This window comes from Eleutherodactylus coqui, chromosome 1, assembly GCF_035609145.1.
Source record: "Eleutherodactylus coqui strain aEleCoq1 chromosome 1, aEleCoq1.hap1, whole genome shotgun sequence".
Lineage (NCBI taxonomy): Eukaryota > Metazoa > Chordata > Amphibia > Anura > Eleutherodactylidae > Eleutherodactylus > Eleutherodactylus coqui.
Genome location: NC_089837.1, coordinates 299136437 through 299280615, shown reverse-complemented (window position 1 = coordinate 299280615; position 144179 = coordinate 299136437). Strand labels below are relative to the sequence as shown.

Here is a 144179-nt window from a genome sequence, read left to right as displayed (position 1 = left end):
ACTCTCCTTGCTCTCCCCCGCCCCTCTCCGTTAACTGAACACAGCGGACGTTCAATACTGAATGGCTGGTATCTACACTGAACGACCAGCGTTCAGCTCATCATCCATGACTTATTCTGCATGGACGATGAGCTGAACGATGATCATTCAGTGTAAATAGCAGCTGTTCATTATTGAACGGCCGCTATGTTATGTGAATGGAAAAAGGCAGGGGGAAGAGCGAGGAGATAAATTTCCTGCAGCCTCTCCGCCCACCTGCTGGCCGCTCTGTCAGCCAGCGATACTTGCTCCTGTGTGATAGCACGGGAGCGAGTGCATGCGGGGACGAGTGTTGGGCATAGTTTGCTCGACATTCGTCCTGTGTAAATGAGCTTTAACCGTGTAGACTATTAATGTTCAGTAAGCAATAATGCTTGAAAGAATACAGCCGATTGGGCAGAGTAGCCTTCAGTCAGCACTGGTACACTGTTGTCACCAACAGGGATGTACTGAATATTCAGAACAAACATATTAGCTCCAAGCAGCTTATTTATGGGAGTGCAACATCTACAGCAAACTTAGAATATTATTAGGCTCATGAAATCCATTTTTACCAAAAATTGTCACAACACTCTATGGGGAAAGCTGCCTGCACACGGGCAGAAATCCCGCGGCGGGATTTCCGCCACTGAAAGCCTGCATAGGAGTGCATTACAATACGCACTCCTATGCAGGCGGCCACGGTTTGGCCGCGCGAAATCTCGCGCGGCAAACAAACCGCGGCATGTCCTATTTTTGTGCAGGGCTCGCAGAGCCTCGCGCAGAAACGTCACTCACCCGGCCGCCAGCTCCGTTCGGCGCATGCGCCGGCTGCCTGGCAGCCAGCACATGAAAGAGCCGGGGCCGCCGGGCGCGGGTGAGTACGCGCTTGTCACAACGCGTTTGTTGTGATTTGAGGCACAATATAAGGTAAACGATAACAGACAACAACCCAACATTATCTTATGGCAAATAGGTTTATTGACAGCAGTATCACACTAAATTGCAGTACGTTACAAATGGTATATAGTAGTATAAAATTTGTATATTTCAATACACAAATATGCAATCCATATACTAAAATTATACACAAATATACCAAATATCCCATTAGAAAATACCTTTTAGCCCCCTAGCGATACGCATACATCTGTATACACGCACAATGCCACTTCCTCATTTTGAGAGACCTGTTTATCACCAAGGGGCCTAAAGGCCTATTTAGACACAACGATAATCACTCAAAAGATGTTGCTCAAGCGACTTTTGAGCGATCATCGGTGTCATTTACAGCGCAAGATGCAGAAGATAAGCGGGGTGTCCCTGCTTGCCTTCGGCATACAGCTGTTCCCCCGCTCCAGTGCCCGGCTGTCATACAGCCCAGCGCTGGGAGTGGAGGATGCAGAAGACAAGTGGGTTGTCCCTGCTTGTCTTCTGCATCCAGATGTTTTCGGCTCGGAGAGCCTGGTAGTTATACAGCCGAGCGCTCCGTGCCAGGTATGGAGAACAGAGCTGGTCTTCATACCAAGCCTGTTAATAGGGAGCGGGATACAGCTGAAACAATAGTATCAGCTGTATCCCGCTGTGAATCCCTGATAAGGCTAATCATCGTCTTTCTGATGAGCGACAGCTTAACGAAATCTGCACGATGGGCGAACATTTTGAGCAGCTTTTGAGCGAATTTTGAGCAATAATTGTTGTGTCTAAATGGGCCTTTAGGCTTGGTCTTGGCTTAGCCTAAAGCCAGCATGGAGTTCCCATACTTGGAAGAGCCAGGGCTTACCTGTCTACTGGCAGCAGGGCTCCTGCTCTAAAGGCCCAGGTGCAGAGAAACTTCTGACCCTGCCGTTTAACTCCTTACATGCTGTGATAAACAGCAATCATACCATGAAAGTGGTTGACAGGGGAAGGGGTTCCCCCTGTCACTCATCAGCACCCAGAAATGCGATTATCAGGTGTTGTCAAAAGTATATTACACTGCACTAAATAAGCATCTAAAAAAAGTGGAAAAGTTAGTTTCATTGCAAAAAGACCTTTATTATTAACAAAAAAAACATATAAGGTATCAACTTTTTTAAAGTCTCACATTTCTTTAATGTTTGTAAAAAAATCTCACCCCACCCAAGCCTCCTTTTCTAGACAGTTTATAAAAGTGGAGTAAGAAGCGTAGAAAAGCAACAATTTTCAACATTTTTGAGCAACACACTACTTGTGTAAAAATTCTGTGACTTTCTGATGATTGCAAACTACAGAAGACTTTGATACATTTGTCATTTGCCAAGTGGATTCTAAACGATTGATATTTCTTTTTTTAAAGTGCTCATTTGTGAGTATAAAGACTCTTTAACATGTTAAAGCTGTTTTGCACTACGTTATTTCTAATCATTTGTATATCTGCCTGAGATGTAACTGCATGCCGAGTTTTGCAGCAAAGGGCAATTCCTTCTAGGTGCTTGATTTTTTTTTTGTATGCATAGCCAGTCAGATGAAAACTGCCATGTTACCTGCCTGCCAGTGCCTGGAGTGTGGGGAATGAATAGTACTCCACTGTGTCAAGTTGGCATAGCCTTCTTCCCAGAGCAGTGCACAATCGCTCAATCATTCCAGTGATGCGAGAGATGTGGTTGTTGGAGGTACAGATGAAAGAAAAAAGGCATTCTACAGGATCCTGACGCAAAACTCGAATTCCTGGAAGACAGACAAATGGCAATTACAGATTATATGTATGTAAATACACAGACACACACTGAAATTAACATTTTAGTTAGTTAAAGGGTATTTTCTCAATTCAATACTACATTTTTCTGTAATTCGGGAGAGGTACTCTTTCTCCTTGTGGAGGAGGACATGCAGGCACAAGGAGACTAATAGGTCATGCAATGCTCCTCTGGGAAATTTGGTATGCAAATGGAGAATGGTATAATGTCTCAGCAGCATCACTTATTAGAAGGCAGCTTCCCTAGAAGTCTATGTACAAGCTGCTAACAGGCCTTGTAACATGACTGGGAATTTAAGTTAGCCCACATACCAAATTTCTCAGTTATAAATAGAGTGAGAGGTCCCTAATAACGTTTTCTGCATTTATGGCTGGATGACACAGGTAAAAAATGTAGGGTTTTATATTATGTATATTACCTGAAAATTCCTTAGCTACTTTCAGAAAGTTCTGGTCAGACGCTCCCCATAAACTGTAGAGCTCACTGAGACTAACGTGCAACTGGAAGTAATCCTGCAGGATGTCACCGTCTTTTGTACAATCTGTATGTAGAGAGCCATCATCTCCGGCTATCTCCTCATTCTCCTGCTTTATGGTGTCTTTTTTCCGCTTTATTGATTCTGGGACAGTATGGGGCAGCTTTCGTTTTGCCAACCTCTTCTGAGTGCTCTTTTCCAACCGACTTTCCATTGTCCCTGGGCTGGGATACACTGCGTACCACAAGTGGCCACCTTTCTGAGTCAGAGTCCACACACGTCCATGTAATACCCCTGTCCAGTACCCGGGACTGCTTTCTCTCCACCTAAATGTTTCATGGCGAAAAAAAACCCTGTAATTTAGAATTTTTCAATATGCACTGATACAACAAACGCTATACGTATGGTTATCTACAGCAGGCCTCATTTATGTAAATGGTGTATAAAATTTAGAGATGTGCAGAATTTAGGTAGTTCACAGCTTTTCTGTTTAGAATAGGCACAATTGTACTGATTGTTATGAAAAGGCCCATTTACAAGGAGCGATGATCGCTCAGACGGCAGTTTGAGTGACAGCTTTGAGCGATCATTTTGCATAAACTATTAAGTATCTACTCAGCTACTTAACAGCTATTTAGTGTGTAAATGAAGCCTTTAGCTGAATGCAGTTAATAGCCCAAGGGCACTTATCTGAGCTCAGATCCTTTGTTCTCCATCAGGAAACAATGTTATCAGCACTCCCCCGTGGAGAACTGCTGATAAGGCGATTTTTAGGTTGGCCTGAATTTAACGATCAGCTAGCAGTGCACGATGGACGCGCGTTTAGACGCAACGATGATCGCTTTTTAGCGATTTTTGAGCGATCATTGCTCCGTGTAAATGAGCCTTTAGTCTGAGTCTTATTCATCAAAACAGAAAAATTGGCCTACCCATCCATAGCAACCAATCACAGTGCAGGTATCATTTTTCCACAGCAGGTTAAGAAACAAAAGCTCAGCTTTGACTGGACGAAATGTCAGGTCTTTTTTCTGTTAGACAATTTTGATAAATGAAGTGCACTTTTAATACGAGGTGCATTTAAAGAGGTATTCCGGACAATAGACAAAATTTCCACTTTCCAACTCTTCCGCTTACTGCTATTACTCCAAATGTTTGTCTAAATTGTGAAACTAAACTCTGGTACCCTTTTTAGCCAAGCTACATCTCCCACAACGCCACACTGGCAGTTACTGACGTGTGCACATTTACAACTGTGTCCACAGATGGAACCGAAAGGAGCAGGAAATCAGAATTCCTAGTGCAAGTGTAAACCCCCCCTTAAATGGTGACGTTCCAAGATCAGAATGTAAACATCAGTTTTCTTCACTTGCATGGAAAGGCATCCATCGACATTCATCGTCAATTAAGTGAGACGTGGTGAAGGTGTCATGGGCGTGAAAAATGTGCATTCATGGGAGTGACAGTAAAAGAAGGCCGAACATCATGTGCAAACAAACCAACTAACTGATTGAGGAAGATGTTGCCTGCAAAGTCGGCATTTCCGTAGTATTTGTGTGTGAAGACCTAAAGATGCAGAAAATTTCCTCCAGGTGAGTCCTTCATAACAACTTGGCCCACTTGCAAAAATCGGGGGAAAAAAGGAAATTTTTCCTTTTTTAATACAATACCTACAATAAAATATACAAAAACAACTAAAAAACAATAAAACGAAAAATTTGCTCTCTATTAGAGATGAGCGAGTATACTCGCTAAGGCACATTACTCGAGCGAGTAGTGCCTTAGCCGAGTATCTCCCCGCTCGTCTCCAAAGATTCAGGGAGCGGCGGGGAGATCTTTCTCTCCCTCTCTCCTTCCCGCTCCCCACCTGTCACCGGCGCCAGCCCCCGAATCCAGTATCCAGTATACTTTCATAGCCATACATTCCACATATCCTCGTATTTTGGCAAGTAATTAGAATGAATTGCCATCAACTTCTCCATCAAGGCATGCAATGTCAGTAAGTCTTGAAGGTTTTCTAATGTCGGGGTCATCAGTTTATTTTCAATGTTTGGCAATTAGGTAAGATGCAGACATAAAAATATGTTCTATCATCTTTCTAAGTGGGTCGTGTATCCCTTCTAAATGTTAGAGCTGGAGGGCACTTTTGTACAGAAATGTCGGGCGCACGCATGGGCAGAAGGCGACGTGAGGTCTTGGAAGGACCATACCACCAGGGGACATCATGGAGGATGGGGGTGAGTATTTTCAACTTCCTCCATGGATCTGATCCATGAGGGGAGGTAAAACTTTAGCTTTATTTTACTTTTCACAACTTTTTCGTGATCGCCGTTATCCATTGGATAGCGGCGATCACGGAGCCCGGCAACATTTCCTGCCTCCCGGCTACCTTCAGTAGCCGGAAAACAGGAGATTTCAAATGCCCCATGGCGATCTGGTTATCTGCGCATGCGTCGCCATTTTAACTAAGGCGCACATGCGCAGAAGACGCCGGAGGGTCCGCTCCAGCCCAGATCGTCGCTGGACATCGCGCAGGATGGAGGTGAGTAGTTTTAGCCTCCCTCATGGGTGCATTCCGTGAGGGGAGCTGAAACTTTAACTTTTTATTTACCTTATTGCGATCGGCGCCATCCATCGGATAGCACCGATCGCATTGCTGGGTGGGGGCTCCCCGTGGGCCCTCATGATTGCTCCATGTTGTCAGCTACCCCCTGGAACCGACAACATGGAGCTGTCACGTCCACAGCCCATGGGGCTTTAATCCTCAGAAGATGCATGTTTTTACATCCTCTGGGATTAAAGCCCACTTAGCTAGGATGTAAAAACACTATGGGGCCGTCACTAAGGGGTAAAAGCATGCAGATTTGTTTTGCTGACCTTTTAGCACAGAAAACAAGTCGCAGCATGCTCCATTGCAGTGCGGTTCCCACGGTAAAGCAGGAGTTTAAAAAAAATCTCCACTGCACATGTGCGATGGCTGGCGCTCCTGGACACATCTGCAGTCAAGAAAATTGAAGATCCAGACAGACACACAGAAGACCCGAACGGGTAAGCAGGGTCGGATTCCGCTCCGAGGACATGAGGCCTAATGTGTTTCGGAAAAAGTAAGGGTGCTAAAATGAGGCTGCGGGAGATAAGCTACAGAGTTTTCCAGTCACGAATTAGCAAGAAGTTTGCAGTCACAAAGGGGGACAAACGTAGTTCATTTACTTGTTATCAGGAATATGTTACACTTATAAAAAAATACACCAAAACCAAACCTACCGAAAGGACTGGCCACCTGCAAGAACATAATCCAGGCGGAGCTCAGAGAGATGGCATGGCATGGAGCGCCAGAGATGCGGGCAGATTGTCAGAGACGATAAATGTTTCATCCTGTAAGAATGACAAACAGACGTTAGTGTGATGTTATCTGCGTATCCAGTCATACACCGACTACTGCACTGCAAGAACTATTTACAGCAGAAGCAGGCAGCTGGTATTCTATCGGTAATGGAGTGGCCAGCGCAGTCACCAGATCTGAACTCCATTGAGCTGTTGTGGGAGCAGCTTGACCGTATGGTACGCCAGAAGTGCCCATCCAACCAATCCAACTTGTGGGAGATGCTTCTAGAAGCGTGGGGTGCAATTTCTCAAGCTTACCTCAACAAATTAACAGCTAGAATGTCAAAGGTGTGCAATGCTGTAATTGCTGCAAAAGGAGGATTCTTTGACGAAAGCAAAGTTTGATGTAAAAACAATGTTATTTCAAATACAAATCATTATTTCTAACCTTGTCAATGTCTTGGCTCTATTTTCTATTCATTTCACAACGCATGGTGGTGAATAAGGGTGACTTTTCATGGAAAACACAAAATTGTTTGGGTGACCCCAAACTTTTGAACGGTAGTGTATATACCCCCAAAATGGTACCAATAAAAACTACATCTCGTCTCGCAAAAAATAAGCCATCAGAGGGCTCTGTCCGTGGAAAAATAAAAAAGTTATAGGACTTTGAATGCAGCGATTTTAGAAAAAAATAATTTCCAAAAAATGGGTTTTTATTGTGGAAAAGTGGAAAAACCTAAAAAAAATAAGAATTTTGGTATCGTTGTAATCGTACCGGCCCGCAGAAAAAATGGATTGTGTCATTTATGCTGCATAATTAACGCTTAAAAAAAAAAAATCTATGGCAGAATTGATTGCGTTTTCTCTCCCTACAATCATAAAAAAAAATAATAAAAGTTTTACAATGTAGTCTATGTACCCCAAAATGGTACCAATAAAAACTACAGCTTGCCATGCAAAAAACAAGCCGTTATACGGCCGCGTCCACGGAAAAATAAAAAAAGTTATGACTTTTGAAGAATGGAGATGAAAATATACCAAAAACCATTTGGTCCTCAACACCAAAATAGGCCATGTCATTAAGGGGTTAATGGAATCATTATTGGGTACGTATAACGCATTCTTGAACTTTTATCAAATTTTTTTTTTCTTGCAGGAAAATTGGGATTTTTTTTTTTAGACCCTTTCCGATTGTAGAATAAATTACTAGTATTATTCTCCGGCTCAGCTAATTTCCACTGATATTACCCCCTTTCTGCCACAGGGCGAAACTGTACGTCCTGGCAGGGAGGTACTTAGCGCAACAGGACGTACACTTACGCCCTGGGGATAGTGCGGGATCAGAAGATCACCGATAGCCAGCCTCCCCTTGCAACAGCGGGAGTGCATCGGGACAGCAACACCCGTTGTTAACACCTTCCCTGTCGCAATCTACGTAGATCGCAGCATGTAAAGGGCTCACAGAGGGAGCGCGCTCCCGCTATAACTTCATCACACTCTCGCGATGTAATCGCAGAGAGCCCAACGGGCTGCCATGGCAACAAAGCACCAGATACAGGCGTCCTGCTTTGCCATTGCCTTTGATCGCTATTACAAGCGATAGGGCATTGCAGGACAGAAGTCCTGTAATGCGTTATCATAGTGATCAAAGCTGCTATTGTACAAGTCTTCTACAGCAGGGGTCCCCAACTTCAGTCCTCATGGAGCCCCAACAGGTCATGTTTTCAGGATATCCTATGGTAAGGACGCCTGTGGCAATGTCTGAGGCATCGGCAATAATTACATCACCTGTGTAATACTGAGGAAATCCTGAAAACATGACCTGTTGGCGGTCCCTGAGGACTGGAGTTGGGGAACCCTGACCTACAGGGACATAAAAAGTGTTTAAAGAGAAGTATAAAACAAAAATGTAATAAACTTTTTGTGCTTTTTCCCATATTAGCATAAAAAAAAAAAAACCCACATATTTGCTATCGCCGTATCCGTAACAACGCGTACAATAAGTTGAACACTTTATTCTGCATGACAAAAAGCATGAAAAAAACTGAGGCACAAAGCTTATTTTTTTATTTTGCCTCCCAAAAAACGCAATAAAAGTGATCAAAAAATCCGTATGTACCCCAAAATGGTACCAGTAAAAACTACTGCTCGTCTCGCAAAAAATAAGCCCTCACAGAGCTCCGTCCATGGAAAAATTAAAAAAGTTATAGGACTTTGAATGCCGCGATTTAGAAAAAGAAAATAATTTCCAAAAAAGGGTTTTTATTGCGAAAAAGTGGGGAAAAAAAAAGTTTTGGTATCGTTGTAATCGTACCGGCCCGTGGAAAAAATGTTTTGTGTCATTTATGCTGCATGATTAACGCTGTAATAAACCCAACCAAAAAAATCTATAGCAGAATTGATGCGCTTTGAATTTGTATTTTTTTATACTTACTTTTCAGTCGCTGCATTCCAGGAGACATTATGTTTTTTATTTTTCCATCAATGGATCCTCTGAGTGCTTGTTTTTCTTTTTTGTTTTTTTGCCGGAAAGGAGACTCTAGTACCCTGTTGTACCGCCTCTAGCTATGATACAAGATATGATACAGGCGGGCATGGAGGCTCTAGTACCCTGTTGTACCGCCTCTAGCTATGATACAAGATATGATACAGGTGGGCATGGAGGCTCTAGTACCCTGCTGTACCGCCTCCAGCTTGAATACAAGATGTAATACAGATGGGCATGGAGGCTCTAGTACCCTGCTGTACTGCCTCTAGCTTGGATACAAGATATGATACAGGCGGGCATGGAGACTCTAGTACCCTGTTGTACCACCTCTAGCTTGGATACAAGATGTGATACGGGCCGGCATGGTGGCTTAGTACCCTGTTGTACCGCCTCTAGCTTGGATGTAAGATGTGATACGGGTGGGCATGGAGGCTCTAGTACCCTGTTGTACTGCCTTTCTTTAGCTTGTATACAAGATGTGATACGTGGGGGGGGCAATGGAGGCATACAGGTTCCATATGGTATTATGTGTCCACATTTGCTGTAACTGAGCCTCTAGATCAAGGGTCCCCAACCACCGGTCCGCGGACCAGGGCCAGGCCGTTAGGTGTTTAGCGCCGGTCCGCGGCACCACGGGTAACTTTTGTTCTAAACACAAGGCCCGCTGCCTCGTGTTATGTGGCCCGCGGCGTGCCGACGCCGTTCACCACTGAAGCAATTACCAGCTGGGGTGCCGCAGCTCCCCGCTGGTAATCGCGCTGTTGCCACTGATCCCGGCGCACACTGACGTCAGTGTGCAGCCAGGATCCTCCTCCCCGAGTCCCCTGCTCATTAGTTCCGCAGGAAAGGACTCGGGGAGGAAGCGTGCTGGGCTACACACTGACTACAGTGTGCACCGGGCTCAGGGCAAGTAGAGAGGGAGCGACGCTGACAGCAGGGAGGAGGTAAGTATATTGGTTGGGGGGTGCTTATTACTAGGGGGGGCTGTTTATTTCTGAGAGGTGGTGGCTGCCTATTACTGGGGTGGGGGGTGCTTATTACTAGGGGGGTGCTGTTTATTTCTGAGGGGTGGTGGCTGCCTATTACTGGGGTGTGGGCTGGTTATTATTGTGGAGGGGGCTGCCTATTACTGGGGGGGCTGCTTACTACTGGGAGGGCTGCTAATTTTGGGGTGGGGGCTTCCTATTACTGGGGTGGGAGATAAATTATATGCTGCCCTATGTGTGTGCTTGGGGGGGGGGAGATAAATTATATGCTGCCCTATGTGTGTGCTTGGGGGGGGGGGGATAAATTATATGCTGCCCCATGTGTGTGCTTGGGGGGGGTGATAAATTATATGCTGCCCCATGTGTGTGCTTGGGGGGGTGGGAGATAAATTATATGCTGCCGCATGTGTGTGCTTGGGGGGGGGGTGATAAATTATATGCTGCCCCATGTGTGTGCTTGGGGGGGGGTGATAAATTATATGCTGCCCCATGTGTGTGCTTGGGGGGGGGGGGATAAATTATATGCTGCCCCATGTGTGTGCTTGGGGGGGGAGATAAATTATATGCTGCCCCATGTGTGTGCTTGGGGGGGAGATAAATTATATGCTGCCCCATGTGTGTGCTTGGGGGGGGAGATAAATTATATGCTGCCCCATGTGTGTGCTTGGGGGGGTGATAAATTATATGCTGCCGCATGTGTGTGCTTGGGGGGGGGATAAATTATATGCTGCCCCATGTGTGTGCTTGGTGGGGAGATAAATTATATGCTGCCCCATGTGTGTGCTTGGGGGGGAGATAAATTATATGCTGCCCCATGTGTGTACTTGGGGGGGGAGATAAATTATATGATGCCCCATGTGTGTGCTTGGGGGGGGGGAGATAAATTATATGATGCCCCATGTGTGTGCTTGGGGGGGGGAGATAAATTATATGATGCCCCATGTGTGTGCTTCGGGGGGAGATAAATTATATGATGCCCCATGTGTGTGCTTGGGGGGGGGAGATAAATTATATGCTGCCCTACGTGTGTGCTTGGGGGGGGAGATAAAGTATATGCTGCCCTATGTGTGTGCTTGAGGGGGGGGAGATAAATTATATGATGCCCTATGTGTGTGCTTGGGGGGGGGGGGAGATAAATTATATGATGCCCCATGTGTGTGCTTGGGGGGGGAGATAAATTATATGCTGCCCCATGTGTGTGCTTGGGGGGGGGGAGATAAATTATATGATGCCCCATGTGTGTGCTTGGGGGGGGAGATAAATTATATGCTGCCCTACGTGTGTGCTTGGGGGGGAGATAAATTATATGCTGCCCTACGTGTGTGCTTGGGGGGGGAGATAAATTATATGCTGCCCTACGTGTGTGCTTGAGGGGGGGGAAGATAAATTATATGCTGCCCTATGTGTGTGCTTGAGGGGGGGAGATAAATTATATGATGCCCCATGTGTGTGCTTGGGGGGGGAGATAAATTATATGATGCCCCATGTGTGTGCTTGGGGGGGGGAGATAAATTATATGCTGCCCTATGTGTGTGCTTGAGGGGGGAGATAAATTTTTGCTGCTCTATGTGTGTGCTGGGGGGGGGAGATAAATTATATGCTGCCCTATGTGTGTGCTGAGGGGGGGGGGGAAACAATATATACTGCCCTAGGTGTGTGCTGCCAGGCTGGGGGGGCATATATTCTACTGCCCCCTTCATAACCCCACCCCATATAACCAAAGCCCCTCCCATGTCCCGCCCCACCCTGCCGAACCTTGTAAAAATGGTCTTGCTTGAAGCCGGTCCCTAGTGCCAAAAAGGTTGGGGACCACTGCTCTAGATCATGCAAACTCGTGGGCTGTGGGAGTTGGCGTCCCAAATGGTCATATATATATGTTCTATTGGTGATTAATCTGATGACCAGGAAGGCCACAGAAGTGTGACAATGTTGTGGAGGCATTCCTGTGAATCCCTTGTGTGTGCGGCCAACACTGGCGGTGCTATGGAGAGCTGTATAAATTTTGATATAATGCCAGATAAATGAATACGAGCACTCACTGAGAACTCATTGGGGGACATTTATTAACTGGTCTATGTCAGAATTCTGGCATAGAAAAGTGGCATAGTTTTGCAACTTTTCTTCCCCTGTGCTGACCTCAACACTTTTCTGAAAAGTGGGCTAGCTTATGTGGAGGCAACACGGCCACCCTGGACCAACAGATTTATGTATAATTTACCCTATAATGGGACCTAAATTATGCTAGAAATGTACACCTGGTTGGGACAAGGCATACATTTCTGAAGGCACACAGAGGTGTCTGGAATGTGCTGAACACACAAAGAGGCCTGCACTTCTTCATGTATCCAGCACAGGGAAACCTTACTGAGCTTGGTGCAGGAAACGCCAGGCTAAGTAAATTTCCCCCCTTGTTTTTTTGTATTAGCTCGCAATGAATATCAGAGCCAAAACCAAGCAGTGAGGAGTTAAGAACTGCATGTACAGCTCCGAGACAGGAGTGTGTGGAGGTATGGATCTGGAGAAGGCTACAAAAATTTCTGGTGCTCTGAAAGTTCCCAAGAGCACAATGGACTCCATGATTCCTACATAGAAGAAGTTTGGAACAACCAGGACTCTTCTTAGAGCCACCGACCCACCAAACTAAGTAAATCAGGAGAGAAGGGCCTTAGTAAGAGAGGTGACCAAGAACCCAAATTGGAGCCTGTTCTATTCTCGTATGATTTTTCTTGCGCGGTGTTCAGCACATCAGACAGCACACAGATGGGATGTCAGAGTTGTGCCTGAGAATCTCATGAGTAACTTCTAAATCACCCATGTGCAAGTACCCTAGGCCGGCTTCACACAGGCGATAAAATCACACGAGATGTGTGTTACGAGATGCACAAATATGAACCCCATTTTTCTGAATACGGTTATACACATGAGCAATGTTTTCCCACATGGCACCACAATACGATGCAAGAAATAAATCGTGCCATGTTCTATCTTGTACGTGCTCTACCTTGAAAAGAGGATCATAAAACAGTGTCATTCCCCTTACAATACTCTATTGCTGTCAGTCAAGAAAAGGGTTACCAAAGGACGGTCCATGATTTATGAGCAGTTAATGCTGCCACAATTGTCAACACCCCCACTGGTGCCAAATCACCACACATTGTTGTCACAGGTACCAGCCAGCTCCACCTTCTTCACAGTGGTGAATCTCGCAAATGCTGTCTTCAGTTTACAAGAGGGCGTGCCCAGCTCTAATTCACTTTCACGCTTCAAGGAAAACAATATTGCTGGTGTTTGTTACTGCAGGGAGCAGCCAACTACCCAGGGCAGCACTCCGAAGCCCTACAAACAGTTCTCAATCCAGTCTCATTACTTCCACTGAATTCAGAAAAGGGGAAAAAAGGAATAGAGGGTGAACATCAAATGCATAACTGTTAACACTTAATGGAAAATGAATAGAGATGAGCGAGCGTACTCGTCCGAGCTTGATGCTCGTTCGAGTATTAAGGTGTTCGACATGCTCGTTACTCGAGAGGAGCACCACGCGTTATTCAAGTCAATTACATTTCCTTCCCTGGCCAATAGACATGCAGGGAAGGCATTACAACTTCCTCCTGTGATGTGCCAGCCCTATCCCACCCCTGCAGTGAGTGGCTGGTGAGATCAAGTGACCGCTGAGTATATAAGGCAGCCCCACCCACTGCTCGCCTCAAACACACGCTGGTAGAGATTAGGGAAGGTGCTGTTCCTGCTATAGGGAGAGTGTTAGGCTGTTAGCGTCTTCAAGAACCCCAACGGTCCTTCTTAGGGCCACATCTGACTGTGTGCATGACTGTTGTGGCTGCTGGGAGCAGTTTTGCACATTTATTTTTTTGTATATCAGGCGTGCAGCCCCATTACAGCTATAGCCTTCTCAGGCTGCAGTCTGTACTACATAGTATAGGGGCAGTATTGGTCAGGCAGGGACAGTGAGTAGTGTGGAATCCTGTCTACAAGAACCCCAACGGTCCTTCTTAGGGCTAGCTGTGACCGTGTGCATTTCACTGCGTGGCTGGTGGGAGTTCTAGTACCTCACTATTGCATATTGCACAGCTAGGCCTGCTTGCAGGCTTGTGTATAATTTTTTTTCTGGCTGCACTTTGCGTAACATAAGCGCTGTCTACCTCCAACTGCACGCCAATAATTCAAAAAATTTTTACACCACTGTGTGTCTGCCCTCAACTACAAGCACAGAGACAGCTCCTGATAGGAGGGAAGTCAGATACACGCTATATAGCCTGCAATGCATTCCAAAAAAAAAAAAAAAAATCCTTCTTACGGCTACCTGTGACCGTCTGCATTTCACTGCGTGGCTGGTGGGAGTTCTAGGCCTGTGCAATATGCACAGGCCTAGCTGTGCATATTGCACAGCTAGGCCTGCTTGCAGGCTTGTGTATAATTTTTTTCTGGCTGCGCTTTGCGTAACATAAGCGCTGTCTCCCTCCAACTGCACGCCAATAATGAAAAACTTTTTACACCGCTCTTTGTCTGCTCTATTCATAATTCACCATGCTGAGGGATAGGGGTAGGGCTAGAGGACGTGGACGCGGGCGAGGACGCGGAGTTCCAAGTGAGGGTGTGAGCATAGGCCGAGTTCCTGGTTCAGGTGAATCGCAGTCGGCTGCTGCGGGATTAGGAGAGAGGAAAGTTTCTGGGGTCCCCAGCTTCATATCACAATTTTTGGGTCCACGTGGTAGACCTTTATTACAAAATGAGCAGTGTGAGCAGGTCCTGTCGTGGATGGCAGAAAGTGCATCTAGCAATGTCTCCAACAACCTGTCTTCTATGCCGTCCACTGCTGCAACTCTGAATCCTCTCGCTGTTGCTCCTCCTTCCTCCCAGCCTCCTCACTCCATCAAAATGACACATTCTGATGAGCAGGCAGACTCCCAGGAACTGTTCTCGGGCCCCTGCCATGATTGGGAAAAAAATGGTTCCTCTCCCACCTGAGGAGTTTGTCGTGACCGATGCCCAACCTTTGGAAAGTTCCCGGGGTCCGGGTGATGAGGCTGTGGACTTCCGCCAACTGTCTCAAGAGCTTTCAGTGGGTGACGAGGTCGATGATGATGATGAGACACAGTTGTCTATCAGTGAGGCAGTAGTAAGGGCAGTCAGTCTGAGGGAGGAGCGCACAGGATTTGGAGGAAGAGCCGCTGGACGATGAGGTGACTGACCCCACCGGGTTTGATAAGCCAACAGAGTACAGGTCTTCAGAGGGGGAGGCAAGTGCAGCAGCAGGACAGGTTGGAAGAGGCAGTGGGGTGGCCAGAGGCAGGGCCAGAGCGAATAATCCCCCAACTGTTTCCCAAATCACTCGCTCGCGCCAAGCCACCGTGCAGAGGCCAAGGTACTCAAAGGTGTGGCAGTTTTTCACAGAAAGCGGACGACTGATGAACATTGGTGTGCAACCTTTGTCGCGACAAGATCAGCCGGGGAGCCACCACCACCAGCATGCGCAGGCATATGATGGCCAAGCACCCCACAAGGTGGGACGGAGGCCGTTCACCGCCTCCGGGTTGCACCATTGCCTCTCCCCCTGTGCCCCAACCTGCCACTGAGATCCAAGCCCCCTCTCAGGACACAGGCACGAGCGTCTCCCGGCCTGCACCCACACCCTCACCTCCGCTATCCTTGGCCCCATCCAGCAATGTCTCTGAGCACAGCGTCCAGCTGTCGCTAGCACAAGCGTTGGAGTGAAAGAGCAAATACGCCGCCATGCACCCGCACACTCATGCTTTAAACGTGCATTGATCCGCCTGGAGATGCTGCGATATAGGCTTGTGGAAACGGAGGTTTTCAAAAACATAATGGCAGCGGCGGCCCCACGCTACTCGGTCCCCAGTCGCACGACCACGTCTCCCGCAACATTGTATGCGCCCTCGCCAACGCGGTTACTGGGAAGGTCCACTTAACAACGGACACGTGGACAAGCACAGGCGGGCAGGGCCACTATATCTCCCTGACGGCACATTGGGTGAATTTAGTGGAGGCTGGGACCGAGTCAGAGCCTGGGACCGCTCACGTCCTACCCACCCCCCAGAATAGCGGGCCCTGGTATCTGCGGCGGTGTATGCCACCTCCACTAAACATTCCTCCTCCTCCTACGCAACCTCTACCTCGCAATTAAGATGTGTCAGCAGCACGTCGCCAGCAGTCGGTGTCGCACAGCAGCACAGCGGTGGGCAAGCGTTAGCAGGCCGTGCTGAAACTAATCAGCTTAGGAGAGAAGAGGCACATGGCCCACGAACTGTTGCATGGTCTGACAGAGCAGACCGACCGCTGGCTTTCGCCGCTAAGCCTCTAACCGGGCATGGTCGTGTGTGACAACGGCCGTAACCTTGTGGCGGCTCGGCAGCCTCACGCACGTGCCATGCCTGGCCCACATCTTTAATTTGGTGGTTCAGCGGTTTCTGAAAAACTACCCACACGTGTCAGACCTCCTCGGCAAGGGTCAGCGCACATTTGCGCAAGTCCAACACGGACGCTGCCACCCTGTGGACCCTGCAACATCTGTTTAATCTGCCAGTGCACCGACTGCTGTTCGACGTGCCCACACGGTGGAACTCTACGCTGCACATGTTGGCCAGGCTGTATGAGCAGCGTAGAGCTATAGTGGAATACCAACTCCAACATGGGCGGCGTAGTGGGAGTCAGCCTCCTCAATTCTTTACCGAGGAGTGGGCATGGATGGCAGATATCTGCCAGGTCCTTGGAAACTTTGAGGAGTCTACCCAGATGGTGAGCGGCGATGCTGCAATCATTAGCGTCACCATTCCCCTGCTTTGCCTGTTGAGAAGTTCCCTGCAAAGCATAAAGGCTGACTGTTTGCGGTCGGAACAGGAGATGGGGGAAGACAGTATGTCGCTGGATAGTCAGAGCTCTCTCATGTCTATATCTCAGCGTGTTTCGGAGGAGGAGGAGGGGGAACAGCGATGTGTTGCGTACAGGTACCCTGGCACACATGGCTAACTTCATGTTAGCATGCCTTTCTAGTGACCCTCGCGTTAAACGCATTCTGGCCACTACGGATTACTGGGTGTACACACTGCTCGACCCACGGTATAAGGAGAACCTTTCCACTCTCATTCCCGAAGAGGAAAGGGGTTCGAAAGTGATGCAATACCACAGGGCCCTGGTGGACAATCTGATGGTAAACTTCCCATCTGACAGCGCTAGTGGCAGAAGGCGCAGTTCCGAGGGCCAAGTAGCAAGGGAGGCACCGAGATCAGGCAGCATGTTCAGCACAGGCAGGGGAACACTCTCCAAGGCCTTTGCCAGCTTTGTGGCTCCCCAGCAAGACTGTGTCACCACTCCCCAGTCAAGGCTGAGTCGGAGGGAGCACTGTAAGAAGATGGTGAGGGAGTACGTAGCCGATCATACCACCGTTCTCCGTGACGCCTCTGCTCCGTACAACTACAGGGTGTCAAAGCTGGACACGTGGCACGAACTTGCGCTGTATGCCCTGGAGGTGCTTGCTTGCCCTGCCGGTAGCGTATTGTCAGAGAGGGTGTTTAGTGCAGCTGGGGGAATCATCACGGATAAGCGTACCCGACTGTGAACTGACAGTGCCGACATGCTAACACTTCTCTTCTCCACCAGCGGAGAGCAGCGTTACCTAAAGATTCTTCTCTCTGCAACCGTGGATGCAAGCATTGTTCTCTATCACCATAAAAAACCTTTGTCAATCTGTGTATGATATTAGTCCTCCTCCTGCTCCTCCTTCTAAAACATCATGTCATCACGCTGAACTGCCAATTTTTCTGCGGCCCAAAAGGCTCATAACTTTTTTCAAACAATATTTCTACGTTTCTAACAAAAGCATTGAAACTTCAACATGAACCAATTTTTTAAACAGGGCTGCCTCCAGGCTCTGTTACAAATTAAGCCACAGTAAGCTAAATCATTAATGGGTTTCACCTGCCCTCTCGGTTGAGCAATGTTTCTGGGGTACATTTGTACTGTTGGTGCACTAATTTTTTGGACCCTCGCCTACACTGTAATCCAAGTAATTTTTCTGGCCTTCGCCTACACTCATGGTACACCAATGTGTCAAGGGTTGGCCTACACTCTTGCTACAGAAATGTAACTCGGGTCTGCCTGCCTATACATCTGCCACAGTAATGCTACAGGGATCTGCCTATACTTCTGCAACACAAATGTTACTTCAGTCTGCCTATACTTCTGCTCCTGAAATGTTACTGTGGTCTGTCTATACTGTTACTACTGAAATGTTACTAATACTGGGCTCTGCCTATACTGCTGCTATGGAAATGTTACTGCGGTCTGTCTATACTGTTAAAACTGAAATGTTACTAATACTGGGCTCTGCCTATACTGCTGCAACTGAAATGTTACTGGGCTCTGCCTATACTGCTGCAACTGAAATGTTACTGGGCTCTGCCTATACTGCTGCAACTGAAATGTTACTGGGCTCTGCCTATACTGCTGCAACTGAAATGTTACTGGGGTCTCACTAGACTTCTGCAACATAACTGTTAGTGGGGTCACCTTATACATACAGGAATATTACAGGGGTCTGTACATAGTATGGTTGCACTACGTTTTCCCATCGTGATGTTCTACGTATCTGGCCCTAAAAAAAAACCCCAGACTGACTAGGGCATGCAGTGTAGGCTGAAGCCAACCTGTATTTTATCTCACGTTACCGCAGCTATCCGGGGCATTGCATTGGGACAAACAAGGGGATCGATACAGTGCTAATGAGATGTTCACAGCTACGCTAGCATTGGAGTCTGCTCTAGGCCCACGATTGCTGAGGGTTTGTGCAGAGGCCTATGTCCTGGGTGCAGTGAAAGTCCGTTTCCTGCCTACGATTGCTGAAGCTGTTGGCCGAGGCCTATGTCCTGGGGGAACTGCCACTGCGCCAGGTTGGGGCTGTGCAACTTTTTCCTGGCTAATCCAGTCATTGTAGCCGGGAAAGAAAACGTAACTTATTTACTTAGCCAGCTTGGCCTTTCTACAGGCAAGCGTATAATTTTTTTGGCCTACAGTGTGCGTTACAGTAACTCTGTCAGCCTCCAAGTGCAGGCCAATAATCACCTAATTTTTTACAATGCTCTGTGTCTGCTTTATTCGAAATACACCATGCTGAGGGGTAAGAGTAGGGCTAGAGGACGTGGCCGTGGACGCGGAGGTCCAAGTGAGGGTGTGGGCTCAGGCCGAGTTCCTGGTCCAGGTCAATCGCAGCTGGCTGCTGCGGGATTAAGAGAGAGGAAAGTTTCTGGGGCCCCCAGCTTCTTATCACAATTTTTGGGTCCACGTGGTAGACCTTTATTCCAAAATGAGCTGTGTGAGCAGGTCCTGTCGTGGATAGCAGAAAATGCTTCCAGCGATGTATCGATCACCCAGTCTTCTATGCCGTCCACTGCTGCAACTCTGAATCCTCTCGCTGCTGCTCCTCCTTCCTCCCAGCCTCTTCACTCCATGAAAATGACACATTCCGATGAGCAGGCAGACTCCCAGGAACTGTTCCCGGGCTCCTGCCTTGATTGGGAAAAAATGGTTCCTCTCCCACCTGAGGAGTTTGTCGTGACCAATGCCCAACCTTTGGAAAGTTCCCGGGGTCCGGGTGATGAGACTGGGGACTTCCGGCCAACTACTAAAATATGTGGGTGTCCAAGCAGAACTGATTGGGTATTCAGGGATCTACAAGGACAATCAGTCTAACATGATTTTGTACTTAACATTATCCATTATAACTATAGTTCCACCTTTATCAGAGAGTTTAATGGCTACTGATTTATCCTCTACAAGATTGACCTATAGCAGAGCAGTCTTGCAGCGATTGAATTATACATACTGTATGTTATGGCGATTCTCTAGTTCCCGAGTTAAAACCTTAGTAATAATATCACCCATCAAGGCTATTTTGATGAGCAGGCAGACTCCGCTGTCCTCGGAACCATCCAGCAATGTGTCTCAGCGCAGCGTCCAGCTGCTTCCCACACAGACCATAGCAGGTCCTGGTCATGGTGTCTTGGCCTTGTAATGCCACCTCCTCTAAACCCTCCCCCTCGTCCAACAATGAGAACATTCTTGGCAAATGCTTTCGCAGTAGTCCGTCTTGCGCCGGTCCAAGAATTTCACCTAAACCGGCACAATAGGAATGCTCCCCCCCCCCCATCCTGTCCCTCTTAAAGGGGTTGTCCCGCGCCGAAACGGGTTTTTTTTTTTTTCAAACCCCCCCCCCCCGTTCGGCGCGAGACAACCCCGATGCAGGGGTTAAAAAAGAAAACCGGACAGTGCTTACCTGAATCCCCACGCTCCGGTGACTTCTTACTTACCTGCTGAAGATGGCCGCCGGGATCTTCTCCCTCGGTGGACCGCAGGGCTTCTGTGCGGTCCATTGCTGATTCCAGCCTCCTGATTGGCTGGAATCGGCACGTGACGGGGCGGAGCTACAAGGAGCCGCTCTCCGGCACGAACGGCCCCATTGAGAAAAGAAGAAGACCCGGACTGCGCAAGCGCGTCTAATCTGGCGATTAGACGCTGAAAATTAGATGGCTCCATGGAAACGAGGACGCTAGCAACGGAACAGGTAAGTGAAAAATTTCTTATAACTTCTGTATGGCTCATAATTAATGCACAATGTACATTACAAAGTGCATTAATATGGCCATACAGAAGTGTATAGACCCACTTGCTTTTGCGGGACAACCCCTTTAATCCTGGCCACAGTTCCGAAAACCAACTAAATACAACCGGGGTCGTACTCGATTATCCCTAGCTGAAGCTTTCAGCTGACCGGTAGAGCAATAGTGGCTTCCATCTTATTGGTACTGATAATAATTACATATTTAAGTGTACAGCTGAGGTAGGAATAGAGCAGACTATAGAACACAGCATCCCTGCAGGGCTGGGGACAGAGTAGCAGCAGGCACATATCCTTGGTGGAAGCAGGCCAGCTGAGATCCACATACTCCTGGCCTGATTGATTGAGGCCTTTACTTGTGATCATCTTTGGTAATTCCTGACAAAGATGAGTGGTATAGCCAGAAACTTGCATTGCTAACACTTTGAAATGGTCAACAGAAAACATATGAATGAAGCCTTTCCATATTTCTGATTGAGATAAGGAGGAGTTCAGACTTTTAGTACCTAGAATATCCCTTTCATTGCTATCAAATGCCCCTCTTGTCTCTGAAAATGCTAGCATTTCCAAATAGCTGTTGTTGCTTCCCCTTTAGTTCTGTGGCTTTACCTTTGTCCATTGGCTATTATTCGTATCTGAAGGTTTGATTTTGCCCATGGAGGCAAAATTCAAGGTGGAGGCGCGGAACCAAGCCTGACCCTGGGCCCGCTAACATGCTTCCCACACAGACTATAGCGGGTCCTGGTCATGGTGTCTTGGCCTTGTAATGCCACCTCCTCCTCCTGCTTGGGGTCAGGGGATCAGCAATGCGCATCATGTATTTTCTCTCGTGTTACCACAGTTATCGGAGAACCTTGTTTGGGCCAAAGGAGAGGAGCGTAACTGCATTAATGTTACAGGGGTCTGCCAATACTGCTGCTACATAAATGTTTCTGGGGTCTGCGTATACTTCTGCAACTAAAATGTTACTGGGGTCTGTCTATACTGTTACTACTGAAATGTACCAAATACTGGGCTCTGCCTATACTGCAACGGAAATGTTACTGGGGTCTGTCTATACTGTTACTAATGAAATGTAAGTAATACTGGGCTCTGCCTATACTGCTGCTACGGAAATGTTACTGGGGTCTGTCTATACTGTTACTACTGAAATGTTATTAATACTGCGCTCTGCCTATACTGCTGCTACTGAAATGTTATTGGGGTCTGTCTATACTGTTACTACTGAAATGTTACTAATACTGGGCTCTGCCTATACTGCTGCTACGGAAATGTTACTGGGGTCTGTCTATACTGTTACTACTGAAATGTTACTAATACTTGGCTCTGCCTTTACTGCTGCTACTGAAATGTTACTGGGCTCTGCCTATATTGCTGCTACTGAAATGTTACTGGGCTCTGCCTATACTGCTGCAACTGAAATGTTACTAATACTGGGCTATGTCTATACTGCTGCAACAGAAATGTTACTGGGGTCTGTCTATACAGTTACTACTGAAATGTTACTAATACTGGGCTCTTCCTATACTGCTGCAAATGAAATGTTACTGGGGTCTGTCTGTACAGTTACTACTGAAATGTTACTAATACTGGGCTCTGCCTATACTGCTGCAACTGAAATGTTACTGGGGTCTTTCTATACTGTTACTACTGAAATGTTACTAATACTGGGCTCTGCCTATAGTGCTGCAAATGAAATGTTACTGGGGTCTGTCTATACTGTTACTACTGAAATGTTACTAATACTGGGCTTTGCCTATACTGCTGCTACTGAAATGTTACAGGGCTCTGCCTATACTGCTGCTACGGAAATGTTACTGGGGTCTGTCTATACTGTAACTACAGAAATGTTACTGGGGTCTCCCTAGACTTCTGCAACATAACTGTTAGTGGGGTCAGCTTATACCTTTGCTACAGGAATATTATAGGGGTCTGTGCATAGTATGGGTGCACTAAGTTTTCCCATTGTGGTGTTCTGCGTATCTGGCCCTAAAAAAAAAAAACAGACTGACTAGGGCATGCAGTGTGGGCCAAAGCCAACCTGTATTTGATCTCACGTTAGCTCAGCTATCCGGTGCACTGCAATGGGATTTATTTATGTACCGCTGGTGGGTTCCAGGGAGCCACCCATGCTGTGGGTGCACATAGACTTCCCAGAGCGGAGTTGTACCTGCCTGTGACTATTAATTAAAAACCCCAGTCTGACTCGGGCATGCAGTGTGGGCCGAAGCCCACCTGTATTTTATCTGACGTTAGCTCAGCTGTCCGGGGCACTGCAATGGGATTTATTAATGTACCGTCGGTGGCTTCCTGGGACCCACCCATGCTGTCCACACAGACTTCCCAGAGTGGAGTTGTACCTGCCTGTGACTATGAAAAAAGGCCAGACTGACTGGGGCATGGAGTGTGGGCCGAAGCCAACCTGTACTTTATCTCACGTTAGCTCAGCTATCCCGGGGGGCACTGCATTGGGACAAACAAGAGGAGCGATAAAGCGCTAATGAGACGTTCACAGCTACGCTAGCATTGGAGTCCGCTCTAGGCCTGCGATTGCTGAGGGTTTGTGCAGTGGCCTATGTCCTGGGTGCAGTGAAAGTCCGCTTCCTGCCTAGGATTGCTGAAGCTGTGGGCCAAGGCCTATGTCGTCGGCGCGGTGCAAGTCTGCCATGTTTGGCCGCTCTGATTTATTTATTGTTCATGTCTTGGGTTGCCTAGGACCCACCTATGCTGTTGGTGCACACTTAGTTCCTATCGCGGTGTTTGACCTGTCTGGCACAAAGACACTGACTGACTTGGGTAGGGGGCAGATTGCAGATGGCTTTCCCCTTGCGGTGTCGATTGAGCTATGCGACACCTAGACAGAATGAATACTGTGTGGGCACATGGATTCCCCATAGCTATGTAACTCATGCCCACGTTTGCAGCTCCTGGCGGAGGTGGCACAGGACTGGAATGAAGATCGAACGTCAATTTCTCATCGATTCTCTACAGCATTGTGGGCTATCGCCCCACCCCTTTTAAAGAGGGTCGCTACCTGGCCCTGCCAACCCTCTGCAGTGTGTGCCTCCGGTTCCTCCTCATGGCAGACGCACTTATAAATAGACATGAGGGTGGTGTGGCTATGCAGCCAGCGTGTGGCATGAGGGCAGCTGAAGGCTGCGCAGGGACACTTTTGTGTGCGCTGCGGACGCAGCGTCGTGCGGGGGGGGGTTGGGCAGCATGTAACCCAGGAGAAGAGGCAGGGGTGTGTCCCGCAGGCAGTGCTTCTGCTTGGTTGGAGATAGTGTGGTGCTTAGCTAAGGTGTGCCTTGCTAATGAGGGTTTGTCCGAAGTAAAAATTGTTGGGGGGGCGCTCACTCTTGCCGCTATTGTGGCTTAATAGTGGGACCTGGGAGCCTGAGATGCAGCCCAGCATGTGCCCCCTCGCCTGCCCTATCCCTTTCTGTGTCGTTTTCATCACTTTCGTAGGTTTTGCAGATTTGCACAAATGAAAACCTTAGAGAGCATCGACGATATACAAAAATGCTCAAGTCGCCCATTGACTTCAATGGGGTTTGTTACTCGAAACGAACCCTCGAGCATCGAGCACCCGAGCATTTTGGTGCTCACTCATCTCTAAAAATGAAGCCAGGGGTATTGAAAATTTTGAGTTTTTCATAGATAGATACCAGATACCATGAAATTAGACAATCAAAAATATGCAGTGGTAACCAACAATGAGGTAATTGTACAAAAACCATTCCCTCCTGGAAAGTCTGCTCATGAAGTGTGAACTGCTAAAGGTAAGACTGTCATTATGTACAATGAGTTGAGTTATGCTTTTGGAATCACATTCCATTTCACACAGTTGTGGTACAGTGGAAATTTTTTTGGATCGTCAAATAAAACAAACAATCCAGAATGTAGAAGCAGTGTCTCTATTGTACAAGGCTTTAGCTATTCCCCAACAGGTAGCTGTCATCAAGGGCCAGGCTCAGACGAAGGTGACTACTCCTGAGACGTTGGGGAACCAGAAAGCAAATGCAGCAGCCAAAGCAGTGGGCCAACTCCCCGTGAATAAAATAACAGCCATTAACCTAGTTGCAACTGAACTGGGTATGGATAGCTATCTGTTATCTATTTTGAAGTAACAGGCCCCAAAAGGGAGAAAAAGAAGAGTGGCACAGAAAGGGTGCAGAGCCATATAAGGGAGACTGGAGGAGAGGTAAACCCCTCTGCCTTCCCCGAAGGCTTAACCCTATAATATCACATTTGATTCATGAATAGAGATGAGTGAGCGCACTCGTCCGAGCTTGATGCTCGTTCGAGTATTAAGGTGTTCGAGATGCTCGTTACACGAGACGAGCACCACGCGGCACTCGACTTCATTACATTTCCTTCCCTAAGAAATTTGCGCCCATTTCTGGCCAATAGAAACACAGGGAAGGCATTACGACTTCCTCCTGTGACGTTCCAGCCCTATCCCACCCCCCTGCAGTGAGTGGCTGGTGAGATCAAGTGACCCCCGAGTATTTAAATCAGCCCCGCCTGTGGCTCGCCACAGTCACACACTAAGAGAGATCAGGGAAAGTGCTGCTGATGCTGCTGCTGCTATAGGGACAGTGTTAGCGTCTTCAAGAACCACAACGGCCCTTCTTAGGGCCGCAGCTCACCTAGTGCATTACTGTTGTGGCTACTGTGAGCAGTTTTGCACAATTTTTTTTTTTTTATGTATATCAGGCGTGCAGGCTGTAGCGTTCTCAGGCTGCAGTCTGTACTTCAGTATAGGGGCACTATTGGTCAGGCAGGGACAGTGGTAGTGTAGAATCCTGTCTTAAAGTACCCCAATGGTTCTTCTTAGGGCAACCTGCGACCGTGTGCATTTAACCCCGTGGTTGCTGGAAGTTGTAGTACCTCTGCATTGCACAGCCTAGCCTGTATTTTCTACAACGCTCTGTTATACGTGTGCTGTCTCAGACGTTCACGGTCTGCCCGACGCCCATAGATAGAAAGTGCAATACACACTGCCTAGCCTCAGCCTGCATTGCATAGTAAAAAAGGAGATTTAAACAAAAATTCCTTCTTAAGGCTAACGGTTACCCAGTGCATATGCCTGCGTGGCCTGTGGGACTTCACGTCCATCCAAACTGCATAGTTCACAGCCTAGCCTGCGTGCAGCCTTCATTTACAAATATTTTTCTGTCCGCACTTCGCGTAGCCTCACTGCAGTGTGCCTCTAAGTGTACGGCCAGAAACAACACATTATCTACAACGCTCTGTTATACGTGTGCTATCTCAAACGTTCACGGTCTGCCCGACGCCCATAGATTGAAAGTGCAATACACACTGCCTAGCCTCAGCCTGCATTGCAGAGTAAAATAAGGAGATTTAAACAAAAATTCCTTTTTACGGCTAACGATTACCCAGTGCATGTGCCTGCGTGACCTGTGGGACAATAATTCACAAACATTTTTAAACCGCTCTGTCTCTGCTCGATTCTTAATCCAGCATGCTGAGGGGTAGGGGTAGGGGCAGAGGACGTGGACGTGGTCGTAGTCGAGGACGCGGAGTCCCAAGTGAGGGTGTGGGCATAGGACGAGTTCCTGGTCCAGGTGAATCGCAGCCGGCTGCTGCGGGAGTAGGAGAGAGGAAAGATTCTGGGGTCCCCAGCTTCATATCGCAATTTTTGGGTCCACGTCGCAGACCTTTATTAAAAACCGAGCAGTGTGAGCAGGTCCTGTCGTGGATGGTAGAAAGTGCATCCAGCAATCTATCAATCACCCCATCTTCTACGCCAACCACTGCTGCAACTCTGAATCCTCTGGCTGCTGCTGCTCCTCCTTCCTCCCAGCCTCCTCACTCCATGAAAATGACACATTCTGAGGAGCAGGCAGACTCCCAGGTACTGTTCTCGGGCCCCTGCCCAGATTGGGCAGCAATGGTTCCTCTCCCACCGGAGGAGTTTGTCGTGACCGATGCCCAACCTTTGGAAAGTTCCCGGGGTCCGGGGGATGAGGCTGGGGACTTCCGGCAACTGTCTCAAGAGCTTTCAGTGGGTGAGGAGGACGATGACGATGAGACACAGTTGTCTATCAGTGAGGTAGTAGTAAGGGCAGTAAGTCCGAGGGAGGAGCGCACAGAGGATTCGGAGGAAGAGCCGCTGGACGATGAGGTGACTGACCCCACTTGGTGTGATAAGCCAACTGAGAACAGGTCTTCAGAGGGGGAGGCAATTGCAGCCGCAGGACAGGTTGGAAGAGGCAGTGGGGTGGCCAGGGGTAGAGGCAGGGCACGAGCGAATAATGCACCAGCTGTTTCCCAAAGCACCCCCTCGCGCCAAGCCACCGTGCAGAGGCTAAGGTGCTCTAAGGTGTGGCAGTTTTTCACGGAGACGCCGGACGACCGACGAACAGTGGTGTGCAACCTTTGTCGCGCCAAGATCAGCCGGGAAGCCACCACCACCAGCATGCGCAGGCATATGATGGCCAAGCACCCCACAAGGTGGGACGAAGGCAGTTCACCGCCTCAAGCTTGCGCCACTGTCTCTCCCCGTGCCCCAACCTGCCACTGAGATCCAACCCCCGTCTCAGGACACAGGCACGACCGTCTCCTGGCCTGGACCCACACCCTCACCTCCGCTGTCCTCGACCCCATCCAGCAATGTCTCTCAACGCAGCGTCCAGCTGTCGCTAAGAGAATCGTTGGAGCGAAAACTCAAATACGCCGCCACGCACCCGCACACTCAAGCTTTAAATGTCCACATAGCCAAATTGATCAGCCTGGAGATGCTCCCCTACAGGCTGGTGGAAACTGAGGCATTCAAAAACATGATGGCGGTGGCAGCCCCGTGCTACTCTGTTCCCAGTCGCCACTATTTTTCACGGTGTGCCGTCCCAGCCCTGCACGACCACGTCTCGCGCAACATTGTACGCACCCTCACCAACTCGGTTACTGCCAAGGTCCACTTTACAACAGACACGTGGACAAGCACAGGCGGGCAGGGCCACTATATCTCCCTGACGGCACATTGGGTGAATTTAGTAGAGGCTGGGACCGAGTCAGAGCCTGGGACCGCTCATGTACTACCCACCCCCAGAATTGCGGGCCCCAGATCAGTGCTGGTATCTGCGGCGGTGTATGCCACCTCCACTAAACGTTCCTCCTCCAACGCAACCTCTACCTCGCAATCAAGACTTGTCACCAGCAGCACGTCGCCAGCAGTCTGTGTCGCGCGGCAGCACAGCAGTGGGCAAGCGTCAGCAGGTCGTGCTAAAACTACTCAGCTTAGGAGAGAAGAGGCACACGGCCCACAAACTGTTGCACGGTCTGACTGAGCAGACCGACCGCTGGCTTTCGCCACTGAGCCTCCAACCGGGCATGGTCGTGTGTGACAACGGCCGTAACCTTGTGGCGGCCCGGCAGCCTCACGCACGTGCCATGCCTAGCCTACGTCTTTAATTTGGTGGTTCAGCGGTTTCTGAAAGGCTACCCACACTTGTCAGGCCTCCTCGGCAAGGTGCGCCGGGTCAGCGCACATTTCCGCAACTCCAACACGGACGCTGCCACCCTGCGCACTCTGCAACATCGGTTTAATCTGCCAGTGCACCGACTGCTTTGCGATGTGCCCACACGGTGGATCTCTACGCTTCACATGTTGTCCCGGCTGTATGAGCAGCGTAGAGCTATAGTGGAATACCAACTCCAACATGGGCGGCGAAGTGGGAGTCAGCCTCCTCAATTCTTTACAGAGGAGTGGGCCTGGATGGCAGATATCTGCCAGGTCTTTGGAAACTTTGAGGAGTCCACCCTGATGGTGAGCGGCGATGCTGCAATCCTTAGCGTCACTATTCCCCTGCTATGCCTGTTGAGAAGTTCCCTGCAAAGCATAAAGGCTGATGCTTTGCGGGCAGAAACAGAGGCGGGGGAAGACAGTATGTCGCTGGATAGTCAGAGCACCCTCATGTTTATATCTCAGCGCGTGGAGGGGGAGGAGCCTGAGGAGGAAGAGACAGCTGGGCCCACTGCAGAGGGTGCCCATGCAGCTTGCCTGTCATCCTTTCAGCGTGTATGGAGGAGGATACTCAAAGTGATCTTCCTAGTGAAGACAGCCATATGTTGCATACAGGTACCCTGGCACACATGGCTGACTTTATGTTAGCATGCCTTTCTCGTGACCCTCGTGTTAGTCGCATTCTGGCCACTACGGATTACTGGGTGTACACACTGCTTGACCCACGGTATAAGGTAAACCTTTCCACTCTCATTCCCGAAGAGGAAAGGGGTTTGAGAGTGATGCAATACCACAGGGCCCTGGTGGACAAACTGATGGTAAACTTCCCATCTGACAGCACTAGTGGCAGAAGGCGCAGTTCCGAGGGCCTAGTAGAAGGGGAGGCTCGGAGATCAGGCAGCATGTTCAGCGCAGGCAGGGGAACACTCTCCAAGGCCTTTGCCAGCTTTATGGCTCCCCAGCAAGACTGTCTCTCACCTCCCCAGTCCAGGCTGAGTCGGAGGGAGCACTGTAAGAAGATGATGAGGGAGTACGCAGCCGATCGTACCACCGTCCTCTGTGACGCCTCTGCTCCGTACAACTACTGGGTGTCAAAGCTGGACACGTGGCCTGAACTCGCGCTACATGCCCTGGAGGTGTTGGCGTGCCCTGCGGCTAGCGTCTTGTCAGAGAGGGTGTTAGTGCAGCTCTGGGAATCATCACGGACAAGCGTACCCGCCTGTCAACTGACAGCGCCGACCGCCTTACACTCATAAAGATGAACAAAGCCTGGATTTCCCCAGACTTCTCTTCTCCACCAGCGGACAGCAGCGCTACCTAAAGAACTTTGTCAATCTGTGTATGGTATTCGTCCTCTTCCTCCTGAAACCTCTCGTAATCACCGCGAATGGGCAATTATTCTGTGGGCCAAAAGGCTCATATAACTTTTCAAAATAATATTTATCTGTTTCAATTCTCATTAAAGTATTGAAACTTCCACCTGAACCAATTGTTTTTTAGACTGGGCTGCCCCTAGGCCTAGTAAAAAATTGGGTTGGGTATGGGCAATTTTTCTGGGGTACATTTGTACTGTCGGTACAACAATTTTTCGGGCCCTCGCCTACAATGTAATCCAAGTAATTTTTATGGGCTTCGCCTGCACTCATGGTACACCACTGTGTCTGGGGTTGGCCTACACTTTTGCTACAGAAATGTAACTCTGTTCTGCCTACCTATACTTCTGCCACAGTAATGCTACAGGGGTCTGACTATACTTCAGCAACAGAAATGTTACTTCGGTCTGCTGATACTTCTGCTCCTGAAATGTTACCTTGGTTGGTGTATACTGTTACTACTGTAATTTTACTAATACTGGGCTCTGCCCATAATGCTTCAATGGAAATGTTACTGGGGCAGGTCTATACTGCTATAACAGAAATGTAACTAATAGTGGGCTTTGCCCATACTGCTTCTACGTTAATGTTACTGGGGCCTGTCTATACTCCTACTACTGAAATCTTACCAATACTATGCTCTCCCTACCCTGCTGCCAGGGAAATGTGAATCTGCTGCTTTGTCCCTACTGCTTCTATGTTACTGTTACTGGGGTCTGTCTATACTGATACTACTGAAATGTTACTGGGGTCTGTGTATACTGCTGCAAATGAAATATTAGTGGGGTCTGTCCTCACTGCTGTCAATTAAATGTTACAGGGGTTTGTGCATACTCTTACCGCTCAAATGTTACTAATTCTCGGCTCTGCCTATACTGCTGCTACTGCAATGTTACAGGGTAGTGGAAACGGAGGCTTCCCAAAGACATGATGGTGGCGAGGCCAAGCTACTAGGTTCCACAGGCGCGACAACTGTTCAGCGACGCGGTCACTGGGAAAGTGCATATAACCACGGACACGGGGACAGGACACGTACTGCCTCAAAAACTTTCCCGTCCTCCTCCTCCAACAATGAAAACATTCTTGGCCGAAGCCCACCTGCATTTAATCTGACGTTACCTCAGCTTTGCTGGGCAATGCAATGGGATTTATGTACCGCCGGTGGCTTCCTGGGACCCACCCATATTGTCGGTCCACACGGACTTCAGAATAGGGAGTTGTACCTGCCTGTGTCTACTTATACAAAACCCCAGTCTGACTGGGGCATGCAGTGTGGGCCAAAGCCCACCTGCATCTAATCTGACGTTACCTCAGCTGTGCTGGGCACTGCAATGGGATATATTTATGTACCACCGGTGGGTTCCAGGGAGCCACCCATGCTGTGGGTGCACACGGAATTCCCATTGCGGAGTTGTACCTGCCAGTGACTATTTATAAAAAAAACGCACTCAGACTGGGGCATGCAGTGTGGGCCGAAGCCCACCTGTATTTAATCTGACGTTAGCTCTACTATCCGTGGCAGTGCATTGGGACAAACTACAGGAGCAATACAGCGCTAATGAGACGTGCACAGCTACGCTAGCATAGGAGTCTGCTGTAGGCCCGCGATTGCTGAGGGTTTGTGCAGAGGCCCATGTCCTTGGTGCAGTGAAAGTTCGCTTCCTGCCTAGGATTGCTGAATCTGTGGGCTGAGGCCTATGTCGTGGGCGCGGTGCAAGTCTGCCATGTTTGGCCGCTCAGATCAATTTTTTGATCATGTCTTGGGCTTCCTAGGACCCACCTATGCTGTTGTTGCAAACTTAGGTCCCATCGCAGTGTTTGACCTGTCTGGCACAAATACACTGACTAACTAGAGGGCAGAGCGCTGACGGCTTTCCCCTTGCAGTGTGGATTGAGCTATGCGACACCTTGACAGAATGAATACTGTGTGGCACATGGATTCCCCATTGCTATGCCCACGTTTGCAGCTCCTGACAGAGGTGGCACAGGATTGGATGTCTCATTGCTTCTGTACAGCATTGTGGGCTATCGCCCCACCGCTTTTAAAGAGGGTCGCTGCCTGGTCCTGCCAACCCTCTGCAGTGTGTGCCTCCGGTTCCTCCTCATGGCTGACGCACTTATACATAGACATGAGGGTGGAGGGACTTTTGTGTGCGCTGCGGACGCAGGGTCGTGCGGGGGGGTTGGGCAGCATGTAACCCAGGAGAAGAGGCAGGGGGGTGTCCCGCAGGCAGTGCTTGTGCTTAGTTGGCGGTAGTGTGGTGCTTAGCTAAGGTGTGGCTTACTAATGAGGGCTTGTCCGAAGTAAAAAATTGTTAGAGGGGGGGGGGGGGGGGGCATCTTGCCGCTATTGTGGCTGAATAGTGGGACCTGGGAACCTGAAATGCAGCCCAACATGTAGCCCCTCGCCTGCCCTATCCGTTTGTGTCGTTTCCATCACTTTCTTGGGTTTTGCAGATTTTCACCAATGAAAACCTTAGCGGAGCATAGCTGATATACAAAAATGCTCGAGTCGCCCATTGACTTCAATGGGGTTCGTTACTCAAAACGAACCCTCGAGCATCGCGGAAAGTTCGACTCGAGCAACGAGCACCCGAGCATTTTGGTGCTCACTCATCTCTATTCATGAACCAAATCATCAGTCAAATGAGGTAATGTGTGGTCCAGTGTGTTGCTTGTCTATTGTGCACGCAATCAGTCAATTGGCAGTTCAAGTCCCCTATGCGGACTAAAATAACATAAGATTAATTAAAGTTTTTAATAGTAAAAATATTGCGTTTAACCCCTTCCCTCCACATGACGTAAAAGTACGTCATGGCAGCGGGGTACTTCCCGCAACTGGAAGTACCCTTACGTCATGTGGATAGTGCAAGATCATAAGAGATCTCGCGGTATCTGGCAGCGGGAGCCGGCCAGATACCGCGAGATGTGACCCCCGCTGTTAAACCCCTTCCCTGCTGCCATCTATGTAGTTTTTATTGCTGCCATTTTTGGGTACATAAAATAATTATTAAAAATTTTAAAATATAGTCTATGATAGCAGGGAGAGAAAATGCATCAATTCTGCCATAGGTTTTTTTTTCTTTACAGCGTTAATCATGCAGCATAGATTACACAATACATTTTTTCTGCAGTTCGGTACAATTGCGATACCCAAATGATTTTTTTGGGAAAGTATGTTTTTTCTAAATCACTGCATTCAAAGTCCTATAACTTTTTTTTATTTTTCCATGGACAGAGCTTTGTGAGGGTTTATTTTTTTGCAAGCCGAGCTGTATGGTTATGGTTATGGTATGGTTACATTTTTAGGGACATACAGCTTTTTCAATCACTTTTATTGCATTTTTTGGGAGGCAAAATGAAAAAAATAAGCATTTTGCCTCAGTTTTTTTAGGTTTTTTTTACGTTTTTTGCCGTGCAGGATAAAAAGCGCGTTCAATTTATTGCATGCGTCGTTACGGATACGGCAAAACCAAAGATGTGGGATTTTCATTTTTTTAAAGCCAATATGGGAAAAAGCACAACATTTTTTTAAAAAAACTTTTCCCATTATATTTATCTTTTTATTTTTTTATTTTTTATTTTTACACTATTTATGTCCCTGTAGGGGACTTGTACAATAGCACCTACGATTGCTACCTGCAATGCCTTATCGCTTGTATTAGCGATCATAGGCACTGGCAATGCAGGACACCTGTATCTGGCGTCCTGTTGCCATGGCAACCCTTCAGGCTTTCCAAGATTATATCGCGAGAGTCCGATAACGTCAAGGAAAGTGTACTCCCTCTGTGAACCCTAGACATGCTGCGATCTACGCTGATGCACCCCTGCAGAAGGGAGGCCGGCTATCAGTGACAGCTCTCTTCTGATCTTGTGCTATCCACAGGACATAAATGTACGTCCTGGCTGTGGGGTACTTAATGCAACAGGACGTACAATTATGTCTTGTGGCATTAAGATGATCACTCAAACAGCAGTTTGAGTGATAGTTTTGAGCAAGCATCTTTGTATAACTCTGAAGTAGCTAATTAGCTACTTAAAGAGTTAAATGCAGGTGGAGCAGGACACCACTGATAACTCAGAGAAAAGCAGCTGTTTGCATATACGAAACAGCTGCTTTGTTCTCCCAGTTATCAGCGGTGTCCTGCTGAGCTGATAGGTCCGAGAAACAGCAAGAACATTGACAGCTCCATTTGTTCTCGGAGCTTTCAGCTGGTATCCCACTGGGAAGTCTCAGCGGGATACTAGCTGGCAGAATGCTATCAGCGTCACCCGCTGAGAAAATCAGTGTGCGGCACTGATAGCAGTCATGGGTGATTTCTAGCTTGCTAGAAAATCAACGATGAACAAACAGTGCACGATGGCAACGCGTCTAGACGATTATCGCTCAAAAGATGGCTTTTGAGAGCATTTTGAGCGATAATCGTGTCTAAATGGGCCTTTAATTAAGGTTTGTTTCTGAAAGATTTCTGTGCTTTGCTCTGAGAAGACCAATCGTGTTCTTGCCACAATATATATATGTCTTCTTCTGTCTCTAACACCATGTACTTCCTCTTTCTCAAACCTAACCTCTCAAAAACTGACCTTCCCCCAACATTTCCATATCAGTATCTGGCACCACCATAACCCCCAGACCTCTCCTTTACCCCCCCCCATCCGAACTTTCGCCCAAACATGCCACCTGCACCTCAGAAATATTGCTAAAATCCAGCCGTTCCTCACCACAGACAAGCTAAAGACACTCGTCGCCTTCATGCACTCCTGACTCGTCTACTGCAACTCGCTCTTCTGTGGCCTCTCCAATCCATATTAAACGTGGCAGCTAGGCTCATTTTTCTATCCAGCCGTTTCTCAGACACCTCTGCACTATGCTAGTCACTGCATTGGCTACCAATCTACTGCAGAATTAAATTTATACTCCTCACCCAGAAAGCTCTGCACGGCGCAACGCCAGTGTACATCACTTCCCTTCTATGTGTACACTACCTATTCCACACACTCCGATCTTCTAACACAGACTAATACATGCACCTCTAATACGAACCTTACATGCTCGTCTCCAGGACTTCACCAGAGCAGCACCCATCCCTCTAGAACACTCTACCCCAATGCATGAAATTTCAGACGCGCCTTAAAAATGCACCTCTTCATACCAAATCGCATGACCTAGTCCCCCTGCCCCTTTCCATGGCTCCGCACAGCATATATCTATATTCATCAGCACTTTGGTCCTATTCAGCAATTCCAGCAACCTGACTGGTGAATAAGGCCGAAGTGCTGATGAATATAGATATATGCCTCCCCACACCTTCCACCTTGTTTATTGCATACGACCTCTACCCCTGCAACTCCGTTACTGGTGTACCTTGCACCACCAGATGCTAGGGGTTTCACATGAGGAACGCCTCTCACATCCCTAGCTCCCGATTGGCTGCACACAAAGCACAGCTCTGCAGGATTAGAGAAGCGTGCTGTGATTTCTGACAGGGATGGAGGATTAGTCTAAGGGTAAGTGTAACAGTAAGCCTTATATTATACAACTAAGGCTGTTACACTTACACCCCCCCCCCCCCCCATAGGACCTCCTCTGTGGTCTGCTGCCAAAGCTACCAGGAGCGCCGGTCCTCTGCTGAAACCCTCTTGGACCTGCACTCTAGTCTCCCGCTGGCCCTGTGCCCGAAACTACCGGGAGCGCTATGAGTGCCGTCCCCGCTACGGTTTTCGCTGGGTCGCACTCCCCCTGCACCGCAACTCGCGGCTCCTGCTCCCCCTGCGGCTGAACTGGCAGTAGGGACATTTGGCTCAAAGCTGTGTGGCCCGCTCAGCTTGCGCCCCCCGCTCTGACTGTTCCCCGGAGGCTGCTCTCCACCTGCCGACGATGCAGCTGTAAGATTCAACCCAAGCAGTCCTGGCCGCTCACCTCCCCACTCCTCTGCTGCTGACTGTGCATCTCCAAGGCTAGTCACCAGGACGCTGCAGTGACTCAAGCGTTCCCCCTGCCGCGCTGTGGGGGTTTGCGCATGAAACTGTTCCTGGCGGCCTGAAGGACCTGCCTAACCAACCTATAGGGTGCTGAGGGCATCAACAGCATGTCAAACTGGTTGTATCTTGTCGCTACCCACACTTCTGGTGGCATCATGATACACCAGTACCTGCACCTCCTTACTGCCCCCACCCAGTTTTTTTCCTGATAACGGATTTTCACCTTGTAACTCCTGTATCACCCCACAGTTTGCTTCAAACTGATCACATATAGTTGTTGAATTGCCTGTATTCTCCCATGCGGAATAAGTTGGCGCTATACAAATGAAGATAATTATTATATATAGAAAATTATAGAAGGTAACATTAGTGCATCTGTGTATCTTAACCAACATGGCTACTCACAAGTACCTATTAGAGGCTCTGTAACGGTCCAGCTCTCTTAGTATACATAATATTGTGATTGTCTGCAATGCCCAAAGCTGCTATAACACCAATGATATTGTTACAGAAAGTGAGATCAGCTTCTTCAGAATAAAATTGCACAAAGCATTTATACTGGCAGTGGAAGTGACTTTCACATTTTCTGCAGAAATAGGAAAGTCCCGCAGCACACCTAACACATGCACTTAAGTGCAGAGGTTCCAATCTGTGTATGCCAAGCCACCTGTGGGGTCATGAACCCAACCCCTAATAAATGCAATGGTGTCCAAGGAGGCGGCAGCATCAACGGTGTAGAAATTGTAGAAAAAGGTTTTATTGCTCCATAAAATGGCGACGTTTCGCCTCCTTGGACACCATTTCACATTTTCTGCAATGGGATTCGCTTGTTTCAACCTGGAGGCCAATAGTTCAACTGTGTTCTTGGGCAATTCCAGATCCCCAATGTGGGATACCAAAAGGGTTAAACAGTGGAGATTGGGTATAAGGCACAACCTGGGAACATGAGTGCACAATGATGATTTAATGAGCTCAACTTCTCTCTTCATCCTATAACCAGCATATTATACACATTTTGAGTTCACCATTCCTCTTTCTCAGTATTTGCTGGGGGCATAGTAGACAGTTAGCCATCCTTTGTGACAGCTGCTGGCAAGTACAACTGTGGGCTTTAACCCTTTCCAATCCAATTTGTATCCTGGTTTTCCTAGGGGGTTACTCTTTTTCTGCCATTATACAACGGTGCTATATGCTGGCTAAAGCCAGTACTGCATGAGGTGACATGTTGGATAGGCTCCGACAGCAGAGAGGCGGGCAATATACAGTAAGAGAACCCCGATGGATGTCTTCCAACATCGGAGTTGTACAGCCTTAAATCATAATGTCTTCACAGGTCAGAGTGGATTGGAAAGGGTTAACCGGTTGCTCTGAGCACTAAGCGCTCATTATAGTCACAGTCCTTAAGGCACAGTATGTGTCTGTCTTATGAGGGATCCGACACCGATCCGCTTGCTGCTCGTGTTGCCTCTCGCTTCTGCTTTAGTCTTTTCTATAGATCGGCTTCAGTGGTGATGTAGGTTGTGTACTTATCACCTTGAGGCGGGCAGAGATGTCACCAATGACGTCCCATAAAACCTGCTTCAGGGTTCAACATTAGAAGCCCACATGACAGATCTATGGACGCCACTGTGAGTTTATTACTTTTATATAGCTCTTGGTCCGAGGGGGCCCAAAACGATGTTAGGGTAATAACTTGGAAAACCCCTTTAATTGTTGTAGTCATCTTCTTATTTATTCTTTTAAGACGTGATACTATGGAGAAGTAGCAATTTGTAACATGAATACCTTGTTCCCTCCATGCCACTAGGACTGTAAGGCCCCCTGTCCACAGCCATTGCGGAATATCGCTAGCGATAAGTCCACCGCGGGGGAGCGCTGTCAGGTCTCTGCGGTGAGCCTGACATATAGGCTCAACGCAGAGAATTGCGGCATGCTGCGATTTGAATCCTGCAAGCAGAGGATCGTTATGATTCTCCGCTCGTGGACAGGGGGCTGCGCTTTCCATAGCAACGCTATGGAAAGCGTGGAAAGCGTTACCCGCCGCTGGATTATCGTCGCGGATAACACAAGAACGCCTGTGGACAGGCAGCCTTAATGACATAGCACATCCCTTTCCATGCAACCATGCCCAGAGATTTGTTAAAACCGTATTCCAACCAAAATGTCCTCCTCTCCTACTTTACACCCTACGTATTAGATATTTTATATGAGTGGTGTAAATGTGGATGGATGGATATATAAATAGATGTAAAATAAAAAAAATTGTGACAAATAAGCACTTTAATTCCCAAACATACGGCAATTGAAGAATTTTAACAAATACAGGGATAGAGGTAGTTTAAGTACCAAAAATACCACAATTTTCCACTTTTTTCTCCAAATTTCAAACAAGAACCAATCTTGCATTTTCAATGTCATTTTTGTGTTCAGCATGACAAAATAATGTAAAATTACTCATGTCTCAGTTACAAAAAACTTCTTACTTTTTGTAGAACAGTGTAATCAGACAATTCTGGCACAGCTTTAGGCCATATTTCACATCTTTGACACAGGTCCAGCACAAAATCCCAATCAAAATAGTCAACAGGAGTCTGGCGTTATTTGGGTGCAGCATGTGCCTGATCTGGTATTTTCATTTGAAATTTTTCAGTTTAACACGTACATAAAGTAAAGTGGATCATGGCAAAAAAAAATTGTCTGATTAAGTTTCTAAAATGACAACTGTAAAATAACATGACATTCAAGAGACGATGGCACACTTTTTTTTGATATTCAAAAACATGAGGAGCACAAAGTGTGCAACAGGATGTGCTGTGTGTTAAATAGGGATGTCTAAAGTGTCTGGTACAGTACATCCCCATTCACTCCAGAAGGAAATGAACAGCTTTTTTGTGTCGTCACCGAAGCCACAAGTTCCTCAAACCATACAGCCGTTAGTTGTTTTTTTTTCTTCTTCAAACTACTGTTCGTGATGGGGCTGTTTTGAGCGGACTAATGTTTTGGTTTTAACAGTTTGGCTCCTCTTAGTATCCAGGTCACAATATCATGTCTTCTGGATCTAAATTTTAGAGGTTCCAAGGATGGAGCCAAATAATGGAAATAAGCCGGAATTGTGGGCACAGACATGAATGGGGCCTTGAAGAGACACTAAGGCAGAGATTTATTAACAGCAGCATTTTAAACGCCAGCCTTAATATAATCCTTGTTGGCACATGATGCATCTGATATAGAGGCACACATCTTGATGCATTAGGTACATCGAGCTCCTCAGTTTCTACATAGAAATCTACATCAGCTAGGAGCTGGAATAGAGCTGTGGTATAATTTATGCCAGTTTCTGGGGGAAATTATACATAAATGTTCCATGCTCCTTTTTGGGAAGAATCGTACCTATCAAAAGGTCACAATTTTTGCACCATATTTTCAAACTTTTTTTTATTTACACGAAAAAGGGAATGCTATATCTGCCTCTAACTTTTCCAACAAGTTTTTATATGATAGCAGTTTTGCTACTTATCACACTTCATATTTAACTAAAACGACCTTTTTGTGCTGAAAAAAAAAATCTAAAGATCAGTCTCCCTTCCTGCTAGCTTGCTGTTCTCGGTCTAACATTTCCTGTCAATCAACTAAGGGGAGGAGGGAGGAAAGGGTCATCATACTCAGTGAACCCTAGGAGAGCACTGAGGAGGGAGACCATGCACACACATGTTGTGTGAGCTAATGGAGTTATCTGCTGCTGTTTATTTACATGTACACTGCTCACTGATTCTGTACACTCTCACATGACCATTTTATGTCTGTTACAGACAGAGCAGGATCTGTAGTATATAGAAAACTACACACAACACTGGGGTGACCTACCAATAAGTTTAAAATGTCTGTTAGGCCGTCTTCACACTCAAGCAGTCTTTTAAGCAATAATTGTTGTGTGTAACTGCACTGAAATTGTGTATTTTTTGTTAAGCCATCACTCATCGTTGTCTTTCAGCATGCTGAAAGACAACGATGGATTTTATTGGGGATTCACAGCGAGATACAGCTGATACTATTGTTTCAGCTGTATCCCGCTCCCTGATTACAGGCTGGGTATGAAGAACGCATCTGTCCGGCTCTGTTCTCCATACTCCACATAGAGCACTCAGCTGTATAACAGCCGGGCGCTCTGTGCAGAGAACAGCTGGATGCAGAAAGCAAGCGGGGACACCCAGCTTGAATTCTGCATCCTCCATTTAGGGCGCTCGGCTGTATACTAGCCGGGCACTGGAGTGGGGAACAGCTTAATGCAGAATACAAGCGGCCCCGCTTGTCTTCTGCATCCTCCACTCGGAGCGCAAGGTGATCGCTCAACGTTTAAGCGATCATCTTGCGCTGTAAATGACAACAATTATCACTGAAAAGACATCTTTTGAGAGATAATCATGTCTAAATGGGCCTTAATTGCTGCAAAAATTCTCCAGTGTTTACAGTACAAGCTATGTGGAGATTTCAGAAATGTCCTTCATGTGCTGTGGAAACAAATCTGCAGTATTTTTTGTAAATCTGCAGCATGTCTATTTATTATGCTGCGGAATTCAACTCTTGAAATACAAGGGTTTACTCCCACAGCTGATCAGCAACTTCAAACATGGCCAAATCTGCACTTTTAGCACAGATTTGGCCACCATGGATTTCCAGCAGGATTGTTGAGGGTATTCGGTACCGAAGCCCTGCAACAATTTCGCCAGATGTGAAGGTGCTTTAGGATGCCAATAGAAAAAAAAAAAGAAACCTATGGGCTAAGCTCAGCATCCTACTGGATACATAAAGAAAAGGGGTTCAAAAGGCGGCTTGGGGCACAAGTAAAAGCATGTAGCAAAAATTCTATTTTTTTCTTTTTAAGTGATTGCAAATGAAAAAAAGTGTGTGTTGCATGAGCTCACAGAGAAAGGTAATGGTTTAGAGCAGACCAACACCTTTAAAGGCAAAGTGCGTTCTATCTTCAACAAATATAGTAAAATATTTCTTAGCAGAACCATGACAATGCAAGCAAAGTACACCCACCTAATTGTGTGGCATCCATATGTAATTTATTAGGGAAAATAGGCAAAACACACATCTGTTTACAGCTTGATGCATGAGAAGTCAAATAAAGTTATAAAAACCAGATTTATAGAAATCAAATTAATCAATTATGGAACTGTAAACACTGGCAATGCTTATTTCTAATAAAGGTATGGTCTCTTAGACCAAAGGCACATGGCTGTACGCAAGCTGCTCGCTCGCACAACTCACATTGGCCCGCACACAGAGACTTGTCCGTGCTGTCCGATCTACACAAAACATGCATGTTCCAGATCCTATTATTGTCTGTGGAGATCGATGAGAATAGGACATGCCTCACACAGACCATCAATACGTGTAAAAGAAATTATGCATGTGAATAGCCTATCAGGCTATTATGCGCCATGTGCTGTCCGTGAAAGCACAAACAACAGACAGCCCTATAATAGGTTTGTGTGCCTTTGACCTTAGAGAAGTTCTATTCTAAAACGGTATGGCTAATTTACAAAATCAACCCAAATTCAAAGTTTTTAAAGCAATTATTCTGTAAGGTAGCATTGTTAAACAGCCGTGGATGTAATATAATGAAAGGAAAACGCCGCAGAAGTTCTGGATGGAGGCTGTTGCTTCCCATTAACCTCCAATTCTCTCATAGTACAGATGGCGGATCACATAATCCCAAAAACATAGTGGGGAAAGGCCCCTTACATTTAGGAATGATCAGGATTCCTTTATTTCCAAACAACTGTAAGATCTATAGCCGAGTCTCGATGCATAAAAAGAACAATAAAACAGTTTTTACTCATCCAACATTTACAATACTTCTGCCACTTTAATAATCACTCAGTCAACATTTGTAAGTCATGCCACTTTGATGTAGCAGGCATTCAGAATAGGAAGAATTGCAGTACTGAGAAAAAAATAGCAATGAGATACTTGTGGTGATTTTTCCAATCACTGACATCTAATCGGTGGATTGAAAATATGTAAACGGGGCCTTAAAAGGCTTTTCCTAGATTTAAGACAGACGGCGGGGAAAAAGACCCAAGACGATAAACATCTTTTAAAGGGCCCTTCCCCAACACTGACTAACTGCAGCAGTCACATGCTATCCATCACACATGCAACTGCTTAGCCAATCACTGAGTAGTCACTTCTAGGATCAAAGCAGCAGGGCTGGGGTTAGCTTCTAAAAGACATGTATTGATTTTTTCCCACTTTTATCTGCCTCCTGTACCCTTTAATTATTATTTTTAATCTAGTCATCTTTTAAAGGATTATTCTAAATGACTGTCAAAACTAAGATTTTGGGTGGAGTTTTCCCTTAAGTATTCTGCAAACAAAGATTTTGTGAGTATATAAGTACCTGATGAAATGAAACTAAAGCTCTGCAAAGTTTGGCATCAAGGCAGCCTTCTGATTAATGGTTATTGTAAGTCGCATACCATTATTTGTATAATACGGCAATTTAGGAATGAAGCCTAAGATTACAACCTACGCTTAACACTTTAACCTATCAGAAGTCATATTTTATACTCCTCATTGTTACAGATCACACTAAATGCTGCAAAAAATTCTAAACAAGAACAAACTCATAAGTGCTGAAATTCCAACCGCACACCGCGGAGCGGTTCTCTACAGTCCAACGTACACTTATGACCATTTCTGTGGGTGTAACAGATGCTTCCCCTCATTATTGCAAGCCGTTTAGCTGTATCTTCACTGCTTTGGGTACACATACACTGGACAAAATCACTAAATAAGCTTCTGGGCTAGGAAAATGACATTTTAAACATATTGCAGATTGGCATGTCTCCAAAAAGTTTTTTGTTTATTTGAATAAGCTGTGGTACAGTGGCAGTCATGGGTGATGTTATGAGTGTGGCAAGATAGGCATCGAACACGAAACAGATTAGCAATAGCTGCAATGCCAACTGCACCAAATGGATGCTTTCTTTATTCAGTGACATCAATACATAAACATTTGTATGGCTTGTTTCCTAGGCTCAACTATGGGTTGAAAATTGTGTGTGGCTGGTTCAGCCGATGCTACCATACTCCAGTCCAAATGTGCATCATTAAACTTACAGGAATACAAGTAGATGAGTAAGAAAAACACTTATGTGATGCCATTAAGTGTACAATACAAAACGCATCATCATTTATTTACCTTTTCAGAGATGTTCACGGAATTGCTTTGTTAAGGCATTTAAGGTAAAGTTACCTTTATTTCTTTGTACCTAGAAGCCACACAGTTGAACCATTCATACAGAATCCAAGCCCAGCATTGTGATAACATTCCCTAGGTCCAGGGACAGTATTCCCCTCTATGGAAGACATGAGTAGAAAGGCCATAATACTTTTACAATCGGAAAGTCCCAGCACTTAAAGTTCTTCTAACAGCAGAAAAAGCTTAATATATGGAGGAATAGAAAAAAAGGAAAAATAGATAACATAACAAAAGGAATACATTTCTGGTAGCATGTAACACTCCACTGTCAAGGTTCACATGTGCCTTAGATTCAATTGCTGCCTTCAATACTCATTTCCATATATGCTGAACGGCAAACTAACTCATTGCAATTGCAAATCACCCCCCCACCCGATGCATATATTTCCCAATACACGATGGAAGACTGCCAATGGTTTCTGGGTAAAACTAACATGGCATTAGGGAAGTTCGTTATTATGCATGTTAACTGTGTTGGTTTCAAGAAAATCATAACATTTTCAGCCATTGTGTGTAAAAACACATTTCAGCTATCAAGAAAAGTTTTTTTTCTGTTACTTGAAACATCACTTCTTGTCCTCGCAGAATCATATCCTCAATCCACTGAGCTCTTTTTATGGTGATATTTTTAAAAAAAATGTAAACGTGTAAAGAAAGGTAAAATCCTTGAGAAAATATGTTTATCTTTCAACTATGGCATTGAAAAAGTATGCTGGGAGCCTAATACGTTGCCTCCATTTCTGAGTGCAGTTTCTTGATCTGCTTTTTTTTGCACCACTGATTGAAATATATATATTTGAGCATATATATATAAATTATATCTTGAAAAAAAAAAAAAAGAAAATTAAGTGTTCACGCCTTAGGCTTGCCAACCAGACCTGTGCAGTAACCAAGACTACATTTTATTTTCCCATTAAGAGGGGGTTGAAAAAGGACCCCAAACCTATATAATTTTTGCTTTAATTTCAGTTGGGTTTTATGTTCCTTGGTTTCACCACCTGTACAGGTCAAAGTGTCAGGAAACATATTGTCATAGATTCATGCGTAGATGTTCCGGTCTTTTAGGGATTAATGGATAGGTTTGCTTCTTGTATGGCCCAGCATTAGATTGTCTAATTGGTAACGGTGCTGAGGCTTCTCCGCTTACTGTCACGTCCATTTGTTCCACACTACTTGTTTCCATTCGGAAATCAGCAGGTGCTTGCACATTGGTGGCTCCAGCAGCTGTTCCTCGTACCCAGAAATCACCAGGGGAAAACTTGACGGGACTGAAACACAAAAAAAAACACAGGAAAGCGTTAATATCTCTACTAAATATATGTTTGCCAGTTTGATTCACCTTGATTCCCTTAATGAGAGCAATAACAATTTTGCCTACTGGTTAGGCCTCGTTCACACGGGCTACAAATCACATTTATGAGAAGCCTATGCTATTCTATGGGTTACTTCACAGATGCGATATTTTGTAGAATGCGACAACCCGATACAAAACCTTGCGGGTCCGGCGATATGCCCATGACTCTTGAGGCTTTGTAGCCCATGTTTCCCTATGTAGTTTTTCTCTGTGTTGCATCGCATGAAAACACAGTTTTCATGCGGTGCGATGCAACTTTGACAGTAGGATTTCCTACTGTCAAAGCTATAATCAAAGCCCTAGCTGCAGGAAAAATAAAAAAAATACACATACATCACTTTACAAGTGCTCTCTGTCGCAGCTGCAGCTTCTCCCTGGGTCCCGCACTGTTTCTCTTCATTATCTTCTGGCCGGGGATTGAAAAATCCCTGCCTTCTGGAAGCGCTGGCTGTGTTTGGCTAAGTGTCAGCCAATCACAGTGAGCGCTCGATGAGTGGCTGTGACTGAACTAATCACAGCCATTCATCGAGTGCTGGCTGTGATTGGCTAAGCATCAGCCAATCCCAGCCAGCGCTTCTAGAAGGCATGGATTTCTCAATTTCCAGCCAGAAGTTGAAGTGAAACAGTGCCGGAGACAGAGAAGAAGCTGCAGCGGCGCCCCAGACAGCGCGGAAGAGGTAATGTATACTTATTTTTTTCTTCAGCTACGGCTTATTTTCGGGGTAGGGCTTACATTTTACCCCCCCCCCCCCCCCAAAAAAAAAAAATCCTCGCATGTGGTGCTACAGAGTCGCACAATTTTGTAGCGCTACAAAGTCACGGTATCACCACAAGAAACAGCGATGCCCTGTCGCTCGTGTGAACTTAACACAATACCATTTTTCTTTTCCATTTTAAGGGCGGAAATCCACTGTGTTATTCCGCAGCTATTAGGTTCTATTGAGCCTAATAGTGTGAACACTGCAAGGCAAAAAGCTGTTTCTTATATTAATTTTTGCCTCAAAAGAGGTGCTAGGTCTTATTTTCAAGGGATGTCTAATTATACTTACCTAGCAGGCTCAGTTCAGGTCCCTCCTGCTGCTCTCTGGATCACCAAGGCGCTTCTTGCAGTCCTCAGCCGTCCACAGAAGATCACTTCCTGGTTATGAGATTCATAAATCCCGCCTCCAGGAAGCGATTGGCTGAGCAGCGCTCGAGAACCAATCACAGCCAACGTGTTGTGGAGGCAGGATTTATGAATTGGCTGAGCTGCGACATTGATTGGCCAATTCAGAAATCCCGTCTCCACAACTGGATGTCTGACTGGTTCTTCGACCGCTGCTCAGCCAATCAATGCACATCACATTGGTTCAGCAGCACTTGAGAACCAATCAAAGCCATCGCTTCCTGGATGTGGGATTTATGAATCCCGTAACCAGGAAGTGATCTTCTGTTGGCAACTGGGGACTTTCAAGAAGCGCGTCGGAGCTCCAGAGAGCAGCGGGAGGGTGCGGGGCCGAGTCTGCTAGGCAATTTATAACTTTTTTATAATTTAATGCAGCTAGGTTTTATTTTCGGGCAAACAGGGTATGAACTATTGCTAACAAACACCACTTAAAAACCAATTGAAAAAGTTTTCACAAACATGGTGTCATAGTCACATCTATTTTATAAAGGAGCTGATTAAACTGTGCCTCCAATTACCATATGCATACAAACAATTATATTAGAGTGTGTGAAAAATAGTTTTTGAAAAAATACAAACCAGCTGTACTGAAGCCTGCTCATTACTGTGGATTAGGAGAAAGAGCATCTTGAAAACGCTAAACAGGACTGGCAAGAAAAAATTTTTTTTACCTCACAGGTGTCCTAGGACTCCCGATGAATCGGCGAGGAGACCGAATTTTTGGTTCAAAAGAAAACTTTTCTTTTACACTTTCAAGTACAGAAGGAGCCACATAAGTAAAACCCTAGAATGGATAAACAGTTATCAGACATGTAAATGCATGTTTTTTTCTGACTTTTATTCTAGGTTGTTAGTTGAAATAAGTTACAAAACGTACATGATATTTAGTGATACAGAGGTGCCTTGATATACGAGTGTAATCCGTTCCATGACTGAGCTCTTAAGCCAAAAAACTCATATGCCATTAATGCGTTCCAATTAATTTCAATTGGGGAAACAAACTACAAGTAAAAAAAAAAAAATCAATTACTCACCTACCGCCGGCGTTTTGCTACGGTCTGCGGCGCTGCTGCAGGCTGTCGCATACTCCCCCACGCCGACAGAGCATTGCTTTCTGGATGCGGAGCTTGAAGGCCCCGCCTCCAGCAAGCTAATGCTTCAAGTGGTTAACTCAGTGCTGAGTCAGCCAATGAAAGCCAGAACTGGGTTAACCAATTACAGCCATTCAATTAGATTATCGGCGTGGTAGAGGATGCGACAGCCTGCACCAGCGCCGCAGACCATCGTGAGGACGAAACACCGGCGATAGGCGAGTATTAGACCCCCCTGATCCTAAGCTTGCGAGTTTTTTGATTTGCATAAGTCAGAGACTCATAAATCGGAGCAAATATTCGGGAGAGAGCCTGCTCGCAAGTCAAAAAAACTTGCAAGCTAAAGTGCTCACATCTCGAGGTACCGCTGTACTATGAATGCAGTGTTTTTCTAAAGTAATATTGCTGTGCAGTTAAATGTTATGTAATGTGTATAAGCTGCCACGTCATGCTCACAATAGGCTGACCATATAAGACTAGTAATCCTAGTACTGACATTTCTCTAATCTATGCAAAAATCTTCAGTTTTGAGATGAGAAGCATATTAATTATGAATACAATTAGTACTTTGAATGGGATTTTATCCCGTACAGATTTGAACTCAGTGGTTTTCTAACAAATATGCAATAGTAAACCGATAATGAAGCCTTTTTAAGAATGCTTAGCTTAAATATGCTACTAATAAAATGTTCAAGGAATTAAGAGCCAAATCTGCCTTTCATTGTGGGTAACTTACCAAGAACACTTGGTTGGCACTTTCACTGAGAGTGGCATCATCTGGACTGTCAACAGGTGTCTGACGTGTAAACTTGGAATCAAACTGGCTCACATCCTCCTCAGATTGCTTTACAGGGGAAAAAGGAAGCTTCCATAAGACACAGAAGAAACCAGTGCAATCTTCAGGCTTTTTGCGTTAGGCCATAGGCTGACTTGCGCTAAACGCACAAATATGAACTCCATACCTTTTGATGGGGTCATGCACACAAGAGCGACGTCTCTCTGCATGGCACTGCGATGCAGGAAACAATTTGCGGCCTATTCTATCTTCTGCATGTTCTCGCATCTCCCATGGTTTTCAATGAGGCCAGTGGCAGCATCAGACCACATGCTAAGTGCATGCGATGCGAGGTATCCCATTGAAAACAACACTATGATCCTCCACTGTGGCTGACAGCCAGTGCGGAGGATTGCTACAGCCCCGAAGTGATGCGAGGCTGTTTTGACCCAAAACTGCCTCGCATCTGCGGATAATTCCCATGGTGGGGAGCGAGATATGGGGCTGTGATTTACGGCTCCATATCACGCTCGCCTGTGTGAAGTTAGCCTTAATCAGACGGCTGTGTTTTATAACAATGTGATTTCCTTGCATTTCACGGACAGCACACGTATCCAGTATAGCCTATAAGGCTATTAACAAAAGGCCCAATGTCCACAGGCGAATCTAATTTGCGGAAGGTCCGCAAATCAAGCCGCCCATAGGAATACATGGGCGTCTGCAAGTGAAATAAAGCATGTGGATTTGATTTACAGAGCTTTTGGTCGAAGGTTAAAATAAAAAAAAAAAAAAAAATAGCAACATGCTCCATGCATGGATGGCTTCAATTCAAGTCAATGGAAGTCATCCGATCCGCGGCCCATCCGCAATTGACTTGTGAATGGGCCGCATATTCCACAGGAAAGCAGGAGTAAAGAAAAAAAACTCCACTGCGCATGTGCCTCCACACACATCCGCAGTGAAGAAAAGAGAAGACCCGGACGGGTAAGTGGAAGTCCTGCAGGGTCGGATTCCGCTGCGGACTCCCGCATGCGGAATCCGATCTCCCCGCTGACATGAGGCCAAAGTGCTTTTACACATGGATTGATGGTCCATGTGTAAAAAAAATGTTTTCTGCTTTACATGTGGACCATCAATCCATTGAAAAAGCACTTTTGTGAGTATCCTCATAGGCTATAATGGATACATGTGCTGTCTGTGAAATGCAAGGACATCACAGGGTAATAAAACACAGCTGTCTGATTAGGGCTAACTTCACACAGGCGAGTGCCATACAGGGCCGTGATTCATGACCCCATATCTCGCTCCCCACCATGTGAATTCCTTGTGGTGGGACTCATACATGGTCGTCTGAATGAGTGATTATTTAGATTCATGGGGAATTATTTAAAGTCACTGGTACTAATATGGTTAAAAGGGTATTCTGGGCTTTTTTTTGATCTGATGACCTGTCCTTCAGACAGATCCTCAGTAGTTGAATGGGGGCCACTTGGGACCCCCATCCATCCTGTCTATAAGAGAAGTAGGAAGTATAAGGGAGGCGCAGTGCGGTCATTGATTTCAGTGATAATGAAGCGATTGCTGCCACTTCCTGTTGTGAGCACCGATAACATCGGGCCCATCGCACTGACAGAGATCTCAGCGATTAGTTATTGGGTGGGGCTCCCGAACAGCGGAAGCCTGTCCAACTACTGTTGAGCTAGCCGTTAAGTATTTTGTGGAATTCATATACATCATTCAGATAGCTAAAGTCTGTTTAAAAAAAAAACGTGTTTTAAACATGTTCGACAGCAGTTTTCAATGCACCCCATCATTACAATGGGTGATAGACTGCATTAAAAAGCACTGAAATGCACTAAAATAGAGCAGAGCAGACAGCATTCAAATATCGCAGCGTTAGAAACGCCGCGTTCAAACACTTGTCTGAGAAGACCCATTGAAATCAATGGAGGAGTTTTATAGCGTTTAGCGCAGCATTTCAAACGTTACGCTTAACACTGTAAAAAACAGTGTGTGCGAGAGTGACCTAAGGAAATTATTTCTTCATTACTAAACTGTACGCTTTTAAAAGAAAAAAAAAACACATCACATACCAGAAGTGGCTTGAAGGGAGGTTCAACCTTCCGAGCCAAGAGATCTTCCCAATTAATGTGTCTGAAAAATGGATGAGCCTATAACAAAAATGAATGATAAATAGGTCTTGAGAAGTAAGAGTGATGAAAAGTCTGCCTTATTAGATTCAAGGGCTTTTCATCTAGTTTGTCTTCTTCAGTAATAATGTAAGAGTAACTTTTCAGTATAAGGTGTCGTATGCACACATGAGTAGCAGCACCATTGTAGTATCTCTAAATTGTCAGTTTTCCCTGAGCAAATGGGTGCAGACTACGGTAGCTGTTATGTAGCACAAAGTAGGGGAGATCCTACTCCCATGAGGAAAGGAAAGTCAACATCCATAGTAAAACCAATAGAGGCTTTATTATAATGAACTTCCATAAAAGCCAAAAAATGGAGGCGATAGCTTATGCATTTCAGCCATGTAGGACACCCTAATTTATACCATACAAACAACTGAACAAGAGTGTTTTATACATATTGAGCAATCACACAATACCAATAGAATAGATATAAATAAAACAAACATTAGAAACATTGATAAGGTTAGGGACAAAATTTACAGACAGTCTTGAATTTAACAAAAAAGGCAAAACCAAAGTGAATTTAGCAGCAAAGTCACAACGTGTGCAGATTCCCAGTTTCGAAAAGTTCAGTTTCATTGTCAACTGAAAAAAATACTAGTCATATTAAACAATTGAAGTATATGAATTTGTTGTACAACCCCACTGCTAAAAAGTTGAGCTGTTGTGTGAGCTGTAAATAAAATGTAAAGAAGTAAATGCAGTGATTTTGCGATCTCATAGAACCATATATTATCCTTAATAGAACACATCAGAAGTTAAAAGTGAGACATTTCCCCATTGTGTGAGGGTATATGTATATATTGCCATATGTTTTTTATGCTTTTTATACCTGTATGCAAGTTCTATTCAAAGTTAAAATGAGAAAAACGTATATGTCGCCTTACATCAGATATTCCAAAGGTTTGCAAGGCTGAGAGAGATGTGTCCAGAAATTCAGAGATGATACAGAACCGGATACGAAGGCCGTGTGCTTTTTCCCAGAAGCGCCGTATCAAGATAACGACTGTTTAACTACGTATATGATTTTCACTGTCTCAGGCGGAAATCCGGACTTCCCATATATGGTTATGCGGTGAATTTGAGCCAATGAGACCATCACCCATTCCTAGTGATGTGACCAAAGGGTATAAGATCCCATGTAATCTGTAATAAAGTGCGCAGTCATGTCCCCGTGTGAGGAACTATACAGGACCTCCATGTGTGGTGTCTCTTCTTTACCGCCGGCAGCGGGGCATTGGGGTGGGCCTGATTGGTGCTGTACGCAGAAATTTCCCTGACAATTGTATTAAAAAAAAAAAAAAATAACTAATTCAGAAATTGATGGCAGCCATACATCTCACTAATGTTGGTACAGGGCCATGTCTACCATTGTGTAGCATCCACTCTTCTTTTTACAACAGCCTGTAAACGTTTGGGAAGTAAGGAGACCAATTCCTAGAGTCTCGGGAGATGAATGTTGTCCCATTCATGTCTGATGTAGGATTCTAGCTGCTCAACAGTCCGGGGCGTCTGCTGGATTTTCCGTTTCATAATAATGCTGTGTTTTCTATTGGGGAAAGGTCGGGACTGCAGACAGCCGGTTCAGTACCCGGACTCTTCTTCTGTGAAGCCATGCTGTTGTGATGGATGCAGTAGGTGGTTTAGCATTGTCATACTGAAATATACAAGGCCTTCCCTGAAAGTGATGTTATCTAGATGGAGGCATATGTTGTTCTAAAACCTCTATATACTGCTCAGCATTGATAGTGCCTTTCAAGATGTGTAAGCTGCCCGTGCCATAGGCATTAATGCAACCCCATATCATCAGAGATGCCGGCTTTAGAACTGTGTGCTGGTAACAAGCTGAATGTTCCCTCTGCTCTTGAGCCCGCAGGACACGGCATCCATGGCTTCCAAAAAGAATTGCAAATTTTGAGTTATTTGACCACAGGACAATTTTTCCATTTTGACTCAGTCCATTTGCCTCAGGAAATGGCATTTTAATGTCTGGATTGTGTTGACATATTACTACTTCTTTTGCACGATACAGCTTTAACTTGTATTTGTGCATTACAGGGCGGACTGTGCACAGACAGCGATTTCTGGAAATATTCCTGAGCCCCTGCAGTGATTTGTATTACAAAATCATGCTGGTTTTTAATGCAGTGCTGCCCAAGGGCCCGTACATCTCGAGCATCTAATACTGACCATCAGCCTTGTCCCTTCTGTACATGAATTCCTACAGATTCTCTGACTCTTGATATTATGTACTGCTGATGGGATATACAGAGTCTTCGCAATTTTACAGGAACATTTTTCTGAAACTTTTCAGACTGGTGAACCTCTGACCATCTTAACTTCTAAGAGACAGTTTCTCTAACATGCTCTTTTTATAGGACTTAGTAGAAAATTCAGCTGTTTTTCATTAGTATCACTTTTCCTGCCTTTTGTTCTACTCTGTCCCAACTTTTTTGAGATGTGTTTCAGCTATCAATTTTTTAAATTAGTTCAATTTTTTTTTAATGAAATTGAAAAATGTTTCACTTTCACGATCTGATAGGTTTTCTACTGTGAATAATATATGGTTACATGAGATTTTGCAATCATTGCATACTTTTTCTCTTTACATTTACATCATTCCAACTTTTTTTGTATTGGGGTTGTAAATTATAAATGCATTATAGATATAGATACATAAAACACAAGAATGGGAGAATAAAAATTGCCACAAACATGACAATAAATGTCAAAAGAAGTTACTGATAGAAGGTTAAATACTGGTGACAATTTTAATCACCCAAGTAGAACACCTAAAATACCTCTGGCTTACGCCTCACGTCCATGGGCAGATCAGATTCCACATGTGGGAGCCCGCAGCGGAATCCGACCCTGCCCGCGGCCGAGGACCCTCCATTACTACATCTTCTCTTTTCAGGTGTGCGGATGCGTGCGGGCGCTCCGGTGCATCGCAGCCCGTCTGCAAGGTGGCTTCCATCGACTTCAATAGAAGCCTTCAGTGTAGGATCCGCACTGAAATGGAGCATGCTGCGATTTGTTTTCCGGACCAAAAAGGTCCGCAAAAGAAATCTGCATTCTTTAATTCCAGTGCGGACGCCCATGTTTCACTATAGGCGGCTTGAACTGCGGATGGTCCACGTCCGCAATTCAATTCTGCCATTTGGCATTGGGCCTCAGTATACAAACTGTTGAAATGTTGTGGAATTTTGGCTGAGGAATGTGAGCTGACATTCCTCAGCAATGTACTGTACAGTGAAAGTGAATGGGATTTTTAACAAACCCCATTCACTTACAGTGGAAGACATTCCGTGGAAATAAACCCTTTTTAATAAGTGCAAATACAAAAAAACATTTATTATGGGCTGGATTTAACAACAAATAATATTTTACATGCGACAACCCCTTTAAATTCGGAAGATGTTGATTGAGCAATGTGTAAATGTAGTCCTTGTTTTCTGAGACAGCTAGTAGTAAAACATGAGAATCTAAGAAGAGTTTACCTGAACGTCCCCAGCGTCACCAAAACTCGCTCCAAGACGTGAGGCAGCGTTTCTTTTTAGCAGCTTCCAAAAGAAAGAAAAATACTATGAGTCTCTTTCATTAACCCCTTAGTATTTCATGACTTAAACTAGCAGCAGGAAGATGGCACATGCACAGCAGTTGTTTTTGCCTGATCAGCAGAATTCTGGCAGCGACAGACAGGACTCGAAAATTAATGCACATAAAAAAGCCACCAGTCTTAAAAAATACAAAACATGTATATGAAGGAGCACTAAGGTCATGTCCAATCAGCAAATTCACTAAGGATGTACATGGATCCGCATGTGGATTTAGCACAATTCAAAAGGGCAAATCTGCACGTGGCAAGAACTGATGATCCAGATTTCAAATATGAATTATGGCACAGATATACATTAAAAATAAGGGGGCATGGAATACATGGTTTCAGTGCAGAATCCGAGCAGAAAAAAAATATTCAGTCAACATGCCCTTTCGTTGAGTTTTAATCCTTTCTAAGACACAGGATTGGGGTACATGTGGAAATATAGGCAAGTACCTTTTTAAGTAAGTCCCTGGCTTCTTGGGTGAGGTAGGGGGGCAAGTTAAGTTTACACTTCAGAATTTTGTCAATAGTCTTTTTACGGTTCTCACCAGTAAATGGTGGCTGGCGGAAAAAAAGAAAAAACATTTTTAAGTAAATACACTGTAAGCAAAGAGATCTAAACACTGATGCCAAAAATCTATTAACAACAGTTTAGGACATTTTTTAGGCTTATACTAGGTATTAGAGATAAAAACATGAAAAAACTCAAAAGCAGTCAAACAACTTATATTCCCTCATGGTTTATTTGCAGTATAGAGCATCTACTACTGAATGCTGGTCTTTTTTTCTTGTTTTACTAATGGCGCTCTGAGTCATGGAGGCTCCCCCACCTGGATCATCTTGACAAATTTAAATGGCCTCTGCTTCTAAGAGTGATTCTTTTGAATGGGTTCACTCGCACTTGCGATGTTTCCCTACATGGCACCGCATTGCAATGCGGGAAACAAATCGCAGCATGTCCAGTGTTTTAGCGATATCGCCCACTGTTTTCAATGGGGCCAGTGGCAGCGGCTCCGACCCCATGGAAAGCAATAGGAGAGCTTCATGATTCTTTGCCTCTGCTGTGATAGCAGTGGCAGAGGACTGTGATCTCCTCCCATTGGTTTCAATGGGGTCAGGGGCCGCTGCCCTATTGAAAATGGGAGAACATCACAATCCCCTGCTGCAGCTGGGAATCGTGATGCAGGACTACCCCATCCTATCTCTCCCTCCCTCATCCTATAATGAGCACAACTACCCAGGCAGGACACGTGCAGATTACCTGTAACGAGCCGCAGAGCACGAGCCTCTATTCCCTGCCATTTTATGAATGGAGTGGTGTGCAGCTGGGGAAAGGCTGCTTTTCTGAAGCAGAGGGTGTAGCTTTCTGCACCAGGAAAAGGACACAGAATTTCTAAGGAATGTTTATTATTTAGCGATTTATTTGCCTGCTCCCCACCCATCGGAAAAAGTGTCAGATCCTTAAAGCCAACATCTTTAAGGATCAAAAGATTTCTTTATATTTTTCCATTTTTGCCTCCTTAGATTCAGTCAGCCATAACTATTTTAAGGCTATTTCAGACCTTATCTTTGCGGGCGAGTTGTATATTTTCAGGTAGCTATACGGTAGTGAATAATTTACAGGATTTTTTCTTAGAATGCAGAAATGATAAAGATAGTTCCATAGGAATGAAGGGAGCAGCAGGGTTACTGGAGCTGAGGGGCACAAGACAAAGGGCCTTTCTGCACATGATCAGTACCGATTGCTGTGTAAACAATTAAAAAGTCAATTCCAGCCAAACTCCCACTCCTAATCAGGCCTCCCTCACACAGGGCGTTTTATACAGCGCTTAGCGCTGCCTTTTCAGCCCAGCGCTAAACGCTGTACAACACTCCCATTCATTTCAATGGGGCTGCTCACACAGGGCTGAAAACGCAGCGCCTTCCAACGCTGCCTTTTGACAGCGATGCAAGTTCTATTTTTGGGCCGTTTTCAGCCCTGCATCGCCCATTAAAATGAATGGGCAGCGGTTTTAGCACTGCTGAAAACGCGGCAACACTTGGTGCCGTGTTTTTGGCAGTGTTAACCGCTCGCCGATTTTCGGGGTGACGGCTTGCAATAGAAGCCCTACTCCGAAAAGGAGTCCCAGCTAGGTAGAGAAAAAAAGAAGAAAAAAAAGCAATACTCACCTAGCCGCTGCAGTCCGGGTCACAGCCGGTGGTCTCTGCCGCTGATCCGGGCTTCCTCTGCAATCACAAGTCTATTGCCGTAGGCCAGGTTTGAGAACCCCACCTCCAGCAATAGAGTGCTGTGATTGGTTGTCGGCGCGCAGGATGCCCAATCACAGCCCTTCATTGACTGCCTCAGCCAATCAGCGCCGGCAAGCTCTGACTGGCTGAGACAGTCAATGAAGGGCTGTGATTGGGCATCGAGCAAGCGCCGACAACCAATCACAGCACTCTATTGCTGGAGGCGGGGTTCTCAAGCCTATGGCAATAGACTTGAGTGCAGAGGAAGCCCGGGTCAGCGGCAGAGACCAGTGGCCGCGACCCGGACTGCAGCGGCTAGGTGAGTATTACTTTTTTTTTTTCCTTTTCAGCATCCTTGGCTGCGTTTTCAGCAGAGCTGAAAACGCAGCCAAAACGCTGGCATAAAGTATGCCAGCGCTGCTGAAACTTGAAAAACGCTGCGTTTCTGCAAACGCCCTGTGTGAGGGAGGCCTCAGATCAGTACTGCTGGTGAGTCTGTGGTGATCAGGAAAGCCATCAAGTTAATACTTTGCTCCTCAGTGGAAACAATCTGTCATGTTTCCTTCTAAAGCCCATTTAGACACAACAATTATTGCTCGAAAGCAGTCTTTTGAGCGAGAATCATTGTGTTTAACGCACGGCCATCATGCAGATTTCATTAACGATTTGCTAATCGTTGTCTTTCAACAAGCTGAAAGACACCGATGAGCCTTATCAGGGCCGCGCGCTGAGTTCTCAGCAGGAAACCGCTGATACTATACAGGAGTATGCAGAAGACAGGCCGTCCCAGCTGCATACCCCGCTCAAAGCGCTCAGCTGTACAACAGCTGAGCGCTCTGAGAAGATAACAGCCGTGTGCAGAAGATAGTGGTCCCGCTTGTCTTCTGCATACAGTGTGACCCTTCATTTACACACTTCATCAAATTGAATGCTCAAAACTGTCACGCAAACTGCCGTTTGAGCGAATTTTGAGCAATCATCTTGCTGCGTAAATGCGCACGATTGTCACTCAAAAGACAACTTTTGAGCGATAATCGTTGTGTCTAAATGGGCTGTAAAAGGGCCATTTGTGCACTATTAGTTTACAAATCGTCAGCCGCTCACTTTCAACAAGCATGAAAATCATCAGTGGATCGCTGACTTCTCGCTGAGTGTCAATGCTCCCCGCTTCACAAAGAATGTGAAGCGCCGAGCGAGAACCCAGCGGTGATCTGTCTGTCTAAACGCTCTGCACGAGTGACAACAACCTAGCGGTGACGTCAGCACTCATACAGTTGTTTAGAGGACTATCATCCCGTCTAAACGGGACATAAGACAGGTTTCAGACGCGTGTCTAGTAATACGTCTAATAAAGATTTGCATTACAAACAAGTTACAACTGTATGTCATCAGTATTTAATCACTATTTGTTCAGTATTTGCCTCTGTATATTTTATTTTCTACTGATCAATATTTACGCAATAGAAAACAGACGTACAGGGGCAAATATGCAAAAAAAATAAGTCAAGCTGCATTTTTAAACATTTGTGTAAAATATAGCCATATAAATAGATAAATGTATATTCGCTCCACATTAGGGTCTTGAAAAAAACCTCCACTGACTTAAAAAATGCTAATCTAAAAGTGGCCTAAAGCTGGGTTTTCACTGCATGCGTCTGAAAATCCACCCAGCCCAAAAAGACCAGTAAAAAGAGCTGCAAAGTAAACATCTGCGCACTCACAGCCCCAGTTAGCATGTCATACATCAAGGCTCCCAAACTCCACCAATCCACTGCACGATTATGGCCACTTCTCATTAGAATCTCTGGGGCCCTGCAAAATACAAGGAATTCAAACAATTTTTAGATTTGGTAGAAAGCACAATATACCAACAGAGTAAGTGGCTCCTCATATGCTGGACGCTACCCAAAGCAGGTGGCCGTGGATAATCTTATGTGTAAACCCTATACTATTTCCGCTGCTTCAGTAATTGCAGGGTAGTTGGCTACCCTTTCTCACATACCTACCCTAATATACGCATTTAACTCCATCAGTGCTAGGGACATATTAGGTCATGACTTTAAAATATTTGTCATGGCTAGAGGGCTAAAGCCAATGCATGGGATATCTAGAAGTAGGACCTGCACTTATCTCAAGAACTACCCACCCTTGCAAACACCAGCCTGCTCTGCTGCAACTGGGCTCCAGGCTGCGTGAGGCCACTCCCACACATGGCATCGGAAAATGCTGCAAGTTCGATTACAGCGCTTTACCGTTTTTGGTTTTTTTTACACACTGGTTACTGCGATTGACGGCACTTTTTAACGCACCCCATTATTGTGATGGCTGTTGAGGTGCGGTAAAAAGCGCAAAAATAGAGGAGACAGCACTCAAAAATCGCAGCGTTCGAACACAGGTCTGCGAGGCCCCATTGAAATCAATGAAAGTGCTGAACCGCGGCGTTCAAAACACTGCAGGCAATCGTGGTAAGAAGCGCATGTGTGAGAGTGGCCTGAAGTAACTAGGTTTTATGGAAAGACCCGAGCTGGCAGTTCAACACCATTTCTCTAACTTCCACAAACATGAAAAGGACTTATGTAAACAGCATAGCACAGTGAGCTACATTTTTTTCACATCTCACAAGTTTTGGAAAGAGTGTAGCTCGCAGCGATATGCCATTTACATAGCTCCCATTCACTTCTATGGGAATTAAACAACCAACTTAGTACTGGGTGCACGGCTGCTTCAGTAAAATCCAGCCACCTCTCTTGTAGCAAGTAGTTGGAGAGTGGCGGCACATGGCAAAGGGGGACACCGCTTTAAGGCCCAAAATCTTAGTTACTACTTGAATCTACTTCACAGACACTTCCTGGTTGCTGCTGACCAGAACATATAATTGCTGCTGCCAATCACTGGCTATAGAAGGTCACTGCTGTGGCCAGTGATTAGTTTCAGCAGTAACAGGTCCTGGCTCTACCCAAGAAGCACAGAGTGGCCGTGGAGCAATTTTAAGCAAGGGGAAAACCCCTTTAAGGCTCAACAGGGGAGATCGAGGAGTTTCTAAAGTTTTACTTCCCGATTCTGTGTTACTGTAAGAATCAAGAAGATCACAGCCTGTTATCGTCATATTTCCTTTGCACCGCCTCCAGCGATTCTCACTGGCAGAGGGGACATGCGCCCTCCGATTTATCACATTTAAAAGGTGGGTCTTTTTTTTTAAATTCTCCAAAAAAGTGATGCAGCTCTATCAGTAAACACTTTCTTGAATTTGTAACTCAAATGTTTGCTGGCATCTGGATAGCAATTTAGTTTTGGCGATTATGTGAGAATATACACATGTAAATAAAGGCATTAGATACATTATGGACTCTACACACCTGGAACTTAATTTTAGGAGGCGTTGTGAGTTTTTGGGCTCCGCTAGAGACTTTTAGCCACTAACCTGAAACTCTAAGAAACTTTTTTTAACATAACGTTACACATGAAGGCATCTACGACTGAAGTGTTGCGTGGCATTTTCACAAAGCGCTAGGTACCTACTTTCAAAAAATATATGGGAACAAGGGTATTTTACAATTTAAATTTTGTTTGTGTCAAAAATGTGAAAATTGTCAGGGCAGTGAAGTTCAACCCAATCACACTAAAAATATAAAGACAAGTAAACAATGTTTAAGGCCCCAAACAGAGCCTCTGATGCAGAGCCATCCAAAAATCCTGAACAAAATGGCGCAGCACGTCATGCTATTTTATCGGGAAAAATGCCAAACAGCATAATGGAAGCTGGACGGACCCCATTATGGTCAGTGTTTTATGTCGGGCGCTGTTTGGTTCTGTATCAGCATGAATCAGTTTACTGAAGGGTTTGTTTTGGGTTTTTTTTGTTTCTATGATGGAAGATAAAAACACAAACTCAAGCGTGAGCATAACTTTAGGTTTGTACTAAAATTAATCAAAATATCAAAAATAAAACGCTCACATGTATTCTATGGTTCCACAAAACGTATGAGTTACTGTGCCGTCGTGAATGGATTCCTTGCAAAGTCCAAAATCTGTCAGTTTCACGTGTCCTAGAGGCAAAAAAGAAATAAAACAGATTTCACATTTCTTTGCTTAAAAAAAAAAAAACCCGGAACAGCTTCTTGCTGCTTTCGATATAACGTAGACAGATCGGACTGTTTCAGAAAGCTTCATGTAGACATTCAACTGTATTTTTAGATTTTAATTTCCACTTACGCTAGAAAGAACTTTGCTCTATGATCATTAACTCAACTGCTGAGTAATGTACTTTTTATGCCCTGGCAATAGTGAGAATTGCTCTGAGCAAAATTCTGGCTCCAGTGGATGGCACTTGCAAAGCCAGTCAAATATTTGTTATCAAACTAGAGTAAATATTCTTAACACATCAGTATTAAAAGGTTTTTTTTTCCCAGCAAACTTCATATCTTCTATTCACATGAGTAGCAGCATTTGGCCATTTGTCAGCCCTACAGACCAAGTGAAAAGGTAGCACAGCTGTTATAGTTCTATTTAAACTCCTCCTCACTTCAGTTGTGTGGTCAACCAGGAGGGACAGATGACTGTCTTATATTAATTTGGGCCCCAAAAGAGGTGCTAGGTCTTATTCATTTTTTTTTGGGGGGGGGGGGGGGGTTCTCCTTATACTTACCTAGCAGGCTCGGTCCGGGTCCCCCCTGCGCTTCTTGCCCTCGGCTGCACACAGAAGATCACTTCCTGGTTACGGGATTCATAAATCCCACCTCCACAAAGCAATGGCACTCATTGGTTCTCTATCACAGTAATATTTTTTTTATTAAAGGGAACCTGTCAGAACCTCAGAATGCACACAGCAGGGTATAGTGGCCCCTCGTGTTACTGCGAGTACAAACTTACTTGAACTTAGGAGGAGCATGCCGTTCAGCACATTGGACGACAAAAGAATGCCATCATTGGTGGCCAAAAGAAGCAGTTTTGCCATCGTCACATGAAAGGTCAACATCGTGCAAGTTGTCTACAAATGTACATTGACAGGTGATCTTTTGTCTTCCTTGCCAACAATTCCCTTTTTTGGATTCCATGAGATAGCGAATCATGGCAGTCTTGTCTCAGGAAGACAAAGAACATATGCCCAGCAAAACTGAGTTGGCGTTCAATGACTTGGGAGTGGAGATATACCAGAGCGGTCATAAATTTCTTCATTCATAACCACATCATGGCAAGTAGTTGTTGGAAAACATCAAGTCGCTGGTTGATACGGGTCGTTTTCTTCCATATTTTAGATGCATCTAGTGAAGTCGTATCTTCATTTGTAATGGTAGTGAGGCGGTAGCCCATATAGGTATAGTGTAGACATTGCAAAGTTCCCCACATCGTCCCAATACAACATTGGGCATTCCCATAATTGTACTTCCCAAGTAGGCAGACCAGTCAACCTCTTGCAACCGCTGTTCAATGACCGTGTTTGAGGGCATTTGTGGGTCTGGAGTATCTAACTTACATAATCTGTGTCTTTTCGTAGATAAAGGGAACCTCTCATCATCTCTAAGCAGCATAAACCACACTATGGTGCTTAAAAGGTGAGAAAATTGGGAGTCTGGGGAGGTATGTTTCGCACTCACCGGGCCCACCATTCCTACAAAGTGCCCCCGAGAACTTGGCACACGTACACAGTGCGACTCTTTTCAGATGGCTCTTTCCATTAATCTCTATGGGTGAGAGCTCGCATAGAGCAGTCTAAAAAGTCACACTGTGTCTAAGTGACAACTTCGCAAGCACAAAACGCAGGAACAGTGGTACAGGCGATTGTGGAACATACCGCTCCAGACGCCCAATTCCCTCACCTTTGAGCATCATAACGTAGTTTATGGGCTCAAAAAGTGATGGTAAGTTTCCTTTAATACGTAAACCAACCATCGCACACAGAAGGAACGGCCAATCACCATCTGGAGGGTGGCTGGAGTGTGCATATATGATTATGCATGTGCTTCATTGGACTCATCTCCAATCCAGCCCTGAAAAGTTTCTACAATAAGATTTCCAAAACCTGAAAGCTGGAATCAGTGTAACACTATACCTGGTTGCTTGCAGGCAGCTTAGGGGCCCTGACCTTTCATTTAAATTGCATTACTGTGTTACTTATAAACTGAAGGTTTGTTTGAGCATATGCTGATCAAAATTGTGATTATGACATTTATGATGCAATACCCATTTAAGCGTCACCATCTGGCCACTGCTTTAGCCTCAATATATAAGCTGTATATCAATGGAACCTGTCACCTACCTAAAAAGAACCATAAACTAACTTATGGTGGTGTTAGGGAGTGGGCTGAGGTATTTCATATACTCCCTCGTTCACTGGTTCTTGTGGTGCTAAGTGTATAGGAGAGCGTGTGCATGGGTCTCTGGGGGGAATCTGATTCTCATGCACCGCACAGACTTTAGAGGCGTGCACCACAGGAACCAGAGAGCAGGTGAGTATATATAATATAACTATAATAAGTTAGTTTATGGTGCTTTAGGCAGGTGACAGGTTTCCTTTCATGGGTGAAGGACAGGATCAGATCCTGTCTTGTGAAAGCAGGAAAGCCTTTCACACAGACTGTTTTAGAGAGGTTTCCAGATCTTACATGACACAAACTGCTCCCATCCAGTCTTAGCACTCAGTATAGCCTTGGTGTGAGCTAGGGGTATGCAAACATTTATTGCATATGGAAGAGAATGGAAATATCCCTTAAATAAAATGAAAGCTTTACAAGCTCTTAAACGGTGCCTAAAGAAACAAGCTGCAAGCTACTGTGTTCCCACCTTGATGGTTAAGCATGATATTCTCTGGTTTCAAATCCCGATAAATTATTCCTTTCTGATGCAAATGTCCCAAAGCCATTGAGATCTCAGCCAAGTAAAAGCTGAAAAGAAAACACAATTATTATTAAAAAATAACTGACATATACAAACTCAAATAAAAACTTGGGACCTCCCTCATTATAACTGTTTAAAATGATTTGTTGTCCGTAGCAAGCACAGCTTTCATTTGTGAAACTAATGTGGAACTGAAATAGTGGGGGTAAACGCTACTTCTGAGGAGGAGAGATCTCATCAAAGTCCCGCTCTACTGTCTGGTGTGCCTCCATGCGTTATAGTGCACGCCTGCATTGAAGTGTACACCCGTGTCGAAACACACAGCCGCCTGCCGTTTGTGCACAACGATACTGTCACCACGAGCGATCCTGCGCCGGAATCTGTGTACTTTCGATTGCTTCAACACTCGCTATCCTTCAGGAGCAGGAAAAGGCTAAGAAGGGACCTAAAGAGGGTTTTAGCCTTCTTAGTCTGGGAAAAAGGAGAGACACAGCCCCAAATCAAACTTGAGCCACCTCGTCTACACAAAAGGAACTCGCTTATCTGTGTCCACTGTAGGGACAGGAAGAACAATGGAGGTGGGTTTTGGAAGAAGACGCTTTTAAATTCTGTCTTCTTGAACCTACAGAGGTCAACCTCCATGTGTGTTCTCATGACTGGATGATGTGGAAATTAACATTTCGGTTTCATTCAATTCCCTTACACCCCTTTTTTTTTAAACTGATAATCATTCAGTGAAAACAAAAAAAAGTTTGGTACCATGTTAGCCAGTAGAACAAAATATGATAGTTCCCAGCAAGAGAAGCCAAGTAATCTTGTAGATGTGATACCTTTTAATGGCTAACAAAAATACAGGATGTTATAGAGAGCTTTCGGACCTCTTGGGTGCCTGAGGAAGGATCCCGAGAGGTTCAAAAGCTCGCAATAAGATCATGTCGTTTTGTTAGCCATTAAAGGGTATCATATCTACAAGATTACTTTGTTTCTCTTACTGAGAATAATCACAAGTCCAAAGTGAAAATCCATGGAAGATTTTGTTGGGATCCATGTTAAAAATCTGCATGCAACACACGGATGTTGATTTGGATTTTTGTGCAGAGATCGCCTTCTCATTTGAAGAGGTGAAATCAGCAGAATAAATTGACATGGCAGCTCATCCCAGGCACAGCCTCATTTCACTTGCTTTGTACAGAAACTGCAATTACATAGCTTAACTTGGTAAACCACCATATTAGCGTATACACTTTTACCAGCTGTCTCTTTTCGAAGAGTCCGTTGTCCCAGTGAGAGTTTAGGGAAGCAGAATACAGGCAGAGAGGAATATACCACTGCTATACCACACAACCCTATACTGCCAATTTATATCCCCATTTATAGATGACCAGAATTACTCTTTTGGACAAGTAATATTACACATAAGTGCACTTATTACAAAATCACTTGCTACGCTTTACTTGAACAAACATTACAAAGCTAGGGCTGCATTGGATGAAGGGAAATTGGCCAACACAAACTAAATAGAGGTAAAAGGAAGCGGTTTACAGTTGCATCATTTTAAACGTCTGAATGGATTAACAGACTCACCAGGCGGTATCCTCCATAAATATCCCTTCACGCTCCAACTGCATGAAGAGTTCTCCACCTAAAATACAAAAAAAAAATCAATCACTTACAAACTCAACATTTTAAATTTGAGGGAAACAAACAAAAATGAAAAAAAGAATGTCAGTTTGTTGTCCAAGGCCAGAAATGTATACAATCCTCAAAACACAAGTATTATATTAAAAAAGTGTACCTTTAATTTCACTCAACATCGAAATTGCAACGCCAATAAGGAGAAGTCGTAAGGTTATGCAAATCAAGGAAGTGGAAGGTACCGCTAAGATATACGATGATCACATTTTCAAGCACCAAGCTCCAATCTGTGGCATGTGGGAGGGGCTTCAATGGTATCAAGGCCAGATTGAAAAAGTTGTCAGCTAAATGAAACTTCAAAAATCAGATAGTCTTGTGGTATGATTGTGCGACGCCCCCTGATCCTCAATGTGCCGGTTGTCACCACTTGTTGTAAACTGAGAGGCACAGAGTCCTTGATCTGAGACATCTTGGTTTATCATTTCAGCAGATCACTACACTGCATGTCCCAGTGGTTGGGAGAATGATGACGATCTCGAGTGAAGCAAGAGATATATAGAGGCGAATCGCTGCATGGACGATCGCCAGACTAGAAGAATGGTGTGCAGTGATCCATTCTCAACGATGAGTGAAATTGGACGTGACACCCCAAGTCGGGGGCGAACAGTGCCTACACAAACCATCAGAAGGCACTTACACGGCTTTGGGCTACGAGACAGATGACCAGCGACAAGTGTCCCACTGACCGCACACCAACGCTCTCAAAGACTAGCATGGTGCAGAACAAGATGGCAACGGAGGTCTATCCTCTTCAGAGAGAAGTTCCACTCTGGTCTCAGACACCATGATACCCGGAGATTGGTGTGGAGACCACATGGACAACGCCATGAAGAGGCCTTCATGACTTAACATCACACTGGTCGCACGTACTCCAAGGATTTGTGTGCAGTGGTATAATGTACGGTAGCCGAAGCCCTCTAGTCCTCATTCCAGGTCCACTAACAGCTCAGCTTTATGATGATTTGGTTGTGGTACCAGTGGTACGCCCATTTCTGTGAAGTGTCCAGGAGCCATTCTTCAACACGACGACATGAGGTTGCATGTTGCTAGTGTAACTGTATGTAGACCGATTAGCCTAAACGTACTGCCATGGCCTCAGTCTCTCCGGACTTGTCTCCCATTGAGCACATCTGTGACTTCATTGGTCAGCAATTGCAAAGGAAGCTGCCAGCAGTGTATCTTTATGTTTTGTGTACCCAAGTGTATTCAGCGTGGCAGAACATTCCTTAGACAACCACTAATAACCTCATTGATCGCATGCCAAGGTGTGCAAGTGTATTTATTTCTGCATGTGACACTCATACTCGATACTGAATACATTGAGAGGATTGAATATTTTGTTTCCATTTTTCATCATTTGCATATCATTAACATGTCTATCAATCCTGCCATTTCCATAATTCCACTACTTGCAATTTCAATATTGAGGAGTGTATATAGAAGAAACTATTGTAGTGTAGGGGCATTCACAATAATCATTTTTCTAAATAACTTATATAGTAGATTTTGCCTCCAAATAGCAGCACCAGCCCTCGTGGTCCGTGCTGCAGGCTGCTGTCCCCTAGGTCCCCACATCCAGTACAAGAGACAGTGCCGTAATATGTAATGTGGCAGAGCGGGGTGCTATGTGACAATTATGAGAGGCTCACAGCTGGCCCGTGCTGCTATTTGGATGTAAAGTCAGCTATACACATTAATATAAAAAAAAAACAAAAAAAAACGATTATTATACACACTCCTGCATCATAATCTTTATTATTTAACCATCTGCTATGGTAACCATTTAAAAAAAAAAAAAAGGGGGTTAAATCAAATGATACTGAACTATTGAATGAAACGAATTGCAAGAGATGACTGACCGCTAAGATACTCCAGAATGAGGTAGAGTTTTCCACCAGTTTGAAAGGCATAAATCAAGTCCACAATAAAAGGATGCTTCACTTCTTCTAGGATATTACGTTCCGCTTTTGTATGTGCTGTGTCTTTTGCATTTCGCACAATCATAGCCTAGAAAAGTAACAGACAGTACAGACATCTAAATGGGAATACGTCCATAGCCAAAAACTTTAAAATTAGAAAATGTTACTACATTACCTTTTTAGTGCCAAAAAACAGCTAATTTTTTTGGCTAAAAACAGATCAGGGTCATTCCGTGTCAGTTCAACCAACGCTCCCGGTCGACCATCTCAGATTTCAATGAAACTTTGCACAAAGATAGACCCTGACCCTAAACTAAGATAGCCAGAATATTAGGCTTCAAAGTGCTTTGGTTCACGAGCTACAGGTCTTAATCTAGGGGGTAGTCATGTGATTACAGCGCGCAACCTGAAAAAAGGGGCGATTTCAATCCATTGCCAAGCCAGTTCCAATGACTCTAGAGCAATGAAACTTCACACACTAGGAGAACTTTTGGTGCTGAATCCAGCTAAGCTACTCAGACTGCCACTCTTCTCATCATTCTGCCACCATCGCATGTCAAAGTAGCTGAAAAATTCTATCGCGCAAAATAAAACTCATATTTTAAGCAGTAATAACTCATAATCAATGCAATCCAACTCAGCTATGAATTTATCAATGTGTACTCCATAGAAATGTTTCTCATTATTCCCATTATGGACCCAAAAGGATGCATAGCTCTTAAGATCCAATGAGTCAAAAATGGCAAAAAACACTTTTTTGCAAATTTTTCCCTTTTTTAAAGGCGAAAATCGGAATGTACTCCATTTTTATTTTTTTTCATTTTTGTTCTATTTGGAAGAGAATTTTTTGCTCTACAAGATTCGATGTTTTTCATTTTGTTCCCAGACCTTCTAGATGGGAAAATATCAATGCCTGTGAAGGTCCTATGCACTCGCGGAGGTCAAATAATAAAATAAGTGTAAGTTTTGCATGGATGTATAATTAGTTTAGAAATCATGAGAAGGTAAATTATTTTTGGAATGAGACAACTTTTTGTGCTCCAGAAACGTATGTGATCAAAAATTGCATGGTGAGTTCAGGTGAGCCACAAGCTTTGGCCTAAGATGGTCAGAATATCATTGAGTGTTGCATAATGATTGTGGTATATTACAGTGATCACTGGGCTTATTTAGCACTCTATCCATATTGGATACTAAGATTATCTAAGGCTAGCATTTGTGTAATAAATAACTAGATGAGATACGGTTAGGCATGGAGGCTCTAACACCCTGTTGGGCAGCCTCTAGCCTGGAAATATGATGAGATACGGTTAGGCATGGAGGCTCTAACACCCTGTTGGGCAGCCTCTAGCCTCGATATATGATGAGATACAGTCGGCCATGGAGGGATACATATGTATGCTATTCTGCGGTACATTTTCTTACAGATATTGCAACTGGGACTCTAGATGCTGCACACGCACTAGGCTGCTGAAGCTGGCGCCCTAGCTGGTCCCATAAATGCTTGATCAGCGATAAATTTAACGAGTGGGCAGGCCAATTGCTTACAAATTCCTGTTGGAAGCCCGGCCATGAGAGGCAACACATGTGCTGCTAGATTTCTTGCTCATATTGTTGAGCTGTTAGTCCCTCGATCACTACTATGGGTGATTGTCATATTGTATGGCTCCAAAGATCATCACAGAAGCAACATAGTGCTCCACAGCAAAGACAGTACTGAAACGCTCACTACGAAGCCTCCATACTCGTACACAATAGTCATTGGTTTAACTAGTTATTTATTACACAAATGCTAGCCTTAGATAATCTTAGTATCCAATATGGATAGAGTGCTACATAAGCCCAGTGATCACTGTAATATACCACAATCATTATGCAACACTCAATGATATTCTGACCATCTTAGGCCAAAGCTTGTGGCTCACCTGAACTCGCCATGCAATTTTTGATCACATAAGTTTCTTGAGCACAAAAAGTTGTCTCATTCCAAAAATAATTTACCTTCTCATGATTTCTAAACTAATTATACATCCATGCAAAACTTACACTTACTTTATTATTTGACCTCCGCGAGTGCATAGGACCTTCACAGGCATTGATATTTTCCCATCTAGAAGGTCTGGGAACAAAATGAAAAACATTGAATCTTGTAGAGCAAAAAATTCTCTTCCAAATAGAACAAAAATGAAAAAAATAAAAATGGAGTACATTCCGATTTTCGCCTTTGAAAAAGGGAAAAATTTGCAAAAAAGTGTTTTTTGCCATTTTTGACTGATTGTATCTTAAGAGCTATGCATCCTTTTGGGTCCATAATGTGAATAATGAGAAACATTTCTATGGAGTACACATTGATAAATTCATAGCTGAGTTGGATTGCATTGATTAGGAGTTATTACTGCTTAAAATATGAGTTTTATTTTGCGCGATAGAATTTTTCAGCTACTTTGACATGCAATGGTGGCAGAATGATGAGAAGAGTGGCAGTCTGAGTAGCTTAGCTGGATTCAGCACCAAAAGTTCTCCTAGTGTGTGAAGTTTCATTGCTCTAGAGTCATTAGAACTGGCTTGGCAATGGATTGAAATCGCCACTTTTTTCAGGTTGCGCGCTGTAATCACATGACAACCCCCTAGATTAAGACCTGTAGCTTGTGAACCAAAGCACTTTGAAGCCTAATATTCTGGCTATCTTAGTTTAGGGTCAGGGTCTATCTTTGTGCAAAGTTTCATTGAAATCTGAGATGGTCGACCGGGAGCGTTGGTTGAACGGACACGGAATGACCCATCACTAATTTCTAAGGCTGTGCATTACAGCATTTTTTTCCTTATAAAAATGATGAATCATCAATGGTATGAAAAAGTCTATATATTTAACTTCTTAATATCAGAGATATTTTGAGTGCTAATACAATTTAGTCATTTTATGCACATGCAGGTGATTTTTGCACTATGGTGACAAAGTAACTTGGGGGTACTACAATTACATTAAGGACACTCTGCGGCCAAAGTAACTTGCAGTGGGCACATCAAAGGGGTTGCCCGGTTACCAGGCAACATGTTTTTGATATGTCTTTCTATACTAAAATAAAAGAGCTAGACTTACCCCTCTGCCACTGTCTGGATCCAGTGTTGCTGCCCTGACATTTGTTATGACAGCAGGGGTCAGAAAATCGGGTGACCACTGCAGTCAGTTAGAGCTTGTAGCTTTGCTCATTCTCCTGGTATTGGCGCTCACATCCTGAGCACCATACATAGTAATATAGTATGCAAGGCTGAAAAAAGACAAGTGTCCATCCAGTTCAGCCTGTTTCCACCCCACCCCCTTTGTTGATCCAGAGGAAGGCAGAAAAAACCCAAATGAGGTAGAAGCCAATTTAGCCCATTTGCTGGAAAACAAATCCTTCCCGACTCCAATGATACCAGGAGTTCGGGAACATGACGTTGCAGTAGTCACCTGACTTCTTGGGACAGTCGATGTCACAACAAATGCCAGGACCACAACAGGCATGTTGCCCTGGATCCCAGCGGCGGGGTAAGCATAGTCCTGTTCATTGTTTCAGTACCGAGAGACTTTTGAAGGAACATTGTCTGGTAACTGGATAACCCCTTTCACTTTTACAAGCACTATGTGTAAAGTGCAATAACAGAGAGCCCTACAGGGCGTAGTTGCAGGCATCTAATGCCCCATTTACACGCAAGGATTATCGCTCAAAAGCCATCTTTTGAGCGAATATCATTGTGTGTAGATGCTCCCATCTTTCACTCTTCGGCTGAACAATGATTATTAGGTGAGCATAAAATCCAGCATAAAAGTCAGCTGGAGAGCTGATAGCAAGGTCCCCATGATGTGTTCTCTACGGGGAGCGCTGATTACATTGTATTCATTTTACAGCCCCGTGGTAGAACAAAGAAACTTTGTGCAGAGAACAGACCACCTGCTCAGGTGGTTTGAAGGTAATAAGCTGCTAAAAGGCATTAGTGCCCGTTAGCAGCTTATGCAAAATGATCATTCAAACTGTCATTCTCCCAATGTGAACAAATTTTGAGCAATCATTTTTGCGTGTAAAGGGGCCTTAAAGCCTAGCAAACACAAACAGGTCAGTTCTAGAGTAATGTAAGCACGGAGCATTCTAAAAGCCCCATTAACGTAGACATAAAAATTCTATAGCTGGGAATCGATGATCCACATTTTCTGTGGCTTCAACCCCTTAAGAACGCAGCCCTTTTTATTTTTCCCTTCCCATTTTTGGTGGGGCAGTGTGGGGCCCCCAAACAATCAGGGCATTTAAATGCTGCTGTCAGAATTGGTATTTCAAGGGTTGAAAGCTCTGATGAGCGGCACTGCTAATCGGAACTGTTGCGGGCTGGTGTTGGCTCTAAGAAACAGCTGGCACCCGCATTGTATTGAGCAAGATCAACTCCCAATCCCACTATAATATACGATAATATACGTCCTCTGGAGTTAAAAGGGGTTGCTCAATCATAAACAAACCCTTCCAAATGCAGTTACCATTCACCAGGTTTAGCTGAAAGCACTGGAGGGGAAATAGAAGGAAATGATTAAGCAAGGAATTCAGATAATTCAGGGATGCCTTACTATAAAAGATCCTTGTTATCAACACGATAACATAGTCAGATGCGACATGTGGTGCATCATTTTCAGTGTGTAGATGCATAACTTACCTTTTTAAGTACTTTCATGGCAAATATCTTCCCAGGATGAGCTCCTAATACTTTGCGTACTTGAAACACCTGCAGAAAAAAAAGCAGTGGGTTTTCAACAACAATACAGAGATCACATTGACAAATATGAGTTTCCTAATCTAAGGCACCGTAGGTGCTGGTTGTGAAACAAGTATGGCCCTGTACAAACCTCCATCCAGGGTTTCCATTGTTAAGGCCGCTCTCACACAGCCCACTTTTTAAAGCGCTTAGCATTGCGTTTCAAACGCCGGTCTAAGTGCTGTACAACGCTCCCATTGATTTCAATGGGGTCTCTCAGACTAGTGCTTGGATGTGGCATTTAACACCGCAATTTTTGGGCGCTGTCTGCTCTATTTTCATAGATTTTAGCGCTTTTTAATGTGCCTCATCACCCATCACAATGATGGGAGTGCATTAAAAATAAAACTCTGTATCATGCGTTCGAAATTGCAGTAAAACGCAGTGTTTTACCAATGGTTTGTGTGCGAGTGGCCTAAGGCTAGGTGTACACTTGTCTCTGTAATTCCGTGGATAGTACATGGCCCGATTACAACCTATAGAGATACACACGTGGATGCTTTTCACGTGGACTTGTGAAGGAAACTATGCTGTATTAATATGCTTTGTTATGTATTTCAGTAGAAACGTGCTTATGGCTTATGTAGGACATACTGAGAAGTAAGCTGGATATTCTAAATCTCCCCCACATACAGACGATATGGCACACTGCATACAGCTGTCAGGGTAAAGAGGCCCTCTTGTGTGATAGTCGTGATTGTTTGCAAAGTAAATGATTCTCAGAGCAAATTACCAAGGGAGAAATCGCAGTTGATTTTTCCTTGTGGGCAGGGAAAAGCGATTTCACATAGCATGTCTATGGGCGGTATTTGCTGCGGGATCCGGAGCTCCAGTTCCTGCAGCAAAAATCTGTCCATGTGCATTGGGCCTAAAATAAATACCAGATAACAGGAGAGCCTTGAGCTGAAATATGTGCAGAGAACAGACAATCAGCATGTACATGGGTTAATGCTAGCGCCTGCTACGATTGGCTATATGCTAATAGGTTATTATATGCTAGTAAACTGAGAACATACATTCAATTGTAACTTGTATTCTATCACAAAACTTGCTATTCTTGGCTATTTTATTGGCTCACTGTAGTGGGTTTCTCCTCAAAATAATATATTAAAGGGGTTGTCCCGCGCCGAAACGGGTTTGTTTTTTTTCACCCCCCCCGTTCGGCGTGAGACAACCCCGATGCAGGGACTTAAAAAAAAAACAGCACAGCGCTTACCTGAATCCCCGCGCTCCGGTGACTTCTATACTTACCGGTGAAAATGGCCGCCGGTATCTTCTCCCTCCGTGGACCTCAGCTCTTCTGTGCGGTCCATTGCCGATTCCAGCCTCCTGATTGGCTGGAATCGGCATGTGACGGGGCGGAGCTACAGGGAGCCCCATTGAGAAGAGAAGACGACCCGGACTGCGCAAGCGCGGCTAATTTGGCCATTAGACGGCAAAAATTAGACGGCACCATGGAGACGAGGACGCCAGCAACGGAACAGGTAAGTGAATAACTTTTTATAACTTCTGTATGGCTCATAATTAATGCACAATGTACATTACAAAGTGCATTAATATGGCCATACAGAAGTGTATACCCCCACTTGCTGCCGCGGGACAACCCCTTTAAGTGCTGAACAATAAACGTGTGGGATCTTCTTGTGAACACATCTCATGTGTTACGCGAGTTGATTCTCTGAGACCGTACCAACCACACCCAATTTGGTAACCAAACTATATCCAACAGCGCAGTTGCGCTAACATAAAAATAATCCACGTGAAAAGCTCCTGGCACGTCCAATTCCTATCCGTTTCATAAATGAAAATTTAGATATGCCAATGTATGTCAATTTGTTGAGTACATCAGGCAGCACATGGACTGCAGTCCGATGCACGTTGCACCAGAGCTTCTCGGGTGCAAATCGCACTTACAGCTAGTGTGCACCAAGCCGATGGCTGGGGGAAGGTGCAGCATGCAGCGTTGTTTCTTTTTCCGGTAAAATGACAGACACCAGGCAGAAGCCATGTTTTCTGTTGTGTAGGTGCCATGGGTGACCAAAGATTTAACAGATCTGGACAACCGCTGGAAACCTTGACAATGTGCTAATGAACACGATTATACGTTGGTTTGTTGGTCATTGCTTTATACTTCAAATATTAACAGACCGTGTGAACAGAGCTAAGGGCTTGTCCACGCCAGCGTTAACCATTTCTGTTCCTTTTTTGGAGCATAGAAATGAAAATAAAAACTTTAATTAAACATTTCCTCCCCCCCTCTTACTGATTTCAATGGGTTTTCAAAAAACTGAAATGATTCAATTCCATTTCCGCTTTTACAACAGAACAAATAGCGCAGTCCGCACGGAACCAGTTCTGTCCTTTTTAAAAGAGAAACAAAAATCACTAACAGGGGTTAATGCGGGTGCGAACAAACCCTCATATTGTCTGCTCAGAAGCCTTCTGGTCACAGAAAAACACTTCCCCTTACTAACTTCTGTGTCGTATTCTTTCGCTCTCTCAAGACTAGGAACAAGAACAATACCACGTCAGGCAAAGTAAAAGTATCCTGACCCTCTGATATCAATGGAACGAGGGATGCAGCGACTCATGGGCGTTGGGGGGGGAGAATGTAACACTAGACACAGCTGAACATTTTACTTGGCCACAAGTCGTCTTTATAGCAAAGTGAAATGTTTTGAAATTAGGAATGATGGCTAAACCTAGACAGATATGCAGTATGACGAGTCATGAATGAAAAAACTTCTACAAACATTTATATAAGTGACCTCACAACGTACACTATTAAATCGGTTCAGGAACAACTCAAAAGAAACCGGAAACTTCTTTTGGCGAGCGGGGTGTTACTAGTCCAGGCTTATGTTGCTAGGTAAAGGTCTGGGGAGCCCTTCTGAGGGAGTATGCCAGACAATATTGGGGAAGGTTGTGTTCAGCTTCAACAACCCCCCCCCCCCCCCCCCCCCCAAGTTGTTCAGTTTTGGGAAGGCCGATTCATTCAAACATCACAACCTCTCCCAATGTCTGCTGACATACTCCCTCAGAAGAGTTCCGCAAACATTCACCTAGCAATAGAGACCTGTACTAGTAACACGCCACCCACCAGAAGACTCCCACCGTTTCTTTTGGGTACCCTCGCATATTACCGTGTTTCCCCGAAAATAGATCTTACTATCAGGGTAGGACCTATCAGGTTTTCGGGGGATGCTTGAAATATAAGGCCTCCCCCAAAAATAGGACCTAGCTAAAGTGAATGACATTGCTGAATGGCTGTGATTGGCTGCCGGCGCTCAATTAGCCAATCACAGCGCTCGCTTTGCTGGAGGCAGAGTATTCAAAGCCCATCACCACCAGAAGCTCAGCTGTGAGACGAGGAGGACGAAGTTTACTGCAGTGCCACCGCCGGAGACCATCGGGAGGCATCGGGACAACGCAGACCGGGTGAATATAAGGCCCCCCCACCGAAAATAAGACACTGTGCCTTTTTTTGGGGGGGCACAAATTAATATAAGACAGTGTCTTATTTTCGAGGAAACACGGTATACACTGAAACTATAATTCCCTGGAAAACTAGTAATTGCTTCAGAAATCCCCAAAACTTCATCCAAGAGTAATATAAAATAAAAAGGAAATAAAAGCACATAACTATTATATATGAAGCAAGCTCTTAAAGTGACACGGAGAGCCTGGAGAAACAAAGATGGCTGAACCAGCTTCTCTGATTACATCATTAGACTAAGACACTACACCCGCTTTGATTACCCAGTGCTACCCACATGAGTTGTGCTGGCAAGTCAGAGCAGCATGTAAGGTCTAAGGGCAGTGATCCATACTAATGTACAGGGTATATCAGGTAGTCAGAAATGGTTCGGCCATCTTTGTTTCTCAAGGTCAGTAGGGTCCCTTTAATTGTCAGAAATAGCTACTAGAAGCTGTAAATCACTTTCTATGTAGAAGACAGAAACTTCTTCAGGTCCTATACAGTATACACTGTGGAAATGATTTATCAAAGTTATTGACGTTTAAGTCACAAAACTTGATACAAGGCTTGATTGTGTAGAAATTTAGCAACTTTTAGATAGGTACGCCGCTCTATGCCACTTTCCCAAAAATAAAGCGTGGCCATCCCAAACTGACATGTATAATTTACACCAAAAACTGACATAAATTATACTATAAAATTGTATGGCAATTCCTAGCTGGTGTAGATTTCTTTATGGGCACATGGAAGAGACAAGACGCGCCTCTTCCTATATTTGTCGCATAGTGAGCCGATGGGGATAAAATTACAGGGCCACACCAGTGAGGAGTGTGCAGTGCATTAAGAAAACTGCAGAACTTCTTAAATTATATAAAAACTGCATAATGTTTCACAGTAAAAAATTTACATTAGGCATGGGGAGATACTAGTGCGGGGTGCTGCAACCACACAAGGCACCTGACTGCTCAATACATTGGACAAAAAGGTGAAGGTTATAGAAAACCTGAAACCCTCATTAAGATAAAAATGTGGCCTCTGTGCAGCTTACAAAGTGATATTGCTAAAGTGCCATCACTTTATGATTGGTGGAGGTCTGACCTCCAGAACCCCCACCCACCCCGAGAATGAAGGGGCTGCCGTTGTACTACAGTCAGGCCTATTCACATGGAACTGTTCTGAAATCCTCTGCAGACCTGGTGGTTGGGAACACAGCTGTGTAGTGAAAACCGAGGCCGCCTGCACACAAACGGACTTGCATTGCTGCATACGCGGTCGGAGTCTGCCTCTGGGTTCCGCAGCAAATACTGTCCATAGCATGCTATGGAAAATCAATTCTTTCTGTACACTAGTGGAAATAAATTGCGATTTCCGCGAGCGGAGGAAAAAGATCGTAGCATGCTCTAGTTTTGTGCGATGTCCGCACGGATGGCTTCCATTGAAGTCAATGGAAGCCGTCCGACCCGCAGTCCATCCGCAATTGACATTGTGGACAGGTCCCGGATTCCACGTCATCGCCTAGCATTGGCGCGGGAAAGATGAACATTTACAAAAAAATATATCTGTACTGCACATGTCCAGCGGCAGCTTGCCACGACCATCTGCAGTGCAGATTATGAAGAAAGAAGACAGGTATGTGCGATCGCGAGCTAAACAAAGGGCCGGATTACACTGTGGGCTTGGGAATGCGGAATCGGACCCATTCGTGTCAGTCGGCCTTAGGTTGGGACATGTTGTAATAGTGTGCCGCCAATAACCGTGCGACAAAACCTTACATGATTTACAATGCGGTTATTGGCTGCAATGTTTTTACAGGCCAAACACAAAGACATATCACCTAGAAAAACCACATCATATTCTCAGGATCAGCGGGGGTCCCAGAGGCTGGACCTCCATCGGTCATGAAGTAACGCATAAGCTAATCTGTTATGGCAACACTTAAATGCTATAGTAAGCTATAGTCTCTTACCTTCCCATAACCACCTTTGCCAAGAACACGAAGAAGCTCAAAACACTCTGGTCTGATCTTTTCTGGGCCCTTATTCACACTGGTTTCCGAGATCTCAAACTTTTCACAATGCTCCATGCTGCTGAGTTTAGAAAAGGTATACTTTATTACGGAGGAACATCTCATTAGATGAAGGAACATTCATTGCTTGTAAATCTACATAGATGTAGAGAATATATAACTGCCTAGTATTGTATCCTTAAAGGGGTTGTCCCGCGCCGAAACGGGTTTTTTTTTTTTTCAACCCCCCCCCCCCCCCCCCGGTCGGCGCGAGACAACCCCGATGCAGGGAGGTAAAGGAAGTTTACCGGAGCGCCTACCTTAATCCCCGCGCTCCGGTGACTTCAATACTTACCGCTGAAGATGGCCGCCGGGATCCTCTGTCTTCGTGGACCGCAGCTCTTCTGTGCGGTCCATTGCCGATTCCAGCCTCCTGATTGGCTGGAATCGGCACGTGACGGGGCGGAGCTACACGGAGCCTGCATTCTGCACGAGCGGCTCCATAGAAGATTGCAGAAGACCCGGACTGCGCAAGCGCGGCTAATTTGGCCATCGGAGGGCGAAAATTAGTCGGCACCATGGAGACGAGGACGCCAGCAACGGAGCAGGTAAGTATAAAACTTTTTATAACTTCTGTATGGCTCATAATTAATGCACAATGTATATTACAAAGTGCATTATTATGGCCATACAGAAGTGTATAGACCCACTTGCTGCCGCGGGACAACCCCTTTAAATGATGCTGCGATTTTAAATGGACCAAGAGTGGCAACATTAATTCTGCAGACATGTTTGCCAGTAGAAAGTACTGGATTGGAGCCAAAGGGGTAGGGCAGCTACCATTAACTAGGAGGTGCAGGATGTGACATAGCCAATATGAGGCCATCCCTAACCTGCATTGATACCGATGCAATCATACTAGGCAGTTATTGTGCTTCCAGCTTACTGATCTACAGAATAGTCATGTACATGTAAGTGGCAAAACGAGGCCAAAACACTGCGGAGTTTGGTTTGAATTTAAAAAAGAAAAATAAACTTGAGAGCAAAGCAGTTACACTGGGAGAACCCTCACTCTGTGCAGATGGTAACCTTCACACAGTACAGCAAAGCTAATCACTGTTATTCTGTACACACAGACCAATATTGTAAACCCCAAGGACGCAGCCCTTTTTTTCCCCCATTTTCGTTCCCCCCCCCCTTCCCTTAAAAAAATAAATAAATAAAAAATCATAACGCTTATTTATCTATCGCTATCTGAGGGCTTGTTTTTTGCAGGACGAGTTGCATTTTTCAATGATACTATATAATGTGCCATATAATGTACTGAAAAACCTAAAACAAAAAAACTTTTGTGGCGTGAAGTGTGGAAAAAAACATTCCACCATCTTTCGATGCGTCTTGTTTCTACGGAGTACACACTGCAACAAAAATGACACGATAACTTTAGTCTATCGGTCAGTAGGATTACTACCATACCAATTTTATATACTTTGGGGGTTTTTTTTGCTGTACTAATTCATTTATTTTTTCATTATTTTCTGCCACCATCTTCTGGCAGCTATAATTTTTTTATTTTTCCGACCACATAGCTGTGCAAGGGCCTTTTTTTTTCTGGATGTCCTGTAGTTTCGATTGGCACCATTTTGGAGTACATACAACTTTTTGATTGCTTTTCATTACATTTTTTCTTGGAAACCGTGTGACCAAAAAAAAGCGCAATTCTGGGGGTGTTTATCTTTTTTTCTTATGATCTTCACCGTGTGGAGTAAATAATGCATTACTTTGTTAGATCGGACTTTTATGGGAGCAGTGATACCAAATATGTTTTGGGGTTTTATCATTTAGATTCTTTGATTGGCAAAAGGTTTTTTTTTTAACTTTTATTAAGTTTTATTTCTTTTTTGGAAGAATAAAACTTTTTGTAAGTAATTTTTACAGTTCTTTTTAGTCCCCATAGGGGAAAAGTACTTATGATGGTTTGATTACTCCTGCAGTATGATGTAATGACACAGCATTACATTATACTGCGATCTGACAGACAATCTATTAAGCCATACCGCAGGCATGACTTGATAAGCAATCTGCAATGGCAGCCCCATGACCTTGAGAGGGCCGCCAGCTGCCATGGCACCCCACGATCTCATCGCAGGGGGCAGGGCAGTATCCCCAAACATTGCTCAAGACATTTAAATGCTGCTGTCAGAATTGATGGCAGCATTTAAAGGGTTAACAGCTCTGATTAGTGGCGTTATTTATTGGAGCTGTGGTGGGCAACTGTTTGCTATAAGAAACAGCCGACACCTGCGTTGTATGAAGCGAGATTGACCCTCGATCCCCCTTCATACATACCCTGATCCTGCAGAACGTAACTGTACGCCCTGTAGCGTTATGGGGTTAAAGAAACCATGTGAAGAACAAACAAGCCAGAATGAGAGTCTTTATTATTCACACTTACAGTTCATATGACATGCCACCATGGTCCATGAATTCATTTACATTGCTCTGTAAAGGACACAAAATCAATCAATTCAGAAACATTGTCTACAATTACTTCCAATGTCAGGTGTTAACACTTCGGGCTGTGGAGATAGACAAAAAGCCAGTTATAAAGAGCGTTATCTCCCAGAACATCTTACGTATACATGCAGTCTTCATGAACATTTAAGCTCTAAGAAATATTATTGAAGTATGAAGTCAACCATGGAACACTATTTGTAAGCAGCTGCTATGACTGTGCATACAGGGGTAAATGTCAATCACTGATAGCTCCGCCCATTGGACTGTTCAGCTCAGAATGTACAGAGAGATAAAGGAATAAAATACAAGTTATACTCTTTCCCCATAAACTATATATCCGTCCGCTCAGCTCCTCCTGCTCTATAACATCATGTTCCAGTTGCCCGGTTCCCTTTAAAGGGGCTTTCTAAAATTTTAAGGACAAGGGATAGGAAAAAATAAATAAAATTAAAAAAAAATTATATCTATCTATCTATCTATCTATATATACACACACACACACACACACACACACACACAATCTTGGTCAGTCTGCATGATGTGGTGGGTAGAGGCAGCACAGCCAGCCTCCGTGACTCAGAGCTCAGATTCAGAGTCAAACTTCAAAAGCAGGTTTTTTTCTGAAATGCTGTTCCCTTTATCGCCCCGAGAGAAGGGCCAGCCTCACACAGGTCACACTTTGGCGCATCCATGTATTCGGTTGTAAAGCAGTGATGTCAGCGGCCGCCATGTAATACTACATTTCCTCTGTAAAATCACTAATACAGGTGTGATTTCCCAGCAATCACCGGCTGGATAACACAGATCCAGATCCTCCTTTCCACATAAAGCCAGTGACGGGACTCTGGCGCTACACTGTAACAGATCGTCTACGCTAAGTAGCCGCGCAGTGACGGGACTCTGGCGCTACACTGTAACAGATCGTCTACGCTAAGTAGCCGCGCAGTGACGGGACTCTGGCGCTACACTGTAACAGATCGTCTACGCTAAGTAGCCGCGCAGTGACGGGACTCTGGCGCTACACTGTAACAGATCGTCTACGCTAAGTAGCCGCGCAGTGACGGGACTCTGGCGCTACACTGTAACAGATCGTCTACGCTAAGTAGCCGCGCAGTGACGGGACTCTGGCGCTACACTGTAACAGATCGTCTACGCTAAGTAGCCGCGCAGTGACGGGACTCTGGCGCTACACTGTAACAGATCGTCTACGCTAAGTAGCCGCGCAGTGACGGGACTCTGGCGCTACACTGTAACAGATCGTCTACGCTAAGTAGCCGCGCAGTGACGGGACTCTGGCGCTACACTGTAACAGATCGTCTACGCTAAGTAGCCGCGCAGTGACGGGACTCTGGCGCTACACTGTAACAGATCGTCTACGCTAAGTAGCCGCGCAGTGACGGGACTCTGGCGCTACACTGTAACAGATCGTCTACGCTAAGTAGCCGCGCAGTGACGGGACTCTGGCGCTACACTGTAACAGATCGTCTACGCTAAGTAGCCGCGCAGTGACGGGACTCTGGCGCTACACTGTAACAGATCGTCTACGCTAAGTAGCCGCGCAGTGACGGGACTCTGGCGCTACACTGTAACAGATCGTCTACGCTAAGTAGCCGCGCAGTGACGGGACTCTGGCGCTACACTGTAACAGATCGTCTACGCTAAGTAGCCGCGCAGTGACGGGACTCTGGCGCTACACTGTAACAGATCGTCTACGCTAAGTAGCCGCGCAGTGACGGGACTCTGGCGCTACACTGTAACAGATCGTCTACGCTAAGTAGCCGCGCAGTGACGGGACTCTGGCGCTACACTGTAACAGATCGTCTACGCTAAGTAGCCGCGCAGTGACGGGACTCTGGCGCTACACTGTAACAGATCGTCTACGCTAAGTAGCCGCGCAGTGACGGGACTCTGGCGCTACACTGTAACAGATCGTCTACGCTAAGTAGCCGCGCAGTGACGGGACTCTGGCGCTACACTGTAACAGATCGTCTACGCTAAGTAGCCGCGCAGTGACGGGACTCTGGCGCTACACTGTAACAGATCGTCTACGCTAAGTAGCCGCGCAGTGACGGGACTCTGGCGCTACACTGTAACAGATCGTCTACGCTAAGTAGCCGCGCAGTGACGGGACTCTGGCGCTACACTGTAACAGATCGTCTACGCTAAGTAGCCGCGCAGTGACGGGACTCTGGCGCTACACTGTAACAGATCGTCTACGCTAAGTAGCCGCGCAGTGACGGGACTCTGGCGCTACACTGTAACAGATCGTCTACGCTAAGTAGCCGCGCAGTGACGGGACTCTGGCGCTACACTGTAACAGATCGTCTACGCTAAGTAGCCGCGCAGTGACGGGACTCTGGCGCTACACTGTAACAGATCGTCTACGCTAAGTAGCCGCGCAGTGACGGGACTCTGGCGCTACACTGTAACAGATCGTCTACGCTAAGTAGCCGCGCAGTGACGGGACTCTGGCGCTACACTGTAACAGATCGTCTACGCTAAGTAGCCGCGCAGTGACGGGACTCTGGCGCTACACTGTAACAGATCGTCTACGCTAAGTAGCCGCGCAGTGACGGGACTCTGGCGCTACACTGTAACAGATCGTCTACGCTAAGTAGCCGCGCAGTGACGGGACTCTGGCGCTACACTGTAACAGATCGTCTACGCTAAGTAGCCGCGCAGTGACGGGACTCTGGCGCTACACTGTAACAGATCGTCTACGCTAAGTAGCCGCGCAGTGACGGGACTCTGGCGCTACACTGTAACAGATCGTCTACGCTAAGTAGCCGCGCAGTGACGGGACTCTGGCGCTACACTGTAACAGATCGTCTACGCTAAGTAGCCGCGCAGTGACGGGACTCTGGCGCTACACTGTAACAGATCGTCTACGCTAAGTAGCCGCGCAGTGACGGGACTCTGGCGCTACACTGTAACAGATCGTCTACGCTAAGTAGCCGCGCAGTGACGGGACTCTGGCGCTACACTGTAACAGATCGTCTACGCTAAGTAGCCGCGCAGTGACGGGACTCTGGCGCTACACTGTAACAGATCGTCTACGCTAAGTAGCCGCGCAGTGACGGGACTCTGGCGCTACACTGTAACAGATCGTCTACGCTAAGTAGCCGCGCAGTGACGGGACTCTGGCGCTACACTGTAACAGATCGTCTACGCTAAGTAGCCGCGCAGTGACGGGACTCTGGCGCTACACTGTAACAGATCGTCTACGCTAAGTAGCCGCGCAGTGACGGGACTCTGGCGCTACACTGTAACAGATCGTCTACGCTAAGTAGCCGCGCAGTGACGGGACTCTGGCGCTACACTGTAACAGATAGTCTACGCTAAGTAGCCGCGCAGTGACGGGACTCTGGCGCTACACTGTAACAGATCGTCTACGGTAAGTAGCCACGCAGTGACGGGACTCTGGCGCTACACTGTAACAGATCGTCTACGGCAAGTAGTGGTGAGCCCGGGGGTACAAGCAGGCACATGGCCGCTCGATGCCTCTTCTCCCCCGAGTACATGTTACTAAGTACCGGACAGTCTCCGTGCTGCCGGCGAATGTGACAGGCGGAGGACACGGCATTACTGACAGCTTTGTGCCGTCTGCTCTGGCCACACGCGGCGGCTCCGGCTGCGAGCAGCTCCTCACGCGGAAGCCGGGACGTTCTAGAAGCCGGAGCGGCGGTTGCCGGGCAGCAGTTAGGCCGCCATTCTCAGACTGCAGCGTAGCTTCTGCTCACCCCGTCCTCCAATTCATCGTCCGAGATGGCATCTTCCGGCTGGTCCAGGTCTATATCGAACACGCCCGCCATGGCTTCGGACGTTCCGTATCTCCCCGCACCGCGGTTCGGTACCCCGTTCCCCCGCCTCATGGGCTCCAACACACAGCCGCCATCACCGGACGTTGAAGCGCAGCGGCGCCCCCGTACGACTCTACTTCCCGGGTCTCCTGCGTGCGCGTTCCCGCCACACTCAGAGATGGGGGTCAGCGGCTTGCACATGCGCAGAGGCGACCGCTAGTGCGCACAGCCTGGCCGCGGGAGAGGGGAGAATGTATTGTGGCTAATACGACAAATAAACCCGCATAGCCCTCTGCTGTGCTGCCTCGCGGGCTAGCTGTCCTGCTGCAATGCTGAGAGTCAACGTGAAATTGGCGTTTAGAGGCTTCGCCAAAATGGCTCCTTGGCTGCAGACAAGAGCTCTTATTCTTCTCCCCCTAGGAACAAGAGGAGCTGCAGACAGTTTAAACGGCTCTGGTGTGTACTGTCCATAGAGGCTACTAGGGAACTAATGACGGCGCTGCTAGTTAGTGGAGCCGTGTGATGTCCGCCTGCTGATGGGACTTGCTGCTGTCAGGTAGGTTCTTCTCTTCCACTTACTGTCCTCTTCTAGATCTGTGCTCTTGTTATTCTCCTGCAATCCCACTCCGGGTTCTGACACCTCTGTCTGCCGGCATGTGACATGAGCCACAAGTCTAAGCAATATATAGGAATTCTATTAGTTTTCTGCAGAAAAAAGTTGCAAATGTTTGTGCACAACTATTTTGTGTATAAATTTGCAACTTTTTCCCCATTTGCTGCTCTTGTGGCCTTTTTACAAAACTATGTGGGGCTTAGTGTATGGCTGCGGGGCTGTTCTCTATGGGCGTTTAATAAACGCTCTACATACGTAATTACTTATGTGCAATGTCGCTAAGCAACAGAATGAGAAATAAAAAAGTCAGACTGCACATAACCGCGTGCGTGAGATATGCTGTCATGCGCAGCAAAAAATCCCTATACCCGGTGATAGACTGGCTTACACAGCAGTAAAACACAGTATTAGTGTATCTTGACTCCACCAGGAACTCCTGGCGGAGTCAAGATTGACAGGGGGGTTACGCCCCCTGATGCTGATTGGCTGCACAGCAGGCTGGAAAACTAGGTCCTGGAAGGGCACTAAAAGCAGCTGGGGAAAAAAAATCAGCTGGCCGTGGTGCAAACGGAGAAACAGTAATACCTATGTCTCTGGCGCTGGCAATGTCCGCTCTGTGACTGCCCCCCCCTCCCCCACTGACATTTGTCGGCCGCCGACGGGACTGTCAGCTCCGTGCCCAGCGCTCGGGCACTGACATTTGCCGCCCTCACTGCCACAGGGACTGTGAGATGTGTGGCTCCCGCTCCATCGCTAACAGCTAGCGGCCTGAGCGCTTCTGTTTCGCCCCAGGGAAAGCCGCATCTGGTGGGGTGGGGGGGAAGCATACTACTATCTCTTCCCCCGGCCTGTCGGATCCCTGCATCCAACGGTATGCTACAGCTAAATCTGCGGGGGGTTGGGAGCGGGGTGGAGGTGGCTATTGTCGAGCGCTGATGGTGGCGCTGTTAAATCCGCAACAGGATATTTTGCCCTCAGTGCTAGCACCATTAGCCGCGTTGTGTGTTGCTGGGCAAGGTTTTCCGTTTGCACAACTGCCAGCTGCATGTTTTTTGCGCCTGCTTTCAGTGCCCATCCAGGACCTAGTTTTCCAGCCTGCTGTGCAGCCAATCGGCATCAGTCACCCCCCTGTCAATCTTGACTCCACCAGGAGTTCCTGGTGGCGTCAAGATACACTAATACCGTAAAACACTGTTAGGCCACTCTCACACATGAACATGGCAAGGCGCTGGGATTTAAATCGCAGAGCTCTGCCGCAATTTTACTTTTGCTTTCGGCCGCAGCTGATGGGGTGCGCTAAAACGGTGTGTTTTAGCGCACCCCATTATTGTGATGGGTGATGAGGTTTGCTAAACGGACAACTATAGAACATGCTGAGCTCGAAAATTGCAGCGCTGAAGAGTGCTGTCCAGCGCATTGAATGTCTGCGAGGCACCATTGATTTCAATGGGAGCATTATACCGCTGTAATGCAGCTGATCCATGAGGGGAGGTGAAAATACTCACCTAAGTCCTCCCCGATGTCCCGTACAAATGAGCAATGGGGCCTGGAATTTATTCCGTAGTACCCCTAAATCCAACGGGTGTTCCCTGCATTACAGGCCTTGCCATGTGTCCTTTAAGTAGATTATGGCCACAAGGGGTATGGTTCTGAACACGGGACAAACAGGGGTATCCATTTTGGGGTGAAGGTCTTTATTCCTATGTGTGCTGTATAAAAAAAACAGTTTTTAAATTGATACAACTTCCAAAAAAATAAAAATTGTAATTTTTTTTCCTACTGCTTTGCTTAGATTTATTCAAAAATTGTAGGGTAAAAGTACGCAGTACACCCCTAGATGAATTCGTTAAGGGGTCTAGTTTTCAAAATGAGGTCCTTTGTGGAGGTTCTCTGTCGTTTTGGCCGCTCAAGGGCTCTACAAGTGGGCAATGGGGCCTAAATCACCTTCATGCTAAATTTCTTTTCTGAAAGCCACCGACTACTCCTTTCATTTTGGGCTCCGTTGTGCATCCAGACATAAGATTAGCGAAAAGGATGTGAAAAGAACTGATATGGAGGCGCAACACTCTAAGCTACTAGAAGATGTAGATCAAAGTCCAATGTGTGATGGTGAAAGCACTTCTTTTTTATTATTTTTTCAGAAATTAAAAACCAGCAATGGAATACGCGTTTCGGTGAAGAACCCCTTCGTCAGTTCGGCTGGATAAGACAACAGAATGCCTAGGGGTGACACGATTCCAAAGATGTATAGAATGTGTCGGAGGTCCTGTGTGCAGGAGGACAGGGGAGAAAAAAAATGCTTTAAAGAAGGGGTTCTTCCCCGAAACGCGTATTCCATTGCTGGTTTTTAATTTCTGAAAAAATAATAAAAAAGAAGTGCTTTCACCATCACACATTGGACTTTGATCTACATCTTCTAGTAGCTTAGAGTGTTGCGCCTCCATACCAGTTCTTTTCACATCCTTTTCGCTACACTTACGCCCACACTGGTGGAGCGTCATCTGGTTGGCAGCACCTCCACCATTCAAAATACTCAATCATTGAAAACTCTTTGTACTCCATAAATATTCCACTACCCTCACTGGGTCTTGCTCCACCCTCCTTTTTTATTTCTTTTACAGACATAAGATTAGGGCCACAATGGGTATGTCTCTGAATACGGGACAAACAGGGGTATCCATTTTGGGGTGCAAGTCTTCATTCATGTGTGTGCTGTACAAAAAAAGTAGTTTTTAAAACGACAGAATTGCCAAAAAAACGAAAAAAATTTTCCTTTTGCTTTGCTTGAACTCACTCAAAAACTGTGGGGTCAAAATGGGCAGTACACCCCTAGATAAAATCGTTAAGGGGTCTAGTTTTCAATATTTGCAAAAATATGACATTTTATTTTTTCTCCTCTAAATTGAATTAATTCCTGAAAAAAAAACTGGTGGGGTCAAAATACTCATGACGCCACTCAGTGACTACATTAAGGGGTGTAGTTTTAAAATGGGGTCATTTGGGGGGGTGTATTATTCTGACACTCATGAGCCTTTGCAAACTTGGCTTGGTGCAGGAAAACAAAGTGTTCCTCAAAATGCTGAAAAGTAATGCTAAATTTGTACATCCTATAAATGGTAAAAAAAAAAAAACACAAAAGTTTTTTAAGTGTGCATTCAGAATAAAGTAAATAGATGGAATATATATCTTAGCAAAAGTTTGTACAGTATGTTTGATCATATTTGAGATATTACAGTTGAAAATGTGAAAAAAATTACAATTTCTTTCAAAATTTTTCCAATATTGGTACTTTTAATAAATATACACAAATTATATCTGTCTCTTTTTACAACCAAAATGAAGTAGAACATGTGGCGATAAAACAATGTCAGAATCACTTGGGTATTGCGGATGCTCGCGGGGAATGATACTATATTTTACACCTATACGAGATAGAGGCAATATGAGTTATCTTCTTTGCACTAGTTTCTCATTCCATCCAGGTCCAACGAAAGATGTTTTTTGTGTGAGATAGAGATGCTGCTTAACCCATTTATTATTGGTACTCAATGACGTATTTCTGCAGTTACTCTATATTATGTCGCGTCCCAAATTCGTTGGACTCCCCATGATCGTCGATGTTTTATGTACTCTGCACCGTGTAATTGTAATTGCAATTGTTGTCCTGTTATTACCTAAAAACCTCAATAAAATTTGATTTTCAAAAAAAAAAAAATAATCACTTGGGTATGTAAAGCCTTTACGGAGTTATGCTACGTTGAACGACACATGTCAGATTTCCAAAATTTGGCTCCGTCACTAAGGCGCAAACAGGCTTCGTCACTAAGGGGTTAATGCCTGGAGAAAATGAACGGTGAACGAAAATATAATTTATTGTTCATCACCTGATGTCGTTCATTTTCGCTTGTTTGAACGATAATCGTTCCGCGTAAAAGAGCTTTAACACCACATAGTCTGAATTCTGCCGCCATAAGTAAGTATGATGGCATGCCTAGCTGTAAGTCCGGCACCTAGGCACTGGCAGTTATAGTGTGGTAGAAGTCTTCATGACTCTTCCGTACCTCTAATGCCTCCCTCACACAGACGTTCAGCAAATTTTACCTTCGCTTTCGTCCGACAGCAGAGTTTAGCATACCTCCTCATTGCTGAGGTGCGCTAAACGGGCAAAATAGAACAGACTCCACTCGAAAATCGTGGAGCTATAAAGTGCTGCAATCCAGCGGCTGTCTGAAAGGCTCTATTGAAAACAATGGGAGTGTTATATCGCGATTAGCGCGGCGCAGTAAAAAGCGCCTGTGTGAGGGAGGCCTACATGGAGTTTGTGCACATGATGTAGAAACCCAATATAACCGCCACGTGTGACTGTAAGCAATGGGTAGGCGCACATGGGTGTATTGTCCACGGCGGATATGTGGCAAAATGTACAAACTGCAGATATTCCAGGCAGTCCTGCTGTGGCTTTCACCTCATTTGAGGGGATAAAATGCGTGGTGGAAATCCACAGCCTAAATTGACATGCTGCGTATTTAAAACTCGTACCGCAGATCAATTTATGCAGCAGATTTTTTTCCGTAGTGTGTATGAGATTTTTTAAAATTTATGTATTGTCTGCAGGCATGTCCACAACATTTACGCTACGTGTGAGCCTCAATGCGGTTCATTCACGTGGGACCAGAATCAGCAGGGGTCCCAGCAGGCAGACCCACACAATCGTAATTATCCCTTATCCTGTGAATTGGGGGATAATGTTCTATCTTGGCACAACCCCTTTCAGTTTTCCAAAACTACGGTTAGGCTAGTTCCACACAGGCGATCGCGATTTTGCTGCGAGAAAATCGCATCAAAGGTACATCTTTATTCACTGTGATTTGTGAGTGTCAGCAATGCTTTTTTTGGGGAATAATATTGCATCAGTGCCACCCGCAATAAAATCACGCAGTTTTTTTTATTGCAAAAGTCAATGGGACTTTGTAACGTTAAAATCGCATCACTGTGCACGTTTGTAGCGTTGCGATGCGATAAAAAGATTAAAAATTTTTTTTACATCGCAGAAAGATAGAGCGAGCCACTATTTATTATCCCCTCGATATCGCATCAGTGAAAACATCGCAGATGCGATTGAAACAGTTGTAAATCATTGGTTTCATATTCTGCTTTTTTACTGCCTGTCGCAGCAGGCAAAAATTGTACGATTTTCTCACCCGTGTGCAACTACCCTTAGAATACTGTGGCGCACCTTTTACGTTTCTTGTGTCTTCCTTCTGCAGGTAGCAGCTGGATCCTGCAGACATGTCTCTCATTACAGTACAGTTGGGACAGTGTGGCAACCAAATTGGCTACGAACTCTTTGATGTCATTTGTAATGATTTGCACAGCAATGGACTGTGTCCTCAGAAGGAGAATGGACTGTATCAGGCCGCATCCAAGGAGAGATTCTTCGATGAGCATAAATCTGGAGGTAAGACACTTAACCCCTTAGTAACCACCCTATAGTGTTTTTACGTCCTGCAGCTGCAGGACGTGTATGGAGGGAGATTGTGCTGCAACATCCCTCCATACATCGCAGGTGTCAGCTGTTTCTTACAGCTGACACTCACAGGCAACAGTCCCGACAAGCTGCACGACCGATTGGGGCTGTTAACCCTTTAAATCCCCCTGTTAATTCTGACAGCAGCATGTAAATCCCCCAACCCACACGGCTTCCCCCGTACGATGAGATCGCAGGGAGCTGTGCGGGTGTCAGGGCAGCTGAGGGCTTTCTGAAAGGCCCCAGGACTGTCTTGGCAGTATGCCTATCAAGCCATCCCCGTGGGCTGGCTTGATAGACTGTCTGTCAGATTGTAGTATGATGTAATGCTATGGTCCCCTAGGAGGACTAAAAGAAAATGTAAAATTAAGAACAATAAAGTTTTACTAATTATTTAAAAAGAAAAGCTTTTGCCATATTTACAGTAAAAGAATTTGAACAATAAAACAAAAATACATATTTGTCAATGGAAAAATAAAAAAAAGTTATTCTGCTCAAAAGATGGCAAGTAGTGCAGCAAAACAAAAATATATATGTTTGGTATCGTAGTAACCATAGTGAACCATAGAATAAAGTTATGTAATTTTTGCTGCAGTTTGTGCGCCGTAGAAACAAGATGCACCAAAAGATGGCGGAATGTCTTTTTTTTTTTTTTTTTCCATTTCTCTTCAAATTTTTAAAAGTTTTTCAGCACTTTATATTGTACATTAAATGGCACCATTGAAAAATACAACTCGTCCCGCAAAAAACAAGCCCTCATACAGTTAGATTGATGATTAAATAAAGGAGTTACAATTTTTTAAGAGGGAGGAACAAATGAAAATAGAAAAAAACAAAAAAACTTGGTCACTGAGGGGTTAAAAGCTGTGGCTATCTTTATTTTACTGTAGTGTAATTTTTATTTGTTACTTTTCTAGACTTTGTAAGCCGGGCAGTGCTTCTTGACATGGAGCCCAAAGTAATTTCTCAAACTTTATCAATGGCTGCCAATTCTCATAAATGGAGGTATAGTGAGAAGTCACAATTTTCCCAGAAGCAGGGATCTGGGAACAACTGGGCAAACGGGTAAGGAGTATTTATTGCAGGTTACATTTGGATTCCTTTTTAATTGGAGTGTTACATGGAACATATTTTGTTTCTTCTGGGTGTTCCCTGCTGTTATTGTGCCCTTTCAGGAGTAGACTGTAGAAATCGTTTCCATTTCAATCTTTCTATGGTGCAAACAGAATCCTGATCAAGATGGGAACATTTCCTTGTATGTGGTGGCTGGGACTACTGAAACATCCCAACTGGCTACGCTACACTGTTTCCTGAACTCCCATTCACTTCTGTGTGAGTCAGAAACACTGCATAAGGGCTCCTGAACACGGCAGAGCGGAATCTGGCCCTGGGAGCAGCGGTGTCTGCGTGACCTGGTACTTTCAGTTTTCACCTGGGCTGTGGATGGTCTGCATGGCAAGCCGCCGGACATGCGCAATACCGATATATATATATTTTTTATTTATTTATTTTTAAACTACTGCTTTTCTCATGTCATCGCCTAATGATGACGCAGAATCCACAAACTTTCCACAAGGTCATTGCGGAAGGGCCACGGATCGGACGTCTTCCATTGACTTCAAAGAAAAGGCGTCCACACTGAATCCGTGGAAAACGAAGCATGCTGCAATTTTATTTATTTGCAATTAATGCAATTTTCTTCCACAAGTTTGCAGGAAGAATCCTATTTTCCATAGCATACTCTGGGCGCTATTTGTTATGGATCTGCTGTGCGGACGCCTCCCACGGATTCCGCAGCAAATATCTGGCCATGGGGCCAAAGCCCTTAAGCAGACTGTTCGTCTGTTTCTGTACTCCCAGCCACCACATACAGCTCACTCTCTTCTTTCTTTTTTTTTTTAAAATCAATGGATTCTATTCTCTGCGTATTGCACGCGCAAGTTTTGCGTGCGCAAATAGGTTTGTGTGAATCTAGCCTAAATTAAGTTAGTATTCCGTATGTAGTCAGTCTTATCCCTTCTCCATCTGCTATTTTCTTTCTTTTAAAGAGAAGCGGTGCAGGTTTATTTATGGCAGTACCACAATTGTAAATTTCTGACAAATGCATGCCTGCCTCTGGAAGTACACCGATGTCCATTACGAAAGTAACAGACCTAGTGGCTGATGCATCAAAGCAGTGAGTGAATACGACCTCCTGTCCACGGGCGATATTTCACTGCGTTAATCCACACACAGTGGAAAGCGCAGCCCAATGTACTCGAGCGGAATATTTCAGTGATCTATCACTAGTGTATAAAAATCGCGACTTTTCCCCGGCGTCATCCTGACGGCATACCTGGAGGTTGCACCTTGACCTTGTAGGGACAGGATGCAAGAGACTTCAAAAGGCTCCTCCCGCCTCCCATTCTCCAGTGCTTCCTGTCCCTACAGGGACATGCAAGAGGAGCTCCCTCCAGGGAGCCGCAGGATGACAGCTGGGGGACGGTCCACAGGGCTGCTTCCCCCCTCACCTCTCTTCCAAGCAGGCTGACAGGAGGGCTGACGGTCCACAGGGCTGCTTCCCTTCTCATCCCCCTTCGGGTGTCAGCGCGGTCCGGGAGTACGGCGGGCCATAGGTCTGACCGCCTGGGATTCACCACCGCAGCGGCGGACCAGAGGTCCTTGAGACCCCTCCTTCCCTTTTCCAGAGCTCTATGCAGCAGTTTTCACCCGGGGAGAGCGGCCGGCCACAGGCTCAGATGCCTCTCTCCTCCAGGCATGACGGCGCGCGACATCGGGGGGCGGAGCCAATGACGCAGTGACGTCAGATGCCATCGGCAGAGCCCGGAAGTGGCGGGAGATTTAAAAATGGAGACCCCCCGGCAAGCTTCCACTGACAGCACACCTTCAGAGAAGGATTTATCTGTCTATCTGGTTCTGTCTACGCTATCTGGCATCATGACTACAAAGGAATCAGAGATGGAAGCCCTGCAAACTGTAAGTGTGACTTGTTGCAGGGATAATATGCTCAGGGATTTAGCATTGTGTGGGGGGTTTTTCCCTTATGTGCATGCATATATCTTTGCAGGACAGGGAATCCACCCGGTCTAAACAGGACCTTAAGAAAAGACACAGGAAATGCGCCCTGTGTCTTAAAAAACTGGACGAGGCGTATAAAAAGCCGCTATGCCCTGATTGTACCTCCAAGATCCTTACGGATGAACAGGCTGCATTTAGGGAAGATATTAGATCCCTGGTTAGAGAGGAGGTCCGGGCATCGATTTCCAGTCTCCCCCCCCCCCCCCCCCAGCTCAGCGGGAAAGAAGGGCCGCTAAAAGGTCTAGCCACATACCGCTAACGAGCTCAGAGTCTGAACAATCCCTGGGCGACCTTTCAGATGGTGAACTCTTCGACCGTCCCCCTGACGCCAAGGATGAGAATAAAAAATACTATTTCTCATCTGGGGACCTGGATGACCTGATCAAAGCAGTCAGGGATACTATGAAGGTCGAGGATGTGGTCGAGCCAAGATCCATACAGGACGACATGTTCGGCGGGCTCAGACCAAGGAACCGCCTCGTCTTTCCGGTAAATGATACCCTGAAAAAAGTAATCACGGACGAATGGGCTTGCGCAGACAAACACCTCTATTTATCCCGCGAGTATAAAGAGAGACTGCGTTTCGCGGAGGAAGACGTGAGCATCTACGAGGATGTTCCTAAGGTGGACGCACAGGTAGCCAGAATGGCCAAAAAGACAGCCCTACCGTTCGAGGACTCCTCTCACCTTAAAGACCCGATGGACAACAGGGTAGACGCCTTGATGAAACGGGCCTGGCAAACAACGGCCTATATGCTGGAGTCCAATATTGCATCGACTCCTGTGGCAAGGTCAATGTTCCTCTGGTTAGGCGAACTCGACGACCAGATCAAACAGAAGGCCCCTAGAGACGCGTTACTGGAATGCATGCCTCTACTAAGATCAGCAACAGGCTTCCTGGCAGACGCATCTGCCGAATCTATGAGGCTGGCGGCCAGAAGCGCCGCATTGTCTAACATGGCCAGGCGGGAAGTCTGGCTGAAAACGTGGAAGGCAGATACGGCATCTAAAGGAAGGCTGTGTAACATTCCTTTTCATGGCCAGCACATCTTTGACGCGGACTTGGAGGAGATCCTTAAAAAGGCTACCGACAAGACCCACAGTTTTCCGGACCAGGCGAGAACGGGATTTCCCCACAAACGTCAGCCATCCTTCAAGCCATACCGGGGCAAAGGAAAGACGGGGCGCTGGTCCTACCCCAAAGGAGGCAGGGGTAAGACAAAAACAACCCCTTCCCCCCGTAGAAGAGTACCAGGTGGGGGGCAGACTACTGAATTTTTCCCGGGAATGGCAGGAGATTACAGATAACCCGTGGCCCTGCAGCTCATAGCCCAAGGGTACAGAATAGAATTCTTCACCCGGCCCTCTAATAACTTCAGAGTCACCCCCACGCATTTCCCCGCCCTGCAGGATATCTTTAAAATCGAAATTTCTAAGCTGCTACAAATGGGGGCGGTAGTTCGGGTCCCTGCAGTAGAGCAGGGCTTGGGATTCTACTCGCCCCTATTCCTGATCAAGAAACCAAACGGCAGTTTCCGGATGATCCTTAATCTGAAGGGCCTGAACAAATTTATTACCTACAAAAGGTTTAAGATGGAAACCGTCAGGTCTGCAGTAACTCTGATCAAAATAGGGGACTTTATGAGTACTGTCGATCTAAAGGATGCATACTACCACGTCCCAGTCCTGCCGGAACATCACAAGTACCTGCGGTTTGCCATCAGGATAGGCAGCCGTGTACGCCATTTTCAATTCCAGTGCCTACCTTTCGGCATTTCAGCGGCACCCAGGATATTTTCTAAAATAGTGGCAGAGATGGTGGCGCATCTCCATGTAGCAGGCATAAACATCATCCCATACCTGGACGATTTCCTGGTAATTGCATCCTCGCCAAAGATCCTCAAAGAGGATACCAGCCGAGTCATCTCCCTATTTCAGAGACTGGGGTGGATAGTTAACTTCCCTAAATCTAGTCTTTTCCCCAAAATGCGAAAGACCTTCCTGGGGTACAGATAGACTCAGTGTCGCAGACCTTGTCTTTGCCTCCACCCAGGCAGGAAAGCCTTAGACTGGCAGCACAGAAATGCGGCCAGAAGAAGCAAGTAACGATTAGGGACGCAATGAGGCTTCTGGGCCCCATGACCTCCTGTATCGGCATTATTCCTTGGGCCCAAGCGCACTCAAGAACGCTACAGAGAGCCATCCTGGGCAACTGGGACGGGGCAACAACCTCTCTGGACAGCAGAATGCCCATGTCATCATCTGTCACAGGGTCCCTCCGCTGGTGGCGGTCAACTGACAATCTAGAAGCAGAGTCCCCATGGGTGGCAGAGCCCTTCATCTCCGTAGTCACTGACGCAAGCCAGTCTGGCTGGGGAGCGCAAGTGGGGCAGCCTTTGCTCCAGGGCGAATGGGGTCCAACGTTGTTTGCCCAGACCTCAAATTTCAGAGAACTTAGGGCCATCTGGGAGGCGCTTTGTAGAGCTCGGGATATCCTAAAGAAGAGATATGTTGAGATCTTCTCTGATAATGTGACCGCCATTTCACTTATTCGCCACCAGCGAGGCACCAGAAATTTTCACCTGCTGAAATTAACAGCCCGGATCTTCCAATGGGCCGAGACCACGGTACAGTCCCTGACAGCGGTCCATCTCAAAGGGTCCCAGAACCTGACAGCCGACTTCCTCAGTCGAAGACACCTAGACCCCGGGGAATGGTCTCTGAATCAAGAGGAATTTCGTCTTATTACAGAAACCTGGGGCAGTCCACAGGTGGACCTGTTCGCGAGCAGCAAAAATTCAAAATGCCCTGCCTACTTTTCCCTAGATCCGAGGGACAGGGCCGAGGGGTTAGACGCTTTTTCCCAGAGTTGGGACTTCAGTCTGGTGCATGCCTTCCCCCCCCCCCCCCCCCCCCTCATACCCCTGATCCCGAGAGTTCTTCAAAAGGTCCAGCAAAGCAGCAAAGCCATATCACTCTGATCCTAATCGCCCCATATTGGGAAAAACGGGCATGGTTTCCAGTACTCCTAAAACTCGCCATCACGGAGCCAATCCGCCTTCCACCCAGGAAGGATCTCCTAGCACTATCACGACTCTACTCCTGTCTCTCAAACCTGTGACCTCAGCTATTTTTAACAAAATCTGGAAAAAATTCTCCTGGAGGGGGCTGGAAGTCTCCAATCTTGACAATTCAGTGGCGGAGATTTTGGACTTCCTCCAGGAGGGTCTAGATAAAAACCTGAGACCAGGGACCCTGAAAGTACAGGTATCAGCGCTCTCGGCCATTCTAGACCAACCCTTAGCGGATCATAGACTGATCCGCAGGTTCATGAAAGCGGCAGAAAGAATGAGGCCAGTTAGCCGTAGTATGGTCCCCCCATGGGACCTAAACCTAGTTCTCCAAAATCTCTGCAAAGACCCCTTCGAGCCTATCGATCACATACCAATTAGGTTCCTCACCTTTAAAACCGTGTTTCTGGTAGCTATCACAACAGTGAGGCGCGTAAGCGAGCTCCAGGCCCTATCCTGTAAAACGGTAGTCCCCAACCTTTTTGGCACCAGGGACCGGCTTCAAGCAAGACCATTTTTACAAGGCCCGGCAGGGTTGGGCGGGACGTGGGCTAGGCTTTGGTTATATGGGGCGGGGTTATGAAGGGGTTGGAGTTTAGTGCATTCTTATTTAATTATGACATTTAGAATGTCCTGGAAGTACCCCCCCCCCCCCCCAGTAATAGACAGCCCCCATCCCTCAGTAATTAGCAGGCCCCCAGTAATAAGCAGCCCCTCCCAGTAATAAGCAGCCCCCCGGCCCAGTAATAGACAGGTCCCCCCCCAGTAATAGGCGGCATCCCCTCCCCCCAGTAATAGGCTGCATCCCCTCCCCCCAGTAATAAGCAGCCCCCCCCCCCCAGTAATAAGCAGCCCCCCCCCCCCCCCCCCCCCCCCCCCGCCAGTAACCAACACCCCCAGTAAAATCACAGAGGTGAGGGGAAAAAACAAAGACATTATTCACAGAAAAAGCCAAAGATACAATACCTGAAGGTCGCCATAGGCACGATCGCCATAAGGCAGGCACAATCGCTGTAGGGCAGGCGCAATGGCCGTAAGCCCTGGAGATATGCAGTCAGCCAGACAATAAAGTGGAGGAGCAGCTTGTTCTTGGCAGGCTAATATGCAGTCACCCACTCAACCCAGCCCAGATTGGGGAGGAGTGACTGCATATACTAATAGCCTGCACATGTGAACAATACCAAAGATGCCAGCCATAGATGAATGGTGACCCACCATACAGGATATCAACCCTCACTGATATGACAGAGGGTTGCCCTGTATCTCTAAAGTGGGCCACACTGGCTGACATCTTGGGCTCCCCCCACCAACTAGCAAAACTACATACAAAAGTACTAATGCATACTAATAAAATGTGGGTGTTGGTACTGCATTTTGGCCAAAACGCATAGGCTGACGGGCTGTGTCGAGGCCACACCGTGTCGGTCAGTACCTACGCTAACTCACTATAAATTACATAAAATCACAGAGGTGAGAAAAACAAAGACATTATTCACAGAAAAAGCCAAAAATACAATACCTGAAGGTCTGCAAAGCAGACACGGTCGCCATAGGCACGATCGCCATAAGGCAGGCACAATCGCCATCGGCACAATCGCCGTAGGGCAGGCGCAATGGCCGTAAGCCCTGGAGATATGCAGTCAGCCAGACAATAAGCAGGTCCCCCCAGCCAGTAATAAGCAGGTCCCCCCTAGTAATAGGCAGCCCCTTCCCCTGTAATAAGTAGCCCCCACCCCCGCAGTAATAACCAGCCCCCCCAGTAATAGGCAGCCCCTTCCCCTGTAATAAGTAGCCCCCCCCCCCCCCCCCCCAGTAATCAGCCTCCCCAGTAAGCAACCCCCCCCAGTAATAAGCAGGTCCCCCCCAGTAATAGGCAGCCCCCCCAGTAGTAAGTGCCCCCCCCAAATTAATAAGCCCCCCGTAATAGGCAGCCCCTCCCCTGTAATAGGTAGCCCCCCCCCCCAGTAATCAGCCGCTTCCCCTGTAATAAGCAGCCCCCCCAGTAAGCAACCCCCCAGTAATAAGCAGGTCCCACCCCCAGTAATAAACCCCCCCCCCCCGTAGTAAGTAGCCCCCCCCCCCCCCAGTAATAACCAGCCCCCCCCCCCCAGTAATAGGCAGCCCCCCGTAATAGGCAGTCCCTCCCACCCCGTATACTTACCTCCTCCCTGCTGTCGCTCTCTGTCTGCTTGCCCTGACGTCAGTGTGCAGCCCTGAACGCTTTCTCCCCGAGTCCTCTCCTGCGGAACTAATGAGCAGGGAGCAGGGGACTCGGATCCTGGCTGCACACACGTCCGTGTGTGCGCCGGGATCAGCGCGATTACCACCAGGGAGCTGCGGCGCCCCCGCTGGTAATCGCTTCAGTGGTCAGCGGTGTCGGCACTTATGTTTAGAGCAAAAGTTCCCGGCGGTGCCGCGGACCGGCGCTAAACACCCAACGGCCCGGTCCGCGGCCCGGTGGTTGGGGACCCCTGCTGTAAAACACCTTACCTACTAGTCCAGGACGATAAGGTCATACTAAAAACAGACCCCTTTTTTCTTCCGAAGGTAGCCTCAAAATTCCACAGACAGCAAGAAATTATTCTCCCATCTTTCTGTCAAAATCCCAAAAATGATAGGGAAAGAGATTACCATAGCCTGGATGTAAGGAGGGCCATTCTATGCTACTTAGAGCAGACATCATCCTTTAGGAAGGCTGACTGTCTTTTTGTTCAATTCCAGGGGTCGGGCAGAGGAAGAGCGGCTTCTAGGAGGTCCATTAGCCGCTGGATAAAATCCACCATCCAGCAGGCCTACTCTTCCTGCAACAGACCTATCCCGGAAGGACTCAAGGCCCATTCAACCTGGGCAGTATCCTGCTCCTGGGCAGAGAGGGCTATGGCGACGCCTGACCAAATTTGCAAGGCAGCCACATGGTCCAACCTGCACACGTTCACTAAACATTACAGGCTGAATACGGACCTCTCCTCCGATCTCTCGTTCAGGAGAAAGGTCTTGCTAGCAGTGGTCCCTCCCTAATGAGACAATCTGGTATACTCCAGGTATGCCGTGAGGATGACGCCGGGGAAAAGGAGTGAATTTCTTACAGAAAATTCCATTTTTCCAAGCCATCCTGACGGCACGTATTTCCCTTTCAAAATTCACACGTTTATGCGGGCACGAATCTGTAGCCCGGAAGCTCCTATGTCGGACATTCTTTTTATGCGGAAAATTTGTGCATAGTATCCTTTGTTTAAGTCCGGGTAAGCTACCCTTTCTTGCTTATGTTCAAATGGAATTAACCATGTTATTTTTGTTTTGGAGCAAATAAATATCTTCCTTGGTTAACCACGACATGTCCATGTAAGTAATTTAGAAGGCACTGGAGAATGGGAGGCGGGAGGAGCCTTTTGAAGTCTCTTGCTTCCTGTCCCTACAAGGTCAAGGTGCAACCTCCAGGTATGCCGTCAGGATGACTCGGAGAAAAGGAATTTTTGGTAAGAAATTCACTCCTTTCCGCGATGAACCTATAATAATGATAGGTGAGATAATGCTCCCCTGCGGCGGAAATACGCAGTGGTGTATCGCAACGCCCGTGGACAGCCGGCATTAAGAGGTGGCCACTCACCTGCACAGCTCTTTTCATTCACTTTTATGAGAGCCATGTCTAAAGTGTTTTTGATCTGTTTGCATGACTCCTATAGAAATTAAATGACCCTTCTTCTGAAGATTAGATGCAGGTCATACCTCTGGGACCGGCATCTATCATACATTTCAATCTCTGCCCCCCCTCACCTGATTGCCTGATATGTGTATTGCAGTCACTTCTATGCAGTGCAGTCTCCTGCCTAATATTTAATAGGCACCATCTTGATGTTCTTTTCACTTTTCTGTGCTATCAGCACGGCATTAGCTATTAGAGGTTGTGCCCTCTCTGTCTTCTGGGGACCGTTATCCTTATTTTCTATATTCACCTAAATAAGCTACAGGCCATAAGTATACAGTTAGGAGGATGAACTGTAACTCCTACTATACCTGTGTGACAGTAGCAATGTGATAATTATCAGTAACTGTTAGTGTGTGTGTGTGTGTCTCTCATTCTAGGCAGTTTCTCTGGTAGAGTCCCATGTAATACGGTAGCATGAAATAGAATAAGACATTGACTAGAAACTGAACACATAACCCCATGTAGATCTGAGCTAGTCAGAAATGAGATAACATGACCATCTGATGTGAATGAAGCCAGGAGTTTCAGATAGAAATAACTAAAGTAATACTAGCTCATTTTTATGTATAATGGGGGACACAATGAATGAGAAAAAAGTTTAATTGGAGTTTCAGCCCCTTAATGTCTAATTAGTCATGCAAGAAGGGATTGGGTAGGTAGGTGATTAACCTTACAAAAAGCTTTTCCAATAAATGTAGACTATTATTTTAAGCACTCTATATTCAGGCATGAAACTAAGTGTATTATACAGGATTTGGATTTTTGTCTGCTCTGTGTATTCTGTTAATTACTGTAAGGTGATGGTTTACTTTTGTTTTCCTTCTACTGCCTATCATTCTAGATACTATGTACATGGACCAAAGTATAAGGACTGTATTCTCAACTTGGTTAGAAAAGAAGCAGAAAAATGTGATCGATTGGGTGGTTTCATCACAATAATGAGTATGGCAGGTGGCACTGGCTCTGGCATGGGAACCTTCATCACAAGATGTTTACGTGACATCTATCCTAATTCCCTATTACTTAACGAGGTTATCTGGCCATATGGAACAGGAGAGGTAAATATGTTTTTACAGTTTTCACATATCAAAGCAAAACCGTGCTTTTGGTCCACAGTTAGAACAAATTATGGAGCTTCTCAGTTTCCTAGTTAGGCCGGCTTCCCACAAATGAGTCTGATTCCGCATGAGGGAGCCCGCAGTGGAATCCGGCCGGCGACCCTGCATACCTGTCATTTTGACCGCAGACACTCGCCGTCAGTTATGCACAGTATGGACTTTTTTTTTTTTTTCGTAAATATTTGTTTTTCCTATGACTAGGCGAAGGCTACGGGTATCCGCGTCAATCTAAAATGTCAATTGCGGATGGGCTAAGGGTCAGATGGCTTCCATTTACATCAGTGAATGGCGTCTGTGTGGATTCTACAGAAAAATAAAACTTGCTGCAATATTTTTTAAATCCGCTCGCGGAAATCGCACCCATTATCTGCTCATTTAAACAGACATGCGAAAATTTTATCTTTTTAATAGGCACGGAATACCAGGTATCGTCTGCGGCGGATGACTGTCGCGGATAAAAATCTGATTGTGTGACGCTGGCCTTACATATACCTGTTTGTTGTTTTTTTTCCTGTTCTTGTGGATATTTATTTTTTTATTCCTGTAAATGGAAGGAGGTGAAAAGAATGTTTACATAATTTATTTTGCTTTAAGAGGCATATGGGTTAAGGCCGCCTCCACACAGGCAGATTTGCATTGTGGAATCCGGAGTGGGTGGCCGCCTCCGTGTTCCGCAGCAAATACGGACCATAGAATGCTATGGAAAAGTGATTCTTCCTGCACACAAGCAGAAACCAATTGCAGTTTCCACTTCGGGAGGAAAAATCTCAGCGTGCTCCATTTTTCTTTTTTTGTGTGGATTCTGCGTGGACAGCTTCCATTGATGCCAACGGAAGCCATCTGATTTGTGGCCCTTCAGCAATTGACATTGTGAGAAGGTCGCTGATTCCGTGTCATCACTATGCAATGACACGGGAAAAGCAGGAGCTTAAAAAAATTTAAAAAAATTGTACTGTGTGTGTCTGACGGCGAGCCGTGCGGACCATCCGCAGTACAGATGAAGAGAACCTAAAGCGGGTACGTGTGGACGCCGCTGCTGCCAAGGCATTCTGCATGTGGAATCCGACCTGCTTGTGCGGCCTAAAGGTTGTTTCACATCTGCGTCAGAAACTCCGGATGGAGGTTCGGTCACAGATGCAACTCAAAATACCAAAAGAAATGCGCTGCGTTCAGCGCCTTTTCGTCCAACCCAAAAGCTGGGCAGAAAGCAGGCGGACCCAACTATAATCAATAGGGTCAGTGTGGCGCTGTTCGGTTTCTTGAACAGAGCAGAAAACCGGAATCCCCAGTGCAGATGTGAAAGCCGCCTAAATGGGATATCTGACATGTAAAAAAATGTAAATGTTATAAAATGAATTTAAAAAAAAAAAAAATAAAAAACAAAACCTCTTCCTGGTTTCCCCTGACAATGCAGCACTGGTACTGCGGCATGTCTTCTGGCCATAGTTTACAAGTGGGCAGCATATGACCGCTGTAGTCAAGCAGAGAACATTTTTCTTCTTTTTGTTTTCTAACCTTCTCAGCTGTTTTCAGTTAGTTGAAAGGGGGTTATCTAACTTTTAGCAAACAGACGGTAGTGTTCTAATAATAATCTTTATTTGTATAGCGCCAACTTATTCCACAGCGCTTTCAGGCATGGATAAATGCAAAACAATACAACAATTGCAACAATTACAATGTGAGATACATTGGGTTAGACACAAATGGGTTGGGGGTGGTACATGAGGTGCAGCAGGGGTTGGGGAACACAGGCAATGGGAAATTTCATGTACAGGTCAATTATTAGAAGGCAAACCGGGTGGGGCACCATAGGGAGGGGCAAGGGACTAGGTCAGGAGATTTGGTATGCTTCCCTGAAGAGATGCGACTTAGTGTTCTTATTGCTTATATACAGGGGATTGATCACAAAAAATGCACTTGATGAGATCACATTGGCTGCAGAATCTACAGTGCCATCCCCAGTTTGATGTGAATTGGTGGGTGTATTTATTGGTGTGCAGGAAGAGTCCTTCAGTAAGGTCCCAATGTGAAGCCTGGACTTTACTCAATGACTCACATCACTCTCCTATGTTGTTCTTGGCTTTGTACAAACAAGCACAAGGTAGATTATCATTTGTCAGTTTTAGTTTGTTTGTCAAAGCTAAACGCTTTTCTCATTAACCCCTTCATGATATGTAGGATATCCCAAAGCTTAAATCCTCTCCAGGGTGCAGGCTCCATTACCATAGATTAGACTTTGTACATCTACAAAAGCAAACACACTTCAGGGAATGAGAACCTCTTCCTCAAGTATACAGGATAAGGGACCCTGACTTCAGAGGGGGATAACGCTGAATCGCAGGAGCAGACTAGTATTAAAATAAATTCTATATACCTCAACTGGCTCCCTGTCACAACCCCTAAGAGCACCGTAACGCAGTTTCTGACAGGTCCCCCATAAAACCCCTGCTGGATTAGTTGCTACAGAGCATGCTCGGTAAGCTTCCAGACTCCATCTGTTTGTGGAGTGACGGGGCTGTGCACATGAGTACTCATCCATCTCGCAGCTCAGTAGGCTCTTGGGCTGTGCTCACACAGGGCTGGTTTACAGCGGACACTCCACAGCAGATCAGCCGCATCTGCCTCCAAACCAGCACAATTTGATGCTTGTTTTAAAGCGGAATTCACCCCTCATTGACAGGGGGAAAATTCCGCAGCAGAAACGGCAACATAATTGACATGCCGTAGATTTGAATTCCGCGCCGCATGTACGTTTCCACAGAGGTTTTGTGCAGGTTATTTCCGCAGCTTGTGGACAAGATTTTCAAAATCTGATCCACTTTGCTGTTACTGTGAATGCAGTGGAATTTACATGCAGAGGGTCAGCACGGGATTTCTGCAGCAAATCTGCCCCATGTGAGTACAGCCTTAGGCTGTCAGAGCCATTCTCCAAGCAACCCAGGAGACGGATTGGGGATCAGGGGAACACTGATCTCAAAATACTAGCACATGAGGAAAGTGTTTGTGGGTAGCAATACCTAATAAATATATAATTACACACAATCTGTTTGTGTCGTATACAAGTCCACAGTTCTGGTCCGATTTAAGTGATATTTTGCATGAGCATTCTTCAATGACAAATCCTAGTGTAATTAAAAATCAAAAACTCACAACTTCCCCTGAAATTTGTTGCCAATAGCAACCAATCATTTTTATACTGCTCAGGTAAACTGAAAGCTGTGCTGTGATTGGTTGCTATGGGCAACACAGATTTTTTTTTCCAACAGCTTTCATAAGTGTGTGGTGCTAGGCTGATTTTTGTGGATCACTTTGTATATTCCAGGATTGCTATTCATAAAATCGCTGTGCAATGCACCAGTATATTACCTAGTCTTACTATATATTAGTCTTGTGCCTAGGTATGTGCAACACACAAGTGAGCACCTTTTTTTTAACTTCATTTTATTGACCTACTGAATATTTTTATACTATGTAGCATTCTTCTTTTTTTTCATGTGAGCCATTGTTTGGCGCTTCCTGACATGTGACATACATGTACATGACATGTTGCAGGGGAGTGTATAGAGCATTCTCAGGAGCTGGGCCTGCCACTTGCATAAAAGACAGCAGACCCCCACAATGTAACAGCCTGGATCTAAGAACTCCTGGTTGTGGCAGGCTAACCTCTTATATGCCGCGGTCAGTTACTGATTGTGCAGCCAGTCTGCAATCTTGGTACTCTTAATATAACTGACAGTGCAGTACAGAAGTATGCAGTATCGACTCAATCAGCATGATGTACAGTAGTCTCTAGAACTTTGAAAACTCCCCCTAAGAATATAAAATTGGGAAGGGAATGCTAAAAAAAATATATAAAATCTCCCTGCTTTTGGGATGAATGTGTTTATTGAACTAAAAAGCAAAACAAAAACCACTCAATTTTTCTGAATGACTCTTGGGGAAATGACTTTTAGTTTTAGATTCCCTAAAATATCCATCCCTTTGCCTGTATAGCAGCCTTGCAGGCTACCTGTATGTGATAGATCAACACTTAGGCCTCATGTCCACGGCTAAAATAACATTTAAAATCCGGAGTGGATCACCTGCACGCGTGATCTGCGCCCCATAGGGATGCATTGGACACCCGTAGGTAATTAAATAAATACCTGTGGATTTCCTTTTTTCCCTGAGGCGCGGATTGCGTGTGCGGGGAAACACCCGCAGCATGCTCCGTTTTAGTGCGGGCCTCCCCGAAGGCTTCTACTGAAGCCCATGGAAGCCGTCCGGATCCGCGGCACACCCACATATAATTTTCTGCTCTACGGTGTGAGAGAGCAGATGTTAAAAATAAATAAATTAAAAAATAGAGTGCTCGGCACATGCGCCGCACGCTGCCGGCGTGCCGAGCACATCCGCCGGGCCGAAGAAAGAAGATCCGGCCGCAACGGAGGGCAGATCCGCAGCCACCGGACAGGTAAGTAATTCTTCTTTTCCCAGGTCGTCTCCACGACAGCACCACCTGAGATCGCCTTCCTCCTGATAGGACAGGAACACACCGAGAGGTTAAAATCTCCCCCCCCCCCCCCTATCCCCCCCGTCCCCCCTTCCTCAGTGTTTTCCTGTCCTGCTAGGAGGCAGGATCACTGAGAGGGGCTGGTGGAGACGCCAGCCTGAAGTTCTTACCGGCGGATCGGAGGGCAGTGGTCCAGCCTGCCCTCCCTTCCTGCAGAATGACTCCCGGGACGCCACATGGGGTGGTTCCCCCGGGCCAGGTTCCTCCTGCGGCGGCCCATGGGGGGTTCAAAGCGGGGCTCCAGCTCTCCTCGGACGCCGGCTTAGGACCGAGCGCGGCGCTTCCTGCTTCCCCTTGACAAGCACGGAGGGGGGCGGGGCGGCACGTGACGAGCGCGATGACGTCATCGCGGCGGGCTCGGCCGAAGTGCTGAGGGGGCGGGGCTTAAAATTAAAGGCGCCAAATTCAAAAAGTTAAAAGGAACCTGAGAGAAGAGAGCGCAGAATAACTAAAAGCCACTCTGTGAGTATATGGCTTATTGCCCCAAGAGTGTCTGCAGCACCAGCGTTAAGACATGAGTGCTCCAGCACCAGAGGTTGCGGAATGTTCAGCTGCAGCAACCGTAAGTAGCCAGTGGGGCAAAACAAGGCATGCATATTCGTGTATGTTATTTGTGAATGTTGCATCCTTATACGCAAAAAATTTCTTGTTTATCTGCCAGGGGGATAAAAAGGATGCCCCTCCCAGATCCAAGGCGAAAAAATGCGCAGAATGCGGCGCAAGACTGCCGGCTTCGCATGTGAGGTCTTTATGCAAAACATGCGTAGCCAAATTAGTCAAGGAGGAATCGGGGGGGATTCCTCGAGGACGTCAGGAAGCTTGTCCGAGAGGAAGTACGGTCAGCCCTGACGACTCCAAAAACGCCACCTACGGGGGCATCAGGGGCGAAATGCCGGAGGAAGGCGTATAGCCCAGAGGAGCACTCAGACTCTGAAGAGAGTTCAGAATCATAACCAGAAGAGCTGGTGCTCGAGGAGTTCTCAGAAGAAGAGGACTATAAAAAATACCTCTTCCACAGAGAAGACCTAACGGAGCTTATTAAATCCGTTAGAGCGACGTTAAAGATGGAAGAACCCAAGGAGCCCCGCACCATACAAGACGAGGTCTTTTGGGGATTGGGGGAGAGGCAAAAACATACCTTCCCAGTCCACAACAATATATCCAAGCTGATATATAAAGAGTGGAAAAAACCCGACACGGGATCCTTCTCCTCTAAGCGAGTTAAGAGACGCTACACGTTTGAGGAGGGGGTATGCTCGAGCTGGGAAGAAATACCCAGGGTGGACGTCCCAGTGGCTAAGGTGGCTAAAAGGACAACCTTGCCCTTCGAAGACGCCACACAACTGAAAGACCCAATGGATCAGAAGGCAGAGGGCCTATTAAGAAGATCCTAGGAGGCAGCTGCCAGTACGCTCAGACCAGAGGTTGCAGCCACGTGTGTCGCTAGAACCCTGGGGGTATGGCTAGAGCAGCTGGAGCTGCATATCTCAAATAAAACACCGAGGGAACAAATTATAGATTCCCTCCCCATACTGAAAATGGCCACTAATTTTTTGGCAGACGCAGCGGCGGAGTCCGTGAAACTCTCGGCAAAAACAACGGCCCTAACCAACTCTGCCAGAAGAGTTCTGTGGCTGAAGTCATGGTCAGGCGACCTTGCTTCAAAAAACAAATTATGCTCGCTCCCTTTTCACAGCCAGTTCCTCTTCGATCCGGATCTGGACAAGATCCTAGAAAAGGCATCAGACAAAAGGAAAGGATTCCCGGAAGAGAAATAATATAAAGGGAAGACCTTCTTATGGGCCCCAGCCCAGCAGCAGGAACCATACAGAGGCAAGGGCAAGACGGGCCGCTGGAGTTACCCCAAGGGAGGTAGAGGGAGGAATTTCCTCTTTAACCATCACCAGGGGGATCCAGCCAAGCAGAAGCCCTGACGCCATCCCAGTGGGGGCGGGGCTGCTGAGCTTCGCAGATCGGTGGGCCTCAGTGTGCAGGAGGCCATGGATTCCGGAGATCCTGCAGCAGGGATACAGAATCGAACTAGTATCCCTCCCCAGGAGAAGATATGCCACTACCAGAGGTCCAGCGCAACAGCTGCACCCGCTCCAGCAGGCGGTTTGGGACCTACAACATCTAAAAGCAGTGTCCTTTGTGCCACAGAGAGAAGAGACCTGGGGGCATTACTCCAGACTCTTCCTAATAGAAAAACCAGGGGGGGCACACGCATGATAATCTAAAACCCCTGAACATTTTTGTCAAATACCGAAAGTTCAGGATGGAGTCAATCACGTCAGCAGCGAGGTTGATCCCCCAAGGGAGCCTATATGGCTTCGATCGACTTGAAGGACGCCTATTTTCATGTACCTATCCACAAGGACTCACAAAAATACCTAAAATAGCGATAGAGATGGGCAAGAGGACAAGACCTCTCCAATTCAGATGCCTGCTCTTCGGAATCTCCTTGGCACCCCGCATTTTCACGAAAATCATGGCGGAGGTCGCAGCCTACCTAAGGCAGAGGTCGATCCTCCTAGTCCCCTACCTGGACGACATTTTAATTTATAGCCGAGTCCAGAGAACTCCTGACAGAAAACCTGGCGATGGTACTCAACCTACTACAATTTCTAGGATGGTTAATAAATTGGGAGAAGTCCAGCCTAGACCCCAGCACGGAGAAGGTGTTTCTAGGCATAACACTAGAATCAGAAGCTCAATGCTCTTTTCTCCCCGAGTCAAAAGCGCACAAGATCCGACAGATGGTAGAATCCTTCCTTCAAAGACGGTCATGCTCAATCCGGGAGGCTATGTCCCTCCTGGGAAGCCTAACATCGTGCATCCCGGGGGTGGCATGGGCTCAGGCGCACACCAGATCTCTGCAAGCAGCAGTTCTCGCGGCATGGGACGGCAAGCAAACCTCGCTAGAGAGAAGAATACAGATAAGAAACTCAGTAAAGGTATCCTTACGCTGGTGGACTTCCCCAGGGAATCTGCGAAGGGGGGTCCACTGGATGCAGAATCCGGCCACGCAGGTCACGACCGACGCAAGCTCCTGGGGATGGGGGGCGCACGTCGGAGACAAGCTCCTACAGGGTCCATGGCCGCAGGGAATGAAACACCAGTCCTCCAACTACAGAGAGCTGCAGGCGATCTGGAAGGCCCTCCAGCAAATGGGGGACGAGGTGAGAAACCAGCACATAAGAGTGCTATCGGACAATGTCACGGCAGTCGCCCATATTCGGCATTAGGGGGGCACGAGGTCGCCAGCCCTACAAAGCATCTCACAGAGAATCTTTCGCTGGGCAGAAGGCCGCATCCTCTCATTATCGGCGGTACACTTGAAGGGATCCCTGAATCAAAGGGCAGATTTCCTCAGCCGAAGGCGTATAGACCCAGAGGAATGGTCTCTATCCCAGGAGGCATTCCGGATCACGATGGACAGGTGGGGTCTCCCATAACTGGACCTGTTCGCATCCAGACACAACGCCAAAGTAGAGAACTTCTTCTCCCTCAGACCGGAGGACCGGCCAGCAGCAGTGGACGCCCTGAGCCAGGATTGGGGAGGAGAACTGGCGTACGCTTTTTCCCCCAATTCCACTAATCCCAAGGGTACTGCAGCACTTCAGGTCACAGGCATGCACCCTAATACTAGTGGCTCCCTTTTGGCCAAGGAGGAGCTGGTTCAGCCTTCTGAAGAACCTGAGCATCCAGGGGCCCGTCACTCTTCCTGCTCACGCGAGTCTTCTAACACAGGGGCCTCTGAATCATCCCGATATAAGCAGACTCCACTTGACAGCCTGGATACTGAAGAATCCATACTAAGAGGCAGAGGATTCTCAGACAAGGTAGTCAGGACGCTATTGGCAAGTAGGAAAGAGACAAAAACCACATCTACCAAAAGATCTGGAAGAGGTTTATCTCTTGGAGACAGGGAAAGGACTCCTCGAGCAGCGGTGCTGTCATCCCATTAATCCTGGACTTCCTGCAGGAGGGACTGAACATGGGCCTCTCCCTGAGCACCCTAAGGGTCCAGACGGCAGCCCTTAGTGCCCTTTTCGATACTAAGCTAGCGGGAGATAGGTGGATCAGTAGATTCCTGACGGCGGCAGATAGGTTGTGACCTAGACCTACTAATATATGTCCAGACTGGAACTTAAACCTGGTCTTGGGGGCTATGTCGGCAGAACCCTTCGCATCAATTGAAGGGCTCTCAATAAGAACACTCACAATTAAAACAATTTTCCTAGTGGCCATTTCCTCAGCTAGACGGGTTAGCGAGCTACAAGCCCTATCCATCCGCCACCCGCTCCTCAAAATAACAGACACCAAATTAGTCTTCAAAACGGACCCGACCTTCTTGCCAAAAGTAGTGTCTCCATTTCATAGGGCACAGAACATAGCAATCCCCTCGTTCTTTAATAACCCTAAAAACGAGAAGGAGAGAGCCCTAAATTGCTTAGACGTCAGGAGAGCGGTCCTGAAGTATATCGAGGCCACAGGTCCATGGAGGCAGGACGACAACCTGTTCGTCCAATTCTCAGGCCCTAACGGGGAAAAAAGCAGCTAAAAGCTCTATAGCCCGGTGGATCCGCCTGGCCATTAGCGAATCCTATAGGACCCTGGGGAAAGAGGCCCCCGCGACTCTTAAAGCCCACTCCACGAGGGCAGTAGCGACTTCATGGGTCGAGCATAGCTCGGCTTCCGTGGAACAAATATGCAAGGCAGCAGTGTGGAAGAAGCCACACACTTTTGTCAGACATTATAGGGTAAAAGTGCAACTTGATGAGGACATAACGTTCGGGCGTAAAGTCCTCTCGGCGGCAATCCCACCCTAAAAAATAGCTTTAGTTGGTGCTGTCGTGGAGACGACGTGGGAAAAGGGTGATTATACCTACCCGATAATCGGGTTTCCAGGAGTCTCCATGACAGCACCCGTACATTCCCTCCCCCCCCCCCCCCAAAAAAAAATTTATATATATATATATATATATATATATATATATATATATATATATATATATATATATAATTATAATAAATAAAATTTTACATATACCAGATAGGTAAAGAAATTTAAGTTAGCTCCTACCCTGGCAGTTTTGTTAAAATACACTGAGGAAGGGGGGCGGGGGGGGGGGGGAGATTTTAACCTCTCGGTGTGTTCCTGTCCTATCAGGAGGAAGGAGATCTCAGGTGGTGCTGTCGTGGAGACTCCTGGAAACCCGATTATCGGGTAGATATAATCACCCTTTTTATGCCTCATGTACGCGGGAAAGGAGGGACCCGCTGCGGCATTCTGCATGAAGAATTCGCTGCGGGCCTGATTTTTTTTTTCCCCATGGACATGAGGCCTTACGGTTTTCAGTTAGAGTATGTTTCTATTCTTGGTGGGAAACCTGTCACGTGTTTCTGCGAGTGATTTGGTGTTTCCAAACTTCTGTAAGACACTATACATGTACAGCAATATTTATGAGCTACATATGTATATGTACATCATTTTGCATTTAAGGGGTTAAATACATTTCCAGAAGTGGCATACCCATCTAATATAAATAAGCCTACATGCTTTTTCTTGCCCCACACTTTGACCCCTTTGCTGTAACTTTGGTGTATGATGTTGGTGTCATTAGATGACACACACGCTCACCGGTGCTGTAAAATCATCAAATGTGAGTTTAATACATTCGGGGACTGTCAGGCAGGATGAAAGTTACAATGTTAAGTCTATTGGCGGCGCTGCTGTGCTTCAGGCATGCGCTGGAGAGAGTGAAGCATTGCTAAGCAACACAGCATACACTGCTAAGCTGCACCATACACAATCCAACCAAGAGCCATGGAGACAGAGGGACAGCGATAGACAGAAAGAGAGAACTGGTGAGACAGACAGAGTAATAGAGAGAAACTAAGAACAAGAGAGACCTGTAGGCTTTTTTTATATTCGATATCTGCTCCTAATACAAAGTGACACTGTAAATAATCACCTAACCAGGCAGATTAGAAGTTCACAACCACCACTTGTGAAACATTTTATGTTCGCTTAGCAAACATCAGGTCAATCTAGATAGATAAATGCAACAAAAGGTTTTGGGTGATAAATAACAAAATCCAATAAACGTGCTTTCACCCTTTACCAGCCTATGATTCATAACAATTAGGCCTCCTGCACACTTGCAATATCACTTAGTTTTTTTTATCGCGATTGTCAATGGGACTTTCTAATGTTAAAAACGCATCGCAAGTTGGTGCTTTGCGATTTTTGTGCGATGTGTTTTTAACATTAGAAAGTCCCATTGACAATCGTGTTAAAAAAACGCAGCAATACCGCATGGGAAAAAACGCGCAAGAAAAACGCAAGTGTGCAGGAGCCATTATGGGTTGCTAGGGAAGGAATAGAGTAGGTGTGGTGGTACAGCTTGCAGCTGTTTGACAGCTGGAACCCCCAGCAATGGCCACGATCATGACTAGCTCTGATTGCGTCCACTTAATGCTGACTGCAGCGTCTGGAAAAATGGAGGGAAGGGTACCTGTGGCATCCTATCGTCCAGCCCCCCCATGACATGATTGTGGGGTGTCGATAGTTTGCTATGGCAGCCTGGGTCCCAGTCTATTAAGCCAAGACGATCGCAAGTTCAAGTGTCCCTGGGGACTTCAACTTATTTCTACTTTTAAGTAAAAAAAAAGTTATAAAAGAAACTTGTCACCAGGTTTTTGATGTCTGAACTACAGGCAACATTAATGATTGACAGACACGGTCATTGCTGCGGCATATCAAAATAAATATACTTTGGATATCCGCACGGAACGGGCTTCTGAGTCATGGGGGTGGAGCCCTCCGTCCTCTCCCTTCCCAAATCTCCTAGATTGCTAGGTCTCTCTATATACTCAAGCAGGAAGAGACTTGTCAGTCTTTATGATCCAGGCATGGAGAGGCCAGCAGGGCACCACCTCCTGAAATGCGGAGATGGGGGGGAAAAAATGAGGATGAGAAACTGAAAAATGTGTGCTTTAAATACTACATCACTTTCTGATGACCTATTCATGTTCAACCCAATAATGATCCCTTTTTTTTTTTTTTTTTGGCATAATCTTGAAAAAAAAAAAAAAAACTAAAATACTGCAGTTTTCACAGTGACCGCTAAGGGCTTATTCACATGGCCATATTTTTGGTCTGTGTGCTGGAGAGCACACAGAACCGTTATAGCCAATTAAGCTATGCACACAGGCAGACTGGTCTGTGTGTTGAAGAAAAAAACATTACAGCATTTCTTATTTTTGTCCGTATTACGAGCGAGAATCAGACATACAATGTTCGCTGTTCGATCTGAGAGTGCCAGAGAATCTTGATCGCAACTTGCATTGGCCACGTAAATCTGGCCTTGGGGGCCTTTTTCCTTAGGGTGGTTTTCTTGGGCTGGGCCATGTTGTGGGGACTTCTGATCACCTCTGCGGGCACAGCGATCGCTTGGATCATTTCAGTCACAGTGACCCCATGTTGGATTTTGGTGGTGCGGTGTCCGTTTCCACTTCCAATGCCTGCGCTAATCTGATCACTTCCGGCTTGCCCAAGCTTTTTCTGTCTCTTCCCCTTCCGGCCTGCCTGCGCCCCTTTGGTCGTGTGCTCATTTAGTCGCCTGCTCTTCTGGTCTGTTCTCGTTTGATAGTAACGAAGAGGGGTTGTGTTCGAATTTGTGCAGGAAATGCGCTCACCGCTGATAGGCGCTTGAAGTCGGTCTGCCTACGATTGGTTGCGACACACTTCCGTGGGGTTTCTGCTACTAGCAAGCTATTCTGCCTCCAATTTCCTGCGCCTCTAATCTTGGACATTTTCTGCGGCTCTCCTGTACCAAAAGGTGTGTGTGTGGGGTGGGGGGGGGGTCTTCTGGACCCCGATAAGACCTGCCCTATGCAGCTCCTCATCACCCTAGCCCATTGTAGATCTCAGCCCTTAATTGTGCATGTATACAGGTAGGCAAACTTACCCCTGCACATACAGCTAAAATGTTGGATTCTAGAGGAGAACCGAGTCATCATCGGAGTATGACCGTTGTGACATACTTTGAATGCTTCCACTGTTGTACGAAATTTTCATGCGGACAGGATTAGCTCCTTTGCACAAACTGCCTGCCTCCCAAACCAGCCAGTGAACCTGTCCAAGAAACCTCCACTACAGGCTCCTGAATCAGATTAGGCATGCTCCATCTCTGCGGTTGCGGACCTTATAAAATTCTCTAGGTCCATTATGGACATGCTGGCAGGACACCCAACCAGAACCTGACAAAGGGGCTGATGCTAAGGAAGCATTCCTACCACAACGCACACAGGGCAGGACCTCCAAACAGCAAGAGTCCTCAAGGTTACACGGTCATACAATGTCTCCTCCTGCCTCCACCCACAACATCCCACTCAATCCCCTCTAGGGGCAGCTCCCGCTTCGAGGGTGAAGTATTGGATTCTGACTCTTCTTTAGATGTGGAACAGTCTTCCAAAGTCTTACCGCCTGTATGAGAGTGTCTATCATAGTGAGAATAGACGTTTCTTGTGCAAGACAACGATTCCTCTACAACCGAAGACTCCTACTCCTTGCAACGTCCTAGGCCTTTGCATAAAACATTCCACTCGTGTAACTTTGAGCAGTTTGGGACCAAAGAATGGTCTATGCCGGAATAAACGTTTCCTCAAGTCTAAGCGATAGGACATTATGTATTTGTTCCCTGAGGAATCTGTTAAAAAGCGATCCTCTTCACCATTGGTGGATACTCTAGTGTCTCGCCTTCCAAATGCACTACCCTGGCCCTGGCAGATGCGTCATCCTTTAAGGGTCAGCATAATAGACAGCTATTATAAATTGTGAGGTTGTTTTTGTCTCATCATGGGCCAGTATGCCCACATCCGAATGGTCGTAACAACCGCGCTAAAGAGTTCTCTCCGCTACCTCACAGGAGTTAGCTGAGATAATAATTCTTTAGTTATATAGCGCCAACATATTCCGCATGGCTTACAGTTCAGGGGAAATAAAACAAAATCACGGTTACCTGAAGTAATCAATTGATGGAAACAGTAGGGCTGAGGGTCCTGCTCCAATGAGCTTACATACTGCAAATAGTGGGGTGATACAGAAGGTAAAGGGGCTGGAGATGTGCATGGTATGGCAAGGTGGAGTGGTTTGTGTGTTGAAGAAAAAAAAGAATATAGTATTTATTATTTTTGGCCGTATTACGAGCGAGAATCAGACATACAATGTCTGCTGTTCGATCTGAGAGTTCCAGAGAATCTCCAGCACAACTTGCATGGGCCGCGTGAATCTGGCCTCGGGGTCCTTTTCCCTTAGGGTGGGATTCTTGGGCTGGGCCATGTTGTGGGGCTTTTGATCGCTTCTGTGGGGTCGTTAGCTCTCTCAGGAATGCAAATTCATTTGAGGCCTTCCTGGATGCCGCCAGGCTACTAGCCTGCTTTTTTTCTGCACTTTACCATGTCAATCCGCTGCACTTTGTGGCTAAAGTGTTGGTCTACTGACCTTGCCTTTAAAAAAAATAAATAAATAAAAAATCTCTTACAGGATTCCATTTTACAGGATTCCATTTTACAGGTTGTCTCTTTGGGATACACAATAAATTTCCACTGCACCCCCAAAGCGTCCCTTCCCCACCCCCACCCCCTCTTCCTCTTCACCGTCCGATCCATTTAGTCTCTCTCAGTACCTCCAAGCAATTTAAGATTCGCTCAACCCAAGGTGTCATCATCTCCATTCTTTTTCCTGAACATTTTGCTGGATTTTACTTCAATCTGTTTGTGGTCCCCAAGAAGGAGCAATTGGTTTGTCTGGTACTTGATTTGAAGCTCCTCAATGGCTATGTCAAAGTACACCACTTTTGTATGGAACCCACCTGGGCGGTGATTGCTCCTATGGAGCAAGGCGAATGTCTATCTCCACATCCCAACTCGTCAGTCCCACCAGCTCCTTCTTTGTTTCGCAGACTAGTCAAATCTTTTGCAAATCATTGCCTTACAATTTGGTCTGGCAACAGCCCCCTGACTGCTCACAAAAGTCCTATTAACTAGTATGACACTTCTCCATTCCCGGGGGGTAGTGGTGATCCTTTTTATCTGGACGACTTACTGATCAAGGCTCTATTCCTCAGGGCAAGCAAGGAGAGCCTCCTCAAGATGGCACTGAACACTCTATAGACAATTGATGATCCTTCGGAATTTAAGTTCAATCTGCTCCCATCACAGCAACTCCTCTTTCTCGGCCTGTCCTTTGACGGTGTTCAGGGAAAGTTACATTTAGCTTGCTCTTGCTCTTCTCCAGCAATGCACTTGTCTTCTGCGGTCACAAACTCCTGTCTCCATCCACCAAGGCATGCAGGTGCTGGGGCTCATGGTAGCCGCAATCAAGGCAGTACTATACGTTCAATTTCACACTCATCTACTTTAATGGGGCATTCTAGCTTGCTGGAACAGATTGCATTAGTCCCTGGCTCGGCCCTTGATCCCAGCTTTTCATCTGCATTTGCATATGCTATGTTTGACATCATGGCTGTTGAATCTAGTCTTGAAGGCACAGATATTTGTTGTACGGACTATGCTTGGGGAACCTTCTTCCCCTCACATCTACCATAGGGTGTGTAAGTCCTTCAGATGGTGCAAACAACTTCATCTTTCCAGAATCTTTTCTTTCCCAAACAGGCATGGATATGGGCTTGAGCTACAGCTCCTATAAAAGATCAAGGCTCTGTGCTGTCAATCCTTTTCAAACACTCCCTGACTTCCAAGACTGCTGTGCATACCTTCCTTCAGGGGGTGGCATATGCTGCCCCTCTTTACCACCTTGGGACTTTAATCTGGTTTAAGATGCTTTTACAATTGTCTCCTTCCAAGCCAATGCATGACATTTCCCTTCATTTGCCTTCTTGGAAGGTTGCCTTCCTGGTAGCCACAACTTCCATCCACCACAAATCTGAACTTGCCATGCTACTATACAGGTCTCCTTTTTCTGGCGCTTCATCAAGACAACGTGGTCCTTCAGAAAGTTCCATCCTTTCTTGCCAAAGTGGTCTCATCCCTCCACCTGAATGAGGGCCTTGTTCTGCCCTCCTTCTGTCCGGAGCCTTCACACCCTACAGAATGTCGTCTGCACAAGTTTGAAATCGTCCACGCACTGTGGATCTATCTGTCATGTGCAGAATCCTTTTGTCGTATAGATTCTCTGTTCCTCATTTCTGCCAGGCCTTGTTGAGGTCTACCACCCCCAAGTCCACCATCGCCCGTTGGATCAAGTTGGCGATTACGAAGGCCTACCATGCCAAGACCAGGATTCCGCCCCTTTGGGTGACAGTTCACTCCACACGCATGGTAGGTGGCTCCTGGGCCGGTGTCCTATAACGCTTCTGCTCTGCAGGCCTGCAAGGCTGCGACCTGGTCTTCATTTCATACCTTCACAAAGTTTTACAGAGTACATACTTTTTAATTCTCTGCTGGTATTGGTCACAGGATTCTGCAGGTGGTAGTACCCTGATTGCATTAGAGGTACTTTTGGCCCATCCTTGTGGAAAGCTTTTGAACATCCCATGGTCTTGCTGTGTACCCCAATGACACAGCTAAGAAAAGAGGTTTATTTTGTTAGTGTAAAATCCTTTTCTTGGATGTTCATTGGGAGACACAGCACCCACCCGTTGTTTCTCTGTTCTGAGCGTCCCCCTACACTTCTTCATTTGGTTGTTTGTTTTAAGTTTATATATTCAGTTAGCCTATGAGCCTTTCCTCTCCTCCTGCTTTTGTACAGACTGATTTAGCTGAGTGGCTATAGAAGGGGTATAGCTGATAGGAGGCAACTGTTTCTTTGCTTACTGACTGCCTTCTAGTGGCAGGAGATATACCAAAGATCTTCGCTGTTTTTCCCAGGGAACATCTGAGAAAAGGTTTTTTTTTTCTAACATCTGTGATTCGTAAATTGCATAACTAGTAAAGATGAGCGAGTATACTCGCTAAGGCACATTACTCGAGCAAGTAGTGCCTTAGCCGAGTATCTCCCCGCTCGTCTCTAAAGATTCAGGGGGCGGGGAGCGGCGGGGGAGGAACGGAGGGCAGATCTCTCTCTCCCTCTCTCCCACCCGCTCCCCGCCGCAACTCACCTGTCACCGGCGCCGGCCCCCCGAATCTTTAGAGACAAGCGGGGATATACTCGGCTAAGGCACTACTCGCTCGAGTAATGTGCCTTAGCGAGTATACTCGCTCATCTCTAATAACTAGCTATGCTGCATTATTTCTGTAACTCTATCTACTACTATGGGAGTTCTGGAAACCACTTAGTTCCAGCCACCACAGACTGTGGAAGTAAGCCTTGACAGGGTTGGAAGACCCCCATTCTAGATGCAGGTACCACCTCTAGAGACCTATAACTTGCAGACATTTATGACCTATAATAAATGTTTGAGATGAAAGATCCCTTTAAGGCACTATTCGTATCTGTATTGTAGTTTCCATCATAAATTGAAACTACAATGTAGTGTCATAGTGACTGATGGACGTTCATTTACTTTAATAGTGGAGTTTGTAGGTCTCTGTTATGATGTTCGCTGGCTTGACAGGAGAATAACATCTTTTTTGGAGTCTGATACAGAGGCAGTCTTTCACTGAAGTGAATTATGACCTGACTGAGCATTGTCTAAACTGGACACAATGCTATCCACTTCTCCACAAACAGCGGCACTAGATTTGTACAGTTTTCATCTTTAAGTGTAAACAGTAGTATCTTTTTTTCATTCACAGCAAACAAATATCTTGAAAATCGTAAGGAATTGAAGCACAAAGTATATCAGAATGTCTCATTTATACACGTTTTAAGACCACTTCTTATGTTTTAGTTTTGAGAGCTTCTTAAGCTATTTTTAAAATAAACTTTTTGTATTGTCTGATCAGATGCCATGCATAGTTGGAAAGTACTATAAAAAAGGTAGAAAATGTATCATTTTATTTACAAACTTTGGATACAATCTGCAATTTAATGCTCTTCTTTTTGATAACTTTTGTATTTGGATAAGAATAGAATATTCCTATCTTATGGAACTCTTCAAACTTTTCACTCCTAGGTTATCGTTCAGAATTACAACTCCATTTTAACGCTCTCCAACCTCTACCAATCCTCTGATGCTCTGTTGGTACATGAGAATGATATTCTGCATAAGGTCTGCTCTCAGCGGATGAACATCAAGCAGATATCCTTTCGGGATATAAATAAAGTCATTGCACACCAGCTGGGCAGTGTATTTCAACCTGCTTACACCGCAGATGGAGCCTCGCACTACAGTAGAAATCCACTTGGTATGATAAATTAGTATATGTTTTCAATATGAATTGTGTGTCCACAATTCTAGATCATAAAGTAAAGCTGTATTTTACACAGGCGAGAATAACGTGTGAGTTCTGAGCGTCTTGCAATCAGGCAGAAGTGATGCGTTCCAATAACCCATTATTTTCAATGGGTTAATTTACACAAGCAATTTTTCCACTTAAGATCCATTTACACGGGACGAATGTTGGGCAAACGATGCCCAACACTCGTCCCTGTGTTTCCTCGCTCCTTTGCTGTCACATGAAAGCTAGTAGTGCTGTCTTACAGAGCAGCTAGCAGGGGGGCAGGACAGTGGAGGAGATTTCTCTCCTCTCGCTCCCCCGCCCCTCTCCATTGAGATAACACAGCAGCCGTTCACTACTGAACGGCTGCTGTTTAAACTGAATGATGAGCGATAAAGCTCATCGTTTATGCAGTATAAAAGATTAGTGAGGAGCTCATTGTTCAGTTTAAACAGCGGCTGTCCGGTACTGAACGGCCTCTGTGTTATCTCAATAGAGAGGGGCGGGGGAGCGAGAGGAGAGAAATCTCCTGCACTGTCCCATGTCATATTATGCAAAATCAGGGGGGGGGGTGGGGGGAGTAATTCTTAAATCCTGTTACAATATTAGTTTGTCAAGTTTGCTAATACAAGCTTTTTTCTTTTCTTCCCAGGAGAACTGATGGAGAGCCTGGTTCCACACCCGGAATTCAAGATGTTAGGTCTTCGTAACATTCCTCAGATGTCTGAACACTCCCTGGCGTATAGTACATTTACTTGGCATGGTCTCCTCAAATATCTGAGACAAATGCTCATTGCTAATGCAAAGATGGAAGAAGGTGCAAGCAGTCATGTAGCAGAGCTTAAAATAAATACCGATAACTATGTAGTTTGAATGTGTTCTTGTAAGCTACTTGGGTTTATTTATGTTGGATATTCCGCTGGTGACTTTGGCCAGTTGAGTGGAAAAAATTCTCCTTCAACATACAGTAAAGAAGCATCTTTACTGGCATATAGTGTGGTTGCAGCACCCACAGTCCAAACTCCACCAAAATATACGACAGCAACTCCCAAACTAGAACAGACACTGTATTTGTGTCCTCAGCTAGACATGCACTTGGCACTTTTTAATACTTTTTTTTTCATCTGTTTTGGGTCATTTTAAACTTTATGGTTAGAATTTAAACCCTTTGGAAACAAAAATATTTAGCTGTTGAATAGCTGTGTCTGAAGAGAGCCTGAGATCTATGTTCTCAGTAAGTAGTACAGGGTCTGTAAGATAAAGGGAAATTTATGTACAGCGCACCTGTCTCCTGACTTATCTGGTTTACTAAATAACTCCATTCCCCATGAAATAACAATTCTGGAGCATCTTTTCTTTGACAATCTAGAATTCCTTTCATTTTTAGAATTTTTTGCATAAATTGACAACTGGGTGTTATGTGTTTGACAAAGAGAACACTATGTCCCTGCATAGTTTGACACTGTCATTTGTGATTTAACATGCAAATAAGGAAGATGTAACAATGCCTCTGCAGTGCCATCCAATAGGCGGCGCTGCAAAGGAAAAGGTCAAGCATTAATTTAAGGGAATGCTGCCGTCCAATAGGTGACGCTGCAGAGGTATTATTCCATCTTCCTTATTTGCATACTACCCAGAGAAGCATAGATGGCCTTATAAATCTCCTCACTCACCTTCTTGGTGCTCTCCCTAAGGAGAAATGTGTCAGACTATGTAGGGATGCCCTCACCTCTCCCTCCCATTCCAAACTGGTAAAACACAATTATCAATTTATTCATAAACTTCTAGGAGGATTTACAGAGGAATGGCACAGTTCAGACTTCTAGGGTATGTTCCATATTACCGTAGTTCTTTCACTATGAATATAAGTATTTACTAAAATAGGCAGGTCAGAAGATGAGATAGGTCCTCTATTATGGTAAGTTGCAACTGTCTGCTATGAAAATGCGGTAGATCTAAGAATGCTTACTATATCTTGTAATTAAGCACAATCCAATGAAAAATATTGTTCACTGACATATAGTATTCTTCATGGACAAAAGTGTGTTGACCAAAATAGCTGCACCTTCCCTTTTGGCAGTTACAGCTATTTTAGTCGCACTCATTGCTAAGCGGTTAAAACCAACCATGCAGTCATACAATATGTACAGCTTCCTGAGATTAATAGCGCTTTGAAATAAATAATGCAATGTCCATAGACAAGCATTAGGAGTAGAATAAGTCCATCCAGAAGAGCTCTTTGACGTTGAAAACCTCAATTAATCAAAAATCTTCTCTGCTAAAGCTACCTACTCCTGCATACTTTCCAACCTTCCCGATTTAGTAGGACAATCCCACAAACTGGACCCCAAAAGCGATATATAGGGGACAGGGCGTCATGCTTCAGAATTTGTCATTTTAAATGTTAGGAAGTATGCCCCTGTCAATGTAAGTGCTGATAAGATATGCATAGAACCGCAGCTTAACTGCAGTGGTAGCCAGACGGGCACAGAATGAGACCGAAATGGGCACCGAAAAATGATCTGCCCTTGTTTCAGCTTTTTGTCCAGTAAGTTCTTGAGGAATTTTATCAATACTGGAAGGTTCTAATTTGAAATATTAAGTTGTATAAAAAATACATCAGCTGCGTAACTATAACTTCACTCTAACGTAAGAATATTTGTTTTAATTTTAGGCATCAACTGGCAAGTTCAACTCCCATCTGAAGTAACAACGAGGAGAAACTTTTTGACGGCTGACCTGCAGTTCAATAAATCTGTAGCAAACCTTGCTATATTTCGTGGAAAAGATCTTGAAAGTGCCTCGCCCCGTGAGTCTTGTTGTATAGTACATTGAGACAGGTTTAAACACTGAAAATTCACCAGTTTTCTGGTGCAAACCAGAAGATTACCTTGCATGCTTGACACTACATCTAGGCTACCTTTGACACCGGCAAGCATGATATCGGGCCGAGAAACCCAGCCCAATATCGAGCTTGTCAACGTGCATTTTACCAGCGGATGCGAGGTGTTTTGCATGCAAAAACGCCTCGCATCACTTCTCTGAAATTCCGATACTCCGGCACTTGTTGCATGCTTGTCGGAGGATCAGCAAGTGTTTCCCATTGATTTCCTTGGGAAATATCACATCATACGGCATGCGATGTGTTTGATTGTCCCATTGAAAACAATGAGCGATGCGTTCTGAGGAACGCGAAAAAATAGCTTATGCAGGATTTTTGTTTTCTTTTTGCCCTTTTAAACCTTGCAGCATTGCTGTGAGGGAAAACCTTGTTCATCTGTATGACTCTATTCAAAAGAATGGATTTTATCTTCAAGCGAGTTTTGTGCATCTTGCAATGCGCAACTTGTGCAAGCTTCATGCTTGTGTGAACGTAGCCTTCCGTGTTTAGACACTTTCAGTCACTTTTTTTGTTGCTTCCGACAAAAGATGAGTGAGTTTATGAAAAAAGAGGCCTGACCTAAATGCAACATCGTGTGCAAAATCTGGCATAAACTATACCAAGTAATAATTTTAATACTGATGTCTGTGGCCGATGCTGCATCTCCTATCAGTTTCCTGGTCCCCATAGGTTGCGTGGGCCCAGTCCACTTTTTAATGGGCTAGTGCACACACCACTTTCCAGTTCCCAAACAATCCTGACAGGTCCTAGGTTATTTAGGGCTACTCTGTCCATCAGCAGAACCCTGTGCAATCAGTTTTCATATTGCAGTTAATGTGCATAAGCGACCCAGCTTCCCTGACCCCTGCATTCCTGACTTTGGCTTGTTATCCAACTATGGATTCCTCTTGTGCTGGCCCTGACCCTCAGCCTGTTTTTCTTCTATGCAAGTTATCTGCCTCCGCTGGCATTGGCCTGTTCCTCAACTGTCTCTGTCTACCGCCTCTGGTATGGTATTACGAAAAACTTGACCAAGTGTGTCAGCTGCCTCCCATCAAAGACCAGATCCCAACTAGTTAAAAGAACCTCAGCTGCTGCACCTTGATCTAGCCTCAAGTCAGTTCAGAGTCAGTGGTTCAACAATTGCAGTGTGCTTATACCATGGATCCCGCCTCTGCCCAGGCTAGGAATGCACAAGCGGCCAGAGAAGCTGCATGTCATCGTATGCAACAAGACCAGATGCTTCAGAACCTGCAACAGATCTCGAGTCACGTGGAGCCACTGGACACTGCTGTTAATATCAAAGGCACAGCTCAAACCATAGTTCAAGCTGCATCCCAAGATTGTGCTCACATTGTAGCACAGGCAACTCCTTTGCCAGGTCATAGCTCATATGAGATCCTAACCATCACATTACAAAGGAGACCCAAACTACTGAGTATAGAATAACAAATGTAGGTAGAGCATGGACAAAGTTAAAGGTGGTTTACAGGCAGCGCCGGCTATCAGTGCCAGGATATGCTGGGGTCAGAGCAGAAGCCGCTGCTCCAACTCCTGTGTAGTGGCCGGTGCTCATTGAAATCGATGGGATCCCAGCCTATAATTACAAATGCAGGCCACTACACAGGGTCAGCTTCTGCTCTGACCCCAGTGCATCCCGGCATTGAAGTCAGCGTTACCTGAAACGCCAATTTAAAATATGTAATGTGTGTTAATATGTGAAAAAGGGGATCACGGATTGTGGTGCAAAAGAAAAGCTGACCTGGAAACAGTGTCCAAAAATGAATATTTTGTAGGCTGGTTGGTAGTAAACGCCAGAACTGCATGTCTGAATTAAAAACAAGAAATCTAATCCCTTTTATACTGAAATGAGTCAAAGTGGTAAATAATAACCAATAGAGTACCAAAAATTAAAGAATCGAAAAACTTGTGTTTAGCACTGAAATATTCCATATGCACACTAAATAAAGGAAAATATACTAAAGCCGAATAGATAATGCATGTGATTTTCAAAAGCGGGAAATAAATTACTTTTTTACCTGCCCATGTATGTCTATAATAGCATATAAGGAAGTATAGCTGCTTTCTGTGTATTAATAATAATATTAATAATAATATTTTCTATACATTATATTCTGCAAGAATGCTGTAAATAACAGGGGTTACCTCATTCCTGTAAGAGTATGGGGGAAAAAATCCTAGGCTAAAAATTGTGTAAAATAAGGAAAAATGCATACTTCTTCACTCTAGTTGCAACCTGTCTTGCTCTGGAGCCCTGAGGCCCACCACAAAAAAGCAGTCAGAGAGTCATGTGCTGTTTGTTGTGCAGGTGATCATTCGGCCAATCACAGCCTACAGCAGTGATTCTTCGATGACTGCTGAAGCTTGTGATTGGCTGGTCGCATGTACCATGACTAGCATCTTCCGTGTTTCCAGCAGTGGGCTCCAGTACTGGACGGGGAGCTGCTGGAGTAGGGGAGTATCCATTATTTTACACAATATTAAACTGGTCAGTTTAAGTATCAGAAAACTTTAAGAACACAAAAAAAGACCCAGATCATTGTGTATTGTGACTGCTTCCCCAGTTGAGCACATGGAAATGCATAACGAGCCATGTCTATCATTAACAATTGCTTTTTCTCTACGGTTTTATTTCAGAGGGCTTCAGAGATCCAGCACTGTATACTTCTTGGTTGTCACCAGATAATTCATTTAGTGTTTGGAAAACGTCAAGATCTTTCAACAAATATGAGAAGTCCGCCACTTTAATGAGTAATAGTCAAGGCCTGTTGAAGCCTTTGGACAGCATTGTTGGAAAAGCATGGAATATGTTTGCTTCAAGGTATGAACCTCGTTTCTTCCATATTTTTTTTCTTCTTTGTGTATAGGGCAGCAAGGGAGCACAAACTAAGCTGCAGTAGAATGGACTTTCATTTGCTAATGCTATAGGGAATAACTAGAAGAACGTTTATTATAAAAATTTTTGAATTACTTTTTTTACAAAATGCGATTGTTCTCAGTAAGAGAAACCAAGTAATCTTGTAGATAAAGCCTTTTTAATGGCTAACAAAAAATTATATGATGTTATAGCAAGCTTTAGAACCTCCTGAGGGTTCATTCTCTGGCATGTTTTTACAAGTGACACCATGTGTTTGTAACACAGGATCAGACTTTGGTAATTAAGGGGTTAACAATCCCCTGCTTAGTTGGTTACTCTTCTCTCCAAACTCCAGCTCTGTTCTGAAGGCAGGAATTTTAAAAGGTCCACTTTGGTGAAAACACATTCTTCCATGCCTGCCCCCTCACTTGACCGCCTGCCGCACTCTGAGGTCTCCTCTGTGTAGTGCAACTTTCTATATGATGCTTATTGGGCACCATCTTAATGAAAGATTTTGGAATCCCTTTAACATCTATCCTATGATGCATCAGTTTAGTATTCGCTAAAGCCTATGCAATTTCTGCCTCCTGGGGAAAAATGGAATTATCATTATCTTCTATAGAGGTTCCATATGGTATCTTGAGGTACATGGGTCCACATTTGTTGTAACTGAGCCTCTAGAACATGCTAAGTCATAGGACGTCAAAGTCTGCATCCAGTATGGTCCCAAACATGTTCTATTGGCGATTTAAATGTGGCGAGCAGGCCACAGAAGTGTGACAATGTTGTGGAGGTATTTCTATTAGACCATTGTTATGGCAAGACCATTCATCTAATCACATCACAACTGTAATCATTTGCATATCTGCAAATAACTGCATGCTGAGTTTTGCAGCAAAGCAATAACTTCTATGTCCTTTTTTTTTATTTTATTTTTTTTTACAATGAGTGTATATACCGGGGGTAGGCTACATAATGACTAGAGATGAGCGAACGTACTCGGTAAAGCACTACTCGTCCGAGTAATGTGCTTTATCCGAGTATCTCCCCGCTCGTCCTGAAAGATTCGGGGAGCGCCGCGGAGCGGGGAGCTGCAGGGGAGAGCGGGGAGGAACGGAGGGGAGATCTCTCTCTCCTTCTCTCCCGCCCGCTCTCCCCTGCTCCCCGCCGCAACTCACCTGTCAGCAGCGGCGCTCCCCGAATCTTTCAGGACGAGCGGGGAGGTACTCGGATAAAGCACATTACTCGGACGAGTAGTGCTTTACCGAGTACGTTCGCTCATCTCTAATAATGACTCAATGCATAAAAAAATATCACCAGAGTGGCTCTTTAGGGGTTCCATCACCAAGTTCATTCAGCCTGAACCACTGGCAATATGAACCCAGGACAGGGATGCCTATTGATCCCATGTATGTTATTCTGAAAGACTGCAACATTTCAAAATAAACTCACTTGAGAGCAGAGATCCAAATCCTGGAGGCAGGTCATGCTGGTCTCTCCTTGCCCAGCACATGTTGTCTGACAGCTCTCTGTTATTGTACATGATGCAGGCGGGAAGAGGCTGGCGCAGCCTGCCTTCATGGCTCGGAGCTCTGCTCTCAGGTCAAACTTCAGAGTATGTTTTTTTTTTTTTTTGTTTGTTTTTTTTCTTGTTTCTTTCTGAAATGCCAAAACCTTTCAGAATAAAACATGCACTGAGACAGCAGGCATACCTATCCCAGGTAGTTGTCAGAACAAATGGCGTGGTCTGCAGCACAATTTTTATTTTTAGTTTTTTCTCCCTAAACTAAACAAAGGAAACCTAATGGTATGCAGAAAAACTGAAAGCTTTCTTTGTTTTGGTTTTTTTTTGTAAACACTAGAGATGAGCGAGCATTGTCCTTAGCAAGTACCTGAACGCTCGGAAGAAAAGATTCGGGTGCCGGCGGGGGAGAGCGGGGAGGAATTGGGGGGGGCGATCTCTCTCTCCCCTCCGCTGCCCCCTGCTCACTCCCGCAACTCACTGCTCACCCGCGCTGGCACCTGAATCTTTTCTTCCGAGCGGGCAGGTACTCGCTAAGGACAATGCTCGATCGAGTAATTGTCCTTAGCGAGTATGCTCACTCATCTCTAGTAAACACATTGAAATCAATGGGGAAAAAAAAAACTTTATTCCATTTCTTTGCTCCAAAAACGGAACTCACAAATGGAACGCCCTAACTGCATTTCAAGAATTATATCGTTCCTACACATTCTGTATCTCTGGTGTGCAGCTTGCTAATGTTAAAGGAGTTCGAGAACTTGCAACCCCACCTTGCCGCAGAGTTGGGAAAGAAATATGGGTCTTGAGACAGGAATAAGGATTTATGCCACATTTCTGCTGAAACTTTAGCAGTACCTTTCAAATTGCAAATACTTATCACAAAGGTACAGAACGCCAGTTAAGGTACATAGGATGTACCCTCCGTTTCACAGATCTACTGGTGATGCACATATTTGGGGAGTTTGTCCAGCCATAGCTCCATTGTGGCAAGGTGTTTCATTGTTAAATAATACATTTACGCAGCTCATCAATTTCTGTTTTCCCTGAGTTGGCCTTATTGTCTATAAATCTTGAGGATGGGTCCAGTAAACCTAAAGACGTCCTCTGGTACATCATATTAGCAGTAAGACGTGTTATACCCAGATTGAGGAAATCTTCTCCACCTCCCTCTTGATTGATGTGGGTGGAAGTCCTGAACTCCTTTAAAAGAGTTGTTGGAGTTTGAAAAAAAATGGCTACAAATGAGTTAATATAAAAAAAAAGTGGTACTTGTCCATCCTCTCCGATAACCTGGCTCTGAAACTAATGCGGTTCTCCTGCTTTTTGTTTACAAACTACTATCACCTGATCTGTCAATCTGAGACATAGCAGTCAAGTGCCGTTCTCCTGGCATCATGGCTCCCAGAATCTGAGCGGTGATGCCAGAAGAACAGCATGTGACCAATCGAGCCTTTGACTGTAGCGGTCAGACTGTAAATGTTCATAAAGACCAGGAGGATCGCCCGGGTAAAGGATGGATAAGTGTAGCCGCTTTCATTATTTTAACACTTTTGCAGCCATTTAAAAATTAAAGAAAGAAATTCAGAATTGCACAACCCCCTTTAATGTCCTCACTCACCATAGTCTCTTCCATGTACAAAACATATCCTACATTTTATTCCACTTGGTTGCCCTGGACCAAATTCAGGAACTCACCCACTCCTACTGCACGGCTCTGCAATGATTCCATACCCTCTTGGGACTTTGGTTTTTCTATATGGCACAGTCAGAAATCCCCAACCCACCCCTTAACCCTTCTTCCTCTTAGCCCATTCACCCTCTACTTTTAGGTTGATAAACTATTTCTGTAAAAGTTGACTTATCTTGCTAATGTTTGACTTCAAATATTATATTTCAATACCTTTTAGTATGTCCTTCTCCGGAGGGTATACCCAATTTATAAAGCTGTGTAGCACTTAATTTTGTATTAAATGTCTGAAGTTACATCAATATCATTGCACCATAAAATAACATAGAAATCGGTCGTTAGAATGGCAACAATGAAATTGTTTGGGTGGTGTTAGTCAGTAAAGTAGCTCATGACTTGCTTTGCTTTTTCTATTTCAGAGCATATGTTCACCAATACACAAAATATGGCATGGAAGAAGAAGACTTCCTGCAGGGCTTCACAACCCTTGAACAAATTATTTCCAGTTACTCCACTTTATGACTACAGGTTTTTGTTTGTTTAAATGTTGAAAGATTCCTTTAAAAAAATTAAAAAAAAAATATTAAAGGGGTTCTGACATGAATTATTTTTTAATGCTTTACCAGCCATTGTTCCCTGGTCTGCCTAATGGACACAGAGAACCCACGATTTAATGGCTGTTAAAGCATAAAAACATGATACTTACCTTGTCTCCTGTTGTTGTTGACATCGGGGGGGGGTCATCTCCCGGCAGGCGCTGCTCTTCCTCTTCTTCCTCCACGACCGCGCCGCTCCAGGATCGCGTGCATGCGCAGTGGAGAAGTGCCCTCTGACAGGAGTCAGGATGGGCCGCGTCTCCACTGCGCATGCGCAGAATCTCGGAGTTCAGCAGGACGGACGGGCCGCCCACAGCAAGCACTGCTTGTGACGTGCTTGCTGTGGGCGGCCCATCCATTCACCTCGGAAGTGGCTGACGGACGGAGCAGAGCAGGAAGCTGTCATTTTGACCGCTCCTGCTCTGCTTCTACAAGCCACAGAACAAGATGCCGGCTGGAAGGGACATGCCTGGCGATCGGTCCTGGCCAGGCAAGGTGAGTAAAATTTTATTTTTTTTTAGTGTCAGAACCCCTTTAACCTGTAATCTACATGAGATCAGTGTGGTCCGCCATTCAAGACCCCTTTCAAAAGTCTGTTCTTCTGAAGCACCAGCGTACAGTTGAGCATTGCAGCCTCTTCTCGGACGAGTGCCTTCTCATTCATTTGCTTGTCGTGTAGCCTGAGAGCAGCTTGGTCCCATTCAAGTGGCCATATCCGGCACCACCAATACAAAATGTACGGCGCCTTGTCTGATCTGCAGGGAGCAGATTGCAGCAGTCTTCTGAGAGCACCACGCTGGTCCCAAGTGAAGAACGTCCACCATTTGGATACCGATGACCTATCTGAAAGAAACCCCTTTAATGATGCAATGATTTTATTTATTTGCTTGTTTGGAAACAGATTATGCTATAAAAATAGCAACCGCACCTTATTTGTGAGAGGAATGTATTTTTTAATAAATAATATATTTTAATAATTGTTATTCCTTTATTAAACTGTTTGTGTAGTTATTTTAGTATGTTTTTAGATGAGCTTCCATCCTATCAGCATGTTAGTTGTAATTTACTTGTTGTCCCCCAAATGCATCATTTAAGTGATTATATCGCCGGTCACATGCTAAATGATGTCATTAATTGAGATCAAACTGATGTCCCATAAACCTGTCACATGGGCTAAGACACTCCCATGTTCACGGGATGTCACTGTTTATTGTATTGTATAGGTGCGTCTTTGAGCAGCAGTGACCGCACGTGTGGTCTCATGTGTCCGGCGTCGTCTCTGCAGTCCAGCGCTCTGGCAGCTCATACAGCTATCTGAATTTTCATGTACACGGGCAGATTTGAATTGTGGAATCCAGAGGCAGACGCCCGCTCCAGATTCCGCGGCAAATACCGCCCATAGCATGCTATGGAAAAGTGATTTTTTTTTTTATATTTATTTATTTATTTATTTATTTTTTCATGCTCACGAGCATGAATTGCGGTTTCTGCTTGTGGAGGAGAAATTGCAGCATGCGCCATTTCTGCACGGACTGCTTCCATTGAAGGCAATGGAAGCCGTCTGATCCGCGGCCCTCCCACTATTAACATTGCAGAAAGGTTGCGGATTCCGCATCATCGCTGACACAGGAAAAGCAGGAGTTGAAAAAAAATAAAAATAAAAATCTGTACTACGCATGTCCAACGGTGAGCCGTGTGGACCATCCACAGTACAGATTGAAGAAAAGAAAAGCAGGTACACACGAACGCTGTTGCTGCCAGGGACGGATTCCGCTGAGTAATCCCAACCACCTGTGTGCGGGCGGCTTAACCCTTTCCAATCCACTGTCTGACCTCTGAAGACATTATAATTTAAGGCTGTACAGCTCCGATGTTGGAAGACGTCCGTCGGGGTTGTCTTACTGTATATTGCCAGCCTATCCAACGTGTCATCTCATGCAGTACTGGCTTTAGCCAGCAGATAGCGCCATTGTAAAACAGCAGAAAAAGAGTAAGCCCCCTAGGAAAACCAGGATACAAATTGGATTGGAAAGGGTTAAGGGCCCTTTTAGACAGAACAATTATCCAAAAAATTGTTCAAACTAGCGAAAGTGAATGATTTTTGTTGGATTGTTGGCATGCATTTAGACTAAACAATTAATGATCATTCACTTTTCTTCCGTCCATTTTATGCAGGCATAAAAATCCTTGTTGGCTTGCTCATTAATTGCTCAGTTTAAATACTGATCGTTCAGTCGTTCTCATTCACTTATACAGCAAATGTGAACGACTGAAAGATTTCTCGTTTGAATGAGCCAACCATAATATCTGCTTGTATAAACAGGCTGCACAAGCTAAATCTGGCATTGTTCACTCTTTCAAACAATAACTGGTGTAAAAGGACCCTTGGTTACATAACATCACTGTACTGTGATTGCTGAACCAGGGGAGGCATGAACACTGAAGCCAGGAGTGAGATTATGCTGTGAGCAGATTCAGAGTAGAGACCGCAGTCCTGTGTATGTGAGGCCTTATTCACACGACTGTATATACGCAACTACTTAGCAGCGTCCAAAAATCGTGACCACCTGAAGCATTGGATTCAAATGTATTCATTCAGAAGAGTGATATATTTTTTTTTCCCTTCAGCCACATTAAACAATCGTGTTGGTAAAAATGGCACATTGGCAATCGGTTTTGGCCAATTTTATGACTCGTGACTTGCCGTATCTTTGGCAGAGATGCGCTGTAATCCCTCATGGGAGCTTGAAAAAAAAAGGGAGGGGAGGGAATTTAGCTGCTTCGAACGAGCCAATGATGGGTCTGCCTGTCCCAATAGGCTGCACTAGCGTGAATGATCGAGCAGTGATATAGCTCGCTGGTTTGCTTGTTCAAACAAAAATCAACTTGCCAAAAAGGAGCTTTCGCTGTATCGGTGGCTGGAATTGCATGGCCATATGGGGGGGTCCTATGACAATTGTGGCTACTGGGGGAATCGCTAAGTGGTACCATAGTAGGCACAATATTGGGAAGCATTTACACAGTGCTGTGTGATTGCGTTTCGGGGCTCCCTGACAGCTGCAGAAAACAGTGCTGTGACAAAAACCCCGAATGGAGCCATTGACTTGTATTGTGAAACGGGCACACCATTGTTGTCTGCTTTACTAGGTTTCTGTTTTTGTTTTAAGTTTTATTTAAAATACAGAATATTGCAGTTGACTACGCTAAGGTGCATTTACACTGCAAAGATGATCGCTCAAAAGATGGCTTTTGAGCGCTCATTTTGCATAAACTACTACTTGGTGCGAATGCCTATTAGTACCAAATAGTAGCATGCGAGCCGCCCAGAGCTATATTCAGGGAACAGACTGCCCACTGTTACCTGATTACATTCCCTTTAATCTGATACAGTGCAATCAGCTGTAATCAGCACTCCATGGGCAGAGCACAGCGTGTAGTCCTGCTTATCAGCTGTTCTGCTGAACGATGATTTTTAAGCAGAACTGAAATTCATCGTTCAACAGAAAACTGTAAAATGTGCCCATCTTTCACTCAACTATTATCGCTCAACAGATGGCTTTTGAGTGATAATCATTGTGTCTAAATGCGCCTTTATTCTGCGCTCGAAATATAACAGAAGTGAATAGAACCCTTGTAGAAGGGACACTAATGGGGTGTCTGTTTCACGATACAAGTGAATGGCTCCCTTTGGAGGTTCTGTAATAGCACTGTTTTCTGCAGCTGGCATGGGGCCCCCCGAACGCAATCACACAGTTTATTAAATAATCCAGCGTGAAAGCTCCCTTTTTAGGGTGGATTTACAGTAGGGTTTAATCTCTATTTTAACTTTGTCTCTCTGTTCCGTTTGAATCTATGTCTCTGCTTCAAAAACGGGTCTGTTTTTACCACTTTTGAGTCTATCCTTACAATAGGAATACCTAGGAATTGCATCCTTTCTGAAACATAACTTTTATTAAATAACACAAAGATTGCACATAGAAATGAAAATATATATTTTTAATATTGTGGTTTATTACTAACCACATTGTCAATGCTATCCCATATTCTGATAGCTGTCGGTCTATGGATATAGTTATATTTCCATTTGTAATTCGGCGGGTCAGTACTGGAGGGGATGATAAAACGGTCAAAATAAATAAATAAAAGGGAGCGTGCTGTAACCCTAGAGACCACTACCACCAAATAAGTTTTCAGAGCTGGAGGTACAGGAAAGCCTTCAGAGCACTGTCTATACTCTATAGCAGTGATGGCGAACCTTTTAGAGACAGAGTGCCCAAACTGCAACCCAAAACCCACATATTTATGGCAAAGTGCGAGCATGTCAGGGGGCGGGGCTTATCACGACATACTATTTTTTTTCCCCCCGTCATTCTAAAAAGGACCGGGCCACGTCAAAATAGACAGCACACAGATTTTGACTGCTTTTCGGATGTGGAAATGTTGCCGAATTCTGCAGCAAAAAGTAGTCAAGATCTGCACCCGGTTTATTTTGAAACAGCCCTTCCCATTTCTGCCACATGTAAATATACCCCAGCAATAATAGTGGCAACCCCCCCCCCCCTCCTTCCCCAGCGATAATAGTGACACCTCCAGCAGCGGCCCCAGCAATAATAGTGACCCCTCCCTGCCCAACAGTGGCCCCAGCAATAATAGTGACCCTCCCCCCAGTGGCCCCCAGTATAATAGCGACATCCCACAGCGGTCCCCAGTATAATAGCGACATCCCACAGCTGTCCCCAGTATAATAGCGACATCCCACAGCGACTACCAATATAACTGTGACCTCCCACAGCGGCCCCCAATATAACAGCGACCTCCCATAGCGGGCCCACAGTATGATAACGACATCCCAGAGCGGCCCCCAGTATGATAGCGACATTCCACAGCAGACCCCAGTATGATAGCGACATCCCACAGCGGCCCCCAGTATGATAGCGACATCCCACAGCGGCCCCCAGTATGATAGCGACATCCCAGCGGCCCCCAGTATGATAGCGACATCCCACAGCGGCCCCCAGTATAATAGCGACATCCCACAGCGTCTACCAATATAACTGTGACCTCCCACAGCGGCCCCCAATATAATAGCGACCTCCCATAGCGGGCCCCCAGTATGATAGCGACATCCCAGAGCGGCCCCCAGTATGATAGCGACATTCCACAGCGGCCCCCAGTATGATTGCGACATCCCACAGCGGCCCCCAGTATGATTGCGACATCCCACAGCGGCCCCCAGTATGATTGCGACATCCCACAGCGGCCCCCAGTATGATTGCGACATCCCACAGCGGCCCCCAGTATGATTGCGACATCCCACAGCGGCCCCCAGTATGATTGCGACATCCCACAGCGGCCCCCAGTATGATTGCAACATCCCACAGCGGCCCCCAGTATGATCCAACATCCCACAGTGGCCCCCAGTGTAGTAGTAGTGACATCCCACAGCGGCTCCCAGAATAATAGTGACACCCACAGCAACCCCCAGTAGTAATAGTGACACCCCACAGAGGCTCCCAGTATGATCGCGACATCCCACAGTGGCCCCTAGTGTAGTAGTAGTGGTGACACCACACAGCGGCTCCCAGAATAATAGTGACACCCACAGCGACCCCCAGTAGTAATAGTGACACCCCACAGTGGCCTCCAGTATGATTGTGACATCCCAGAGCGGCCCCCAGTATGATAGCGACATCCCACAGTGGCCCCCAGTATGATAGCGACATCCCACAGCGGCCCCCAGTATGATAGCGATCTCCCGCAGTGGCCCCCGTATGATTGTGACATCCCACAGCGGCTCCCAGTATGATAGCGACACCCCACAGCGGCCCCTAGTGTAGTAGTGACACCCCACAGCGGCTCCCAGAATAATAGTGACACCCTTACAGTGACCCCCAGTAGTAATAGTGACACCCCACAGCAGCCTCCAGTGTAATAGTGACACCGCGCAGCGGCCCCCAGTAGTGATAGTGACACCCCACAGCGGCCCCCTGTATCAAAGTGGCACCCCCACCCCCCTTCCCCGAGACCCATATACTTACTCCCTCCTCCTCGTGGAAACTCTGCTCCTCCTCTGCACTGTGTTGCTGCTGGCACTGATCCTGGTGCACACTGTGACGTCAGTGTGCTGCCGGACGCCTCCTCACCCTGCTCTCGCAGAACCAAGTAGTAGGAAACGTTGGGGCAGGATGGAGGAGGATCCCGGCTGCACACTGACGTCACAGAGTACGCCGGGATCAGCAGCTGAGTGAATGCCATCAGGAGCCTGCCGGTATTCACAAGTAGTGAGCGGCCTATGGCGGCGCGTGCCAGCAGGGAGGGCCATGCATGCCGCCTCTGGCACGCGTGCCATAGGTTCACCACCACTGCTCTATAGCATCTGACTAAATGCTCTGATCATGAGGACCTGCTATACCATCCTCCTTTAACATGGAGGGAAACTGCATGACTATCTAGCTATTTTCTGAGGGACAGCAATGCTATAAAGCGTTACTAGCATGGGATACTGATATTAAAAGATGAAACTGAGCTCTTCCAACAAGTTCACCACCTAAGGCCCAATGTCCACGGGCAAATTTGATTTGTTGAATCCGTGCTGGAGATCGGCAAATCAAGCTGCCTATAGAGATGAATGGGCGTCCCCAAATGGATTTTAAAAATGCAGCTTTGATTTGCAACCGTTTTGGCACGGAAAAAAAAAAAATTGCATCATGCTCCATTTTTGTGCTGATACTGCGAACATGCTTTGGATCCGCGGGAAAGCAGGAGATTTACAAAAAAAAAATTGTATTGTGCATGTCCAACAGCAAGCTGTGAGGTCCCATGTCGATCAGAACCATTTCCAGGTGCTCGGCCGAAGGACATTTTGTTTCATGACACCTGCTATGTATACTGCCTTTGAATCATAGAATGGTAGAGTTAGAAGGGACCTCCAGAGTCATTGGGTCCAACCCCCTGCTCAATGCAGGATTCACTAAATCATCCTAGATAAATGTTTGTCCAGTCTGTTTGAAGACTTCCATTGAAGGAGAACTCACTGCCTCCCGTGGTAACCTGTTCCACTCATTGATCACCCTCACTGTCAGAAAGTTTTTTCTAATATCTAATCTGTGTCTCCTCCCTTTTAGTTTCATCTTATTGCTTCTACATCCACCCACTGTCGCTTCCATTTGCAGTGTGATGTGAACAACAAAATTGGACTGCTACGGAGTGGAACCAGGTTGTCTTCAGCGAAAAATCCTGGTTTAGTGTGGGCACTGACGACGGTCATGTTCGTATCTAGAAATCTAGGGGTGAGCATCTCAATCCTGCCTTTGCAATGGAGCAGCACACTTCCCCCACTGCTAGTGTGATGATCTGGGGGGGCCACCGCATACGACAGTTAGTCACTTCTAGTAGTGGTACGAGTGACAATGACACTATAGCCCTATGTTCAGGACATCCTGCAGTCACATGAGTTCCTCTAATGGCAGCTTCCTAGACACATTTTCTAGCAGGATAATGCTCGGCCGCACACAACATTGTCACATGTCTGTGGCCTGCCTGGATTTATCTCCAATAGAACATGTAGCGGACCATCTGGGATGCCAACTTCAACAGCTTACGAGTTTACATGATCTAGAGGCCTAGTTATAGCAAATGTGGATCAATATGCAGCAGGATACTATACAGAGCCTGTATGCTTCCATGCCCACCTGTATCACATCTTACATCAAAGTTAGAGGTGGTACAACAGAGTACTAGAGCCTCCATGCCCGTCCATATCACATCAAAGTTAGAGGCGGTACAACAGGGTACTAGACCCTCCATGTCTGTCCATATCACATCTTACATCCAAGCTAGAGGTGGTACAATAGGGTACTAGAGCCTCCATGCTCACCTGTATCACATCTTGTATCCAAACTAGAGGCGGTACAACAGGGTACTAGAGCCTCCATGCCCGCCTGTATCACATCTTGTATCCAATCTAAAGGTGCTACAACAGGGTACTAGAACTTCCCTTCAAGTGGTCAGTTTTCTGCAATAAATCCTTTTGCTCTGGTATTGTAATCACTTACTTATATCAACATTACAATCACACATATAATGTTTCATTCAATTCCAACAATTCATAGGTGCTTTTTTCTTTCTTGACAATAAGTGTATTTTTGGTAAACTTCTTGGTAAGTTTGAAGAGTTTCTGTGAAATTACAGGACTTCCACAGGAAGAACAAGGAAAGTGTTTTAAATAATATCTTGCATGTTAGAAAAAGTGTGTGTGGGGAGATTGGGGGGGGGGGGGCTAGATTTTTTTTTGCTTCTGCTCTGCAGCTACAAATGTTTAGAAGCATTATATTCTAGAAGACAATTCAAGAGAAAGAAGCCTTTGTAACTTCCCAATTCTGTATATAATTTTCTCAATACTATGTGACCCTTTCTACAACACCTGAATCAACAGATCATTGGCATGTAGTCCAACTATCATTTTAAAGGTGAGGCAAGAAGATGACAACACATTTGGGCAAAAAGGCCAACTGCAGAACTGTCTCCCGCATATTGCGTTGCCGTTATGATGGACTCAAACTTAAACATTATTTAGACAGCTGTATTTTGTGTGTGTGTGCTGTCTGTGTATTTCACAGGTAGGACACAGACCCACTATAGTCTATGAGGTTATGCATACCGCAAGTGCAAGTTTTCATATGGACCAGCATGTCTTATTCTGGTCTGTCGGGAGGGGTATGATTTCCCCTTCAGAAGAGCATCTAGTAGGTTTGAGGAGAAATCGTATTCACATCATCGCATTCAACAACCCATAGCATTTATTTTTCCACCAAATGAGCTGTGTGGGGTCTAGTTTATTGTGAGATGACACATAGTTTTCCATTGGTACCATTTTAGAGTACATGCAAGTTATTTATTGCATTTTTTGAAAGGCATCTGAAAAATAGTAATTCTGTTTATTTTTTATGCCGTGTTGGATAATGAATATTTATTTTTTCAACATAAAAAGAGGGGTTTGTAGGGGAATAATTATTTTTTTTTTTTAAATTAAACAAACTTTTTTTAAACACTTTTTTTTTGTCTTTCAAGGGATCATATGCAATCATGTGATCACTAATATACTGCACTACCTATGAAAAATAGAGTAGCGCACCAACCTTTATGGTTAGTGCTGTTACACAGGTACAACATGTGGCCACTTTAATTTCCCGATCTGCCCCTGCTGGACGCTAGATCTCCCATGCCCAGTGGAAAATAGGGACTTGCAAATATAAAAGTGGTTTCACAGCTGCACTGGGGATTCTGCTTTCCTGCTTCATTAAAGGAGATGTCCCGCGCCGAAACGGGTTTTTTTTTTTTTAAACCCCCCCCCCCGTTCGGCGCGAGACAACCCCGATGCAGGGGTTAAAAAAACCACCCGCACAGCGCTTACCTGAATCCCGGCGGTCCGGTGACTTCAATACTTACCGCTGAAGATGGCCGCCGGGATCTTCTACCTTCGTGGACCGCAGCTCTTCTGTGCGGTCCACTGCCGATTCCAGCCTCCTGATTGGCTGGAATCGGCACGTGACGGGGCGGAGCTACACGGAGCCGCTCTCTGGCACGAGCGGCTCCATAGAAGAAAGCAGAAGACCCGGACTGCGCAAGCGCGGCTAATTTGGCCATCGGAGGGCGAAAATTAGTCGGCTCCATGGGAACGAGGACGCCAGCAACGGAGCAGGTAAGTATAAAACTTTTTATAACTTCTGTATGGCTCATAATTAATGCACAATGTACATTACAAAGTGCATTATTATGGCCATACAGAAGTGTATAGACCCACTTGCTGCCTCGGGACAACCCCTTTAAGGTAGCAGGAAAGGGGAATCCCCACAGCCGAATGATTCCATCTCTGGGCGGAACTAAACAGTGCTGGGTGGGCCCCATTGACTATAATGGGTCCTTCCACTTTCCACCCAGCTGGCCTGCATGCAGCGCTTTTTCTTCTAGTATTTTCAGCCTAATCTGTGACAAAATCTCCAGCCGGAGGTTCCAACACAGATGTGTACCCACCCTTAATAAAGGAAAACAGACGCACCCTTTTGCAAGGTTCCCATACACTGGAAAATAAGAATACACAACATAATCTCTAAGATTGTAGATCTGCAATTATCTTGCTCACTTTTCTCCATGTTACCTAAGATATCATTATTATTTTCAGCAGTATGGTGAATTAACCTTAACATAGAGATTTCTTTACTTGAATCTTAAACAAAACAGCCTATAAAATGGAGCAATACCTTATATGAAGCCTATATACCAACAGTTTAATACTGGGCTTTTTTTGTTGACTAAAACAAACACTGCTATTATAGGAAAAAACCCTCGCAGCTATAAAAACATGCATATGTGCTCATCATACTACACTATAAAAATAACCGACACGCCGTTTACCCACTTGGACGCGTGCCTTTTCAGAACTCTTTTAAAATCAGCAGAGGAACTGGCAGTAATGTGTGGATTAATTTTCTCAAATCACAAGTATTTCCCCAGTTGCAAGAAGCTTGGCACCGTCTACAAATAAAGTAACGTGAAACGATTATTTACACTAGAGAAATGTTCTTTAGTAGAATGTGGCTCATTATTTTTAGGTTTTATGTTTGCTAATTACTGTAATTTACAAGACCACTAAATTATATTTTGACACCACAAACTAGTTAATGAGTAATAGAAAAATAGAATCTTTTTTACTGAATGTGAAAAGCTTTCAATGTAAAAGTGAAGTTGTCGACTCTTCCTCAATGGCAGGTGTCGGAAAAAAGAAGGGTCGGCATGTTGGGTTTCAACTTGCCCAATTCTTTGTTCCAGCAGGAGATTAACTATTGGCGGTGGCTTATTCCCCTCTCTCCGTTCTAAAGCATGTATGTGTAAAGGTTTAGGATTAGGCTTCATGCCCATGGCGGACTCTGCCTGCGAAATATCGCAACAGAATCAGACCCGGCGCCCCTCAGAGATCCTATATTCACCTCTCCAGATCCACCCTGAGTGTCTCGCCCGGTGAGCAAGCGCAAATACACAGTGTAGTGCACGACGCGCCAGCGCTGGGCTGTGAGGTGGATTCCTGCGATACTTCCGCAGTGCCCACTGCGCGGAATATCGCTGGATGGACAGCTTCCATTGACTGCAATGGAAGCTGTCTGCGCAATTTTCCGCACAAAATAGAACATGTTGTGATTCTCCCCGCGAGTGGAAAATCGCAGTTGATTTCCGCTCGTGGGCAGGGGAGAATAATTTAACATGGCATGTCTATGAACGGACATTGCTGCGGAATTCGTGGCGAGTGTCTGACCGTGAATTCCGCAGCGATAATCCGTCCGTGGGCATTGGGCTTAAGGTGCCCATATACCTTGAACATGTTTATCTGATTGGTGACTGCATTATTTAGAGATATACCATTGCACATAGAGCTGAGCTGCTACAGTGCATCTACACCCATCATGTTATATTAAACTTTTCTTATAGATAGCCTGTCTCTGATGTGCATGTTTCTTTTTAGAGTGGAGGGGGGCATGTTTTGAGGTGCGTGCCCCAATCTTTTAAGTTTCTGGCAACACCTGCGCTTTTGAATGCAGCACCAATGAGTCCCTTAAAGGAAATCGGTCATGTCCCCACAGCACTATAAACTACGGTATGGTGCTATTAGGAAACATGACAGGTAGCTTAGGGATGCTTTTTGGTTTTTATCATCACCCACTCCCACGATCTACCGCTATCTACCTCTGAAAACCATGTGTAGTACGAAATTCTGACTCTTTTCAGACTCCGATGCGCACACTTCTCCCATAGACTTGTATAGGAAAGTGCGCTGCGCACAACGGGCTTTGAATAGTCAGTTTTGTGCAGCGCACTAACTTGAGAGGGTGACAGTGCTGGATCGCGGAAGCGGATAAGTATAAAAATTACATCCCCAAGCTTCCTGTCATGTTCCCTAATAACAGCATAACTTAGTTTATAGAACTCTTGTGACATGACAGGTTCCCTTTAAGAGTTCCAGCAATGCAGCCGAAAGTTACAGATAAGCTGCAGCAGTTAAGAAATATTTTGGGGGAGCAAACAAACAGAATTTTTGCACAAGAGTCCATAAGACTTCAGCTATGCCAGCCAGGAGGATGTCTGTTTACCTCTCCTGAGTGTACTGGCATCCAGTCCGATCCCTCTGTGCCACTGAGTTTCGGCCTCTGTAGCACCTTTGCAGTGCTGTGGCCCGTACTACTCACTACGCAGCCCACCCAGCTGTTCAGTTAGGCTTGACTCTAGGCTCCTACAGAATCAAGTGATCACTCTGTGGTGCCGCCAATGGCAACCAAGACATGAGGCCCATACTGAGGAGCTGGCGTGGTAGAGTTGGCACTTCTCATGGTGGCTCTACCAGACTCCTCCTCGGAGGGATGAGCAGAACCTCGGCCCAGGTGCCACTAGGCCTCCTCCAGGCAACGCTGGGACAGCGGTCACCTGTCTAAGTGTTGCGGATGTGAAGCTGTCACACGTGACGTCGCCGTTTCTTTCTCAACGTACATTATCCGGCGTATGAATAAAGAGAGAGTCCACACACTGATAAACTTGAATACCTCAATCACTGGGAACGGGCAGTGACTGGAAACTTTACTGGAGAAGATGCAGTGGAATACAATTCATTTGTATGTGCAGGAAAGACAAGTTGCTAGTGTTAGGTCAGGGAGGATAACTCAGGATGATATCAGGCCTGCAGTCTCGGTTATCTACAGTGCTCCGCTCCTGGAAAGGGAATACTCTGGAGGGGGACGGGGGAACACTCCACTGACACTCACTCTGCACTCTGGTAGACAGCTCTGCACGGCAGACTTCTCACTCCTTTCTCTCTTCAGAGGTGGCTCCTGGCATGGAAGTCCTCAGGATACCTTTCCTCCTCTTCCATCACTTCACCACATGAGGGTTGAAGGTATCCCCATGTGGCCGGCACTCTCAACTGTTGAAGATGACAGAACTCACTGTTAGCTCTCAAGCATATATACTTATAGGGTGTAGACATCATGTGACTAGACAGATATTGATACATTTCCAGACATATCCCAGCCACTTTCAGACATTAACCTCTCACATGCTGCAGCTGTGTAATACACATAACAGCAGACAAGACACTTTGCACAGTGCATCCACATAAAAGACACGACATGTATGACAATTATGGAGGGGCCAGAAATGGGTGTTTCGGGCCACTACAACTCAAGTAATAGTCAAGTTGACCATTCTCTACCCGTTAGTCTCCTGCTGCCTTCTCCGGAGGCAGAGCATCTTTGTGCAAGTCACAGCCCTCTCAGTCTCTGCTACTGAGCAATGGGAAAGCTGGGCTAACTTTGTTCTCACCTCAGTCTGAGCACTTCACTTTTGTGTTCCATCCTATGAACAGATAAACAGAATGTCAGAGATGGTTTCATCACATCACAGACACTAACAGTACCCAAAGGATCATGGTGGCTATAATGGGAGTCTGTTGGGCGTTTGTCAAGCTGTCTGACATTTTACCAGACAATAGTGCGTATGCTGTGTTACTTTATCTGGGCTTCATTGTTAAGCCTGATTTAGACACAACGATTCTCGCTCAAAAGACATCTTTTAATAATCGTTGTGTGCATTTACAGGGCAAGGTGATTGCTCAAATGGCAGTTTGATTGACAGTTTTGAGTAGAGATGAGCGAGCATGAAAATGCTCGGGTCCTTGTTATTCAAGTCGAGCTTTTCGTAAAATTCGAGAGCTCTATTCGAGTAACGAACCCCATTGACTTCCATGGGAGACTCGAGCATTTTTGTATGGGACCCACCGGTTGCCGAGCTTTTTTTTTTCTTTCCTGTGTTCTCTCTCTCTCTCTCGGTATCTCTCTTGTTCTCTTTCTCTCTCTCTCTCTCTCTCTCAAGAGTACGTTCGCTCAAGTCTACTTTTGAGCGATCACTTTGTGCTCTGAGCAGAGGATTACTAAAGAAGACAGCTGGAGTGCTGTCTTCTGTATACTCCTGCTGTGTTCACGGAGCACACAGCTGTTATACAGCTGAGCGCTCCGGGGCCGCTTGTCTTCTGCATCCAACTGTTCTTTTCTTGGAGCGCTCCGAGCGGGGTATGCAGAGGACAAGCAGGGCAGCTTGTCTTCTGCATCCAGCTGTTCTCTTCCCAGAGCGCTGAACTGCTATACAGCTGAGCGCTCCAAGCTGGTATGCAGAAGACAAGCGGGGCTGCTTGTCTTTTGCATCCAGCTGTTCTCTTCTCAGAGTGCTCTGCTGTTATACAGCTGAACACTCCGAGCAGGGTACCAGAACACAGCCAGAGCGCTATGTTCTTCATACCCCGGCTGTTCACAGAGTGCTCAGCTGGTATACAGCTGTGCGCTCCGTGCGGAGTATGAAGAATACAGCTGGAGCGCTGTGTTCTTTATACCGCGCCTGTGTTCACGGAGCGGGATACCAGCTGAAACCATAGTATCAGCGGTATCCCGCTGTGAACTCCTGATAAGACTGATTGTTCTCTTTCAGCATGCTGAAAGAGAATGATCAGCGACTCATTAACGAAAACCGCGCGATGTCAGTCAACGATTCTCACTCAACACGGCTTTGAGCGATTGTTGAGTGAGAATCGTGTCTAAACCAGCCTTTAGAGACTCTCACACAGATGTAAACAGTCTTATGGTTTGATGACAATGTATTCTAGGGTATTGTTTTGCCCTTATAGTATTACTATTAGAAGTAGTATTTATCTTTGTAGTGGTCTTTATTCAGTGACAGTATGTTGGTATTAATTGCTTTGTTATAGTAATATGTAATCACGGTGCGGCGGTGTTATTTGGCCCTTACATAGTGTTACTATATGTAATGTTAGTCTTGGTATACAGGTTTTGTTGAGTGAAAGTATGGAGGTAATCATATGTTCTGCAGTGATACTGCGTGTGTGATTTATGTCTTTTCACATCTAGAAAATATTTTTTTTTACCGTGTAAATTTTTTAATAAACTGACATTTATTTGGTCATTTATTTCAGCCCACAATGTGATCAGGGGTATACTCAATATAGCAAAGAATTATCCCACAAGTGTCTAAAACTACAAAGCAATCTATTAGGTTGTGCTGAAGGATCAGTCTAAGGCCTTCTTCACATGAGCGTTTTTATGCGGGAAATTTAGCTGCATATAAAAATCGGAACCATGTGAAGTATTGGATTCCAATGCATTCATTTATTGAGAAGACTGACATAAAAATATGTTGCGCCGGGAAAGATAGGACATTGGCGGCCGAATACAGAGGCCGATTTTATACTCAGCTGGAAAAGATAGGTCTTGCCTTATCTTTCGGCTGATATACTACGATATTGGTGGATCCCATAGACTCTTATGGGAGCTGCTAAAAAAAAGGGGGGGGGAGGGAGTTTAGCAGTGTTCAACGCTGCGAAAAGCTTACAGCATGTGCTCTATTGAGCAATTACACTTCAGCCCATGGATTTATGCCAACTGAGGTGTTTCTCGGCTGCGGCATATATTTTCGCTAATATGCCGCAGCTGCTCGTGTGAATAGGTGAGAAAAAGTGAATTTTGGCCACGACTTGATAATGCCTATTCCTCATTCATGTGATTTTTGCCCATGATGTGGCCAGCATGAAAGTGCATCACTCGTGTGAATGAGGCCCAATAATCATACAGCTATAGCATGTCTGGGGGCCTTTCCTAATCATACAGCTATAGCATGTCTGGGGGCCTTTCCTAATCATACAGCTATAGCATGTCTGGGGGCCTTTCCTGGCTGCCATCGTTACATATTGGCCTCCCATGAATTAATTTGTGGAGGTGGATGGGTACAGAAGGAGCTCCCTCTCTCTGTTTAGTCACCTAGTTACCGTACCAATGTCACTATTGACTGTGGCATCTAGGGAGTTAAGTGACAAGGGCCTGAGTCTTTTGATCCTTGCCATTACAGCAAGAGCTCGGCTGTCTGTAACACAGAGATCGTGTAGACGCAAGGCACAACATAAATGTCTGTCATAGAAACTAAAGACAAGGGAGTCTATGGTGTTCATTTAGGTCATGGAGGCTTAACGGGTTAGAAATAAGTGGCATATTAATGTATACCTCTGGTTTGAACATGTTCTGTACTTCATGGTAAATTAACGGCGGCAAGCTATACATGCCACAAAGGCTTCCCCCCTCCTAGCACCTTCGTGGCTGTGACAAGTTGATTTGTCTACTCCTGCCTTCTTGTATTCGCCCCATTTGCTGCAGGTTTGAGCCGACATACAATATGCAAAATTTTTTTCTACTTCGATTTTCCAATCGTCCCTGCGTTCATTCTCAAGTAGACCTGGCTGTAGCTAAAACTTGCCATCCTAACCTAAAATAAAACCCTGGATCCACTGTTAGGATAGGGCAGGGGAGTCATGGATCCCACTGCTTGAGGAGGTTGCAGAACAGATTCAGCTCTCTGCATAAAAAGTCCAAGTATTGTGACAACTCAGGGATGTCAGCTCAATGGATCCCCATTTTTCTGGGTAAAATGGTTGGCATACATGAGAAATGCACTCAGAGACACTGGAGAACAATGTCTGATAAGAGGTGGTTTAGGTGGCCCTTCAGCACCCCATGGGGTAGACCTGCCACTAGTGGCCACTGTCAAATTGTATAATGTGGATATGTGTGCATGTAATGTGCAGATGTGTGTGGAACACTGTATTCAGACCGTATTCTGCTTGTACATTGGCAGGTACTTAAGGTGTGTTTTTTTGGGGTTTTTTTGGCGGAAGGGGGGGGGGGGGACAAACACACCATACACACATAATTATATAAAACACAATTGTTACCAGTTAAGGACATGTAATTGCTACCATACAGTGGTGGACACAAGCAGTATAATATGCATTTATGCACAGTCGTAGGGACATATAAGTACTGTGATAACTTGGGGGGTTGCTAGCTCAATAGATCGCCATCTTTCCTCCACCTAAATGGATGGTCACACCTCAGTAACCCACATCCAGGCCAGAAGTTTGGTAAAACTCAATAAATCCATCTTTTATTTTGGTACATTAACGGAAAGCATGATATAATCTTCATACTATTGTCATACACATACAAGTCCCTGACCGTCTGGCCACTACATAAACAGATTTGCACCTGTCCACCAAATAGGGCTGGTGCTTTAAACACATCAAGTTTTACCCATCAAAGCTGTTAACTTTAGAGGCCGTCTACCCCAGGCAAGTTCGTGGCTTTTCTCAGCCGGCATTAGCCTCTTTCTCAGGTCACCTCTCCCAGGAAGCAACCCTGAAATCAGCCCGTCTGGAGGCTTTGTTTTCTCCAGACACCCACACAGGTGTCTTTTCTTTCTAATTTGTCTGCTCTTAAGCCCTCTAGTGGTCATTT

General features: G+C 45.7%; 2 protein-coding genes, 1 long non-coding RNA gene and 1 pseudogene across 4 annotated transcripts; 1 reads left to right on the top strand and 3 right to left on the bottom strand.

Moving 5' to 3' along the window:
- The window catches only part of LOC136573270 (N-glycosylase/DNA lyase-like), an 11757-nt pseudogene extending 5176 nt beyond the window's left edge, over nt 1-6581 (bottom strand).
- Nucleotides 6582-40544: 33963 nt separating this feature from the next.
- Nucleotides 40545-82410, bottom strand: RPS6KB1 (ribosomal protein S6 kinase B1). 2 transcript variants are annotated; one of them, XM_066574552.1, is made up of 15 exons: nt 82151-82410; nt 78349-78395; nt 75855-75972; nt 70312-70380; nt 65572-65719; nt 63602-63659; nt 61964-62064; nt 59139-59229; nt 56905-56995; nt 53408-53515; nt 52851-52913; nt 49249-49326; nt 47117-47224; nt 45961-46073; nt 40545-44038 (listed from the first exon to the last, which is right to left on the bottom strand). In XM_066574552.1, exons 1-15 carry the CDS (start codon nt 82280-82282, stop codon nt 43801-43803), a joined length of 1563 nt encoding a protein of 520 aa, XP_066430649.1. In that variant the 5' UTR covers nt 82283-82410; the 3' UTR covers nt 40545-43800. The 2 variants fall into 2 exon arrangements, with proteins under 2 accessions (XP_066430649.1, XP_066430642.1); XM_066574545.1 differs by having other exon boundaries at nt 75855-75975; nt 82151-82408.
- Nucleotides 82411-82423: 13 nt separating this feature from the next.
- On the top strand, nt 82424-127738 carry TUBD1 (tubulin delta 1). The gene is made up of 9 exons (XM_066574561.1): nt 82424-82770; nt 88095-88281; nt 89268-89415; nt 99047-99263; nt 116961-117192; nt 117878-118042; nt 119900-120034; nt 122765-122948; nt 126613-127738. The coding sequence occupies exons 2-9, from the start codon at nt 88113-88115 to the stop codon at nt 126713-126715; spliced, it is 1353 nt and encodes a 450-aa protein (XP_066430658.1). The 5' UTR covers nt 82424-82770; nt 88095-88112; the 3' UTR covers nt 126716-127738.
- An 11660-nt stretch (nt 127739-139398) lies between these two features.
- LOC136573239 (uncharacterized) lies at nt 139399-143967 on the bottom strand. The gene is made up of 3 exons (XR_010785865.1): nt 142558-143967; nt 140152-142485; nt 139399-139753 (listed from the first exon to the last, which is right to left on the bottom strand). It is a non-coding gene; the product is annotated as an uncharacterized lncRNA (long non-coding RNA).
- Between the last annotated feature and the right edge of the window lie 212 nt (nt 143968-144179).

What these genes read in the sequence shown, in the direction of transcription:
- RPS6KB1 (XM_066574545.1), bottom strand. Translation starts at nt 82,282, where the DNA reads ATGAGGCGGGGGAACGGGGTACCGAACCGCGGTGCGGGGAGATACGGA. An exon ending in TATCATGCTTAACCATCAAG is followed by an intron (nt 59,230 to 61,963) that starts GTGGGAACACAG and finishes TTTTGCCTCTAG; the next exon opens with GACACGTGAAACTGACAGAT. An exon ending in TGTGGAACCATAGAATACAT is followed by an intron (nt 56,996 to 59,138) that starts GTGAGCGTTTTA and finishes TGTATTTTGCAG; the next exon opens with GGCCCCAGAGATTCTAATGA.
- TUBD1 (XM_066574561.1), top strand. Translation starts at nt 88,113, where the DNA reads ATGTCTCTCATTACAGTACAGTTGGGACAGTGTGGCAACCAAATTGGC. An exon ending in CGATGAGCATAAATCTGGAG is followed by an intron (nt 88,282 to 89,267) that starts GTAAGACACTTA and finishes TTACTTTTCTAG; the next exon opens with ACTTTGTAAGCCGGGCAGTG. An exon ending in TGGAATATGTTTGCTTCAAG is followed by an intron (nt 122,949 to 126,612) that starts GTATGAACCTCG and finishes TTTCTATTTCAG; the next exon opens with AGCATATGTTCACCAATACA.